At 50.3% G+C, this 137,471-nt stretch overlaps 8 protein-coding genes and 1 pseudogene across 16 annotated transcripts; 5 read left to right on the top strand and 4 right to left on the bottom strand.

Moving 5' to 3' along the window:
• Positions 1-3,051: 3,051 nt before the first annotated feature.
• On the top strand, positions 3,052-19,423 carry Dbn1 (drebrin 1). Of its 2 annotated transcripts, XM_046468081.2 has the most exons (15): positions 3,052-3,273; positions 8,071-8,126; positions 8,793-8,905; positions 9,065-9,139; positions 9,254-9,400; positions 9,526-9,603; positions 9,873-10,024; positions 10,104-10,167; positions 15,186-15,245; positions 15,335-15,458; positions 16,221-16,358; positions 16,694-16,864; positions 17,308-17,996; positions 18,279-18,381; positions 18,551-19,423. In XM_046468081.2, exons 1-15 carry the CDS (start codon positions 3,188-3,190, stop codon positions 18,619-18,621), a joined length of 2,127 nt encoding a protein of 708 aa, XP_046324037.1. In that variant the 5' UTR covers positions 3,052-3,187; the 3' UTR covers positions 18,622-19,423. The 2 variants fall into 2 exon arrangements, with proteins under 2 accessions (XP_046324037.1, XP_046324036.1); XM_046468080.2 differs by lacking the exon at positions 16,221-16,358 and having other exon boundaries at positions 3,055-3,273.
• Positions 19,424-19,724: 301 nt separating this feature from the next.
• Positions 19,725-20,905, bottom strand: Prr7 (proline rich 7, synaptic). Its single transcript, XM_046468005.2, has 2 exons — positions 20,494-20,905; positions 19,725-20,281 (listed from the first exon to the last, which is right to left on the bottom strand). Exons 1-2 carry the CDS (start codon positions 20,903-20,905, stop codon positions 19,884-19,886), a joined length of 810 nt encoding a protein of 269 aa, XP_046323961.1. The 3' UTR covers positions 19,725-19,883.
• Positions 20,906-32,399: 11,494 nt separating this feature from the next.
• Grk6 (G protein-coupled receptor kinase 6) lies at positions 32,400-48,096 on the bottom strand. 4 transcript variants are annotated; one of them, XM_046467999.2, is made up of 16 exons: positions 47,932-48,096; positions 43,965-44,060; positions 42,844-42,956; positions 42,640-42,717; positions 42,187-42,287; positions 41,834-41,926; positions 41,686-41,749; positions 41,441-41,581; positions 40,972-41,162; positions 40,142-40,179; positions 39,967-40,056; positions 38,768-38,976; positions 38,528-38,665; positions 34,448-34,585; positions 34,229-34,363; positions 32,400-33,567 (listed from the first exon to the last, which is right to left on the bottom strand). In XM_046467999.2, exons 1-16 carry the CDS (start codon positions 47,981-47,983, stop codon positions 33,514-33,516), a joined length of 1,731 nt encoding a protein of 576 aa, XP_046323955.1. In that variant the 5' UTR covers positions 47,984-48,096; the 3' UTR covers positions 32,400-33,513. The 4 variants fall into 4 exon arrangements, with proteins under 4 accessions (XP_046323955.1, XP_046323957.1, XP_046323958.1 ...); XM_046468001.1 differs by lacking the exon at positions 47,932-48,096 and adding an exon at positions 47,523-47,544 and having other exon boundaries at positions 32,400-33,569; XM_046468000.2 differs by lacking the exon at positions 32,400-33,567 and adding an exon at positions 33,576-34,037.
• Positions 48,097-59,618: 11,522 nt separating this feature from the next.
• Positions 59,619-65,953, top strand: F12 (coagulation factor XII). The gene is made up of 14 exons (XM_046467998.2): positions 59,619-59,748; positions 60,113-60,170; positions 62,161-62,260; positions 62,405-62,475; positions 62,763-62,873; positions 63,010-63,141; positions 63,247-63,351; positions 63,483-63,648; positions 63,748-63,962; positions 64,074-64,296; positions 64,521-64,657; positions 64,755-64,904; positions 65,414-65,562; positions 65,645-65,953. The coding sequence occupies exons 1-14, from the start codon at positions 59,692-59,694 to the stop codon at positions 65,810-65,812; spliced, it is 1,842 nt and encodes a 613-aa protein (XP_046323954.1). The 5' UTR covers positions 59,619-59,691; the 3' UTR covers positions 65,813-65,953.
• A 469-nt stretch (positions 65,954-66,422) lies between these two features.
• On the top strand, positions 66,423-68,225 carry Pfn3 (profilin 3). Its single transcript, XM_058586632.1, has one exon. It carries the CDS (start codon positions 66,896-66,898, stop codon positions 67,307-67,309), a length of 414 nt encoding a protein of 137 aa, XP_058442615.1. The 5' UTR covers positions 66,423-66,895; the 3' UTR covers positions 67,310-68,225.
• A 760-nt stretch (positions 68,226-68,985) lies between these two features.
• Positions 68,986-83,379, bottom strand: Slc34a1 (solute carrier family 34 member 1). Of its 4 annotated transcripts, XM_046468072.2 has the most exons (13): positions 83,241-83,379; positions 81,699-81,816; positions 81,416-81,565; positions 81,201-81,329; positions 80,984-81,127; positions 79,759-79,870; positions 79,413-79,608; positions 79,238-79,333; positions 73,569-73,638; positions 73,177-73,344; positions 71,233-71,349; positions 71,009-71,133; positions 68,986-70,124 (listed from the first exon to the last, which is right to left on the bottom strand). In XM_046468072.2, exons 2-13 carry the CDS (start codon positions 81,805-81,807, stop codon positions 69,621-69,623), a joined length of 1,920 nt encoding a protein of 639 aa, XP_046324028.1. In that variant the 5' UTR covers positions 81,808-81,816; positions 83,241-83,379; the 3' UTR covers positions 68,986-69,620. The 4 variants fall into 4 exon arrangements, with proteins under 4 accessions (XP_046324028.1, XP_046324031.1, XP_046324029.1 ...); XM_046468075.2 differs by lacking the exons at positions 68,986-70,124; positions 71,009-71,133; positions 71,233-71,349; positions 73,177-73,344; positions 73,569-73,638 and adding an exon at positions 75,027-77,239; XM_046468073.2 differs by lacking the exons at positions 68,986-70,124; positions 71,009-71,133; positions 71,233-71,349; positions 73,177-73,344; positions 73,569-73,638 and adding an exon at positions 77,160-78,247.
• A 12,333-nt stretch (positions 83,380-95,712) lies between these two features.
• Rgs14 (regulator of G protein signaling 14) lies at positions 95,713-111,174 on the bottom strand. 2 transcript variants are annotated; one of them, XM_046468044.2, is made up of 15 exons: positions 110,980-111,174; positions 103,079-103,100; positions 102,711-102,889; positions 102,254-102,346; positions 102,018-102,161; positions 101,466-101,609; positions 101,224-101,335; positions 100,699-100,811; positions 100,037-100,240; positions 97,596-97,672; positions 97,231-97,357; positions 97,062-97,143; positions 96,908-96,954; positions 96,713-96,827; positions 95,713-96,440 (listed from the first exon to the last, which is right to left on the bottom strand). In XM_046468044.2, the coding sequence occupies exons 1-15, from the start codon at positions 111,022-111,024 to the stop codon at positions 96,238-96,240; spliced, it is 1,707 nt and encodes a 568-aa protein (XP_046324000.1). In that variant the 5' UTR covers positions 111,025-111,174; the 3' UTR covers positions 95,713-96,237. The 2 variants fall into 2 exon arrangements, with proteins under 2 accessions (XP_046324000.1, XP_058442614.1); XM_058586631.1 differs by lacking the exon at positions 102,711-102,889 and having other exon boundaries at positions 110,980-111,149.
• LOC124109422 (transmembrane protein 126A-like) lies at positions 105,285-106,046 on the top strand (annotated as a pseudogene).
• Positions 111,175-116,601: 5,427 nt separating the features above from the next.
• Lman2 (lectin, mannose binding 2) lies at positions 116,602-135,611 on the top strand. The gene is made up of 8 exons (XM_046468023.2): positions 116,602-116,929; positions 117,101-117,219; positions 128,088-128,205; positions 128,911-128,990; positions 129,173-129,334; positions 129,445-129,559; positions 132,778-132,897; positions 134,931-135,611. Exons 1-8 carry the CDS (start codon positions 116,734-116,736, stop codon positions 135,089-135,091), a joined length of 1,071 nt encoding a protein of 356 aa, XP_046323979.1. The 5' UTR covers positions 116,602-116,733; the 3' UTR covers positions 135,092-135,611.
• Positions 135,612-137,471: the final 1,860 nt, after the last annotated feature.

The raw sequence follows: 137,471 nt of genomic DNA, 5'->3' as shown, positions 1-137,471 counted from the left end.
GCGGATGCCTGGGAAGTGCTGTGAGCGTTGTAACAATGAGGGGGCACTTTTGAAGGTATGCTGGGTAGAATCTTGCAGAGGCATGATGAGACCAGAGAAGGCTTAACCAGCTGATGCTGAAAAAGTCCTGCAGCCCACATGCCTCCCCTCAGCCTCAAAGCCTTCCCTGAAAGATGTGGAGGAACACAAAACTGGAAGGTGGGGGTGGAGGGCAGGGCTGCCAGGAGGAAGGGAGAGAGTTCCCATTTTATCCTCACCACAGGTTCTCAAAAGGAAACTCAGAGAGGGGAAAGATTTCACTCAAGGCACACAGCAAGGAACCACTTTCTGGATCCAAACCCTCCTGGTTCTCATCTGCTCAACTCTGGGGTCCCAGAAGCCATTGGACCAGCCTCCCTGTATGTGGGGAGCTCTTGGGTGGGAGAGACCAACATGTCAGTGACTTGAAGGGTGATCAACACTGACAGGTGGCAGATCAAAGGCTTAGTGGGAGGACCTCGAAGGAGGCACCCACCAGCATGTCACCCTCCCAGACAGTGTGTGCATTTGGGGGGCAGCTGGTAACTGAAAGGAGGCATGTTCTCAAAGGACAAAGTAACTAGTGGTCATCCACTCCCACAGTCAAGGAAACTGAGGACTACAATGGGTCCACTGAATTTGGCAATATAGGGAGACCGACAGGGGGACCTTGACTGAAGCACTGCCAGGAAACACAGGGAAGAGAAGACAAGTTACAGGTGAGAGACATTTGTATAAATCCTATACAAATTTTACGCTGAAGATGATGTGGAAGGTTGAAGGGTGAGGTGTGTCCTCCAGCATGTGCAAACAGGGGACCTCCCCCCTCACTCCTCTGAAAACAGGGAAAACTGGGTCTCGGGTTTATGGGAACTCTCTTTATGTAAACCTAAAACTTTTTTTTCTTTTTGTAGTGCTGGGGACCTAACCCCAGGCCGCCTGCATGCTAGGCAAGCACACTACCACTGAGCTACACCCCCAGTCCTAAAACTGTTCTTAAATAGAAAGTTTATTTAAAAATATACATGGCAAGAGGTGAGAGTGGGTGTGGCTGGAGAGAGTCAGTAGGAGGCTGGTGGGGAGGCAGGAATTTGGGGGAGAGCTTTGATGACGATGCACATAGGGCTTCTGTTTTTTGGATGTGAAATTGAGTGAGCAGGAGGCCAAGAAGGGACACGATGGGGGCGGGGGAAGTGGGAGGAGCTGTGAGCTAGGACCAAAGGAAGCAGGAAGGGGCTGAGGCCAGAGATGCAGATGCCCAGCCATCTGCCTCCCCATCCCAGACACCCCAGGGCCCTTGCTATAAGTTCTTCTCCCTCCCCAGAATCCTATTCTTCGTGCCTAATGATGGAAGAAGCTTGAAGCTCTGTCCTCCCCATGGATCCTTACCCTTTCCCTTCCTGGCCTGGGCCACCCACTCCCTTAGTGATTTCCAATTGCATTTCAACTGCACCTACTGGCCATTGGGGTCTAGAGCAGAGGGTCTGAGTCTGACCCTGCCTGGCTTTCACTCTGAAAAACTGCCAAGGCCAGATGTCCATGAGCACAGTGAGTACCAAGAGTTCCTGAGGCAGGGACCTGTGATAAGTTTTGAGTTTAAAAGAGTTCCCTTACTCTAAAGTGCTGGTGTAAATGCACACACTGCTGTCCTCTTAGTACAGCCTATTATTCAACTCAGGCGTAGCTGGAATCACATCCTCACCCCCCCACCAGAATGAACCAGGTGAAGTTTGTGCTGTTTCCTCGCTGGGAAGATAGGGTTGGGATGTTTCACTGTCATGGAAAAAGCTTCTGAGAGGACTGGGGTCATAGCTCAGTGATAGAGTGCTTGTCTAGCTTCTTTGAGACATTGGGTTGGATTCTCAGCACCAAATATAAATAAAGGTCCATTCTGAGAGCTGTGGAGGGTTTCAACCACCCCCACCCCCGCCTTCAGCAAGGAATAGAGCTGCTGCAGGAGGCCCTGGCAGTGGTGTCCACTTCTCACCAAGGAACTTCTCTGAGGCCTCAGCCCCTTTTGTGCATAGAGCTTTGAGAAGTAAGGAGGCCAGGAGGCTAGTCGTGGAGTGTCCCTGGAGGAGCTCTGCTCTGAGAGTCTGAGGTTAGATGCTGCTTCTGGGACTCTACTTGGGATTCCTCTGGGAGGTGTGAGGCTTAGGAGAGAAGACTGGATCTTCTAGGCTGGTCCTACCAAGGAGGGTACAGGCATGGATGGGGAAAGCTGTTGAGAATGGCAGAATGATTAGCTGTTGGGGCTGGGAATGGCCTGAGTAGGTCCTGGGCAGGAATGGAGGATTGTAGTTAGGAACTGGGATAGGGATGGGACTAGGATAGGCTGGACTGAGGGATGGGAGTGGCAAATAGGTGGAGGTGTGTAATGCTGAGCAGAGGGCTGGGAATGAGGCTGGAGTTGGGATAGGAAAGACTTGGGTTGGATATGGAATTGGACCACAGAGGGTACTGGATAGTGATGGGGATGGACACGGAATGAATCTTGAAGAGAGGAGATGGGCTGCAGGCAGGTTAGAGGTGGGCTGGCATGTGAATTGTGTGGGGACTAAGAGTTGGGAAATGGGTTTAACATGGGGTGGGACAGACCTGGGAGTGGGGTGAGGCTGGATTGGAGATAAATCAAGCAAGGGGGCGCTGAACCCGTTGAGCGGTGAGAGACGGGAGAACAGAGGGACGACGCTGGGGCTGGGTGAGTTTGAAATCTTGGTGAGGTGGGGACCTGGCTGAATTGGGGGCTGAGAAAACTGAGAGCGCCTAGGTTGGGGACAGGCACAAGGTAGGTGAGGGTATGGGGCGTATGTGGGACGGGCCCTGGAAGCAGAAAGGCAGATCGCATTCAGGGTGCCGCCCCGCAGGACTGTAGGCGATGGGCTTGGGGGCGCCCCGGGGCAGGCCGGGAAGGGGGGGGCGGACCTCCCCCTGGGCCGGGCCGGGGCGGCGCTAGGACCGAGCGAGCGGAGGGAGCGAGCCGGGCGGAGCCAGCGCCCCCCGCCCCCCGCCGGCCGGCTCCCCTCCCCCGGCCGCTGGCTCGCTCGGCTCGCAGCGCTGCAGAGGCTCCGAGGCGGCGGCAGCGGCGACTCCCTCTTTTCCTCCCTCCTGCGTCCGTCGGTCCGTCCGTCCGTGCGTCTGTCCGTTCGGCCCCGGTCCGGCCCGAAGCATGGCCGGCGTCAGCTTCAGCGGCCACCGCCTGGAGCTGCTGGCGGCGTACGAAGAGGTGATCCGGGAGGAGAGCGCGGCCGACTGGTGAGCCCCCCGCCCCCGCCCCCGCCCCCGGCCCCTTTGTCCCCGCGCCGCCGCCGCCGCCGCGCCTTTGTTTCCATCCGTCCCCGCGGTCCCGCAGCCGGGAAGGGAGGGGGAGACCCCGAAATGGTGCATCGGGGCCGGGAGGGTCAGGGAGGGGCTGCCTTTGTGCGCGCCGGGGGAGGGGCCGGGCCGGGCCAGGCGGAGCACTGCCGGGTCCCGAGCGCCCGGAGGCGGCCCCAATCGCGCGGTGGGAACAGTGACTGGACTTGGGCCGGATAGACATGGGTCCAGATGTGTGACCCCGGGCCGCATGGCCCTGCAAGAGCCCATCCCCCTTCCCTCCCTGCCCCCTCCACGGGCCCGAGGGACAGGTGTGCACCGGCCGGCCAAGGGCACCTTCGCCACCTTAGAGCGGGCGAGGACCGGGCGGGGACGGGGCGGGGACCGAGCTAGCGGAGCCAGCGCAGCCTGCCTGGCCCAGCCCGGCCCGGCCACAGCACAAAGAAAAGCTAGGACGAGGGAGGAGCAGAGCCGGTTGGGGGCCAGGGCGCCCCGCCCACCGGGGGCTTCTCGGGAGTTGGCAGCTCCTATCCCCTAACCTGGGTTGGGGTGTTGTGGAAGGAGGTTCACTGCCACATGGCGACCGCGAAATGACTCCTTTACCCCTCGAGGGTAGCGGAGGAGGAGGCAGGAATGAGCCCTCCTTTCCCCAACGTGAAGGGGATTGCAGGGACTGGGCTGCTGGGCTGGGGGAGACCAAGGGGACGAGCTGCTGGTCTAGGGGGCCCACTAGAAGGAAGCATTCAAAGAGGAGGAAGGATGAGGAGATGCACTGGGTCCCTAACCCTTTCACCCAGCAGCTAGAGGCGGTGAGCTCCTGATGGGGGAGGAGCTGGGCTGCCTCTCTCCCCCTCCCCAGCTGTTGTCTTCTCCTGAACTGGGGGAGGGGATAGGCCACCTGCTTTGGAGTTAGAGACCCCAGGGTGGCAACAAAGCCAAGAGATTCCATACTGCCCCATCCTGGACTCATCATCCCTCAGAAAACATTCTTCTCCTGGGACAGGTGCCCATTTTGTTCCTAGACCTCCTCCCCCTGGCAGGCAGGAAATAGGCTCTTCTCAAGGAAATTGAGGCACAGAGAAAGGGCAGGTCTGAAGGAAGCCAATTAGACTGGCCTTATCTTCACCCTGGGGAGGCGTCTAGGTAGGAACACTGACCTGGGGGCTGGAGGAGGGGACAAGATAGCCAGGCGTCCATGCCTTGGTACTGCAGCACTGGCCGGCAGCCAGGCCTGAAGGGATGGACTTGGGAGACAAGCTCTCATGTCCTACAGGTCAGTCACAGGAGAGGCCAACACAGGCTAAGCAGGCAGGCGGCCCACCCGTTGTCCTAGCCCTGCCCCTGGGGGGCTGAGATCATGGGAGGAGTTCTGGGCAAGTAGCCGTCTTGGCCTGGTGGAAGATCTGGACTTGGGATATAGCCCTGCCTAGGGAAAGACACAGTGTGCCCCAGAATGCCTCCTCGTTGGGGGTCTTCTACCAACATACTACTTGCCCCTAAATCCTCTAGAGTGGAGATCTGGCAGCCCAACACTGGGGCCAGCTAGCTGTTGCTGCACAACATGCTGCTCAGCAGAGGTCTGGGCTCCTACCACCCAGCAGCTTCCATGTGGCCAAAGGGAGTTATTCATCCCTGGTGCGTCAGCCCCCATCTGGGTTGTGTGTGGGACACACACAGATGCATATATGCTCCCTCGCATAGACACACATTTGCTCACTCCCAAGAGCCCAGATAGCATTCTGAAGGGTGTGAAGATCCCATTCTATGTGTAGGGACATGAGTATCCCCAGAACCAGTTCTGTGAGATCTCAAGACTCAGGGCAGACCCTGTACTTAGAGTGCAGAGAGTGGAGGTATTTTGGGTAAAACTGCTACCTGGACAAAGGGAATTTGGTGCTGCCCTTTCCTTTAAACTAGAGTGGAGTGGGGTTGAGAATAGCTCACATTAGGTGGTGGGATCTTTGAAATGGACCACTGCCTCCACACTGGGAGCCGAACACCCAGGAAGAAGTCGGGCTGTGTATGTAGTAGGAAATACCAGTCCCTGGTTGTGATATGACTCACTGTGTGACCACATGCAAGTTCCTGCTTCTCTCTGGTGTGCATTTTTTTTTGGTACCAAGGATTGAACCTAGGGACACTTAACCACTGAGCCACATCCCCAGCTCTTTTTATTTTTTATTTTGAGTCAGGATCTTGATAAGTTACTTAAGGCCTTCTTAAATTACCGAGGTTGGCTTTGAACTTGCAATCCTCCTGCCTCAGCTTCCTGAGTCACTGGGATTACAACGTGCCCCACCACACCTGGCTCTGGTGCTTTTGAAAAGAAGAGGGGATTGGGCACAATCATATCTGGAATTCCTAAGGGCTGTCTAGCTCTACTATCCTAAGAACACAATGGTCCTAACGGGTCCTGTGCCTCCCACCCCTCAGCTGGCCCCAGGATTTCCCTGGAGCTGCCACAGTCCAGCTCCCACTTCTGGCCTGGAAGATTTCTAAGCATTTGTATCAACATTGCAAATACCTATGGTGCTACTCTGTGCTGGACCTAGGACCAGAGAGCAATATGCGTAAGCTGAGCCAGATTTTCTGCCTTTGTGGGGAGTGTCTGGGTTAGTGTCTGTCTCTAGGGTTTGAAGTTGGGCAGATGTGTAGATTCAAGGTCTCCCTCCTCCCATCCTCTTTCCCTAACTCCTACTGCCCAGGCCTAGGTTGCCTCTGATATGTTAAAGAAGCGCTGATCCAGCAGGGTGGTTGGTCCAGGTGCCTCTTGTGTCCCTGCTGGGGTGTGGTAGGTGTTCTGGGGAGATACAGTTCAGGGTGAAGCTGCTGGGGTAGCTAGCACTGACTGTCCTGCAGGTCTAGCCCTGGATGTGAAGTGAACCACATATGCAAAGGCTCCAGGGTGGGAAGCATCCAGAATGATGTTTGGGATCAGGGAGCCATCCAGCGTGGCTCAGATGCCTGATATGAATGCAGATGGGCATTGGGATAGAAAGGCAGGCTGGGGGAAGCTGAGGGATGAAGGCTGGCTGAAGCGCTTGAATTTAGGGATGGTTTCTGCTGGGGGAAGTCTGTGGCCATAGCATGAAAATGTAGCTGGTGGGAGGTGGGTAGGCAGGGATGGAAGATAGAAGGGACGTCAGAGAGCCTGGGCAGGGCTGAGACAAGTAGCCTGTCTCAGAGCCATGCTGTCTAGAGCAGGGTCTGGTTCCTGGGCTTCACCTCAGTTTCTCATCTTTGTGGGGAGAGGTGTACACTCCATTTCTGAGGACCCTTTGTTCCCAGCGGTGAGTTAGGGCAGCGCCAGACAGGTGGTGGGACAGCTGTGCTGGGAAGCAGCTGTCAGGGCAGCCACTGGGACAACAGTTGCACCAGGACCTCCCAGCCCTGCAGCCCACCTGTGTCTCTTTCTGGACGGAGGGAGGGGCTGGGGTGCCATTTGGCCCTGGCAACAACTTGTGCCAATCTCTTGGGGTGGAGCCAGACTCTCTCTCCTTCTTTCCCTCCTCCCTTCTCCCCTCCCCCTTCCCCCTCCCTCCTTCCCTCCCTCCTCTTCCTTGCTTCCTGCCCTCCTTCCTTCCCTTTCTTCCTCCTGCCCTCCTTTTCTCCTGTCATCCCTCAGTTCTCTCCTTCTCCTGCAGCTCTCTCCTCCTCCTCTTCCCCTGTGTCTCGCTCTGCCTCTTCCCCTCCTTTTCTCTTCCTTCTCTCCATCATACTCCTTCACTCCTCCTGCCTAGGCATTAGGCAAATGGGATTGGGGGAAGGGTTTGAACCCTTCTGAACCTAAGGGACAAGGCCATTCTTCTTGACCAAGGCCTCTCGTCCCAGTGGGTCCCCAGCCTGTGCCTGCATTGGGACCAGAGGTCGGTCTGCATTCCCTTCCTGGAGATGGATGCTATGCCACTACCACCTAGGGAATGAAAGAGCCTGGGAAGGAAAAAACTAGGGAGGAGGAGGAAGGAGGAAGGCTGCTGGGTCAGCTTTCCTGCAGGCAGGAAAGACCGGCAGTCCCAGGAGGCCTCAGCCAGGGCGGAGGCAGCCTAAGGGCTGGAAGGCCAGGAGAGCACGGCGGAGCCCAGCAGGCCACTCAGGGGCCAGCGTCTGGGAGGCAGTGACCATAGTGACCTCATCCCCATTTCAGAGAGGCGGAGATTGAGTCTGAGGGCGGGTCCCCGGGGTCCTTTGTGTTCGAGGAGAATGCAGCTCTGGTGGGCCGGTTCCACTGCCAATTGCCGGGTTACCATGGTTACTGGGGGATGCCCAGTGCTGTGCAAGCACTGAGTTTTCTCTCCTCCTCCTTCCTCCCTGTAGGGGGAGGGACCGTGGGTACCAAGACACGCGCCAGGTAGATTCCTGGTGCTGGCCAATGGGGGATGAGGATTGTGGTAGCCAGGGAACGGTAACCAAGGAACCGTTGCCTTGGAATCTCCATCGCAAACCAGCTCCACTGAGTTGTGGGCTGCCAGGGCCAGGGCTGGACGCGCTGAGCTCAACTAGGCAGCGATTTCTACCCCCATTTTCGGCTCCCCATCTGACCTGGGCCTCCAGGGTTCTCAGATGCACCCTGCTGGGCTCCAGCCTACAGTGGGGCTGGCCTTGTTGTTATGGAGACAACAGAAGCCCTCCCCTGGCCTGGCCTGCTTGGTGTTCCTCTCCGCTCCCCAGCTCCATCCCCACCCAGAATTGGCCGCCTGGGCCCTGACAGTTCTCTGAGCCACCCCTCCCTCTCCCCAGGGCTCTGTACACTTATGAGGATGGCTCAGATGACCTCAAGCTTGCAGCGTCAGGAGGTAAGAATTCCAGCCATTCCTTTGCCTTCCTTTCCGCCCCCTCCTCTGGTTGTTTTCTACCCCACCCGCCTGGCTTCCAGCCACCTTCCCGCCTGCTATCCAGCAGACCCACACTTGTCTGGCGGTTGTCCTTCCTCTTGTCATCCTTGCAGTCCTCAGAGTGGGGAGGGAGGGAGCCTTGTTTCCTGTTTGTCTTCTGAGAAGGCTCAGAGAGGGAAAGTGGCTTGCTCAAAGTCACACAGCCATGAGGGAAGGTTCCTAACAGGGGTGGCCCAGATCAGCCCCACTTTTCCAGAGCCGGAAGATTATTTATTAAGGGAAGCTTTATTTTACCTCATTGGGTAGCACCTGGTGAGACATGAGGTGTGTGAAGAGTGAAAAATAAGGATGTGTGAAGAACAAACACCTCCTCAGTCCTATCCTGAGTCAGGCCCTGGAGGATTCAGAGGCAAAGCTATTTTCTGTTTGCCCCCTCCCCCAATACCAACACAAAACTCTGGGACCTCAGATCAGAGGTCACAAGACCCTGAGGGTTCCTGTAGAGTCCACAAACTTGGGCGGAGGCAGCCTAGGGGCTGGAAGGCCATCTTTCCTTGGGGTTCCAGGCCCTCTGGGGGGTAAGGCTTTAGGAGATAGAGAGTCCTGACACCCTCCTGATTCCCCCAGAAGGGGGCTTGCAGGAGCTTTCAGGCCACTTCGAGAACCAGAAGGTGATGTACGGCTTCTGCAGCGTCAAGGACTCCCAGGCTGCTCTGCCAAAATACGTGCTCATCAACTGGGTATGCAGCTGTGGGCTGGGGGGCTGAGAGCCTTGGGACAGTCGCACTCTACCCCCTCCACCCCCTGATGCCATGGGGGAGAATCCCACCAGCCCTGAGGAAGATGACCCAGGCCTTCAGGCACTGCTTATCTCCTGCCCTTCACTGTGTACTCTGCAGGTTGGTGAAGATGTGCCTGATGCCCGGAAGTGCGCGTGTGCCAGCCATGTGGCTAAGGTTGCCGAGTTCTTCCAGGTGTGTGGGGCCTGAGCTCCCAGCGGAAGGGCTGACCACCCAGGACCAGGTCTGTATGCTGGGGTGATGGAGGGAGTCTGGATCCACCCAAACACTGCCTTCTTCTCGCAAAAGGGCGTCGATGTGATTGTAAATGCCAGTAGTGTGGAAGACATCGATGCGGGTGCCATTGGGCAGCGGCTCTCCAACGGGCTGGCACGGCTCTCCAGCCCCGTGTTGCACCGACTGCGGCTGCGGGAGGATGAGAACGCTGAGCCTGTGGTCAGTGTGTGCCTGGGTGTTGGCCTTGCCCAGGGGTCTGCCTGAATGGCCTGGCCCCTGCGACCCATCTGCCTAGTCCTCTTAGTCTTCACGCTGTGCTCATGTCAGGGGGTTTGACTCTGCAGGGCACCACCTACCAGAAGACTGACGCAGCAGTGGAAATGAAGCGGATTAACCGAGAGCAGTTCTGGGAGCAGGCCAAGGTGCAGAACCCTGACCCTGGCCTTCAGGCGGGGCTGCTCCTCCCACACTCAGCTGGGTAGCTCTGAGTCCCTCCCACTTCAATGGTGTGTCCCATCCACACGCCCCGCCCCCCCCCCCAGCAGAAAGAGCAAGGTCTTTTGACCTCTGTGCACAGGCTCATCCCTGAATTTCTAGAATGGCCACCTCCTACCCCGTGAGGGGTGGGAAGGAGGGTCAGAGGCTGTCCCCCTGGCTCAGGGTCTACTCTTCTTCTGCACGGGGGATACAGAAGGAGGAAGAGCTGAGGAAGGAGGAGGAGCGGAAGAAGGCCCTGGATGCAAGGCTCAGGTTCGAGCAGGAGCGGATGGAGCAGGAACGACAGGAGCAGGAGGAGCGTGAGCGGCGCTACCGGGAGCGGGAACAGCAGATCGAGGAGCACAGGTGAGCCCACCCAGCCCAGCAGACTGCCCCCCAGGCCCCAGCCCACCCTGAAGGGAGTGCTTGTGGCTTATCATTGCAGGAGGAAACAGCAGACTCTGGAAGCAGAAGAGGCCAAGAGGCGGTTGAAGGAGCAGTCTATCTTTGTAAGTTCTTGACCTGGGTATTCCTGAGGATCAGTGGGTTAGAGACAGTGCTGGGTGTTCTGGGGACCTGCTTGAGTGTGGCTGTCGTGGAACGGCTCCTGACATCCCATCCTGTGGGCCTCCTGCCTCTGCCTATGGAAAGTGACTTCCTAGGGAAAGTTTCTTCTCTAGATTGGAAGAGAAAAATCACCCTGATCTGAACACTCACAGGCCAGCTTCCCCTGCCCCTTCCCCAATAGGGGAGGGGACTTGGGTAGATGTCTACTTGGCTCTTGGGGGCCTGAGGCCTGGGCCCCACAACAAGAGTGCTGTAGAGGGCTGGGGATGTGGCTCAAGCAGTAGCGTGCTCACCTGGCATGTGGGCAGCCCAGGTTCGATCCTCAGCACCACATACAAACAAAGATGTTGTGTCTGCCGAAAACTAAAAAAAATAAATAAACATTTAAAAAAAAAAAAAAAGAGTGCTGTAAGCCACCTGGGTGAATGCTGGCCAGTGCTTTGAGCACCTATACCCTAGTATGCTTCTTTGGAGCATTCCCTCCTTTCAGGGGTGCTGTCCAAATCTCCAAACATTGGGAATGGCTCCTGGGTTTGTGGATTGGTCCCTGGAGTTACATCAGAATGCTTTGAATTTTTTTTTTCCTGCTGGGGGAGGAGTTCTGGGAATTGAACCCAGGACCTTGAACAGGCTAAGCACATGCCCCACCACCAAGCTATACTCCCAGCCCCTCAATTGAATTTAGAGTTTTGGAAATAGCTAAGGTCATTCAGGACTGAGCAAGATATAGTTCAGCAAGGGTGGTGTGGTGATACTTGTTGGAGTGGGACCATCCTGTTGGGCTGTGGGGTCTTGAATGAGTTCCAGGGTCACACCCACAGGAGGCTGAATAGGAGGGGTCAAGACAGTCCTGAGGCATCAGCATTAAGTATCTAGGTCACTCTAGTTGCATCACCGTGGGTGGTAGAGATGATCTATGGTGGGTAAACTGAAACCTCAGTATTTCATCCAGCGAACTCTTGCCACCTGTCCTGTACCAGGCATTAGAGACATTATGGAGAACAAGATGGAGGATGTCTTTTTTAAAATTAATGGACTGATTTGTTTTTAATTATGGTGAAACTTATATAATGTAAAATATACCATTTTTGTTTTTTAGTATCTTGAATTGAACACTTAACCACTGAGCCACATATCCAGCTCTTTTTATTTTTTAGTTGAAGACAGTCTCAATAAGTTGCTTAGGGCTTCACTAAGTTGCTGAGGCTGGCTTTGAATTTGAGATCCCTTGCCTCCGCCTCCAGAGTTGCTGGGTTTACAGGCATGCACCACCATGCCCAGCTCATTTCAAGCATTTTTAAGTGTACAGTTCAGTAGCATTAAATATATTCACATCATGGTGAATCACTACTGTCCATTTCTTAAGACTCTCTTAGGAAATTGAAACTACCCATTAAACACTAACTCTCCATTCTCCTGGCCCCAAAGCATCAGGCAAGCACCATTCTACTTTCTGTCTCTGTGAGTTTGACTGCTTTATGTAATTGCCCTTTTGTGACTGGATTTTTTACTCAACATAATGTCCTCACATTTCATCCATGTTGTAGCACACATCAGAATTGCCTTCCTCTTAAAAGTGAGTAATATTCCATTATCTGTATACATCACATTTTGTTTGTCCACACATAGCAAGTTTTTTTTTTTAAATATTTTTTAGTTATCGATGGGCCTTTATTTACTTATTTATTATTTATATGCAGTGCTGAGAATCAAACACAGCGCCTCACATATGCTAGGCAAGTGCTTTACCACTAAGCCACAAATCTAGCCCAGCAAGGTCTTTTTTTTTTTTTTTTTTTTTTAATATTTATTTTTTAGTTTTCGGCGGACACAACATCTTTGTTTGTATGTGGTGCTGAGGATCGAACCTGGGCCGCGCGCATGCCAGGCGAGCGCGCTACCGCTTGAGCCACATCCCCGGCCCAGCAAGGTCTTTTTGATATAGTTTATTTATTTTTTAAATACTTTTTTAGTTGTAGATGGACATAATACCTTTATTTTATTTGTTTATTTATTTATTTGTTTGTTTGTTTATGTGGTGCCAGGTATCGAACCCAGTGCCTAGGCAAGCACGCTAGGCAAGAGCTCTACCACTGAGACATAACCCAGGCCTGGAAAAATTCATTTTTACAGAAAATTTCAAACACACATAAGCACATATGCACAAAAATAGACAGAATAGTGTATTGACTCAGTTAACCTTGCATCTTCCCCAGTTCCTAACACTTTGGGTAAAATCTGAAGGACCTCACATCATTATTTTATAGTTCACCCTGCCATTCAGGTTAGCTCATGTGATAGTGACAGCAGATATTCTAGCAAGTCAGTATAGTGGCATTATGACTTCAGGTCTTTTAAGGAAGGTCCCACATGAAAAAATACTTTCTTTTGGTTTAAGGAGCTGTTCCGCTTTTTCTGGTCCCTCCCACCTTTTCTTTTCTGTTTTTTTTTTTTTTTTTTTTTTTTGGTACCAGGGGTTGAACTCAGGGACACTTAACTACTGAGCCACATCCCCAGCCCTTTTTTTATATTGTATTTTGAGACAGGGTCTCTCGGGGTTGCTTTAGGGCCTTGCTAAGAGGCTGGTTGCTGAGGCTGGCTTTGAACTCACTATCCTTCTGCCTCAGCCTCCCAAGCCACTGGGATTATAGGCGTGTTCCCCGCCTGGTTCTCAGCCCTTTTTTAAATTTTTTATGTTGAGACAGGGTCTTGCCAAGTTGATTAGAGCCTCACTAAGTTGCTGAGGCTGTCATAGAACTTGAAGTCCTCCTGCCACAGTCTCTGGGATTACAGGCGTGCACCACCTTGCCTGACTGGGTTTCCTTTTTGCCTGGGCTGTCAGGGGATTCCCATGTGTCTGAAAATGCTTAGGAAATAGTTATGCTCTTGACCTTTATGGTTAACATATTGATCTCTGGCTTCTACCCACAGTTCTTACTTGTTTCAGTGGTGTTCCCACTGTTAGTTAAGCCTTTGTGGTAAGCTACCTCTGGTTTTTCTATTGAATGAGGCAGAGAAACTCTTAAGATTTTAGTAGGCAAGTTTACATTCTAGGTTATATTCTCCAAAAAAAACAAAACAAAAAAAAACCAAAACCTAGTTTCTTCACTATCTTATCTGTAGCTTTTTCTCCTCCTCACCAACCCCTCCTGATTTGCCCCCCAAGCAGCAGGGGACATTAAATAAGGTTTTGGTGTAATGAATTCAGTTGAGCAAACGTACCAACCTGTGCCAACCACTCACACAGTCCTGGATCCTCCTCCTGTGTGCTCACAGGGAATGGGAAAGATGACCTCAGAAACAGGAAATTAGTTTGTGGTGGATGCTGGGAACACCCTCTGGGGACTCAGAGAAGGAAATAACCTATGGGGCAGAACTTCTTCCCCAGAAGGCAGTTCCTAAATTGAGGCTGGAACCAGGGCTGGGCTTGGGGCAGGAACCTGGCATTTGGGAGAGGCATGTCAGTGGGAAAGGACAATGCATGGGGGTGCTGGGGACTGTGTCATGCTAAGGACTTCATGTCCACATCTTACGGAGCGTGAGGGGGAGAAGACGGGAGCTAGATCAGGCAGGGGGATGGGAGTATTCAACCTATACTGTCTGGATTGTGACATCAACACATGACAAGTGAAGTGGGCAGGTGAAGGGCAGTAGGGAGTGGTAGTGACTTCAGTGAACTAATCAGCACATAACCCCTGTTCAGGGCAGCTATGGCATCGTTCTGGCCAGTGACTGCTCTGGGGGCAGGAAGGCGAGTGTGGCCAGGACTTTTGGCATTTGAAAGAAACTGGGATTCCAATTTCAGTTCAATATGAAACTTTCTGGGGATTTTTTGCTTTTTGTTTTTTGCAGCACTGGGGAAAGAACCCAGGGGTGCTCTGCCACTGAGCTACATCCCAGCCCTTTTATTTTATTTTTAATTTTGAGAGCTTAATTTTAAGTTGCCCAGGCTGGTTTCAAATTTGTGATCCTCCTGCCTCAGCCTCCTGAGCCCTGGGATAAAAGGCATTTGCCACCATGCCTGACTGAACCTTTCTGATTTTTTTGTTGTTATTGTTATAGATGGACACAATGCCTTTTTTTTGTTTTTTGTTTTGTTTTTTTTATGTGGTGCTGAGGATTGAAACCAGTGCTTGGCAGGTGCTCTACCACTGAGCTACAACCACAACCCCGAAATGAAACGTTCTGATTTTTAAGTGGTGATAACTAAAACACTATACCAGCAAAATAAAAGCCATCTGTGGGCTACATTCAGCCAATGGCTCATGATGCCCCTGAGGGATTTTAAGCTAAGAAAAGTTGTGGTCTGGTCGGGATTTTGAAAGGTCTTTTTGGGGCCTTTGGAGAACAAATGAAGGGAAAAGAGCAATGTGGCAGGGAATCAGTAAGGAGGCTGTGGCCCTAATGTCAAGGTCCAGGTGGCCACAATGGGGGCGTGGTGACCCAGACAATGGGGTAGGACATCAGAGAAAGATAAACTTTAAAACAAGGGGGTGTTTTTAAGCCGGGCACGGTGTCGCATGTCTATAATCCCAACCGCTCAGGAGACTGAGGTGGGAACATCTCAAATTCAAAGCCAGCCTCAGCAAAAGTGAGGCATTTGGAAACCCAGTGAGACCTTGTCTCTATAAATGATATCCAAAAAAAGGCTGGGGATGAGGCTCAGGGTTCAAGTGCCCCTGAGTTCAACCCCCAGTACCCAAAACAGTTAATTAACTAACTAAATAAAACAAGGGGGTGTTTTTAGATGGCTGTGTGTGCCTGGTTAGACTTGGGGGTGCGTAAGCAGGGTGCCCAGGACCTGATCAAAGGCCTTCAGGCCTTCATGGCTGGATGGATGGTAAGGGGAACAGAGGTACCACTTCTGAGACCTTCCTGTTGGATCATGGAAGAGACATGGCCAAGAACCCCTGTGGGGGCGAGTGCCCAGGACACAGGACACTGTCCCTTTGGTTTCTAGGGTGACCAACGGGATGAGGAGGAAGAGACCCAGATGAAGAAATCAGAGTCGGAGGTGGAGGTGAGAGCTGAGCTATAGGGCAGGTGAGATGGGTGAGGGCTGCCTTAGCCTCGCCCAGCCCAGCCCTAATCTTTTCCTGGTGCTCTCAGGAGGCAGCGGCTATTATTGCCCAGCGGCCTGACAACCCACGGGAATTCTTCAAACAGCAGGAACGAGTTGCATCAGCCTCTGCGGGCAGTTGTGATGTGCCCTCGCCCTTCAACCATCGAACAGGTAGTCCTTGGCCCCATCCCTCCTAGACCTCCACTCCTCAGGTTAGGGCCCTGGGCCCCTCTGGGACTCTTTCTTGGAAGAGAAGCCTTGCCCAAGGATCCCTTGGAGAAGGCAAGACTGCTCATACAGCGTGCGTCCACCATGGCTTCCAGGTGGCAGCACCCTGGGCGGGAGCGGGCAGTGTGGATGTCAGGCCTTGGCTAAGCAAAGGGTAGTGCTGGAGCCAGTTGCACAGCTGTGGCACGGGCACAGGTCACTGGCAGCAACCCTGCTGGTGGGACTAGGTCTGGCCTGCGGGGCTGTGGGTGCATGTGGGGTGGGCTCTTCCCCTGACCCCAAGTCTGAGCAGCCTGGAGCGTGTGCCTAGGGTTCCCTGTTTGGCTTCTACCTGTGCAGCTTCCACCTCCCCCTGAAGCATACCCTTGCACTCCCTGTCTGCTGATCTGAGTATTTGCATCACTGTGTGCTGGGCCCTTTGCTGGGGTCCCAGGGGTGGGGCAGCTGTCCCCAGCTGTGCTACTGCTCAGAGAGGCTGGCTGTGTGTGGCAGGCTTCTGGTGTGGCTGTGTTGTCTGTATCTGGTGCTGGTGGGAGGCATCAGATGGCTTGAGGCTATGGCCCAGCTTGGCTAAATGTGCTCTGGCTGAAGGCAGCTTGGACATCCAGGGCCAGCCCCGAGGTCTGGTAAGGCCTTGGGGCGGGGGTAGGGGAGACTGACCCTCTCTTGTCCTCTGTCTCTTTCTCTGTCTGTCTCTCTCGGCAGGTCGTCCGTACTGCCCTTTCATAAAGGCATCGGACAGTGGGCCTTCCTCCTCCTCCTCTTCCTCCTCTTCCCCTCCACGGACTCCCTTTCCCTATATCACCTGTCACCGCACCCCAAACCTCTCTTCCTCCCTCCCATGTAGGTAGCAGCCCCAGGCCTCGGTGGGGGGGTAAGGAGGGCCCCGCTTCCCAGCAGCCCCCTCACCCTCACTCCCCCAGCCTGACTGCTGATCTCTGGTGTTGTCCCCAGAGCAGGTACTGCCTTGCCTCTTATCCCTAGCCTTGTGGGGCACTGGCCCCCAGGGGCTTGGTTTGCAGGGTCTGGAGCTGTGGTTTGGTCCCTAGGGACCTGGGGAGCTCCCAGCCCCCACCCAGACTCCAAAGATGGGGTGCTGGCCAGGCCCCAAGGTGAACAATCCTGGTCCCACCTGGCTCCCCTACCCTCACTGACCAACCTGGGGGTTTGTTCCACAGGCAGTCACCTGGACAGCCACCGGAGGATGGCACCCACCCCCATTCCTGCCCGGAGCCCATCTGACTCAAGCACAGCCTCCACCCCTGTCACTGAGCAGATTGAGCGGGCCTTGGATGAGGTCACATCCTCACAGCCTCCACCACTGCCACCGCCACCCCCACCCACCCAAGGTAAGAGGGGGCCCACCTGCACTGGATTTCCCATCAGTCCCTGGGCCAGGAACCTTAGGTTGCCAAGGTAACAACTCCCTGGCAGGATCTGGACCCCCTATCACCGAGATTGCACTGCCCTGCAAGGGGCTGCAGGGAAAGTCCTGGTGTTGTGGTCCAGCTGACTCTAAACCACAATGTCTCATGTCTTAAGTGGGAATTGAGCCTTCCTCCCTCCCTGTGCTGCTGCAGAGACACTAAGAGACACTAAGTAAAGGGATAATGGGGTGCAGTTGGTGCTGAAGTGGGCCCTATGTGGAGGTCTTTGTGAAGGTGTTCTTTCCCAGAAGTCTCAGACTCTCCCACTTGTCGGCGGATGGGCAGGGTATTATAGAGCAGCCCATCAGGGTCTCCATCCTTCCCTCCAGGGATCTGATTGTACATGTCTCCTCTATTGGTCACAGAGACCCAGGAGCCCGGCCCCAGCTTGGACAGAGAAGAGACCAGCAAGGAGACCAGAGAAGCAGCCGCTCCTCAGGCCTGGGCCAGCCCCATGGAGGAGGCCCCTCAGGCACAGGAGCCTCCCCCCGGGCAAGGCAGCCCCTTGGAGGACTTGATGTTTGTGGAGTCTCCAGAGCAGGCTGTCCTGGCTGCCCCTGTGGAACCTACCACAGCTGACCCCTCAGTAGCCGACACCCATGCAGCTGACACCATTGAAACTGCCACTGCCACCGCTGACACCACTGTTGCCAACAATGTCACCGCTGCCACTGCCAGCCTCAATGACCTATGGCCTGGCAATGGGGAAGGGGCCTCAGTACCCCCCGCTGAGCCTAGGGTCCCCACACCACCCTCAGGCTCTGAGGTCGCCCTGGCAGAGGTGCCTCTGCTGGATGAGGTGGCTCAGGAGCCACTGCCACCAGCAGGTGAAAGCTGTGCCAACCTTCTCAATTTTGATGAGCTGCCTGAGCCACCAGCTACCTTCTGTGACCCAGAGGAGGAAATAGAAGGGGAACCCCTGGCTGCTCCCCAGGCCCCAACTCTGCCCACCACTCTAGAGGAGGTGGACCAGGAGCCAGAGCCAGAGCAGGAGCTAGAGCCAGAACCCCATCTGCTGACCAATGGCGAGACCACCCAGAAGGAAGGGACCCAGGTGGGGCATGGGCAGCCCGATGGGAATGGGGAGGGCTCCAGCAGGAGGCTGATTTTGCTTGCAGCAGTACCCACCTTTCTCTGTGACCCATATTACTAGGGGAAGCTCCATTCCACTCCCCCCTCCCTGGGCCAGCTCTGCTTTTGTTCCCAAGGCAGGCATCCATGTTTCCTTGGCAACCACTGATGGGATTATTAGTTGCTGAGGAAACTGGCTCAGTCCTGATAGGTCAGCACTAGTCCTGGTAGGTGGGGCCTAGTGACGGGGCTTTTTCTCCTGCAGGCCAGTGAAGGGTACTTCAGTCAATCACAGGAGGAGGAATTTGCCCAATCAGAAGAACTGTGTGCAAAGGCACCACCTCCTGTATTCTACAACAAGCCTCCAGGTAGTACTGGGATGGATGATGGGGAGGAATTCAGGTGAGGGTGCCGGGGTTTGAGTGTGGGTCAGCATTATCCCCTGCACAAAACAGCTGGCACAGGTCCTGGAGGTTGGGGGGACACAGTCATGGATCTGCTGGTCATCTTAACTTCTGTCCTCTCCCCAAATCATAGAAATCGACATCACCTGCTGGGATGCAGACCCAGTACCAGAAGAGGAGGAGGGCTTCGAGGGTGGTGATTAGTAGTGGTGCCTGCCCTCTGGCTTCCTCGCCAAGACTGCCCTCACCAAGGCTACCCACTTGCGCCGGCCTCTGGCCAGACGGCCCACAGCGCCTGCATTTGCAGCAGCTCCGCCTGGCACCCACTCTGGATTCTGGTCCTGGCCGGGGACTTGTCTGCTTCCCTACCCACAGGGCCTTTTACAGCTTTTCTTTTCTTTTTTTTTAAATTGATAGGAGACTTGTACAGTTGACTGGTTTTCTTCCCGTTGGTAGTTGAGACGCTGTTGCAAATTCCACCCCTCCCCACCGAGTCCAGATTGTAGCTTAGACTTCCCCGCTCAGCTGGCGGGGTGGAGGCCTGGGGCCTGGTGTGGGGAGAGCTCCAGTGGGAAAACGTGCCCCCACCTGTTTTCCTAGTTTTATGTTTCTTGGAAAAATATCACTTTGTATTCTCTGTCCAGGGCTTCAGATATTTTGCACGAATTTTAAAACATGGCAATAAATGGCTCGTGGGCTCTGGCTCCCTGGGACCCCCTCCCTGCCCTTCTCTTGACCCCTTCCTGCCTGACTCAAAGGAAGTAGCAGGCCCAGCTGGGGCCCCTCGGCTTCCCCGCCCTCTCCTGCCGGGCAGGTCCCAGGCTGGAGGCCCTAGGCCCTAGGTGTGATTCAGGTCAGGGCTATGGTTGGGGCCCAGGGGTTGGGTGGCCCCTTCCCAATTCCTTCCTCTTTGCTTGGGTTCCTTTTTCAGTAACTGTTTTTTTGGAAAGCACAAACTTCTGTAACGGGTCGTGCTCATGTCTGTTAATAAAAGAAATCCAGATCCCTTCGGGCCTGCTGCTCTGGGCCTCCAGGGGCTGATCTGGCCTGGGCTGCCTGCCTGAGCTAATCCCATTCCCAATTCCTCCTACCACAGAGGGTGCAGTGGGCCCAGCACCTGCTTCCAGCGGGAGCCCTAACCCTGATCTCAAAGACAGGCTAAATGGGGTTTGAGGCCCCCCAGATGAACCAGTTTCTGGTCAGGCCAGCTTGTAGCGAAAATGCGGGATCAGGTCCCTTCCTGCGAAGGCCCCGGGCATGGCTGGTCACCAGAACCTCGGGCGCAAGCAGCGTGTGTCCCTTCCGCTTGTACCAAAGCAGATCACACACCTTTATTATCCTCAAAATGTAACAAACGGGGTAAGAAATCCCTCCCCCCCACACCCCGCAGTCCAAGGGAAGCATTTAAAAAGCCCCGCAGTCAGGCCAGGAGTCCGCCGGTGGGGCCCAGGACGCCGGGCGCCCCTCTATACGGCTGTAGTCCTCCCGAACAAGGGGATGGAGACCGGCAGGCGCCAAGCTCCGTGCTCCAGGGGCTCGCGGCTGCTGAGCTCTGAGTCGGTCCAGCTGGGGAAGACTCGGCGGCCGCGGTCGGCCTGCAGACAGAGGGCAGGGCAGGGGGCTGCGGGCCGCGGGGCACTGGGTAGGTGCAGCGCCGAGGTGTAGCCCCGGTCCAGGAAGAGCGGCTTGTAGCTAGGCGGCGGCTGCTCCTGTTTCTCCGCGCTGTCGCGGCGGCTCAGAAAGGGCGTGACGATCTTGCGGTAGAGGCCGCGCGTGTCCGTGAGCACCTCGCTGTAGGGCGGCGGCGGCTCGGCCATCAGCACCGCCTCTTCGTAACACGGTGGCTTGGACATGTCCGATTCCGCTGCGGAACGAGAAGCCGTCCGAGGTGGTGAGGCCACCGGTCCCCAGCCTCCCGCAGAAGCGTTGGCCATCCGCCCGCCCCAGCCCAACCCTCCTCCCGGGTGCGTGGGGGCTGCGGGTGGAAGCCTCGCTCCTCAGCAGGGAGTCTGCTCCTGCCGAGGTCCCGCCCACTCCTACTGCCAGCGATAGGTCCTAGCTGAAGAGTGGACTTACCTTGGCGCGGATAGCTCCAGGGCCGGGGCGGCACCGATAGGTGCGGCGGTGGCGGGTGCGGCAGCGCGTGATGGTGAGAGTGCGGGTGTGCGTGTGGCTGCGCGGGCCCGTGATGCAGCAGCGGGTGAACGTGCACGTGCGGATGCGCGTGCGCCGGCGCCTCCAGGCGGCCGCGGTGCGGTGGTGGAGGTGGCGCCAGGCCCGGGGGACTCCCAGCCATGCTGCCCTCAAGCTCCAGGGGCTCCAGCTCTAGGGCACGCAGATTCTGCTCTCGCAGTCGCTCCTCCTGGCGCCGTTTGAGGCGGCGGCGCAGGAAGCTGCAGAAGCAGCAGAGCAGGACGATGAGACCCCAGATGAGCCAGAAGCCGGCGAAGCACGTGAGGAACGTGTAGGTGCCCTGGGACATCACCATGGCGGCGGTGCGGGCGGTGGGTTCTCAACAGCTTCACTGGACACTGGGCTCCTCTGCGTGGTCCCGAGCCCGCGCCACGCTCCCAGGTGCCGCCAGCGTCACTCGGGGACCCGCGGCCGGGGGTTTCCTGCAGCGGGGCTCAAGTCGTGCGCGCGCCGGTGGGGGGCAGCTGCGGCGCCCGCTCCTTCCCATGGCGCCGGCGGAGCGGGGGCGTCCCTTACCCTGGGCCGCGAGGGACCTGCGGGGCAGGAACAGGGGGCAGTGAAGCCGCGCCAGAGCTCCCGATGACTTCCCGGCCCGCGCTCGCGTCGTCCGGGGGAAGCCTCTTCCGTGGGATCCCCCGCACTCCCCGGGGGCCCGGTGACGTCACCGTTGGCGATGACGTCACGCTTCGAGGTTTCCCCGGTAGGGTTTCCCCGGATCTGAGACCCGGCCGCCGCCGCCGAGCTCGCGTGCTGACGGACCCACGGCGGGCCAGCAGGGGGCGCGCGAAGGCCAGGCTTGGTCGCTGAGCCTACGCGAGATTCTCCGCCTAAAACCCACAGGCTAGCCCTGCTCTGAAACGCTTTCAGAGACCTATGGACTCCAGGGCGCTGAAGAGGAGTCTCGGCGCGGTCGCTTTGAGTGAACAAAGGGCGGTCCACTTCCTCCAGCCCCACAAGAAGCCCAGCCGGCGCCCAGCTTCAGCCTTGCACTCGCGGCCTCCTGATCTTCGCTCCGGCTGGTGGGTGGGTCCGACCGCCACTGTGTGCCTCTGGTCCTTCCTTTGCGCCTGACACGCGGCGCCAGGCGTGGGCCAGGCCTTCTTCCTTTCCTCTAGGCGCCTCCGCCTGCCTGCCGGATTCCAGCTCCAACTCGGCTTCCCCGCCTCCTACCCATGCGCAGCCCCACTTGGCTCTGCCACTCTATCTCCAGGCTGCCATTTCCCTTCCCCCAATTCCTTTCCTTCTCTGCAGAGGGAAGGAAAACTAGATGAGAATTGGAAGCTTGTCTTTCAGATTTACCTGGACCTGCACTTACTCCAGACTCCGCTCTAATTCCACTTCCTCTCCACAGCCAGGGCTGAGAGGGGCAACCCTGCATCCTGAGTCAGGAAGGAGCCCTGGTTTTTCGAGGGAAGAGCAGCAAGGGACTGTTGACTACTCCCATGGACCAGAAATGAGCCCTCTTGGATGCCTCATACCAGGAGCTTTAACGTACAATCTTTTGGGGTAACGAAGTATTCCACTTTACAGGTGAGGAATGAAGAAGCAATTCACTGTGTAGTGGTAGAGCCTATTTGAACACAGGCCTGGACACAAAATCCTAGCCTGAGCCGGGTGGGGGAATGCTGCTGCTTGAGTACACTGTGGGCCTCTTTCAGGACCCCAAGGACCCCCTACCCTCAGCAAGCCCAAGGCATGGGACATACACTTAGCTCTGGGGCCCACAGTCTGCCTGGGCCCCAAGCTGAGAGGATGCCAGACCACAAGCCTCCCCCCACCCCCACCCCACGGCCTGCCTTTTCCCCCAGATGGCTCCTGTCTGACTCTATGGCTGCCTTCAGCCATGTGCCACTTGGTGCCCGTGCCAGTCCTTTTCTCCTGGGCTTGCGTTCCAGAACAGACAATGGCAGGAACAATAGCTCTGCCCGCCCCCTCGACAACCCCGCCATGAGGCTGCCATGACGACGGCAGCCCAGATAAAAACACGATGCTGCCAGTCACTGGCAGTTAATTAAATCTGTTGTTCTCCTTTTCTAAGCCCTCAGGAACAGGAATGTTCTGAGGAACTGGCACTAACTAGAGGTCCCCCTGGTCCGCAGAGCAGGAACAGCTCTGGGTCAGAAAAGGCACTTTTGGGGTTGGAACTAACTGGGCTTAGCTAAATTAGGGATATCTGTCAAGAGCCAGGCCCAATTACCCAGGCCAATAGTCCCAGCTACTCAGGAGGCTGAGACAGGAGGACTGCTTGAGCCCAGGAGTTTGGGGCCAACCTAGGCAACATAGCAAGATTTTGTCTCTAAAAATAAATACATAAAAGGTATTTTTAAAAATCTTTCAAGACCATCAGGACTTGTTCCTCTCTCTTTTCATGCACAATCTTACATGATTGTCCACACCACCTCATCACTAGTGGTTATGCCCTTTTGGCAGATGAAGAGGCAGGCTTAGAGAGGGAGATGACTTATCCCAGTTCACACAGCTAAATTAAGCTAAAATTAAGCCTATGTCTAATTCAAACTGTGTCCAAATACTGTGCCTATGTGATGAGTGAGGTATAAATGAAAAGCCCAGTACTTGTGAGCGGTCAATACAGCAGGACTTGGCAGCTGCAGGGGCATTGGGCACTCTGACCAGTTAGTAGCCAAAATGTGCATTCCTGTTCCTTCCCACCAAGGCCCTGGAGCACATGTCTACCAGCCACAGCAGCCATGGAAAAGCGAAGGGAAGTGAAGGGAAGGCTACAGGATGGAGAGATGGGATGTTGGCCTCAGACTTTACAGGGAATGAAAAACAGGGACTGTACCCTGAGGGTGCTCAGCTCAGCAGGCTGTGCATTAGACTACACCAGGGCAGGCCACACTCCAAATCTGCTAGGTGCCACTGCCACCCCTTAGCCAGGAGGTAAGAATCATTGCTGCGTTTTACAGATGAGGCAGCTGTGGGTCAGGGGAAGCCTCCTGCTTGAGGTCTTACAGATGAGGGCCCTCTGACCCTAGTCTGGCTCCAGTGCCCAGTTTGAAGGATGGGGATTTGACGCCTTTTCCTCCCTGAGGGTATAGTCAGCCCAAAGGGCTGCAATCCAGCCTAAAGCCTCCCTCCTAGGAAGACTCAGCACATAATCATCTAGTCCATAATATGTATTCAGTATGTACAACTGAGAGATTCATTCAGACCTGAAAAGGCTCTACTGACCTGACCAAAGTTCTTGAAGCCTCCCCCAAAGGCTTTACCACTCCATGCCTCTGTGCAAGCTCTTGCCCTTGTCTGGGGAGCCCTTCAAATTCAGAGCCAGCCTCTTGCCCTCAGCCACTCCTTTGCCTCACCCCTTCAGACTGTTAAAAGCAAACACCTGCCTCTTGTCCAATTCTGCTGTTAGGAGCCCCGCGCTTCAGATGAACTGATTCTTAAGTCTGCCATCTTTGTTTTCTGTTTTTTTTTTTTTTTTTTCCCTCACATTCTTGCAGGTTATTTGAACATTCTTTAGGATTCCATCTTGATTTATGTGTAGTGTTTTGGGGTGTATAGTTTTGTACAGTTTTCTTAGGCCACACTTACTGGAACCAAAGTAGGGGGACAAAAGCGAGATCTCAGTGTTACCTAACACCCATGCTGACTCAGTTTCTTCATCAATGATTACAGTAAAAACTGAGCTAATCCACGCCAAGGGTGTGGAGATGAACAAAACCCTTAGTCCTGATGATGGCAGCTTCTGACCTGGGGATGCAGAGATGTGCGTCTCTAAGGTGCTGCCTGCCTGGGGGCTGCACAAAGAGCTCACAGTCCTAGGAAGTAGATTAGCATTCTCTCCATTTGACAGATGAGAACACTTGGTTCAAAGAGGTTAAATAACATCCAAGGACCACAGATCTCATATTCTAGAACCTGGCTACATGGCTGCATGAAAAACCCTGGCCCCTCAACTTTAGACTCCAAAGATCTGCTACTGGGTCCTTTATTTCAGCAATGGGCCCACCCTTCACTCCAGATACGAAAGCCTGTTGTTCCTATTCTCGGGGTAGTATCCACACCCTTTGGTCCTCTTGCCAGTACCCTGGCCAGGTCACTATTACGTTTTACCATTGCACCATCATGCCGGACCCCTGCCCAGTCAACCAGTTCTCCACATTGCCTATTTTCCCTAGGCTCTCTCCTTTCTGAACCCTCCAATGCTTTCCCACCATCTCAGGAGACAATCCTGGCCTTAACATGCTTCTAATTGGTGTCTCTCAAACTTGAACAAGCATCCTAACCACTGGAAGGCTGGGCTCCACTCACAGCATTTGATTCAGTAGGTCTGGGTGGGACCTCAGAGTTTGCATTTCTAACAGATTCCCAACAGATGCTGAGCCAGTGTTGCTAATCCCAAGGAGCATCCTGGGACCCAGATCAGAGCCTTCAGGATGAGCCCCTGCAAGGTTGCTTGGGCTCTGGTCATTCTTTTCTGGATAAGTCATCCCTGAGCCACCTCACCCCAACAGCTGGAAGATAATGAAGCCCAGTGACCAGAAAGTTCTGGAGTAGTTTGTGTCCAACACCAGAGGCTTCATTTGTTTTGATCAACTGGCACATGGTAGCTCAAAAGCCACTTCTTGAAGGAATGACTAGAGGTGTCCAGTTACCTGTTTGGTCTTTTAGCTGTAGGACAGTGACACCTCAGGAGCTGGGTCTGCATCCAATTCATTCCTGGGAAATGTCGGTCATTCACCAAAATGTCACTGAGAAAGAAGCCATCACCCAGCCTCAGCCCTCGCAGGGTGGGTTATAAGCAAACCAAGCGCTCATATATCTATGAATAAAAGGAAAAGATGACATGGAGGCACGCACCAAGGGCTCTGGAGCAGAGAGGAAGTCCCGGGCAGCAGGGGCTCTGGGTGACGAGGTGGAGTCCTCGACATGAGGCCCAGAGACAGGAGGGAGGAGGAGGGTGTGGTGTGAGGCGCTGAGGGCAGGTGGAGGAGGAAGGTGACTGTCACCGTGTCTTACATGCCTTGCACATGCCATCAGCCTCTACAGTCGTGATCTCACTAACATTCAGGAGGTGGCTGTTTTCACCTCGCTCTACAGTCAAGGATGTAAGTGCAACAAGGAGCTAGGTCCCACTCAGGCCACAGAGTCAGGTGTTCGTGAAGCTATAGCAATCGCAAAGCCCATTCTCATGGCAGGAAGGGCATTTCCGAGAGGCACTGGTAACATTTTACACCTCTCCCACACGAGGACAGATCAATTGAGGTCACAGAGGGATGGTAGAACTTGCCCAGCTCCCCAAATCAGCCAGGCATGGAGCTGGCCATTGTATCATTTCCAGCAAGGCTAAGGTACTGGCTTGGCACCCTGGCCTGCAGGTAGAATCTCTGTGAATCAACCCTGGCAGTGGGCTAGGAACCCAGGGCTTGAGAAATTGCAAACTGAAGAATAGAGACTGGGGCCCCAGTGGGCTTGTGTGTAAAAAGGCCTCATGTCCACTAGATTCAGCTCTGGCCCACTTGGGGGCTGTGAGGCAAGATACTCAAAGATCAGACTTTCCCACCAAAACCTCATTCTGGAGGCTCCCTGTGCCTCCATCCCCTCATTCAGTGAGGGAATAATTATCTTTCCTTCCAAGGGAGGCGGCCACAAGGTAGTGGGGGCAGTCTGGTGTAACACTTAGAGCAAGACGGGCAGCCCTGGGTTCAAATCCTGCTTCTGTCCTAATTGAGTCAAGTGAACCCATTCTGGCTACTCCCATCCCTAAACTTAAGTTTCTTTGCCCACAGCGTAGGGATGGTGAGACCTTCCTGACAGTGCCAAGGGATAAGCACAACTGATGAGGAAAATGAAAATACTTCAAGACCAATGTTCACAGCTGCATGTGGCCAAACACCAGTACCTCGCAGCCAGAGAGGCTCAAATGTGGAAACCAGCCCATGGTACTACACTGTATGCAGCCTGAGGGTGTTCCAGCAAAAACTGCCCTCACTTTACCACAGACAAGAGGCCTCAGACTCATGATACTCAGCTTGGACACAACTCATGGATGTTTTGTTGATTCATAGTCTATTTTAAAAATATTCTATCAACATTTAAAAACCAGATTTTGTATGAAGGTCTAGATTTTTGGCTCATCTAGAAAAGCAGACAATCTGGTCATACCAAGTCCACACCTTACATGATGACATCAAACAAACTGAGGCCCACCTCACTCATCCTGTTGCCCCCCACCCTCTGAGCCCCTGAAAGCATTTGGGTTTACAACCTCTGAGTTAGACTGGGCACCACAGGGTCCAGCACTGCCTGGAGCCATTTTTGCTAAACTCTCCCACAGTCAGGACCATAAGCTTTGGACACGGAGCATGTGAACCAAAGACTAGATGCTCAGGGTTTTCCCAGGGGCCTGAAGCAGCCCTCACTGTTTGGACTCGGCCAGAGAAAGAAAATGGAGGGAGGGAAGAAGACAGGCTGGTAGCAGCACAATCCTATAAAGCATCTGAGGGAGCAAGAATCTGGAAGGAAGAAGGAAAAGGTGTGTCACAGCTTGAGAGACACTAGCTTTACTGGAAGAATGTGAAGGAACGACAACAACAAAATGATCCTCTGGGAGGCTCTAGGATTCTTTTCTGCCTGGGTCACCCAAGCTATGTCTAGCAGATTGAGAGGGGTTTTGCTAGCAGAGAAATCTTCAATGGAAACCTAGCTCTACCACTTACTGGCTGTATGACCTTGGGCAAGTCACTTCACCTCCCTGAGTCTCAGAGTCTCCTTCTTTAAAATGAAGATAATAAACTTACCTTGCACAATAGCTGTAAGAATTAGGAGATAATGGACACAGAGTGCTCAACACAAGTCCCACACAGAACAGGGAAAGAATGAAAAGAGACTGTAATTCCCAAGGTCCCCCTGCCTACAAGAGACTCAGGCCTGACTTCCCAAGCAGCCCCCATCTAAGGACATCTTATGCCAAGGCCCCAAATGCCCCAGATACCTGTCACCTCTGGTGACCAGGATACTTCCTTAGATGGGAAAGGAAACCCAAGCGTGGTTGTGGTCGCATAGATGCTGTATCCCAAGCTTGTGGTTGGGGTTGGTATCTGCTGAGTCAGGCCCTGAAAAGCTGATAGGGGGGCCATTTCTCTCTCCAGCTTACTACCCGTTGAGGGAAGGTTGGGAGGGGAGCCAGAGGTCATTTCCTCTGACTCAGCGGCCATTCTCCTCCCAGAGGAGTTCTTCTGGAGGACCAGGCACCTCCATGTGGCACTGGTGTCTCTGCCAGCCAACCTGATTGCCATCCAGCATAGTCGAGGCATTGTGCTCAGACAAGAAAGGGGCACTTGTGGTCCAGACAATGGGCTGGGTCGCTTCCAGTTGGCCTGGGCTTCAGCTTCCCTGGGTCAGCAATGTCCTTTCCTCTGCTCCTGCCCACTCCTCTTCCACCCCTTCCCGGAGAATGGTGGCTAGGAACACTGAGCAGAGACCCACAGTCAATTCATAGGCAGTTTGGCACATGCCCTGGCCATAAGGAGGAGGAGGGATGGCAGCTTCTTTCCTCTCTCCTGATAAGGAACATCACCTCTGGGGAACACAACACCGGGGCAGGCCACCGTCGCGAGGGAACCAGAGAAGACCTAGGTGCTGGAGTAGGGGTTACTGAGACCCCTAACCCAGCCTCCATGCCTCCACCTCCCACGGCAGGCCCACGGTCTGGGCCGCCTCCACGTTTGCAGCCACCCTAGGAGCCCTGCTGCGACGACTGCAGCCACGTGGGAACCAGCTCGTGCCCACGGAGCCTTTCGCCCCCCACCCCCACCCTCGACGGGCGGTGGAGGCAGGCACACCCAGACCCGCCAGAAGGGCCACGTTCCCCTCACCGCGCACCCGCTCTCCCTCCCCAGCGCCGGGGGCTGTGGCCCCGCGTGGGGTGGGGAAGGGGGGAGGGGGCGTCGCTACCCCGCAGTCGCGTTGCCGGGGAGCGCAACCCCGTTACTGTGGCAACGGTTTCCAAGCGAACTGGTGGCGGCTCGCGCCCCGCTCAGGCTCCCTCGCTCACTGGCGCTCTCCCTCCCTTCCTCCCTCCAGTGCTGGCTGGGGGAGGGTCTGCCCACGGCCCCGGGCCCGGGTCCTGGGCGGCGACCCGGGCCAGGGCTTAGAGCCGCCCTCGGGGAGGGGCTCATCCCTGGGACAATCTTCCGCCCGCGCTCCGAGCCCGCCCGGCCCGCAGCCGCCGCGGTACTCACGGGCCCAAGCATCTTCTTCGAGCTCGTTCTTCTGCTTTGGAGCGAGCGGCCCAGAGGACAGAGCCCCCGGCCTGGGGGAGGCGGCAGCGGAGACGGCCCGGGGGAGCAGACAGTGGCAGTGAAAGCGGCTCCCAGCGCAGGGCTGGAGGCGCGGGGCGCGCGCACGGGCGCGTACACGGCGCGTGCCGAGTCTGGCGTGCGCGCGCGCGGCAGCCAGCAGAGGGCCCCCCGCCCCCCGCCGCCGAGGAGGCAGCCAGGAGAGGGTAGGGGCTGGGAAGGACGCGGTTTCCACCTGCCGCGCCTAGAATCAGAGCCCTGGGGCACTGGACTCACACCCCCGAGGGCATCCTGCACAGAGCATGCACGTGCCACCCAGTTCCTAGCAACAGGCTGCCCCGCTGGACACGGCAGCAGACCCAAAGCACATATGGGTCGCACACGGTGGATGTTCAACCAATCAGCTGAGGTCAGGAACCCCAACACGCACACAGCTCAACCTGGACAGCACACACACGTGCAAGTCCTGGCCACATGATGACAGGCGCTGCACACATGCCCCTCGGGCAGGGGTTCGAGCAGTGTGGCTCCCTCTCCACTCATTACACACCTGAGATGTCCCCAGCAGGGCACATCACCAATTGCCTGCTACGAAGAAACAGAGGGGAGGGACAAGTGCTGAGTCTATAGCCTTGGCCCCATGAGAAAGAGATGATCCTAGGGCCCCACCCTGAGGTGGCCTGATAGAGGCTACTATGAATCTGGGTGCCCTGGCCTTTTAACCTAGTTCTGTTTCTACTCCAGCTTCTCTATGACAGTTAGGGTGGTCTACCAAAAGAACTCTTCATCACCATATCAGTTGGGAGTTGAGGTTTCAAGGGACAGGACTCTAAAATATAGGCTTGAGCCCACAGGGTCTGTGTCATGTAACTGGAAATGAGAATCAAGGGCTAGATTCTCCATTTGGTCGCGATTGATTCCAGTTGTTTCAGTAACAGCATCGGGCATGTATTTGTTTCTTGCCATCTACTTTCTCCTGTTTGCATCATCCTAGGACAAGTTGTCCCCAAGTAGTCGGGAGACCTCCAAGGCTTATATCCTGCTATTCATCCCCACAGGAAAGAGAACTCCCTTTCTTTCCCAATAGTTCTAGCAAAAAACAAACAAGCAAACCAAAAACACCACAATGATTCTTTTTTGGATTCGTTTGGCCAAGTGTGCAGCAGTGAACCAATCCAGGAGTACATGCCTTGGGGGAAGGGATGTATTCCAAGTGGCTACCCAGTTTCTGTTCCTTTTTCTTTGAATATGAACACCTAGATTCCATTGGAGGAAGTCATTGCCCAATCACTTTGGGTACCAACATGGTGGACACCTCTGAACCCAAGTACTCTGCTCCCCCTTTGAACATTGAGCACGTTTCTAGCCTGGCTATTGGGACTCCTTGGGCTGAGTCTGGTTCAATGATGCCAAAGCACAAATGGCTTAGCATCTTGTTTCTGGTAGTCATGCCTTATAAGTGTTTCTTGCCATCTACTTTCCTGATGAGAAGGGAGTCTGCAACTAATACCTCTGGCCCTTCTTGTCTGAGCTCCCCTATGTCCTTTAACATCAAGTTATCTGGAAGACAGTGCCATTCCTCCCCAGGTCACACATACTAGGTATGTCTAGTGTACCTATATGCAAAGAGTGCAAGCCCAGCACCATCTAAGCCACACAGAATGAGAAGGGGCTCCTCAAGGGAAACTTGGGGTGCTTCTATAGCTACTGGGACAAACCAACACAACCAGTCAAAACCCTTCAGGGATTCCCTCACCTGCTAGATGAGGCCCCACATCCTTAACATGTCTTTCAAAGCTAGAGAGATTTGAAAGCATTGACCTCAGCTGCAGCCACTTCTTTTTTTCCACCCTGCCCCATGCTCAGCCATTCTAAACCACTAGCAGCCCTAAGACCATCAATATGGTCCTGTGTCCTGGACAGTACCAACTCTGACATCTTCGAGGCCAAAGGGCTTTCCCTGCTTGGTGTTGCCCCCCAGCCCCAGCCCTCTCTGTTGCAGTGCTGATCACACTAGGTGTCACTGTGTCTGCCTGCCTACCAGACTGAGCTCCAAGCTGGCAGGGACCTCATTTCCATCTGGGTCCCCAGTTCCCACAGTAGAGCTGGGTGGAGAGAGGTGAGCTTAGCAAAGGATTATTGGGAAATGAATTCTGGGAGTTTCCTCTTGTAAGGATTTCAGGTGAGCTTAACCTTAGTCAAGTTCTAGATTCTTTCCTCACTCAAGGGGGAGCTTGGGAAAGGGTCTGATTCCTATCTACCCCATCTCACCTCCAAGCAGATCCTGGTGCAGCAAGAGAAATACACCTCAGGCCCCAACCTCATGCCTCATGAACATGATCTGGCTTTCCTATTCTCACCTGGTTTCAATTCCCACCCTGCAATGGTCATTTTCCCATGGGAGACCTGGAGCAACCCCAGCAAATACTCCATACACCAAAAAGGGGCCCTTTCTGTTGAATTGGTGCTGGGCATCTTTTGGCTGCTCTTATGATAGTTGCTCAGCTTGGTAACCAGCACCCATTCCTCTAGCTGAAGTCCTGACAGTGATCAAGTGATCACTAGCTGCTGGTCTCTTCCTTCAGGACTCAGGATTGAACCGAAGGCCTCAGGATCTCAAGCACGCTAGGCAAGTGCTCTACCACTGAGCTACAGCCCCAGCGGACCTGCAGGGTGATAGCCATCACAACTATCTTCCTAGTTAAGGGAAGGGCCTGTGCAAAGCCAGCTTGAAAAGTTGCCAAGGCTGTAACTTGAACCCACAACTGTCAACTGCAAAGCTCAAGTGGCTTCTGCAGCCCTAGGTACTTAGGCCAGAGGTAAGAAGCAAATCTTACAGGGCATTCTTGGTGGCTGGGGACACTGGAAAGCTACCAAGCAATGATGGGGTTTGCAGTCTGGGGCAAACTTGTAATCAAACAGCTCTCGCCCCTAAGTATTTACACAGGTGGTCCACTGTAATGTTCTCCCCAATCCCTTTTGTTCTCCATGTGTCTCTCTTTCAAGCCTGGCTAACCATTACCTACAGAAACCCTGAAGGCCTTCTTTCCAGTATCATCACCCACATTTAATGTTTCAAGGGCAAAACTGAGATGGGTCTCATGCACCAACCCAGGGCCAGGTACATAACAGGGGGCCAAGTTAGGAGACCAGAGACAAGTGTTCCTAATAGCAGCTCTCACCTGGCTCCCTAAGCTGTTGCAAGTTCACATTAAGGCAGGTCACCTTGGCTTTGAAAAGCTCAAAAGCAGACCAGCCAAATCCACACCCCAGGGGGAACGGAGGCTTCCTTCCTCAGGCCCCATCCCATTTAGGAAGCTGAGAAACACCAATGGATGAGCCCAAAGGCCACACCAAGGCTACCTGCGAAGTCTACCCTAAGATTTGTCCTAGGGACTTGGAAGGGCAGCCCCTCATAGCCCTACCAGGTCCACCTCCAATCCTTTCTTACTTCTCTGGACCAGAGAAGCAGGAAGACCCCCTCGAACACCAGAAGCAAGAAAGAGGCAGGCAGGGGCAGCTGGCTAGGTTTGTGCTCAGACTGTATTCACAGAGACACGTGGCAGCTTACATTGGACAAAATGAGTAATAAAAATTGGCTTTAAATATGGAAAATCTAGGGCCCTATAATCCCATGTTACCCTAACACTGGGACCAGGATGGTCATCACAGTCTGGGAAGGACCAGGGCTGGGACCTGGGGCACAGGCACAGCCTTACCTTGCCCCCTTCACACACAGTTACACACACACACACACACACACACACGCTCCCCATGGGCACACACAGGGAGGGCGGATTATTGCTGGGGACGTGTGTCTGTTGTTATGAAGAGATTCTGGAATGATGGAGGTTTGGCCAGGGATACCCCACACCCTCCTATGGTCTGAGCTGGAGCATTTCTGAAGAGGTGTCTTCAAGACAGGGCCCAGCATAAGAGACAAAGTGCCCTGGGAGCTGGAAGGCAGAGAAAGACCCATCTGGGACAACCTGGGCAGTGGACTGATGGGTCTCATGGTCAGCCCAATCTCTGGTCACACTTTGGCACAGGCCTAGGGGACACTGAAGCCCCAGATCCAGCTCTAACAAGTGCTTGAAGGGACAGTATTGGGTCTGAAATGGTGGTGGCCTGAGCCCAGGACAGTGGGGGCAGGCACAACTGTCATTTGGAGGTTGGTGGTGGCCAGTGCAGTGCTGGGGACTCAAGGGTGTGGCCTGGCCCAGCCTCAGGCGATCTGAGCTGGGCCTGAGAAGCCTCGTTTGGCAGTAACTCCTCTGCCAGCTCCCAGCTCTCCTGACCATGGCTGGCTGCACAGAGGAGTGGAAGCCAGGGCGCCGGTCTGGGGTGGGAATTAAGAGCGCTCTGGTTGCGATAGACACTCGTACAAATACATAAATACAGAAAGCCCCGAGCTCCGGAGAAGAGCTGAAGGGACGCACCTTTGTCCCAGGGACGGCCCAGTCCTTGCCAAACTCAGCCAGGCCAGGGGCTGAGGGGCAGAGGACACTGGGGACAGCTCCGGCTGTGTTCCCCAGGCCACGACTTGAGTGGACAATGGGGAAGACCACTGTGCAAAACTGTAAACAGCGTTCAGAGTAGCTGCTACCGCCAATCGCCGGTGGGGGCCTCAGGCTGGGGACTAGAGGCGGGTGGGGAGTTCTTCCTCACTGTCGCTGCAGTTCCCACAGCAATCCTGGAGGGACAGGGAAGACACGGAGGGAGAGAGGCAGAGTGGGCGCCATTAACCACCTATGATGTCGCAAGGGGCCAGCTCTGCCTGAGCAGGCTGGGAGCTGCCTGGGGTCATGTTCTGGAGAAGAGGATCCCATGAGGGGCCTGGAGCAGCAGATCAGGCCACACATGGGTAGGTGTCAGGGCATAGGCTTCCGGCAAAATAATAAAATAAGGTGGACTAGAGAGACCCCAGGACCTGCCAGGGCAAGGCCATTGTCCAAAGGCATGGCATGGGGAGACAGGCAGCTAAGCAAGGCTAGCAGCTTGAAGGGGACACGGTGCAGGGAACTGCAGCAGCGGGGAAGGGGATAGAGGAGCGGGCACCAGACTTCTTTCTCCCACATCTCTCCTCTGCCATGGAAGGGCTGCCTGGGGCTCCCCAAGGCCGGGCAGGAAGGCCAACCCACGGGGAGCCCACACTGCTCACCTCTGGAAAGAGAAAAGAGGCCATGAGCCCAGCCAAGGGTAGGGGACAGGTGGGAATGAGGCCAGAGACCCTGGGCACCGCTGGCAGGGCTGGAGGATGCCCACATCCAGTGTAAGCGGGCACCAGCTCTGCCTCCCACCAGTGTCCCCTAGAGCCAGGCTGGGGGCCCAGTTAGTACACTGTCAGGGCTTACCTGGCGACTAAAGAGTCTCTGCAGCAGTCCTTTCTTGGGGGGTGCAGGCGGCTGGCCTTTCCAGTCCAGGTCTGGAGGAACTGAGCCATCCAGCCCAAAAACATTCAGCTCCTGGAAGCACTCAGTCTCCACCATCTACTGAGAAACAGGCAACTGAGAGAGTTGCCCCCAGGGCCAGACCCCTAGAACCCACCCCATCCCAGCAGGGCAGACCCCCACCTCGTTCTGCCAAGGGATGGGCACACTGCCAGTGGCAAACTTCTGGTAGAAATCCTGGTCGGTGGGCTCCAGCTCCACACCTTTAACTGTGGAGAATTGTTCAATATCCAGAACATCCTTGCAATAAATAGCCTGGGGCTGGGGGCACAAAGGAAGTAGTCAGATAGGAAACATACACACACAAGGAAGGCAGCTCAGCCTTGATTCTCCCTCTGGCCCTTGATCTGGTTCTGCTCCAATACCAGCAGAATCTGGGGTCTAGAGTAAGCAACCAGGTACCCCATACACTTGCTAAGCACAGCAGTCCTTTTTATCTGTAAACTGGCTTCATTATCCCTCACTGATCAATGACTGAATGTGGCTGTGTATAGACCTGATGCTGGGCCACTCCCTCACCAGCCTGGGGGTGAGGAGTGCAGGCTAGGGAGAATTACACCTGAATCTCAGTTGGCTTCCTTATGCTGGGCCTGAAATGGATGGGTTCCCACCCTGAGATGTCCAGAGGCTTGCTCCATCCCCACTCATAGCCAATCAGAGGGCCGGAATGAGTCTCCAACAATCTCCCCAGGCCCCTGCAACTTAGCATCAGAAAGCCACTTTCTTTTCCATCTTTATGCTGTCTTTCAAATCCCACCATTAAGGATGTCAATTAAAATATTATGAGCCAGACATGGTGGCCCATGCCTGTTATCCCAGTGGCTGGGGAGGCTGAGGCAAGAGGATTGCAATTTTAAAGCCAGTTTCAGCAACTCAGTGAAGCCCTAAGCAACATAATGAAACCCCGTCTCAAAATAAAAAATAAAAAGGGCTAGAAATGTGGCTCAGTGGTTCTATACATAGCACCAAAAATAATAATAATAATAATCATGAGAGTGGGGGTATAGCTCAGTGGTAGGGCTGTGCTTAATAAACACAAGGCCCTGTGGATTTAATCCTCAGGTCATTTGCACACATCTCCTCATCATCATGTAAAATGGTGCATCCATAGGGCTGGGGTTGTGGCTCAGTGGTAGAGCACTTGCCTAGCACATGTGAGGCACTGGGTTTGATCCTCAGCATCACACAAAAATCAATAAATAAGTAAAATAAAATTGCACCCATCTACAACTAAAAATATATATATATATTTTAAAAATGGTGCATCCACTTTTTGGAAAAATCTGACAGTATCCTTTAAAAGGTAAATCATGTTAACATATGACCTAGTAATTCTATACCTAGGTATATACCAAGAGGAAATATCAACATCTGTCCACACAAAAACTTGTACAGGAATGTTCATAGCAGCCAGGCACAGTCGTGAGCACCTGCAGACCTAGCTACTCAGAAGGCTGAGGCAGGAGAATCCCTTGAGTTCACAAGTTCAAGACTACCCTGGACAATACAGTGAGAACCCATCTCAGAAAAAAAGAATATCATTGTTCATAATAACCAAAAAAGTGGAAATGGCTCTAATGTCTACCAACTGATATGAATAAACAAATGAGTTAGGCCCGGGGAGATAGCTCAGTGGTAAAGCACTTGCCTAGCATGCATGAGGCCCTTGGTTCAATCCCCAGCACCACATTAAAATAAATAAATAAGGCTGGGCACGGTGGTGCACACCTATAATCCCAGTGACTTGGGAGGCTGAGGCAGGAGGATCACAAGTTCAAAGGCAGCCTCAGCAAAAAGTGAGGCGCTAAGCAACTCAGTGAGACCCTGTCTCAAAATACAAAATAGGGCTGGGGGTGTGGCTCAGTGGTCAAGTGCCCCCGAGTTCAATCCCCAGTACCAAAAAATAAATTAATTGAGAAAAATAAATAAATGAGGTATTATCCAAACAATGGAATATTATCAATATTGCTATACGCTAACATGGATGAACCTTAAAAACATGCTAAGTAATAGAAGCCAGTCACAGAAGACCATATCTTTTATGATTCCACCCACATATATGAAACATCCAGAATAGGCAAATATATACAGACAGAAAGTAGATTAGTGATTAACAAGGACTGGGGGAGAGAAGAATGGAGAATGACTGCTAGTGGGTATAGGGTTTTTTGTTTTGGCTGGGTAATGAAAATATTCTAAAATTTATTGTGGTGATGTCTGTATAACTCTAATAAAAGCTACTGAACTGCATCCTTTATATGTGTGAATTGTATGGTATGTGAATTAATCCTCAATAAAGCTCTTAAAAAAATACATCATCATTAAGCTTGCTTTTCATCTATTGCTTCTAAAACATTAAGCTCCAAGGCACTGATTTTATCTCTAACTTTGAACTAAAGACCACAAACAGAGAGATTATTTCAAGGTTACTTAAGATGATGTGCATAGGAAGCAGTCTCAGAGGCAGGCTGATGGAAGTCAGGCCCACTTGGTTCAAGTGCTAGCCCAGGACAACACCCATACTTCAGCATTCCTTGGAGACCTACTACACAAGATACAGAGGCAGCAGCTCCCTAGCTGGCCTCCCCACTTATACCCACACCCTCCATGGACCCACTCCCTACACTTTACATTCCTGCTCAAACTTCCAAAGCTCCGTCATTTGGAGCTCATGTTCCTCTTTCCCTGCATATATTTGCTCCAGGCACACTGGTCTCCTCGCTGTGTTTCATCACACTAGACTGTTCTCTTCTACAGGACCTCAATACCTAGCTGCTCTTTCTGCCTATAATGCCGGTAATGCTTATATCTTGGCCTGGCTCTCTCCCTCACACATTTCCAGTTTCTGCTTAACCATCAAAGATCCCCCTGTCTAAAACTATGATGCCCCCACCCCATCACTCTCTGCCTTCTTAGCCTGTTTTTTTTGTTGTTGTTGTTGCACGTAGCGGTACCTGAAATTCTTTCTAATTTATTGGTTATTTTGGTGTGCCTTCTCGATTGAACATAAAGACAGATTTGGGTCCTATGGACCTTATTATTTTCAAGGTCTGAGCACTCATGTATTTGTAAAATTAAATGTGGCTGGCAGCAATCAATCCAGCCTGACTATCACCTTCTAGTCTCCCCAGTGCTCCTGATGAACTGTCAATCACAGGACCCAATTTAAAAAAAATAAAAAAAATTTTTTTAGTTATACACGGGCACAATATTTTTATTTTGTTTATTTATTTATTTTTATGTGATGCTGAGGATTGAACCCAGGGTCTCACACATGCCAGGCAAACGCTCTACCACTGAGTTAAAACCCCAGCCCCACGGGACCCAATCTTTATAGAGCAAACACATGTCCTAATCCTGGCCAATCAGAACCTTTCCTATAATATTACACACAAAGTAGCCTGAATTCAGAGAGAGGGATACAGTCAACAGGTTGAAGTAGAGCCAAGGGATGGAGAGTTGGCAACACAGCATGAAACCCTGATGTTGACCCTACTCAGGAACTTTCTTGCCAAAGGAACCAATAAACTCCTTATTAGACTTAAATAAGTTTGAATTGGGCTTCTGCCACTTGGAATCTGATGACTAGAAGATATTTTTGCTTGCAGGGTGCTTGACTCACGAGATACTTAATAAATCCCCCCACTGGCATCTCCATCTGGGTTTTTCTTTGGGAGATGGATCACTCCCACTCAGTGGTCCAACTGGGTATGTGATCCAGGGATGATCAGTGAGGGTTCTCTGAGCCATCAGAGGCAATGAACACCAGCCTGAGGATTTTTCCCCTTTGGTATTTCTTTTGAAATCTCTAGGCAAGAAATTCTATCTATGGGGAAGACTGAACTGGAAGGATGTGGGCCTGAACTGCTGGAGGTCACTCTTGCCACGCCCTGGGAAGAGCCACCTGACAGTGAAGACTACATAATCAACAGTACATTGTGGAGGGAGAAAAATGAATTCCTTCAGTACTACTGGAGTCACCCCACCTTCATCCCTCCATCCAGATATACCAAAAGCCAAACCTATCCTGAGGTTTTTCCATTCTTATGAATCGAGTGAAGTGTATGTGTGTATGTATACTTAGCTAAGTCATAAGATTGGATTTTCCAACATCTGCACTGCAGATGTTTTGACCACTACTCCACGGGACCCCAGCCCCAGCCCTACTTGGCCCTGCCCTCAGCAGGAGTGGGAGGCACTCACATCAGGCTTAAAGGGCGGTTCCAGCATGCCAGCTCCCAGCCGCTTGAAGTTCAGTTTCTTGAAAAGGGGGTGCTCCTTCACCTCTCGAGCGCCACCCCCACGACACCCTAGGCGCTCCGCAGGGTCTTTGCAGAGAAGCTATGGCAGGGCAGGGATGGTCAGGGTGCCCTTGGGTGGGCAGGTTGGTGAGGTGCCCCAACTCCAGCCCTGGTCAGTCAGGCCTCCCCCTTGCTGCAGTACCTGGGAGCAGAGTGAGCGGGCCTGCGGGGAAAAGCGCTCAGAATACTCCTCAGGCACTTCCTTCACCAGCCGCTCCACCTCCTCCCGCTTGATCTTCTTTTTCCTTTGCTGGAAGGGCGACTGGCCTGCGATCATCTCATACAGGAGGCAGCCTAATGCCCACCAGTCAGGGCTGAATGTGTACCGCTCATTCTTTACCACCTCTGGAGCTGGGCAAGGGGCACAGGAGCCAGGGCTGGGTAGGTGGCAGGGAACAGACCCTTCAGGCCCCAGGAATGCCCATGAAATTGGAGGATCAACTCAAATACCCACTGGCCAAGCAGGCAACATCAACTTGATAGCGACCTTGGCGAGTATAGAACACACACCCCATCAAAGGGAGTTGATGTGGCCCTGCAGAGGCACCCAGGATCCCAAGGTCTTGTTTTGTTTTTTTCTTTGTGGTGCTAGGAATCAAACCCAGGGTCTTCCATATGCTCAGCAAGTATTCTACCACTGAGCTACAACCCCAGCCCAGAAATCATTTTTATATGAAACTGTCTGGCTTATGAAATGTTGGCAACCAATCAGAATTGTTTTAAAAACAATTTGACTTCAACACAAATATGACAAATGGGGCCCATGTAGCTACTGGCTTGCAGCTTCTGGATTTCCTAAGGGAGAAAAGAGAGAGGGTAGAAACTCCTACTTGCTGATCCCTTCAAACAGCCTGGGCAGGCACCTGGGAGTTCCCCTCCACTCACTATCTCTTTTCATCTCAAGGCTACCGGGAGGCAATACAGATAATCCTTTTGCAGTAGAAGAGAGGCAGGAGAAGTGGAGCGCCTAGCCCAAGGTCACAGGACAGGCAAGGGGTGGAGCCTGTAGAGCCAGGACTATGCCCACTGTGGGGTCACATTTTGGGCCCTACACTGGTCTGTACCACAGATAGGGATGCCTACTCCAAGCATGGGCAACTCAAGGGAGGGCAACAGATTGATTCCCTTCGCCCCTTCCCTGGTAGCCACCTGCAGATCCAGCCAAGAATAGTGCTTCATAAGTATTTAGGGAATGAATGATATTGATTCACAATGTGAGACTCTGGCTGAGTCTTGGTCTCCTCATCTACAAAAGAGGAACACCAATGTGGGCTCTCTACTCCCTAAGGCACAAGAGACCTCCATACAGAAGTGGGTGGGCTAGGGCACAGGGAGACTCACCCATGTAGCCCACGGTGCCCACCCGGCCTTTGATGGTCTGGCCTTCTGGTACATGCACAGCCAGTCCCAGGTCAGAGATGCGGATGTGGCCTGAATGGGGGTGGGGAGAAGTAGGTAGGCCTGTTAATAGGCCAGGCCTTCCCACCCCACCCGACCTCTGTGCTGCCCCACCCACCGTGGTCATCCAGTAGGATGTTCTCTGGCTTCAGGTCCCTGTGGGAAGAGAAGAGCAGGGTCAGGTGCTACTTAGGTTGTTAGAAAGCCACACAGGGCCAGTCCCTTCTAGCTCACTTGGCCCCTGGGATTAGATGTGGAGCAATGTTTAGGACCTATTTGGTATCAGGGTAAGAGGGAGCCCTGCCCCTGACCTCCTGTAGTAGCCCTGACTCAGGAGAACAGATGAAGGCTCTACCAAACTAGGACTCCAAGAAACTTTGTAGGCAAGTAAAAGGCAGCCCGAGTGGGGGACTCCACAGACACCACCAGCAGTCTCGTTCATAGCTGGTGTCAAGGAACTCCCTCCTGTTTGTGGCTGACTCTACCTTTCCTCTTCAGATGGGGCTACCTATCCATCCCCTCATGGGACGTTAGGAGGCTCAAATGAACTCATCAGCAACAACTATAATAACAGAGCTCTCTACCACTGGGTCAGCCTGTGAGTTAGGAACGGCAGTCTGCCATTTCCAAAGGAAATAGTGTAGGGAGCAAAGAGCTCACTGACTCAAGGCCACACAAAGAAGTCTGTCAAAATCAAGATTCGCAATCGAGTCAGCCAGCCCCCCAAAACCTAAGTCTGAGCCACTCAAGTCCATTCAGTGTAAGGAGAGTGCTGGGCCCAGAGCTGGCCCAGGTTGTGTGTGGTCACAGCCCTAGCACACCAACATCCTTCCACTACCTGGCCCAATCCGCAGCCTCAGCGCCCCTACCTTCAACTGTACCCAGCTGCAGCCCCTTGCTGGGAAGGGCCAAGCCCCGGCACCACTGCCTGAGGCAGCTCCTCCCCACCTGTACACAATCCGCTCCCGGTGCAGGTCCTCTAGGCCACAGCAGATCTCAGCAGCGTAGAAGACAGCTCGTGCTTCAGGAAAGCCAGCCTGGCCCATGTGGTAGATGTGGAACTTGAGGTCGCCTCCATTCATCAGTGTCAGCACGAGGCACAGTGCGTCCTTGGTCTCATAAGCATAGGCTAAGCTCACCTGTGGCCAGGGGACCCGAAACCTCAGGTAGGAGCTGTGGGGCACCCAAGGGCCAGGCTAATGCCAGTTGCCCAAAATATCCTTCTGAGTGTCACTCCTTAGGATACTCTGGCCTGTCAATACTCTTTTGGCATCACCCAGAGCGAGGAGGTGTTATCAGAGGGGGCAGGGCAGGGAGAGGGTAGTCCCTTTGTTAGAGGCAAGGAACTTTAAGCCTGTTGAGGGCAGGATGAGCCAGCATGGCGAATGGAAGGGAGAGGTCTCCTTTCTGTACTTACTACAAACCTACTGTTCACTTTCTCCAGGATCTGCTTCTCATTTAGTGCCATGGCCTCCCCTTTCCGCTTCTTGATCCGCTTTTTCTCCAGCTTCTTGCAGGCATACATCTTGCCTGTTGCGCGCACCTGGCAAGCACACACCTATGGCCAGGTAGAAGCGGGACATGAGGGCCAGTCATGCTCTTGCTGGTAGTGTAGGGCTTGAATTAGGGTACTCTGCCAAGGGCACTGGCCTGGCCACTCACCTCCCCAAAGCCACCTTTGCCCAGGACTCGATACTGCCTGAAGGTGTTTTTGGTCACTGGCTGCCTGTGGGCAACAGATAAGGGAGCAAAGGCCCATGAAGCATCTCCACAACCTGGCCTGTCCTTGCCCAACTCGGGAGGAACTCACCTTTCCAGCCACTTCCACTGCAGGAATCGGTTGAAGTAGATGCTGTCGAGGTAGTCGGCAAAAGGGGCCATGCTCAGGTACTCGTGGGTCAGCCTGTTGGAAGGACCAACCCAAAGGTCAGCCTGACACCCCAGATTCTCAGCTTGATGGCCCAGGCCTCCTGTGATGTGCATGCTCAGCCCACAAAGCCTTATCCTTGGCCAACCCTCCTGCCAACCCACTGAGGAGAGACATATTCATCCTGTGCTGAAACTAAGGATGCTACAAACTACCAAGGTCAAGGCCAGTCCTCTGGGCACAAAGAAGCCCCCTCTTTGGGGCACAATTTCAAGCTTGAGGGCAGCATGGCTTACCGGGTCAGCTCCTGGAAGAGGTCTTTGCAGGGCCCCTGCTCCAGCCGCTGGGCGCAGTTAGTAACCAGCTGCCGGGGAACCTCAGGAATGAGGTCAGGACCCTGGGGACAGGCCAGGACAGGTCAGTGCAGGGGGCTCTGTTGGATGGCTGCTCATTCCCGGGGCAGAGCCAGGCATCTCTGCCAGCACTAGGGATAGCAGCAGTCGGGTAGTGCACTAGCTGGTCTCGGGTTGCTGGATCTCTTCTGGCTACTCCCCTTGAGGCTGGGTGAGGGAGAAGTGCTGGCAGCCCGCCTGGCCTGGGTCTGGCCCTGGCCCACCCCCTGGGCTCCATGCCCACAGTGTTGTCTGGAGCAGCTCCAAGGCACTCACTGCCCAGGCTGTGGTCACTCCTCTCCCTGTTGTCACTGAGCCCTGCCAGCCGCCGTCATCTCTCCATCACTGTTCACTCACCGTGTGGCTCAGAAAATTCTGCATTAGCCTCCGCCCACATGCCTTCCGCTTCTCGTCAGGGGTCACTTCGTACTCAGCCTGCAGGGTAGAAGGTAGGGCAGCTTGGGGTTTGAGTGGAGCAATAGGTGTGGGGAAATAGGACAGTGGCTGGGACCTCCATCTGCCCTCAGAGTTGGGCTGGGCCCCAGGGCAGGCTGCACTCACCACCCCGTCCAGGAAGGCAGTGCAGCGGGTCAGCTCAGGCCTCGTGGCGCAGAACTCACGGAACAGCAGGCGCCCGATGGGCTGCCGCTCACACAGGCTGTGGTAGTCACGCTCTGCAGGCCGAGATGGGAGCTGCTGGGGTCACAGACCTGGAGCTCACTGGCAGGATGCTCCTGCCCATACTGCCAGGCCCTGGGCCCCAACAACAGCTTCCAGCCCTCCAGCGTGGCAGCCATTATCTCCTTTAGAAACCTTACCACAACCCTGAGGTGGACACTTATTGCTATTTCAACATACTTGGGACTGGGAGGCACAGAGAAATTAACTGATTAGCTCAATGTCACACAGCCAGGAGTCTGAGCTCCAGAGTCCAGGCCTCCTCTCCTTCCCCCTGTAGTCTCCTGGTTCACACAACTTGTATATGTCACAGTGCTGGGGCTGGGTGCGGTCTGTGAAGTTCCGGCCCCAGCTGGGCCAAGCCCACACCTGTTGCCTGCCTGGCGAAAGTGTGAGAGGAAGCTGTGGCTTCCTGCACACTCAGCTGGGCCTCCTTCCCAGGCAGTGGAAGCAACCATGGCCCACTCATAGCCCACATGCAGGATATCAGAGGGGCTGGGCAAATCATAGGTGCTGCTTAGACCTGGGGCCTCCAGCAAGATAAGCAGGAACTGGAGTCCTAGGCCTTTCTGTCCCCTTGCAGAAGTAACCCTGTCACACTGCATGGCATTGCTGGGCATCCCCCAGGGCTGGCTAGGTGGCGCTAATGAGCACAGGCCTGGAGCTCCTAACACAGTCAACCTGGGAACTATTCCCTCTGGACTTGTGGGCCCTGCTCCCCTGGACTGGCAATTCCTTGGTTTCTCTCAGATTGCAGCCAATCTGCCCTTGCCATCCTCTCCACACCCACTTCAACCAACCCTAGTCAGTCCCTGTTCTCCCTCTGCCCTTCACCCATCTCAAGCCCAGGAACTGAAACTGGACTGGGTGGTGCAGCCTCAACCTTCCTGGTCACTGGACCCTCTAACTTTGCCGCTATGCTGTAGGGCAAAGTCTCAGAGGAGGCTCCCCTAGCATTACTGGTCCCCTCCATTCCATCAGCCCCCAGTTCACCCGGGCCTCACCAAGGCTGAGCCGAAGCTCTTCACACTGGCTGATGTGGGGGAACTGAAGCATCTGCCGCCATTTCTTGCTCTTGCCTTTTCGATTTCCACCACCACCTGTAGAAGCAATCAGATGCTGGGTCTCATTTGAGTCAGGCTGCCAGCACGCCTCCACTCAATCACCAGAGTGGTCCCAAGGCCTTCAGGGCACAGGCTGCCTGGGAGACCTTCCTCCCCACACTCTAGCATGCCCTTGCTATGTTCCAAAACACACATGGTCCTCCTGGGCCCTCCAGTTAGGGGCTGGGAGAGCCAAGAGGGGCAGCGAGACCACACCAGCAAGGAGCTCAGCTTCAATAGTTTTTCCCAGCCAGTCTGTAGGAGTTTCCCAGGTGAAGAAAGTAGAGAAGGGTGTCAGAATGGTGGGAAGCCAAAGCCCATAAGAGAACAATTCCAGGTCATGTGGGACAAGCTTGAGAGATTCCAGGGGCAGACAGCAGCCTGTGTCACCAGAGAAGCTCCCAGGTCTTTATCAGGAGAGCATCAGAGTTTTATCCTTTGTGCTTCTCTCTGCCCATAAGCAAGGTGGCAGCATGAGGGCTGGCACTCAGGATTCCCCCTCTTCTGCCTTGCACACAGGGGCTTTCCCGGTCCTGATGCTTGCCTCGTTTTACCTAGCTGATCTCCTGTCTATAGCTGCTGACATCCCAGTAGCAGCTGAAATGCCTTCAGAACCCAAAAGGTAGGGAAAATGTGGGCCAGATGTGAGGCAATAGAGAGTGGTGGGGAGTGTGATGTTGTAGCTACTCATATTGGAAGAGGCACCAGGGAATGCCCCTTCCACCATGGGCAGCTATAACACAACTCCAGATGATTTATTGGTTGTTGCTAGACAGAATGCTGGCCCACCCTGGCCAGTTCTTCTGAATTTTCTAAAGCAGCTAGAAATCTAGACTAACACATGAAATGCTGGTTCCATTGATTAAAAATTGAGGGGGGGGGAAGCCGGGTGGGGTGGTACACGCCTATAATCCCAGCAACTTGGGAGGCTGACACAGTAGGATCACAAATTCAAGGCCAGCCTCAGCAACTTAGCAAAACACTAAGCAACTTAGCAAGACCCTGTCTCAAAATAAAAAATAAATAGGCCTGTGGATGTGGTTCAGTGGTTAAGCATCCCTGAGTCCAATCCCTGGTACCCAAAACAAAACAAAAAAACTGCTGCAGCCAAATAAATAAAACATGTCAGAGAGCCAGCCAGATGTGGCCCGTGGGCTATCAGATTGAGAATGGCGGGAGGGGCCTGAGTCTTAGCCTCTCAGACTTGGGAATGGATCTCCAATTCACACTTGGCCCATCACTTGCACTTGATGACCCTCAATTTCTCTTTATGTCTTTCAAGTCCAAAGCTACCTTCAGAGGTATTATGAGAGTGGTCAGGAGTCTGTATCCAGCACTCAGGAGGCTATAGCAAGTAGTGGGCCCAGGTCCAACAACTTAGTGGCAATCTTAGCAACCACTTGCCTTTTCTAACCTCAGTTTCCCTTCAGGTTCCCCATCCCTATCTCCATCTAGCCTGGATGGAGGTAGGTATAGGTGGAGGAGCTGCCTTGGGGGGCGGAGCAGGGCTGAGTCCCTCAATGGGTTCCCTGACTGAAGCTGCCTGGAGGAGGAAGTGTTGCAGAGGCCCCTTGAGAAACCTGATGGTGGCCCTTCTGCAGCCTGCATTTGTACCCCACAGTCATTGCTTCACTGTGAGTGAGCAATAAACCTCCACCCCTAACCCAGGGCAAGGCCTCCCCAGAAGGGGAACTCCTCCCCCACCCCCACGGGTCCCTCACCCAACCCTCCATGTCCTGCTTCCCCCACTAGTTACTTCCTCCTCCCCCTCCTCCCAGCCACATCAAGGCAGCAGAAAAGAGTCACATGCAAATATCCTGTCCTGGAACTGACAGAGGACTCCACAGGGCTCCTCTCCACCCTACCTAGAACTCTCCCAATGCTTATGGGCACCTGGAAAAGGAAGGCAATACAAGGGAAAGCTCACACCCCCAGTGTTGTTCCACTTCACCCTCACAGCAATCCTACCAAATTGGGCCCAATTTCATGAGAAAATACATTCTGAGTAAAGAAACAGTTTGACCAAGATCCCAGAGCCAGAAGGTGATGGTGGCAGGATTTGAATACAGCTCCCACAACTCAAGTTCCTTTTCCACCTCAAATATGCCTGGCATTTATTAAGTGCCAATTGTATACATATGACAAGGGTTTCCCAAACGACTTAGGTCACTCGGATCATTTGGGAAGCTGTCAAAGGTCCTGGATCCTAGACCCAAGCTGTCAGCTAGCACAGCTCTTCCATGGGTCTGGGTTCAGAACCCAGTGCCAAACAGGATATCCTTTAGTCTTTCTAATCCCACCCAACCATTCCACAAAAAAGGATAGTGAAGTTGAGGAAGAAGAGACTTGCCTAGAGCCATGAAGATGGGAGGGGCAGAACCAGCCAGGATAAGGATTCCCTAATGTAGGCATCAGACCCATCTGGCCATACAATCCTGCACCTTGCTTAGGGTCCAACAGACCTTGACAAAGATGCCCACACCGTGTAGCCAGGCAAGGCAATGCCCTCAGCAGGCTTGAGGCCTGAACTGGCTATAGCCCTAGGAAGGGACGCCTGGCAGGGCTCTCCCCACCCCTCCTCCCTGGCTGGCTGGATGACGAGGCAGAACAGAATCGGCAGATGCCCCCAGAGGCTGAGAGGAAGGCCCAGCCCCTGGGCTCGGTAAGGGACAAGAGATAAGACAAGCTCCCAAGGCACTAGCTTGATCCTATTTCCAGGCAGCATCTCACTGGGGTGACACACACTGGGTAGGTAGGCAGAGGACACCAGGTACTACACCCAGATAGGAGCTCCTCTGAGCTTCCCTATGGACAGTCCTGGGCATTCTGTGTCCTAGGCCTTGGGCAATTACAATCTGCTGTGATCTGGGATTAGTCTCTGGTCTGAGCCTTTTTTCCCAGCTGTAAAATGGGACAGAAAGGCAGACAACTCTTTCAGCCTGGAAGCCCAGCAAAAAGTGGAAAAACCGCAGGATTTCCTGGCCCTAGAGTTCTAAAAAGAAAGGACTTGTTCACTGTTTTTTGTCCAGCACCCTGGACAGGATGGGGCACAGTACTGGTGTCTGTTGATTATGTTACTGGGGAGGACTATGGCAGGTGAGGGGCAGACTGACCACAGGGCAGTGTGGGTCAGGTCTGGTCCAGTGTCTCCCAGGACCCTCACATTGCAGGTGCCTGATAACATCTGAAGAGCGAGCCATGAGGAGCTACATACACACACACTAAGTCCACCAGAATGGCTTCCCCAGCCTAACCAGCCCAGCATGGGCTCCTACTTATTTCTATCTGCGTTTGTTCCAGTAGGTCATGGGCTTCCTGAGAGCAAAACCATGACCCATTCACCGGTTTTCAGTGTCCTGGGATTCCTAACAAGTGACAGTGCTGTTGGTAGTTTATATGACCAGGAGTTTCCCCAAGTCGGGTGAGTTGTGCTACGCAACTGTTCATTCATTCTCTGACCTTTAAGGAAAGCCAATTTTGTGCAGTTCAGAGGTCTGGGCCCAGGGCACGTGGGGCATCTTCTGGCCTTTCACCTGGAAGAGGCCTGAGAGAGAGGCTCTCTTGGGGCTCAGGTCTCACCCTTCCCTCTTCCTTCCTCTCTCCTACCATCACCCCTTCACAACCCTTCCCTCCCCCATTGCTGCGAGGGCGGCGGTCTGACCCCAGCCCCTTCCTGGGCCCCAGCTCCCGGGGGCAGGTGCGGAGGAGAAGGGCGACGGGGCCGGAAGGGCTCGTGCCAGCCTGGGGTTCGGGGCGCGGGGCCCGCGGCCCTTAGGACTTAGGAGATCCGGCGGCTGGGGCTCCAGCCTGTGCTGTGAGGCCGTGTGCACACGATCCCGGGGCCCTGCCGCCCGCCCGGCTGCCTCACCTTCCCGGGCCTTGAGTAGCACCGTGTTCGCTACGATGTTCTCGAGCTCCATGGGCTGCAGCGCCGCCGGGCCCACCGGGCCGCGCCGCCGGCCGGGGTAGCTCTGTAGAGCCGGGGCCGGGTGCGATTGGCGCGGCGCGGCGCGGCGCGGCGCGGCTCGGCTCGGCTTGCAGTGACCGCGCCGCGGCCTCCCGGGCCTCCCCGGCAGCCGCCGCCGCCCGCCGCGCACTCTCCGCCCCCTCCCGGGGGCCACCCGGGCGCCGGCCCGCCCCACCCCGCCCTCTGTTTACTTTACTCGACCAATAACCGAGGGAATGCTCCCCGCGCCGTCTTCCCATTAGCCCTCCTCTTCTTCGTCACCGCCTCCAGAGCCAGGGATTGGCTCAGAGGAGCGGGGGGGGGGGGAACGGGACTGATCGCGTCACCCCTTCCTGGTTGGTCTGAGGGCGGGGTTGGGCTCCGAGGTTCGAATTTCTAGACCTGGGTAGGACGTCTAATTGTCAATTAGGGCCGAGCCCTCGGTCGGGGAGTCGGAGGTGGGGACCGTGGGTCACGCCCAGGAGGCCGGATGTGTAACTGAATGAAGGAAGCGTCGGTTATTCACAGAAGCACGTTGATTGGGCCCTCAGACGGGGGTGTGGCCTGGGAGCCTGGGGCTCGGCGGTTGGCTCTTCGAGGGGTTTATTTGGGCTGCTTCTCGGGTTGTTGGGCCTCCTGCGTGCCGGCTGCGAGCTGGTTGAGGCCGTTTGTCCCCCTGGGTCGGCCCATCCTGGAGAGGGCGTACGTCGGAAGCGATGGGAGGCCGAGGGGAGACTGCTGGCCTCCTTAGCGGTTCCCCTGCCTCGGGTTCCGCGGCCGCTGGCACCCCCATCCCGCCTCCGCAGCCGGATGTTGTGATTTCTCTCCACCCTCACTGCCTCGCCCGCCCTCGGCCTCTGTTGCCTTATAAGGCCGCGCTACCACCCCTAGACTTTGGGATGAGCTCACACCCATTTTACAGGTGGGGAGCAGAGGCGCTGGAGGTTGAGTAGCTGGCTGCAGGCCGAAGACTAAGGGGAAAACAAGGCCCAAATTTCACAGCTCAACACCCCACTTCCTGCACCCCCACTTTACACAGCAGGAAACGGAGACTTGTCCAAAGTCAGCCAGTAAGGCGGAGTCTGTTCGACTGGGCTTCTCTGATCCCTATTCATTCACCCAAAAAATACTTACAAAGCACCCGCGTTGTCCCAGTACCAAGTCAGGTGTTGAGGAGTACAGTGGTGTCAGCAAGAGAGCCAAGCTACCTGCTTACATGCTTGAAGGGGAGGTGGGAAAGTAAAGGTAATAAACCTGTAAATAAACAATTAAATGGATAGTTTCAGAGAGTGCTAAGTGCTGTTAAGACCAGGAGCTGGGGACTTAGCCTGTGGTAGAGCATGTGCTTATTAGCATGTGCTCCATGCCTTAGGTTCAATAAAGATAAGGGTCATGATGGCCTCAGGGTGTGATATTTGAGTAGACCCAGCAGAGGCAATAGCAAGTGCAAAATCTCCCTGGAGGAACGTGAGACAGAAGTAGCAATAGAACTGGCTAAATCAAGGAAGACTTCTTAGATCATAATGAGGAGTCGGTTTTCCTAAGTAAGACATAAGGCCTTTGAAAGAATGATTTACACTTTAAAAAGATTACTCTGACTAATGGTCTCTTAGCCAAGAGTGGAAGCAGAGAGCAACTGGGAGGCTACAGAATGTCTGGAGAGAGCGGATGGTGGCTTAGATTAACAGGGTGGCAGCAGAGATGGAGAAAAGTGGATGTATCTAGGACACATTTGGGAGTTTAGAGTGACCAAGGGGACAAAGGGCAGTGAAGATTTTTGTGTTCAAGTGAGACCCCTGGGTTAATGAGAACATGGAGGTTTCAAATTAACGGAGTGAGGAAGGAAAAAGCCTTCAGCATAGAGGGATGCTGCTTGTTCAAAGATCTGTAGAGAACTGTCAGAGGGCTCAGGTATTCAGCACCTGAGGACAGAGCCTGGGGCTAGAGTTTAAAGGTGCACATTGTGGTGTATATGGGGGAAAGTAAATGAGGCTAAAGCCTTAGGAGGCTTCTGGATCAGGGATATCATTGGAAGTTGGGTAAAGAGTTTAAGTTTCATTCTAATGTTAGCAAGGAGTCTTCAAGGAGATTTTAAGCAGAGGAGGATCTGCAAAGGGCTCTGGGCTGCTTTGTGGGAGCTGACTACCCCTGATTGGTGGTCACCTGTTGTTTTGGTGCCCAGCATCTTCAGATCTTCATTTTCATCATCTATTTGGAAGAAATCCTATGTGATACAGAGGCAGGTTCTGCTTTCCACTAGGGAGATCAAAGAGGGAAAATAAAATTTCTTTTCCTAGATTCCTGGCAGCTGTAGCATGTTCCCATTCAGGTCTTTGAAGCAAAGCAACAGATTAACACATCAGGGGCAACATTTAGAATGCATTGTGGGGGATAGAGGGAGGAGGTCAAGCCAGGCCCTTCTGGGGAAAGGGAATTAGCAAGCACCACTGGAGCTGTTCAATAAGTCATTGGTTGCTTAAGTTTCTCTGAACCTGGCTTTTTTTTTTTTTTTTCTTTTTTTTTTCAGGGATTGAATCCCAGGGGCACTTAACCTATGAACCACATCCCAGCCCTTTTTTATTTTATTTTTTTATTTTGAGACAGGGCTTTACTAAGTTGCTGAGGCTGTCCTCAAATTTACAATCCTCCTGTCTCATCTCAGCCTCCTCAGTGGCTGGGATTACAGGCATGGGCCACTACACTCAGCCTGGCTTGACTTTCTTGCAGGTAAGTATCTTAATTAAGATAGGAGGTAGACCTTTTAGGAGGAATCATGAGAGGAATGATAGTTCCTTATTCTGGGACAGCAGCCAGGGTGTGCATCCAAATGGACAGATTGAGAGCTGTCATGGAGCTGGGATGAACAGAACTTGGCAATTGATAAGGAGTCAAGGTGTCATAACTCTCAGGTTCTGGCTTTTCAAGCCATTCTCTACTTACAGCCAAGCTGATGTCTTTTAAAAGGGAAATCTGTCAATCATCTGAGATATGCATTTTAGGAATCTAACCTACGAATATTACTGCACTCAGACAGAAGAAGAAATGCTCAAGGTTATTCACTGTGGCACTACACAAAAGATAGATTGTATTAATTGTCCTTAATAGTAACTGGTTAAGAAAACTTTCACCCTTTCCTTTACAGGAATACTGTGTAGCTATTGAAAAGAAAAGTGTGGATGAGATGGGATGTAGCTAACTGGTAGAACTCTTGCCTAGCATGCTAGACCCTGGATTCTAGTTCCAGTAATAAATATATATTATTTATATTAAAAAAATATATATATATATATATATATATATATATTTATATTTATATATATAAATACTCCTGTACTTATATAAATACTCTCCAAGATACATTGGTAAATGAAAAAAAAATCAAGGTGCAGAACAGCATATAAGAATTATTACCACTTGTTGCCAGGCATGATGGCACACACCTGTAATTCCAGAAACTGGAGGCTGAGGCAGGATGATCTCAAGTTTGAGACCAGCCTCAACAACTTAGTAAGACCCTGTGTCAAAATAAAAATAGATAAATAAAAAGGACTAGAGATATAGCTCAGTGGGTTTGATCCTTAGTACTTAAAAAAAAAAAAAAAGTCAACCTCAGCAACTGAGCAAGGCTCTAAGCAACTTAGTGAGACCCTTTCTCAAAATATATTTTAAAAAAGGGCTGGGGTGTGGCTAAGTGGTTAATCACCCCAGGGTTTAATCCCTGATACAAAAGGGGAGTCCACATAGGCTAAGTTATGCTGCAGTAACAAATAATCCCCAAATTTCAGTGTCCTAAAACAACAAAAGTTTATTCCTCATGTATACATGTCCAACACTGGTTGTTGGGGGGGGGGACATTTCTATTCATAATAGTCACTTAAGGTCCTAGTATGACAGGAGCTTCATTTCAGTTTGTGCTTCTATAATGGCAGGCAGTAAAATAAAATGTAATAACTTATACGATAATCTTTAAAACCTGAATCCAAAGTGACACAAATCACTTCTATTTGCATTTCATTGGTCAGAGCAAACCACTTGGGCTACAACTTCAATCATGTGTCATTTTGCACTAGGAATAGCTTCTAAGAAGGGCATCAGGTGGGCAATTTAGTCATTGTGCAAACATCATTGAGTGTACTTACACAGACCTATATGATCTAGGTTGATCATTTAATGTGTCCCCTTGGTGCAATCAAAATAATTCAATGGATAAGGCTGCTGCTGGCATAATATAGCATACTGTTTTACAGTAATTTTTTAAATTTTTTTAAGTAGGAAGGTTTACACTTTAACAAGTGGGCACAGTGGTGCACACCTGTAGTCCCGGGTATTCCAGAGGCTAAATTAGGAGGATCATTTGTGCTCAGGAGTTTGAGTCATCCTGGACCACATAGTAAGACCCCTGTCTTAAAAATAAATAAATAATTAAATACTAAAATAAATAGTCTAGTAAATATATAAACCAGAAACATGTTGTTTATTTTACCACCAAGTATTACTATATTTTTGTGCATTACTATATAATTTTGCATTACTATATTTTTGTGTCTGTGTGGTGCTGGGGATCAATTCCAGGGCCTTACACATGCTACACAAATGCTCTACCACTAAATGACACCCCTAGCCCCTGTGCAATAGATTGGTTTACACTAATATCACCACAAATGTGAGTAATGTACTGTGCTATGATGTTAAGACAACTACAGTGTTACTAAGTGGTAGGGATTTTTCAGCTTCATTATAATTCTATGGGACTACCTCTATGTGGTCCCCAGTGACTGAAAGGTCATTATGCAGTATGTGACTAGCTATTAAGAGGTATAATCCTACTTTGGCAGTTTGTATTTTCCAAAGATGAGTGTAGCAGTATGTTCCCACCCCAAAAGCACTTCTGCAATATGACCTTACCACCTTCACATGAAGAGATGGAATGTAATTTCCCTTCCCATGAACTTCGTCTGCCCTTTATGATTTCCTTGTCATCAGTAGAATATGGTGGAAATGATGAAGTGTGAGGTCTGAGGCTGAATCAGAAAAGGTCAGTCACACAGTTCTTTTGAAATACTTGTTCTCCAGAAGCTTTCTCATGTCTCTGTTCTCTTAGACTCAGATCCTGCTGTGAGAGACTCAAATCCAGTGAAGAGGACACATGTGTACTCTGCTCTAGGTGACAATCTTAGCTGAGCCCAGCCTTCTAGTTGTCCCACTTCAAGTACCAGACAAAAATGAAGACAATTCTAGAATACTCAGCCCCTGGCCAATCAAGTCACCTCCAGCCATGGCAATATTCACACTTGCAGTGCTCAGCGTGTGGAGCCAACAGCAGCCCTCCCTTCTGAACTCTGCCTGAATTCCTGACCCTAGGAATCCATGAACATGATAAAATAGTTGTTAAACACTACTAAGTCGGAGAGGTTTATCCTGCAGGAATAGACACCTGGCATAACTCCTATACACCTAGAGAAGAATAGAATTATAAAATATTTGGTGAACAACACTAAGCATTTGCTTATGCACATGTGGACCCTCTCCAGAAGACCACGATGTTCTGGGAAGGGGGAGTTAAGTGTTTGGGGACAAGAATGGAAGTGAATTTTTTTTATCCTATACCCTTTTGAATCTTTAATCTTATGTGGTTGTATTGCCCATTTTAATTTTAAAATTTTTTTTTTCTTTTGAGTGGGGGGTGTCTTACTTTGTTACTCAGGCTGGCCTCAAACTCCTAGGCCCAAGCAATCCTCCTGCTTCAGTCTCTGAGTAGCTGAGACTATAGGTACAATGCCATTGTGCCTGGCTGAATTGCCTATTTTTAAAACGACCAACCTGATCCTGTCCCTCTCTTACTGAGAACCCTCCAGTGGCTTCCTGTGGTGTCCAGGGTCCCAACCACCTCTGTTTCCTGGTATTCACACTTTGATGTTATTCCCTTCTCTTGACCATGGGCTGAGATAGCAGACTCACTTCAAATGAAAAGAATGCCACTGTGCTCAGTGGCACACACTTGTAATCTCAGCAATTCAGGAGGATGAGGCAGGAGGATCACAATTTTGAAGTCAGCCTCAGCAACTTAATGAGACCCTGTCTCAACATAAAAAAATAAAAAGAACTGGGGGTGTGGCTCAGTGGTTAAGAACCCCTGGGTTTAATCCCTGGTACTAAATCAATCGATCGATCGATCGATCGATCGATGAATGGACTGGGATGTAGCTCAGAGTTAAGCACCCTGGGCTCAATCTTTAGTACAAAAAAAAAAAGAATGCAGAGAAAGTGATGGCTTATCTCCAAGATTAGGTTACTAAAAGACTGTGGCTACCCTTTTCATTTTCTGTGTTTTCTCTTGCTGGCTCATGTGAGGGAAACCAGCTTCTAATACTACATGGAGAGGCCTATAAGGCAGGAAACTGATGTCTCTGGCCAACAATCAAAAAGGACCTAAAGCCTGCCAACAGCTTTGTGAGTGAACTTGGAAGCTGAACAGTACCAGGCTCCTGACCCATAGAAACTCACACATACATATTTGTCATTTTAAGCTGCTAAATTTAGGGATAATTTGTTAGATAGCAATAGAAAGCTATGACACTACCCATTACACTTAAACATAAAACAGCAAGGTGCAGTGGCACAAACCTGTAATCCCAACTACTTGGGAAGCTGAGGCAGGAAAATCTCAAGTTTGAAGCCAGGCTGGGCAAGACCCTATCTCAAAAAATAAAATTAAACAAAACCAAATATCTCCCAGTGACTTACAAGGGCACAACTGAATCTGAGCCCAACATTAGGGTTCAGAAAGTTTGAGTTCCTTATCCATCATCACAATGGGGGGGGGGCATTGGCCAAGATAGGATTGGAAGGTTTCCTGACTCGAATCCAATTTGTCCCTACCCTGCTCCTAAGGTCACTATTTTCTTACCCTTTAAGCTACTGACTTACACAACCCATCATGATGAGGGGTTTTTGTTTTGGTTTGTTTTGTTTCAGGAACTTCCTGGTAACAATGTTTGAACTCTTGCATCAGTTAGGACTTTAGGTTGTAACTAAAATTGGCCTAGGCAAAAAGGGAAATCATCGATTCAAATAAGTGAAAAGTACAGACGTGGTTCTAACTTCAAGTGTCTCTGGATCCTGGGTATCAAATGGTGTCAATTAATTCTGTCTTTCCCATATTTTGGCTCTGCTCTTAAGGTTTTCTGGTTTGTTCATTTGTTTTGGTTTTAGGGTTGTTGCTTTTGTGTGTGTTGCTGGGGATCAAACCTAGGGCCTCACACATGTTAGGCATATATTCTACCACTGAAATACATCCCCAAATCCCCTTTTTAATTTTATTTTGAGACAGTGTCTTTCTAAGTTGCCCAGGCTGGCCTCAAATTGCAACCCTAGCCCCTTAAGTAGCCAGGACACCCAGCTTGCTTTAGAACTCTTGTGTGAAATTAATTTGAACATCCCTAGTATGTAAGCTTGTGAGTGAACTTGGAAGCTAAACAGTACCTGGCTCCTGACCCATAGAAACTCACACATACATTTTTGTCATTTTAAGCTGCCAAATTTAGGGATAATTTGTTAGACAGCAATAGAAAGCTAAGACACTACCCATTACACTTAAAAATAAAACAGCAAGGTGTAGTGGCACATACCTGAGATCCCAGCTACTTTGGAAAGCGTCCTGACTAATGCCAGGTAGCAGGGACAATATGATCAGGGCACGGGTTGCTCACTGCCAGTCCTCCAATTCTTACTGTCTTGGATCCAGAATCTAGAGTGAGAGCACCCATTGGCTGAGTTTAAGTTCCTCTGGATTTGGTATGGGGGAGAGAAGTTTTTCTGGTCCATTAGGCTTCCATAGTGGGAGATGATCACTAGAAGTTACCCTTTCACCACACAATTGGAGAAGAGTGATCACATTAGAAACTGTAAGTCTAGGGCTGTGGTTGTGGCTCAATAATAGAGTGCTTGCCTAGCATGTGTGAGGCACTAGGACTGATCCTCAGCACCACATGAAAATAAATAAATAAAGGTAGGAAGGAAGGAAGAAACTGGGAGACTAGAGGAAGAAGGAATAGTGGTGATCAAATCCCCATGATTGTCTACCTTCGGTCCCAGTGGACCTCAAGCCTCATCTCACACTCCCTACTAGGCTCCCTGAGCTCACTACATTCTTCATTTGACCTGCTATATTCAGGCTTCTTTGCAGTTGTATCACTCACTCTACCTGGAAGCATGTCCCTCCCTTTCCTATCTGCAAACTCCTTCTCATTGTGCAGACCGGTTCAAAAGTTCCCTTCCATTTCAAGGGAGAGCTGGCTTCTCCCTAGGAGGAAGGAGCCAATGTGGGTCAGGCCCAGGGGCAAGGTCTCTACTCAGGTGTTATCAAGAACTGTCAGAGGCACTTTCACTTTGATGAACTCACCTGTACATCTCATAGTTCTGCTTTCATCATGTGGACTTAACAGCTGTCACCTCAATATGTTTCCTTTGAAATCAAAGGTTTCTCCTACCCTCCTCTTTTCTGTTCCAAGAAATCTCCCATGGCCTGCCTTTCTTCTTGCAAAATTAGTAAGTGACTACATTCAATCTTCACTTCCCATAAATTACCTTGTGTTAGTGAAGACTCCTTTGAGGGTCAGAAGTCTATTGAAATTGGCTTTATTTGATCCTATAACTGAGAAGTCCTTTTTTTTTCTTCTTTTTGCAGTGTGTCAGATTGCCTTGCACATGCTAGGCAAGTACTCTACCCCTGAGCAACGGCCCCAACCCCTATAACCAAGAAGTCTTTTTTTTTTTTTTAAATAGGTTTATTTTTTCATTTTTTAGTTGTGGATGGATAATGCCTTTATATATTTATCTTTATGTGGTGCTGAGGCTCCAACCCAGTGCTTCACACATGCTAAGCAAGTACTCTACCACTGAGCCACAACCCCAGCCCAAGAAGTCTTAATGATGCTTTTAGTTGTAGGATCCAGGCTCTCAAAGTCATCAGGAATCAATCCCATCAGTATTAGTTATCAAATTTTGTATATAACAAATCACCCTGGAACTTATAGTTTAAAACTTCAACTATCAATGATTGTTTCTCAGTTTCTGATGGTCAGGCTTTCAGGAGCAGCTTAGCTGTGTGGTTTTATCTTGAGATCTGCTATGAGTATATATGATCGAGTGTCTCCCAGGGGTCCATGTGTTGGAGGCTTGGTTCCCTGGGTGGCCACAGTATTGGGATATGGTGTGGCCCTTTGGGAGGTGGGGCCTAGTTGGATGTCCTTCATTGAAGGCATTGCTCTTTGGAGGGATTAAGGTATTTCATGTGGGACCCTGGTTGGTTCCCACAAGAGGGTCATTAGTGGCAAACCTGGCCCCTCTCCCATCTCTCTGGCCTCCTGTTTCAAGATGTAATCACTTGGTCCCATACACACTCCTGACATTGCAATTCACTGTAAGGTGATGCAGCTGAGGGGCAGCCCTCACGATAAGCTGTGCCATGCGGTTTGGACTTTCAGCCTCTGATACTATGAACCCTTTACTTTATAACTTAAACTATCTTAGGTATTTAATTACGGTAACGTAAAGCTGGCTAATACCAGCTCTCTCATGAGATTGCAGGCTAGAAATCAATCAGAGCTGTACCTATTTTTGAGGTGCTTTGTTCACATGACTGTCAAATTGGTGCTAGTAGCTGGCAGAAGACTTTACTTTCTCCCTACATGCATGGGTGACTCTGCAGGGCTGCTTGAGTGTCCTCACAACATGGCAGAGCCCAGAGTGAGTGGTCCAAAGACCAAGGAAAAAACTGAAATAACTTTTATGACCTGGGCTTAGAAGTCAGTTCCACTGGACACACAATATGCCTCTGATTCAATGTGGAAAGAGACTATAAAAGGGCATAAATCCCAGGAGGTGAGGACTATCTTGCAGGCTGCCTGTTAATGGCATTCCTCTGTCCTTCCTTCTCCATTTGCTTTGCTTTTCCTATGTCTCAGACAGGCCATCCTTAAGTATGACAAAGATGGCCATCAATATCACCAGGCCCACATTCTAACCTGTTTAACAACCCCAGTGGAAAGAAAGTATCTCTTTCCCCAAGGTTCTGGTAAAAGTTTCAAAGCGGACCCTGATTGGCCTAACTTGTACATATGCTTACCTCTGAATCAATTGCTGCATTCTAAAGATATCATACTCTGGTTGGGCAGACTCAGATCACACCTCCCAGTCCTAGAACTAAGGGTAAAGTTGGCAGTACTAGAATGACATGGAAGAAGTGAGGAAGGGATTGTTCCTTAAAGAAAAATTAAAGTGACATTACTAACCACAAGAATTCTGGGCAGGAAAAACAGCACAAATATACCCCATCTCCCTCTCTGTGTTCTGATTGCACAATTTAGTGTCCCCTAGTTTAGCAGTTTTTCCATGGGATTGTGGAATTAATTCTAAGATGAGCCCAAGATCTCAAACTCCATTGTATGTGTACTTTTTTTTTTCCAGACTGGGGATTAAACCCAGGGCCTTACATGCTAGGCAGGTGCTCTACCCCATAACTTCTTACATTTTGAGAAAGGGTCTTGCTAAGTTGCCCTGGCCGGCCTTGAACTTGTGATTCTCCAGTCTCAGCATCTGCAGTATCTGGGATTACAGGCATGCACCACTGTGCACAGTTGTATGTGCCCTTTCTTCCAGTTATTCTTCCAATTAAACAATGATCTAGGTTCTTCTATAAAATAATTTTTGTGGTACTGGGGATTGAACCTAGGTAGGGTCTCACACATGCTAGGCAAGTGCTCTACCACTAAGTCACATATCCATCTCTCTGTAAAAGAATTTTGCATATGTAATTAAGATCCCAAATCAGTTGACCTTAAAATGGGAAGATTATCCTTGGTGCGCCTGGCCAAATCAGGCAAGCCCTTAGAAGGGACAAGGTTTTTCTTCCTGGCAAAGGAGATTTAAAATGTGAAAGATTCAAACTAAGAGAGTTTTGAGAACAACATGATCAGAAATGCAGGTGGCTTCTAAGAGCCCAAGTGGCCCCTAGTTGACAGCTTACAAGGAAGCAGGGCCCTCAGTCCCACAACCACAAGGAATTGAATTCTGACAACAACCTGAATGAGCTTGGAACTGAATCTTCCCCTGCAGCCTCCAGAGAATTCAGCCTTAATCTCAGCCTTGTGTTACTCTGAGCATAACACCTAATCACACAGTACCTAATTATTACCTACAGATTTGTGAAGCAATAAATGGGTCTTATGCAGGACTTCTAAGTTTGTGATCATTTGTTATGCAGCAATAGAAAACTAATATACTTCATGATGGATTCTTAACATTCCTGAAGTTGGGGACTTCTTTTTGACCACCTTAACCCCCTCATCCTCAGTAGGACCTGAAATACAAGTATATCTCTATTCCTACTTCCAGTCCCACTGTCCGAGAGAGAGAGAGAGAGAGAGAGAGAGAGAGAGAGAGAGAGAGAGACACCAGGGAGCCCTGCCCTTTACTATTCTACCTTCATCCACCAACTCCCAAACCCCTCCCTCAGGAGCCTACCAAGGAAGATGCTCTGCATGACTTTACACAAACACTAGGTTCCCCACCAGGCCCAGGAGGGCAGCTCACCCAGTCCCTACTTCCCAGGCCTCAGAGACCTTTGCCCAACCCCATTGATCCGGACTCCTGGGTAGTCAGCTGGATCAAGGGACAGACGCCATGAGGGCTCTGCTGCTCCTGGGGTCCCTGCTGGTGAGCCTGGAGCCAGTGCTTTCGGTAAGGGGTGTGGGAACCAGGATTGGGTAATGATGGCCCTGGGGGGTGGTCCCTATCACAGCCTTGGCCTCTACCCATGACCTTTTGGTCCAGGAGACAGGGAGGCCTATGTGGGAAGGTGAGTCCAGCTCAGAAGGCCCAGGCAGAGGAGATAGATAACCAGAGTGAGTAGATATGTGAGCACGGCCTCCATTTCTGTAGGGGAGAGGTCTTTGAGGAGACAATGGGAGGAGGAAGGAGGGTCCAAATCTTGTGGTGAAATCTCTGTTTTCCAGGCTGTGAGAGCAGGCAGGGGGCTGGCATAGGCTCAGGGGCAGGCTATGAATTTCTAGGCAAATTCCTAGAGTCCTTTTCTCCCCTGTAGATCCCACCTTGGAAAGCTCACAGGGTGCATAAGCAAGGAACCGATGAGCCCACAGTAGGTAAGTGGCCTGGCTGCCCCTCAGAACACACACTTGGTTGGGGTGAGCATGGTGGGGGCATGCACAATCTAGGGGCAGTGTCAGGTCCTTGGAGCAAGGGGAGGGATCTTGAGCCTTGGGTAGTTGTGGCTCACATTTGGACCTGAGTGCCTACTGTATGCTAGGTCTTGGGTCCATGGGTGCCAGGGACCCAGAATGATAGTGAGCTATGTGTTCCCTGAGAACAGGCTGTATCTGAGTGTCCCATCTTGAGCTTGGATCCCAGCAGGGGCTTCAGGTGTCTGCTGTTATGCCATTACTCCTGGGCTCCTGCCAGTCTCCCTCATTTTCCCTATCTTCCCTCTTTCTTTTCCTTCTTTCAACACATGTCTTTGGCATCTATCACACAGAGGCCAGGGACCTTAATAGGCAAAGAGGGATCCAGAGCAGGGTTCTGGATACCAATCTCTGAATCCCAGGTTTATCATTTGTGAGCTGTGCAACTCTGGGTGAGTGACTTGACCTCTCTGTGCTTCAGTTTCCCCATGTATAAAATAGGTCTATTAATAGTGAAACTCTCAGGGTTTGTTTTTGTTTTGGTACTGGGGATTGAACTCAGGGGCACTCAACCCCTAAGCCACATCCCCAGTTCTATTTTGTATTTTATTTAGAGGCAGGGTCTCACTGAGTTGCTTAGCACCTTGCTGTTGCTAAGGCTGGCTTTGAACTTGCGATCCTCCTGTCTCAGCCTCCCAAGCCTCTGGGATTACAGGCATGCGCCACCGTGCCCAGTCTCTCAGGGTTTTTGAAAATGAGAAATGAGTTGTTGACCCCCGTAAGGTACTCAACCCAGAGCCTGATGCATGGCAAATACTTAAAAAATTTTAGCTCTTAGTAATTCTCCAATAAAAGTATTTTAAAAAATATAATTATTATTTATTTATTTATTTTTAGACTTAGCTCTTTGGGAATGTAGCGCTGTGGTCGAGTGCTTGCCTAGCATAACTCTCACAGAGTTACTTAGGCTCTTGCTAAGTTGCTGAGGCTGGCTTTGAACCTGTGATCCTCCTGCTTCATCTTCTGGAGTCTTGCTAAGTTGCCCAGGCTGGGATTACAGGCATGCACCACCTCGCCTAGCAACAAAAGACATCTTATTCAAAGTATATGTTGTTGGCTCACTAGCAGTGACCTCACAGCCAACAGCACTATCACTCATGCCCAAACAAATCTTTCTCTGACACACATTTACTCCCTAACATACACTGAAGCCTTCTCGCACTTTGAAACAATAGACAGCACTTCAGCATAGGTTTGTGTGTGTGTGTGTGGGGGGTATTTCCAGTGATAAAATCACCCACAAAAAAGCACAATGTAGAAAACACTGTACTAAACACACGATGAAAAGGACACTTGTTAATAGTATAAGAGCTGAAAGAGAGCTGAATATCGCCTCATTGGACCTCAGCTGGGAATGCGCAAATTTGTCTCTGCTCTGGGCATGCCCACAATCAACCATCTTGTGTGTGTGTGTGTGTGTGTGTATGTGTTGTTGGAGATTGAACCAAGGACCCTGAGCAAATGCTTCACCACTGAGCTACACTCCCAGCCTGAATCGCAAGTATTGATTTGAGGGTTACAAATAAATTTTGGCAAGTAGGCAGATTTGCAAATATGGAATCAGTGAATAAGGAGGATCAACTATATACTATTATCTTTGCCATTTTACAGATGGGAAAACCAAAAGCTCAAAATGGTTAAGTGGCTTTGATGCTCAACAAATATTTATTAAGTGCTAATTTTGTGGCAGGCACTCTTCTAGGCTTGCTCAAGTTCCCACAGCTAGTAGGTGGTGAAGTTAGGAATCTGTTCCAGCTATCTAACTCTAGAATCCAGCTTCTTAAGCAGAATGCTGTCCTGAGCACACAATGATATTTTCCAGTTGGACCCCATGAGGTGGAGTCTGGGCAACTGGGCACAGGGGAAGTTCTCAGGAAGTGTGTTATTCCTACAGTTCTTACTGTCACTGGGGAGCCCTGCCACTTCCCCTTCCAGTACCATCGGCAGTTGTACCACAAATGTATCCACAAAGGCTGGCCAGGCCCCAGACCCTGGTAAGGTTCCCCAACGGGGGTTGGGTCTGGGATCCATGGAATTTGCCCCTTGTTCTGTCCAAGAAACCCTGCTTGGAGAGAGGAAGCTAGGGGTGGGGTGGGGCTAGCCTCCAGGGCAAAGCAGGAGAGCCTGTGTTTCTGCAGGTGTGCTACCACCCCAAACTTTGATCAGGACCAGCAATGGGCACACTGCATGGAGCCCAAGAAAGTGAAAGGTACTGCACACAAACTCTGGGTGGCCCAGGACCCTCTACATCCCTCTAATTCCTCTCCTGGCTATCATCAGATCCCACATGCCTGGGATTCAGGGCCTAGTCCCTCTTCTCCCTCAACAATACCCCTCAGAAGCTCAGAGGGAGAGTTCTGGGAAGGAATAGCCTCATTTTGCAAATGAATAAACTAAGGCTTGGAAAATTGGAGTCTCAATGACCTATGACAAATAGGTTCAGGTAGGGACTTGGCCCCCACCTGTGTGAGTTGGGCTCCCCATTCTATCTCTCAGACCACTGCAGCAAACACAGCCCCTGCCACAAAGGAGGGACATGTGTGAATATGCCGAAAGGACCACACTGCCTCTGTCCGGAACACCTCACTGGGAAGCACTGCCAGAAAGGTAAGGAGGTGCTGTCTGCCAGGGGAGGGGACACTGAGGAACAGAGGCAGCCCCAGGCCTGCTGAAGAGGTCTCCGTATCCCTGGAGACTTGTCATGATCCCAGCCTCTCTGAAGACCTAGCCCTTTTGTCCCCAGAGAAGTGCTTTGAGCCTCAGCTTCTCCGGTTCTTCCATGAGAATGAGATATGGCTTAGACCTGGGCCAGCAGGTGTGGCCAAATGCCACTGCAAAGGTCCTGATGCTCACTGCAAGTCACTGGCCAGCCATGGTAAGAGGATTGATTGGGAGCTGACTGTGGAGGAGGGCTGATCAAAAGACTGGTGGGAGGCTGGGTGGTGTGCCTAGGGGAGGCTCAGTTTGCTCCTTTCCCCAGCCTGCCACACCAACCTATGCCTCAATGGGGGCCGCTGCCTGGAGGCCGAAGGACAAAGCCTGTGCCATTGCCCAGTGGGCTATACCGGACCCTTCTGTGACTTGGGTGAGTGCAGGGCTCAAGGCAAGCAGGAAGTCAGCCCCCATGTGGGAAGGGCATGCCAGAGAAGGGCAGAGGAGAATGGAAAAGTGGACAAGATCCTTCCCCTAGCTTCAGGAAGCCCCTTCACTCCCTAGATGTTGAGGCAAACTGCTACCATGACCGTGGGCTTAGCTACCGTGGCAAGGCCAGGACCACTCTCTCCGGTGCAACTTGTCAGCGGTGGGACTCCGAGGCCACCTACAGGAACGTGACTGCAGAGCAAGCACTAAGCCGGGGACTGGGTCACCACACCTTCTGCCGGTGCACTGACTGGATGGGGCGGGGAAGGGCAACCCCTTCCAGCGTAGGGCCCTGGGGAGCTCCCCCACTCTCTAACAATGCCCTCTCTTGAGATTGCAGGAACCCGGATAATGATACCCGCCCGTGGTGCTTTGTCTGGAAAGGTGACCGGCTGAGCTGGGAGTATTGCGACTTGGCACAGTGCTGGGCCACAATCCAGGCAGCACCTCCACTCATGGACGCCCTTGGGCGTCAGGACCTGCCCATGCCCCAGCCTTCAGCACTGCAAAAGCCTCAGCCCACGACCCAGTCCCCGCCTCATTCCCTGACCCCAGGTAGTTAAGTTAGAAAGAGCAAAGAAGTCCGAGCAAAGAGGCCACAGGGCCAGCTAGATTCCGCCAACCGGCCATGGGTCTCCCAGTCCTCAGCCTGGGCTCTTCCCACAGCCCCCTCGAAGCAGCCAACTCGCCTGTCTAGGACCAGCCCTCCCAGCTGCGGACAGCGGCTCCGGAAGAGCCTGTCCCCGCTGAGTCGAGTTGTGGGCGGACTAGTGGCGCTGCCCGGGGCACATCCCTACATCGCAGCGTTGTACTGGGGCGACAGTTTCTGCGCCGGCAGCCTCATCGCCCCCTGCTGGGTGCTGACCGCGGCTCACTGCCTGCAGAACCGGCGAGTACCCGCCCCCCAGCGCCCCTCCGGGAACCCTAGCCCGCTCCTTTATCCTGACCCCAGCTTCTGCGCCACGCCTGAACCTGTACCCTATTTTCTCCGCTCCTCTGGAGCTCCCTTGAAGGGAGCTGAAATCGAGGAAAAGGTTCCAGAGCAGGATGCTCCCCCAGCACGCCTGTGGCCGGCTGTGAGCACGATGCCTCTCCCCCACTCCCCGCCCGCAGGCCGGCGCCGGAGGACTTGACGGTAGTGCTCGGCCAGGAACTCCATAACCAGACCTGTAAGCAATGCCAGACGCTGGGCGTGCGCTCCTACCGCCTCCACGAGGCCTTCTCGTCCAACACCTATCAGCACGACTTGGGTGCGTGGGGGCGCTGCTGCGGGGTTGGGGACAAAATGTGGGAAGGTCTCAGGTCCCAGGGCCTCCTCCTAACTAACGTTCTTGCCGACCGGGTTAGCTCTGCTGCGCCTTCAGGAGAGCGCGGACGGCAGCTGCGCGCGTCTCTCACCTTACGTTCAGCCAGTGTGCCTACCCAGCGGCACTGCCCAAACCTCCGAGCCCGAGGACATGCTTTGCCAAGTGGCGGGCTGGGGCCACCAGTACGAGGGTACGTACAACACCTGGGGGCGAGCGTGAAAGCTTTGGACACCGGGATAAGCCAGAGAAGCCCTCAACTGTGGCAGAAGAAGCACAGACCTGACGGGCTGTGAAAGCGTGCAGGGTCCTTGTCCCTGTAGTCCGCTCTTCCCAGAGTTTGGGATTCACTGTTGAGGTCCCCACATCTCTTGGGGAGACAGGGAGAATCGACTTTCCCCTGGTTCCTTCTGGGTGGTGCTGGGCTGCAAGGACTTACTAGGATACCGTCCCAGCTTTGGAGCAGCGAGCAAACTACTTGGATAGCCAAGATCTGAGTCACTGGATGGGAGGGACAGGTGGTGTTCCTGATTCGGCCCCGCCCATTCAATTCCCAGCTCCTCTCTGGGCCTCAGTTTCCTTGCCTGAGAAATTGAGGCATTTCCTCCCCCCTCGGGCTTGCTGTGAGGGAGGAAGGGTAACGGTGGGGGCAGAAGCCTGGTGCAGGCCAGTGCTCTAAGAAAATCTGCTCTGGGTTTTCAGGGGCGGAGGATTATTCCACCTTCCTGCAGGAGGCGCAGGTGCCTTTCATCTCTCAGGAGCACTGCTCCGCCTCTGAAGTGCACGGGGATGCTATCCTCCCTGGAATGCTCTGCGCTGGCTTCCTCGAGGGTGGCACAGACGCGTGCCAGGTGAGTCCTGAGGCCTGGCTGGTGCCTTCCCCGGCCAGTTAAGCTCAAGGCCAAGGCACTGAACTGCGTGTTCCCGACACAGGGTGATTCCGGGGGCCCTCTGGTGTGTGAGGACCAGGCTGCAGAGAACCGGCTCACCTTGAGAGGCGTCATCAGCTGGGGCTCCGGCTGTGGCGACCGCAACAAGCCCGGCGTCTACACCGACGTGGCCAGCTACGTGGATTGGATCCAGGAGCACATAGTTTCCTAACTACCCAGGGATTCGTCTTTCCCTCCTAGTGGGAGGGTGGCTGGGTAATGAACACTGACTAAAGATTGTGCCACATTCCTCCCAGTGCCACCAGCCAGGTGCCAGGGGCACAGAAACTCAATAAAATGCTTTGAAAATGCCCTTGGGGGTCCCCTTTGGAAATGTCAAGAGAATAAACCTGCACACAGCTCCTCCCCTGCCCTCACAGAACAGGATCTGTGAGATCTTAACATGAGAGATTTGAGATTCTTGTCCAAGTCATGTTTACCGCGTACCAATCCCTATGCAAGGTGACTGCTATTCCTCATAAGGTACTGAAACTTTTAAGCTTACAGAACAACTGTTCTCAGCTTTGACTACTCACATCGGGATCATCTGGGGAATTTTGAGCCTAACTACTATGCTCAAGATCCACCTGAGACCAATTAAATCTGTATCTCTAGGAATGGGATGAGTAGTGGTATGTTTTTAAAACTCAGATGATTTCACGTTCAGCTGAGATTAAGAACAATGGTTAGAAATGCTTAATATTAAAACACTGGTGTGGACCCCAGCCCTGGGAACTTGGAATACCCACCCAAACTCTCACCAGGGCAGCAGCCTCGCCAAGGAATTTATTAGACAAGGACGTTCTTAGGCTACATTCTATACTAGAAACTCCAGGGTGGGACCCAGCAATCCCGCAGCCTTCCAGGGTTTTGGGTGTTCTCTGAATCTTGAGAACGCCATCTAGGGATCGAATGTTTCCCTTACAGGCTGAGAAGTCCGGTCCAGACATGCATCTTTCTTTTTGTTCTTAAACCCATCTTTTAAGTGGGCCATTTAAGTTGGTTTTTCGAGGGTCTCTTGAGTCCTGGATTCCATCCTACAAGCTAACTTTAGAACTTCAACTCGTGTAATAAGCGAACGCCCCCACATTCTCTAGCCTAGGTAGACTCTCTGTGACGTCGCCTCATGCCACACGTGGCGTTGTCTCCTGCCACGGCTCCGCCCCCGCTTTCGTCATAGCGCCGCAGGCGTCCTAGCCCTCCGCACAGCAGGACATCCCTCCCAAGCGCGAGACGGAGGGACGCACTGAGCAGGATGGGTGACTGGAAGGGCTACATCAGTGCAGTGCTGCGAGACCAGCGCATCGACGACGTAGCCATCGTGGGCCACTCAGACAATCGCTGCGTGTGGGCATCGCGACCCGGGGGCCTGCTGGCTGCCATCTCGCCGCAGGAGGTGGGCGTGCTTGTTGGGCCCGACCGGCAGGCCTTCCTGCAGGCGGGCCTGAGTTTGGCTGGCCGCCGCTGCTGCGTCATCCGCGACTATCTGCTGGCAGAGGGAGACGGCGTGCTGGACGCGCGCACCAAGGGGCTGGACACGCGCGCCATTTGCGTGGGCCACACGCCGCGCGCGCTCCTCGTGCTGATGGGCAGACGCGGCGTGCACGGTGGCATCCTCAACAAGACTGTGCACGAGCTGATCCGCGGGCTGTGCACGCAGGGCGCTTAGCACAACAGCCAGGCTGCCCCAGGTGGTAGCGGGACCAGAATAAACTCTGAATGGTTGTCGTGGGCTCATCCTCTGGTTCTCATGGGGATTTGCAACTACAGAAACCGGTTTATGGGAAGATCCTTGCAAAACAATTCCTAGTGGGGTTGGGGTTATAAATCTAGAGGCTGCCCAGTCTGCTACCCACCCATTCATGGATGCCTTGCAGAGGCCTCTACCTGACTGCTGCTTTTAGGCGCCTTCCAAGATCCTGGGGAGGACCCCACAGTTGAGAAGGAGTCCAAGGAGAGGGCTTCTCTGCCTCAGGCCTTACATTCATTTTTTCCTACAGAAACCAAATCATCTAGGCAGGACAAACAGTAAAAGGAGTCCCCATTATTATGTGGAGACCTCTCCCCAGGCACACATCAGCTAGGGCCTGTGGTTTTAAAATTTCAGCCTTGAGGTTAGTGTACAGTAGTCCCTCAGTATCCTTGGGGATTGGTTCCTGAACCTCCGTAGGTAATAACATCTTCAGATGCTCAAGTCCCTTACATAAATGACATAGTATTTTGTGTACTTCAAGTCATTCTAGATGACTTGTACTGTATGATACAATTTAAATGCTATGGAAATAGTTGCTATACTGGCTTTTTTTCTTTTTTTTGTACTGGGAATTGAATCCAGGGGCACCTTACCCCGAGATACATTCCTAGTCCTTTTAAAAATTTTTATTAACTTTTGGTACTGGGGATTGAACCCAGGGGCACTTAACCAATAAGCCTCATCCCCAGCTCTTTTTTGTATTTTATTTAGAGACAGGGTTACACTGAGTTGCCTAGGGCCTCACTAAATTGCTGAGGGTGGCTTTCAACTTGCAATCCTCCTACCTCAGCCTCCAGAATTGCTGGGATTACAAGCATGTGCTACCATGTCTGGCTAATCCTTTTTCTTTTTCTTTTTCTTTTTCTTTTTTTTTTTTTTGACAGTCTTGCTAAGTTGCTGAGGTTCTCTCTATGTTGCTGAGCCTGGCCTCAAACTTGCAATCCTCCTGCTCAGCCTCTGGAGTTGCTGGGATTATAGTCATGAACCACCATGCCTGGCTACTATACTATGTTTTTAAGGGATAAGGGTAAAGAAATTATATATATATATATATATATATATATATATATATATATATATATATATATATATATAATCAGTACAGATGTAATTAAAGAATATTTTCCAATCCACAGTGGGCTGAATCAGCAGATGCAAAACCTGTGGATACAGAGGTCCAGGCTGTACTTCCACCCCTTCCACTTGGTGGAACACCAGCAAATGTTGTGAATGGGTGACAGGATGGGTGTGGTTGCTTGAGAGCAGTTCTGGAGCTACTAGGCACCTGAATCTCCCTACTATGCCTCAAAAGAGGGTCCACCGCTGGGTGTGGTGTTACACACTTGTGATCCTAAGCAACTCGGGAAGCTCAGGCAGGAGATGGCGAGTTCAAAGCCAGCCTCAGGAACAGCAAGGTGCTAAGCAACTCAGTGAGACCCTGTCTCAAAATACAAAACAGGGCTGGGGACGTGGCTCAATGGTAGAGTGCTTGCCTAGTATGTATAAGGCACTGGTGAGGCACTGGGTTTGATCCTCAACACCACATAAAAATAAAGGTATTGTGTCCATTAAAAAAAAAAAAGACTTCCAAATGCATAATGAAATTTTAATTCCTTTCTCTTTTTCATGTGGCAGGGGTGGGAAAGGATTATAGTGGTGGTGCTGAAGCCCTGGATGGGGATGAGGAGAATGGTGTCATGGGGGAAAGAAGGTGGCACAGAGGGGCTGAAATTCAATCAGTGACTCAGGCACCCACAAATGAGCACAAGCAAACAGCCACACAGTCACCCATTCAGAGCCACCCTTACTCCTGTCCGTGGTAACCAGTCTTGTGTACACAGGGACACAAGTGCAGGCCTCCATGCACACATGCCAAGGACTCAAAATCATACCCAGATCCCCTGGAACCTGCACATAGCTTCCCACTGGTATGTCTTTGCACATGCATGGGATCATACACGTGTACACAAATACAGGCTTCTCCACCTATACACATAGACACAGACCCCAAACACACGTGCACATGAACACTGCCTCTCAGTCACAAGCCCAGACCTCGATGGACCAGCATAAGGACAGGCACACACACAAGGTGGCATGTACCACATGCATGCGTGCACACACACACACACACACGCGCGCGCATACTCACACACACCTTTGCCCTTCCACGCTGAGTTCTTTCACAGGCCTTTCCCTATTCCAGGAATTAGTCTGGTCCTGCAGCCTAGAGGCGGGTGGCACTGTGGTGAGCAGGTAGTGCAAGGCGGGGGGAGGGTGTGGCAGGGGGCAGTTCCTCCAGGAAGACCCTGGCAGGCAGCTGGGGTGAGCGGGGCTCAGGCCTGGCATAGCACAAGGTGGCACGGGTGATGACGCGGTCCAGGGGCTGCAGGGAGTGCATCCAGCGGGGCAAGAAGTCCCACGTCTGCAGCCACTTGGGCAGGCGTCCAGGACTTCGACTCTGCAGTATATTGATGAATGCTACAAAGGCCAGCAGGGCCCCAAAAGGTGCACCCACACCTACCATGGCCTGCCAACCTGCCATGGAGATGCCAAACACCAGCGAGGGCAGCAGCAGGAAGCACACGAGGAGATAAAGGACAGCGAACCATCGGTACTTGGCGGTGCGTTTGCCCAGAGCCTTGGCCATGCGGATGGGCAGGCGCGTGCAGGGCAGCGGGTACCACAGCAGGATGCCCGAGATGTTGAAGAAGAAGTGGCAGAGAGCAATCTGCAGGGAAGGAGGGGAGGGGCTGAGGGGGGCAGGGCCTGCCATGTCAGGTCAACAGGGACAGTTATTAAGGAGCCCAACCTCATCTGGGCAGCAGGAAAGCCACTATTGAGAGCTGACATGCCTACAAGTGGCGCCAGAGTGGCTGCACTGGTTATTAAAATATTAAGATACTTCTGGACTAGTTGGTAAATAACCACTGCCCTCAACTTTTGTCCCTACTGACCCCTCTCTCAGGAATTCCCCAACAAATACTGCCAAAATCCAGTGGCCAAAAGATAAATACTAGTTTCTGGCTCACCATTCTGGGCTCTTAATTGGTCAGTGTCTTTTTTGGGTGGCTTCTAGAACAATTTCCCCTTTGCCATCTGCCTCTTCCCCCCAACTATACTCATCCATGATCCCCCAGACTGGGCCAGGTCTCCTCTTACAGTACTGTTTTTGGTACTGAGGATTAAGCCCAGGGGCACTTAGCCACTCAGCCCCAGCCCCAGCCCTTTTTAATATTTTATTTAGAGACAGGGTCTTGCTGAGTTGCTTAGGACCTCTCTAAGTTGCTGAGACTGGCTTTGAACTTGGGACCACCTGCCTCAGTCTCCTGAGCCACCAGAATAACAGGCGTGGGCCACCACACCCTGCCTTCTCATAGCACTTCTTATAGCGCAAGTCCAGCTTGCTATTACTTTTGGTGTGATTATTGAGCAATGTTTCCAATGCCCAGGTCTCGAGGTGGGAATCAAGCCTACTTTCCCATAATGGCTTTCCAGGGATCATTTTGGGTAGCCTCAGTATGCAGTCCAAAATATTTGTTATATGTGGTCACACCCATGGTCAGGCACTGCACCCCAGCCCCAGCCACAGGCAGGGCTGTTCTCCCAACGCACCTGGAAGGAGCTGGACAGCTTCTCCTTGGGGCTGGCCAGTGCAGCCAGGATGGCCGTGGTCGTGGTGCCAATGTTGGAGCCCAGCGTGAGCGGGTAGGCCCTCTCGATGCTGATCACACCCAGTCCTGGCAGGCAGGGGGAGAGGATACAGGGCCTCCCCAGCCTCCTCCTTCAGCCCTTCCCCTCCCAGCCCCCCTCCCCTGCTATTCAGCGCAGGCACTTACCGATGAGTGGGGTTATGGCCGACGTGAACACAGAACTGCTCTGGACAACAAAGGTCATGCCGGCGCCTACCACCATGGCAAAGTAGCCTGTGACCCAGGTGAAGGGGGCAGGCAAGTCTGCAAGGAAATCCCATCCCAGCAGGCAGGGTCAGTGGGAGAGCACTGGGAGAATAGGCTCCCTCTTTGGGGGGAGGTATTTGGATGCCAGTCCCCTGCTCAACTTCAGTGACTTCCACTTCCCCATCTTTGATCTTGCGTTAGAGACCTCTCTTGCTTGGTGCCGTCATGGTACCATGCCCCAGTTGTTCCCTCTGCCCAGAATATCCTAGTCAGCATCTAAATATGGTCATCCTTTAACATCCATGAAGGTTGGGTCAAGGATGCCTGTGGATACCAAAAGCCATGGATGCTCTAGTCCCTTCAATAAAGTGGTATAGAATTTCCAGGCGTGGTGGTGCATGTCTGTAATCCCAGCAGCTTGGGAGGCTGAGGTGGGATTGTCACAAGTTCGAGGCCAGCATCAGCAGCTTAGCTTAGGCCCTAACAATTTAGTGAGACCCTATCTCAAAATAAAATATTAAAAAAGGGTGTGGCCCCTGGCTTCAATCCCTGGTACCTACATAAAAATAAATTAAAAAAAAATTTTAAAATGACATAGTATTTACATATAACCTATATACAACCTCCTATATACTTTAACTTATCTCTAGATTCCTTATACTATTTAATAGAATGGAAAGACTATGAAAATATCTGTTGTATTGTATTGTTTATGGAATAATGAAAATAAAAAGGTTTGCATATGTTCAGGGCACATGCCATTATTTTTCTGAATATTGGTGATCCATGGTTGATTGAATCTGTGGACTTAGATCCCAGAGATACAGAGGGTCAACTATATTTAGCTTCAGGCTCAGCTCAGATAGCACCCGCCTGCTAGGAAGCCCTCCCTGACTCCCCCCATAGCCCACCCTTTTTGCTTTTTCCTTCTCTGAGCTCCCTGTTCCCACATGTCATTCAGCCTCTCCTAGTACCAAGCAGCATCCCCAAAGCTCAAAATGAAGTGAACAATGAAAATCAGCTGATGTCACTCCCCTGCCCCAAAGCCTGCGTGCTTTCCCATTACCTACAGCAAAGTCCAGGCTGGGAGCAGAGCCTAGAGGCCCTGAGATTTGGCTTCCTCCTCATCCTGACCTCATTCTGCCTAGAGACAGAGCCCTTCTGCTCCCATCACCCTCTGTTTGTACCACAAACCAGACAAGCTGGGTCCTGCTTCTGAGCCTTTGCACGTGCTGTTCTCTTCATCTGGAATGTTCTTCTCCACATTTGTTTTTTTCTTTTTCTTCCTGAAGACTGAACCCAGGGCCTCACCCATGCTAGACAAGTGCTCTAGTATGAGCTACATTTAAGCCTCAGCTCAAGGTCTCCTTCAGAGACCTCTGACCGTCCCTTGAAAAGCACCTTTTCCATACTCTATTGCATTGCCAATTTTGTTCTCCCCTTTGCAGTTACCTTGCCCTTACTCCAAATTTATCCCCCTCATTCATTTATTTTGCACTGCCCATCTTCCCCTTCTGGGCTGAGAGCCCCTTGAGATCAGGATCCATCTCTACTTGCCTCACCCCTGTTATCCTGTGGCATGCAGAAGGAGACTAACGTCTATTTGTCGACTGAATTAAATGATGGCCTCTGGGAATCTCCACCAGCTAGAATGGAATTACAGCCAGAGGCAGCCCCAGTTCCTCAGCTGTCAGAACCTCAGGAATTTCCAGAGTTACCCAGTTCAAACCCTTCTTTGTTCACACCGGGAAAGAGGCTCACAGATGGTAGGGGTGTGCCCAGATCTAGGCAGTGGCAGGACTTGGCAGGATCTGGAAGGAGCCATTTTGGAGCCCTGCCCAAAGCCCTGTCCTGCAGTCTTCCCACCCACTGCTCATGGCTCACCAGTGTTGATGACCTTCTGGATGACCTTGGCCACCTGGCCCTTGAGCAGGGAGTTGAGCATCTTGACGAGGAGGATGAGGCAGGTACATAGGAGCACCAGGGAGCCAGACAGCAGGATGAGTCCCACAGCCAGGTCAGGCAGCCCCGTGTCCACAAAGATGTGGTTGCCTGCAGGAGGTGGTGTCAACCGCTGAGAGCTGACCCCCAATCCCACATTTGCTACCCCTTGGGCTGTGAGCCTAAGGCCCCACCTCTTGGGTCACCAGCCCTGACCCAAGCCCAGGAGCTGGACTGATGGACAGCTGTCTTTCCTGGGGCTGGACGACACATGGTTGGGCAGCTCTGTAGCTGCCCCTGCCATGTAGGATACCTCCCATGTTGCAGGTACTTACATTTCTCCATGGTGGCATTTCCAGAGGTCTGGCTGGCATTGGCCTCTGCCCTGGACATGGAAGTGGAAACCTATATTAAGAAGAAAGTGAAATAGAGCATCTAGGAAAACAGCCTGAGGTTGGGGGCTAAGATGGGAAAGTTGGAGATAAGTTTGCAGGCTCTGTGACCATGGACAGGTCTCTTGCCCTCTCTGAGCCCAAATCCTCCACTGAAAAGATGTGAATGCAAAACTTGCCACACAAGCATCTGGCTGCAGTAGGTCCCCTGCTTACTCTGTCCATTAAGCCACTGACCTGGCTATCCCTGGGGCCTCCTGATTGCCAAATCCAGGGGCATCTTGTCTGTTTTCCTTTCCCTCTCAGTGGCATTGGATGCCATGGACCATGATTCCCCTTTCCTGAAAACTCTCCTTTCTCCCTTTTTATCATCAGTCTCTTTCTTGGTGTACCTCCCTCTTCCCCAGGACACCCTTTCCCCAAAGGCACAGTTTGCCCTCTCCATTCTCTCTGTGCTCAATTTCTTATCCTGAAGGGATCACATAGAAGGGGACAAGTGGTGGGGTCCAGCCCCCACATCTCTTCCTTCTCCACCTACTATCAGTGAAATGAGGGTGTCTCCCAGGGAGACCCAGATTCAGAGGGCCACAGGGCTAGGCAAGTAACCTGAGATCAAGGCCCAGACAGCGCGTGGAGTGGCTGGAGAGTGTGTACGGGGCCTGGAGGGACAGTAACTACTCAGATCTGGGCCACTGTCTCCATCCAGGGACATAGTCCATCATGGACCAATTCTACAAAAAAGACAACAATTTTGAACTTTTAGATAAAGTCTCCCAATCTCTATAAATGCTGTACCCACCCTGAGATTTACGTTATGAATCTAGGAAGCACAATTCTAGGGTCAGCAGAAGCAGTAGCCTGTCTGGCCTCTGGACCACCTATTTGTAGTCTCCTTGGATAGCCCCATTGCATTATCCAAAATGCAGCCTGAGTTTCCTTACCTTTCTCCAAAGAGCCCAGAGACAACAGAGTAGTTGGGTGGGCTTGAAGGGGAGAAGCCCATCTCACAAAAGAAGAATTGGGCTTCAGTAAAGAGTGGTAACTCCCAGGGCCACACACCAGCAAGGGCCACCAGGATTCTAAGCAAAATTCAAGAGCTACAACTTCTCCCTGTTTTCTCATTCTGCCTCTGTTGAGAGCTGATATGAGCCCTCAGGGGCTCTATGTCAGGGACCTTCTGACCCCCTCTGTTGCTGAAGTTCTGGGATTAGCTGGCGTACTGGCACCTTGACGCTTACGGTTGCTTTAGGTTTTGTTCCAAACTGTGTGCCATTTAAAAAATGTATGACGGGCTGGGAACGTAGCTCAGTGATGCAGCATTTACCTAGTAGGCAAAGGCCCTAGGTTAGATCCCAGCACCACAGGGGGCGGAAGATGGAGATAAGAACTGTTTATGGCATCTGGTTTTAACATCAGGGTTTATTTTAGTGGGATGAGTTCCCTCAAATGAGACAATGTGCTCATCTGCCTTCTCAGTTTGCTGTGTCTGACCCTTGGGGCACGGTCAAGCCTGGAGGCCTGAATTACAGGCCAGGAAATAGAAAAATCATCTCTGATGGCTAGAATGGAAAACCAGGCTGGGGAGTGATGGTAGCTACTGTGTCAGCAAGGGAGAGAGCTGGGTGCCAGGGAGAGAGAGAGCCAGGTGTTTGCTGTTGGTCAGATTTGAGTTCAAATTCTTTTTTTTTTTTTTTCTCTTTTAGTACTCGGGGTTGAATCCAGGGGCATTTCACCACTGAGCTACATCCCTAGACCTTCTAACTTTTTATCTTGAGACAGAGTCTCACCAAATTACCCAGGCTGGCTGAATTTGTGATCCTCCTGCCTCAGCTTTCCAAATTGCTGGGATTACAGTCATGTGCCAACACAGCAGGCCAAATCCTACTTCTCATACCAACTACTCGGATCAGTCAAGCCACCTCTCTGAGTCGGTTTTTTTTAAAGCAGGATAGTAGCTGGGGTTGTGGCTCAGTGGTAGAGCACTTGCCTAGCACATGTGAGGCACTGGGTTCAATCCTCAGCACCAAAAAAGAAAGAAAGAAAATAAAGCAGGATAATCTTGGTTCATGACAAGTTTTCAGTAAATTGTGTCTCCAAATAAGCAATAGATGATTTCCCTCCCCAGACCCATTCAGGGTCATGTGGAATGTGGTTGAATTCCTAGGTCAGGACCAATGGCCCTGGGAGTTACCAAGGATCCCGACCCTGTGGGGAGGAGCTTGGTGACCTTCCTGGGGGTGCCCAGCCTGGAGGCCTAGAAAGCAGATGACTCCCTGAGACAATTGAGTGCCTGCCCATCCCGTCCCCACTAACACTAACCTGGTCTCGGCCCAGGGATCTCCTGGGAGAGGGGCTTATGGGATCCTGGAGAGGCTAGAGGATGATGAGGAGCTTTGCTGGGGTCCCACCTTAGGGAAAATCAGGGACAGGGCAAGGCGGAGGGCTAAGACCTTTGGTTTTGGTGTTTGTTCTATTTTGCTTTGGGTGATGGAGACTGAACCCGGGGCCTCACACACGCTACACTTAAGCCCTACCACTGAGCTATTTCCCAAATCCCACTCTGGAGTTTTAAAATGTTGATTTTTCTATTTGGGGGTGAACCCACAAGAGAAGTTAGAGATCTTAAAGGGCAAAAGGGGAATGTAGAGGTAGCAGCAGGGCAGAAAGGTGGGTAGCCTGCAAAATCAGCTCCCATGAACCAAGGGAAGGGAGCATACCCTGGGACAAGACAAAGGGAGCTGATGGAAACTCCAGCCTAAATAATAGAGCTGGAAGGCCCAGGATCAGGAGCATATTCCTAGGATGGGACCATCCTGTCTGGGCCTGCGGTGGAGGTGGAGGCTGGAGGAGAAGAAAACAGGTTGGGGAATGAGTGTTGAGGGTGGAACAGAGTGAATGGGCCTTCCATACTCCTGGGCTCCCCCCATAGCTGAGCCATTTTCAGCTGTGGGACACTGAACCACACACTTAAGCCTCTGGCCTCCGTCGCCTCCTATAGGACCTGAGGTCTACAATGCTGTGCGACTTTCCCCAGGAGCTTGATTGGAAGGATCTTAGAAGAGGGAGTTGGGATTTTAATGCCTGCAGGGACACGCCCAATTAAGGAGACGCTTCTGGGAACGGAAGGAGGTTATTAAGCTCACAGAGGACTGTTGGACTCCAAGAATCCTTTCCCAGGGGAGACACACACAGGGTGTGTGCCAGTGAAATAGTTTTCCCTCTGGAGGAAGGGGAGCTCCAGGTCTTTGTTCCTCCGAAGGCCGGACAACTCCGGACCAGCAGCGCCATCTGGTGGCTATGAGGAGAACTCTTGAGAACGACACCCATTTCCCACCTTGGAATGTCTCTCAGAGTGGCCTGTGACATTCTCAAGTTACTCTGTGGCATTCAAGCCTAGGGGTGGAATGGGAAATGAACACATATAGTGGAACCCCAGGCTGGAATCTGGGAAAGGTAGCGAGATGAAGAGTCAGGATTCTACCAGGACTTGCGCCCCATCTCAATTACATGAATTAAAGCAAACCACTGTGCCTCTCCAAGGCTATGATGCTTGCGTCCCATGTTGCAAGTCCTCAAAAGATGCTTGTTTAAATCAGGCAGGTATGGTTGGCAATCTGCAATGTAATCACACAAGAAGGTAATTCCTAGGGTAGTGCCAAGGTTCTTGGAACCTCCAGAGATGTTTGAAAAATCAGCCTCTGTTTTTTTTTTTTTTTTCTCCAGACTCCTATTCTTTCCTTGGTGACATTGGTTTCCTGGAGAACGGTTTGGGTCAGGTCTCACATGGTGAAAGCTGGAGGCAATGAGAAGTGGCTGGAAGTATAGGGGAACTTTGTGGTCAAAGGAAAAACTTGGGTGCAGTCTTTGGTACAGGAGGAGTCACCAACGCTTATCACAAGAGCACACACAATGCTGCATGAATCCCATTCCCATAGGGACAGTCCCAGAGGGAGGGTGAGAACAGGGATCTCAGATCCCCCGCCCTCAGCTACTTTCCAAGCCAAGAAAATCCAACCTGCTCTTCAGGGATAGGTTTTCTGATGGAGTGGGAACATGAAACCAGTGCTTTGGCAATTGACAGCTGGGGCGGAAGAGAAGAACCTGAGGACAGCCCCAGCCAGGTGAACTTGGATAGTCATTCACATCACTGAGCTTTAGTTCCCTTTAGTGTAAAATGGGGTCCTGCCATCCTCTTTGTCAGCACTGCAGGAGGATTATCCTGGGTGAGGAGGCACACCCTGCTAACGGGACCTCAGTCCTGCTCAATGCTGCAGCAGGTGGACAGTGGGCCTCTCAGAGGAATCGAGGCTTGAGGAATGAAGTTCTTTTCCATGGCTTGTTTTTTTGTGGGTGTGTGTGAAGATCAAAAGGTGTGATTCTCTCTCTTTCAGCTTTTGCACTGGAAGTAGAGAGGCGGTGGTATTCCAGAGAGCTCACTGAGTGCCCAGAGAGCTCTTCGCTGACATGTTAAAGAGGTCACAAACCAAGCTTAAAAGCTGTCTGCAAGGGCTTTTTGATGTCAAGCTGCCTTGAACTCTCAGACGGCCTGAGCTGGAGCTGTGTGCCACTTCAGATGCAAAGGAACTCTGTAGGGCCACTCGATTGAGTGCTTTCTGTTCATGCTGGGATAAAGGTCCAGTAACATCAAGTAGTAAGTGGAGAGAATGAGGGCAAAGGGCTTGTATTGTGTGCTTCAGATTTCCTTGTAGCTTGTTCTAAATGGCGTCACTCCTTATATGCAGCAATTCAGAGGCAAATTTGGGAGATCACGGTTTGGATGAAGCATTTTCCTTTTTATGGCTGAGTAAGAAAGTGTGCTAATTGCTTGTGTCCTGTTAGCCTGGTATAATGGCTGGTTCATGAGTGTCCAACCAATCTGAACAGTTTTTTATTCCAGGCATCAGAAACTGTGCAAAGGCATAAGGGGCTCATACCTGTGACTGTCTCCAGAAGGAGCCCCTATGCCAGCAAAAGTGGCTACTGTGTCTCCAAGGTAGTCTCCATGCAACAGCTCGCCTGGCCTGCTCCCGAGCCAAATTCCTGTTCATCTTACTCTTCCCACTCCCTCCCCTCATTGCCTGGGCCCCAAAACATGGTAGAGCTGAGTCACTAACCCCACTGGTACACTCTGGGCTCTGACCGAGTAGGACAAGTTCTGGCAAATTTCATAGCCTCTCTGAGCCTGTGTCTCTACCTGTGAAACCAGAGGGTTGAACTAGATCAGTGGTTCTCAAACTTGAGCATGGAGCAGACCCAGAGGGTTTGTTGAAGCATAGACTGTTGGGCCCCACCCTGAGTTTTCTGATTCAGTAGGTCCAAGGTAGGGTGTATATCAGATGCACCTGATTTGCATCTACTTTGCATCTCCAATATGTTCCCCAGTGGTATTGATGCTGCTGGCCCAGAGAAAACACTTTGAGAATCACTGGGCTAGATCAATTATATGCCAACTCTAATTGACTGGTGATGTCTGCCTGAAGAAGTGTGTGAGGATTGGGGGGATTCACAATGTCTGCCATAGGCAGAGTGTCACAGAAAAAGTGCCACATGTATACTCTGGCTAAATGATCCCCAAGGTCTATTGAAACCAATAGTCCAAGTCTGAGACTCACCTCCAAAGGTTCTGGGTTGCACCAGATTCGGATGAGACTGTGGTTCCTCAGGGACTCATCCCCTGTGGCAATGCTGGTGATCACAGATTTGTCCAGCTGTGGGCAAGATGAGGGCAGAGGGAGTAAGGGTGAGGGCCCTTATTATCCTCCACCCATGTCAGGCTCTGGCCCCCACCTGGATAATGAGCTTTGTGAAGGGCTCCGTGATGATCTTGAGAAGGTCAGGGGCATCACGGCCACCACGGATGTTGAAGGAGGCAACCACAAGTCCAGTGACATGGTGCAGGTAGCCCGTGGCAGCCTCAAGGGGCAGCAGGACCAGAACGGACAGCCAGTTAAAGCAGTCGTGCACTGTGGCCCCCGCGAAGGCCCTGGACAGGGAGGCTACGTTGCAGGGCAGCCTGGAGCCTGGGTGTGCTCGTGCTGGGGCTCTGGGCATGCAGGGCTGTCTGCCCCCCACCGCCACCACAAGCATAAGTCTCCACCCTAGTCCCCCCCACCCCACCCCACCCCCGCCTCACCGCCGGAAGTCAGTTCTGTCTCCTGCCTGCATCAAAGCCACGATGGTGTTGGTGACAGAGGTACCAATGTTGGAGCCCATGATGATAGGGATAGCAGAGCTCACCTCCAGCACTGGGAGAATCAGGAACCTCTTAGCCAACTGGGTGGGTGCCACCTAGCTTCACACCCACAGGCGCTCCTGCCAGACCCATGACCCACGTCCCAGCCCCAAACAGCCTTTCCTGCCATACTGTTGATTGCCAAGACGGAAGGCCACAGGTCCATATGGGCACGTGTTGTGTATTCCCAAGTGTGTGTCTTGCACTCGTGTGACTAGAGGCGAATGGGTGCATGTGTGAGAGTGTATTATGAGGACTCATGTGCCATATGCAAATATATATTTGTGCTTGTGTATGCACAGACACATGGAGTGATGGCTGGCTTTATGTCAATTTGGCTAGTCTATAGTACCCATTTATTCAGTCTAGCACTAATCTGGGTGTAGAGCTATTTCATAGCTGTGATTCTCATCTATAATCAGCTGACTTTAAGTAAAGAAAATCATCCTTTTATTTTTAAAAATATTTATTTTTTAATTGTAGTTGGATGCCATACCTATATTTTATTTATTTTTATGTGGTGCTGAGGATCGAACCCAGGGCCTCGCACATGCTAGGTGAATGTTCTACCGCTGAGCCACAACCGCAGCCTCAGACAATCATTCTTGATAATCTAGGTGAGTCTCATCCAATGGGATGAAAGGCCTGAAGACACAAACTGAGGCTTCCCCAAGGAAGAACTCCTACCTGTGGACTACAGCGTTGGCTTCTGCCTAAGAATTCTAGTTTGACCTTCCAGATAGCCTGCCTGTGGTTTTCAGACCTGACCAGCTAGCCTCACAATTATGTAAGCCAATTCTCTGCAATAAATATATATATATATATATATATATATATATCTCCTATAGGTCTGGTTTCTCTCACTGATGCAATGCATGACTGTGTGGCCATATGAAGATGAGCTCTCCATTTGCTCCCCTCCCCAGCTTCCCGGGGTACCCCCTCTGGCTCAGATTCTTGGCCAGACTTTAGAGGACAGAGTAGGAGATGCTGGAACCCTGCCCTTTGTCCTCAGTTCCCTGTCCCTGCTCCTGCCCCTATCCCTCAGCCCTGACATGCTTCCCTAGCCCCTGCCCAGGCCACCCGGACCCCAGGCTCTTTTCCTAGCCCTGCTGGGCCAACTCACAGCCAGAGGAGACCATGCTGACAATGATGGATGTGGACGTGCTGGAGCTCTGCACCAGCACGGTCACCAGAATCCCTACCACCAGTCCCGCCACGGGGTTAGACAGGATGGCATTGTCCTTGAAGATGTCACCAGCCACCTTCCCTAGGAAGCACAAGCCAGCATTGTCTGAGGTCCTTCCAATACCCTTCCCCATCCCTGTCCACCCAGGCCCTACCTCCAGCCAGCTGGAAAGCTGAGCTGAGCACGTCCAGGGAGCAGACAAAGAGGTAGAGGAAGGCCAGCATCAGCGGCACCTTGAGGAGCATCACACCAGCCTGGCGCAGCTTCTGGGCCAGCCCAGGCTCTGGAGGTGGGCCAGGCATGAGCAAAGTGGACCAGGGACCAAGGCAGTGACTGCCCATGCCCTTGCCATCCCCCCACCTGGCCCACCTGGCTTCTGCTCCTCCTCCAGGGCCAGCTTGGCAGGTAGTGGGTCAGGGCACTCCAGGACCTCCCCATAGGGGCAGCTGTGCTCTGTGAGGGCCACTGGGCTCAGGCTGGGGAAGGCATAGGCAGATGTCCCTGGGATCCTGTGCAGGACTGAGGTTGGTCAGAAGTTACCAGAGGCCCCAGCAGCCCAGGGATGGAAAGAGCAGGTAGAAGGTTAGGGACCTCACCCAGGATGTGGGCAACTGTGGGCAAGCGGGGTCCGGGGTGTGGGAACAGCACTCACCCTGTGGGCTGGGCACATAGGCGAAGGCTGCCCCGTGTACCATGTGCCCTGCGCGGACTGGAAGTGGGGAGACGGCAGGGGCCCCCAGCCTCTCTCCATAGGACATCATCCTGGATACCTGCATGTCAGGGAGCAGTGATGTGAGGGACAATTGCTGTGTCCTGGATACTCACACCCACACACATGTAGATGCACATGCACGAACACCCATGGTGTGTGGTGCTACCCAACCTCTTCCTGGACAAAGCCAGAAATGCACCTCAGGAGCTCAGCACAAATATGGGCATCTATTGATTCATTCAGCAAGTTTTATATTGTGTATGTGGTATTGGGGGTTGAACCCAGGGCCTCACACACGCTAGGCATGTGCTCTTACCACTGAGGTGCATCCTTAGCTCCAGGAAGAATTATTATTGATGATGATGATGATGATGATGATGACAATAGTACTGGGGATGAACTCGAGGGTGTTTTATGATTAAGTGGTGTCCCTAACCCTTTTTATTTTGAAACAGGGTCTTGCTCAATTGCCCAGGTTAGCTTCAAACTTTTAATCCTCTTGCCTCGGCCTCCCAAGGTCCAGCAGCTATTTTTGAGCATCTACTCTATCCAGGCTGTGAACTAAATGCTGGGGTACAGTGGTGATTCAAGACAGAAACAGCCTCTGCCCTCAGAAAGCTTAAGGTCTAATGGGGAAGCAGACATAAATGAATTAATCTCTCAGTGGATGGAAAATGGCAAGGGGTGTTTTGATAGATAAGATTAGAGTACCCCAGCAGTTGTGGGCTCATGGGGGAACAAAGAAACAATCAAGCTGAGATAACTGGACGCAGAGGAAGAAGTGCAGGTGTGCATGGGGAAGGAGCCCAGGAACTGGGATGGTGGCCATACACAAGCTAGAGAGAGCCAGGGAACAAGCAGTGTCAGCAGAGGCTGCCTGTGTGGGCCAGGGCGGGGCCATGCAGGATATTTTTCCATCCTAAGAGCAAGGACAAACCATGGATACCTACAGGCTCATGGGATCAGAAGTGCACACTCTTGAGTCTGTGGTTCCCTGTCCTGGATCCCAAAGTCCTGGATTCCCCTTACCATGCACTTCTGTCCCCCAAGTGGCAATGAACAACTACTGAGAGTCTTTTTCCACAAATGAGGCTCAGACCAGGAGCTCTCTAAGGTACCCCCTGCACTGTCCCAGGAGCTCCTGGCTACCGGGGTGGGGTACCTCAGCTTGCCTCAGCATCTCGCCCCATTGTTCCCCAGGCCCTTGACTATCCAAGCAGGGGAGGGTGCAGAGCTGAATTTCAAACCCCAGAAGAGAGCTGGGACTATAGCTCCCTGAACAAAAGAAAACAAATCAAACCCAGGAAAAGCATGAGTTTTTTTTTTACTTTGGGGGAGTGAGGCCGGCTGGGCTGGGACTGGGATGTTACTGGAAGCAGGAAATGGGATCACAGAGAGAACAGAGACAGGGCTGAGTGATGGTTACTTCCTAAGAGTTGGGGAGGGGGTAGTAGGAGTAGGATGTGGGGCTCCTAGACTCACCTTGAGGTTCTTTGTTCCAGCTCCAGTTCCAGCTCAAAGAAGCCTGCAGGGGCCTAAGGAGGAGCTGGGACCCTCTTCTTTATACCTTTGGGTCAAGGGCAAAGTCCCTAGAATCCTAGCTACCCTCCCTCTGTTTCCCGATTAACCTCACCCCTTAGATTCCTCACAGTTAATTGCTAATCGTCAACTCTGCAGGGGGAGTCTGTGGTCAGGCTGTCCCTCCTCCACACAGACACTCACCCAGACAGGGTGCAGACACATCCCCTGCTCCCACTCACAGACACTGACGCCCCTATACACCTTGTTCTCAAGGTCCTGAGAGAGATTAGGTAGCTCCCGCTCCTTCCCTTCCTTCCTGTCCTCACTGGACTCCCCAGAGAGTGGCGCCCCAGAAAGTGAACATCCTGTGGCCTTTTCATGCATCTGGGGAGTTTGTGGGACTATCTCTGGGACGTCTGTGATGTCTGAGAGAAGGAATATGGGAGGGAGGAAGCACCAGGAGATAAATCCAGAGAGGCTGGGGTGTTGACTTGTGGAGGTCTCCGGTGCCTGACCATGGATCCAAGATGTGAGACTGTTATACAGAGTCCTTGGGAGAAGACCCCAGCCCCAGTGGTCCCAGGCTCTGCCACACATCCCAATATGCCAATCAAAGAGAGGATCTGCGGTGAAGGGCAGGAAAAGAGCTTTAATAAGTGTGGCCATGCCAGGAAGAACAGAGACAAGAACACAGGAACCAAAGATCTGTCTTCAAGGAATTGACAGAAACTTTCAGCTTTGTAAAAACAAACAAACAAACAAACAACAAAAACAAAGGGAACAAAGGGAAGGGTTGGGGACTTGCATGGTGGGGTGGGGGGGATGGTGGTTTCATATCTGGCAGGGTAGGTCATGTTGGTCAGGACTGGTTGATCATTATCTCAGGACTGGTTCTGTGAAGCTTTGAGAAGGACATCAATGCTTGAGCAGGCAATCAGGCTCCCACTTAGGGGGGCAGTTCTGGTTTTGTCATGGGGTCACTGCTGCCGCTTAGAGGGACAATCTCATCATAGAATGATCTGTTCTGAGAGACTCACTGTTGCTTGGGGGTAGTTTGGGTCCCAAGTCATAAAGATGCTTATCAACAATGCCTGTTGTTCCTGGAATGCAAGATAACTGCAGAAGAAAGTGACTCAGAGGCAGGGGGTGTTAAAAATGCAAAAGGGGTCAGAGAAGGACAAAATGGAGTTGGTTAGGTCAGTAATAGGCCCCTCTTTCAAGACTGTGAGAATGTGAAGCCACTGGCCAGACTGAGAAGTACTTTATCTGCATTTTAGATTGATTTCTCTGGGATGGGGTTGTGATGTATCAAAAAGGAGGGGATCTAAGCTGGATGCAGTGGTGTACGCCTGTAATTGCAGCAGTTTGGGAGGCTGAAGCAGGAGCATCGTGAGTTCAAAGCCAGCCTCAGCAACTTAGAGAGGCCCTAAGCAACTCAGCGAGACCCCGTCTTTAAATAAAATATATTTTTTTTTAAATTTAAAGTACTTTATTTTTTTTTTAAATATTTATTTTATTTTTTTAGTTTTCGGCGGACACGACGTCTTTGTTTGTATGTGGTGCTGAGGATCGAACCCGGGCCGCATGCACGCCAGGTGAGCGCGCTACCACTTGAGCCACATCCCCAGCCCTAAATAAAATATTAAAAAGGGCTGGGGATGTGGCTCAGTGGTAAAGCACCCCTTTAATCCTCAGTATCCCCCAAAATAATATAAATAGAGGAGATCTAGAAACAGAGAGACCAGTTAAAAGGTCCAGGGAAGAAATGTGAGGCTGCACTAAGGTGGGAACAGAAAATATAGAGAGGAGAGGATGCATCCTAGAGATACTTGGGCAGTAGAACCAAGTAATGGGGGGCAGGAAGAAGAGAAAAAAATATGATAGGATTGGGAGTCTGATGATGGTACATGGACTACGTGGAATTCTGGAGATACAGAGGAGTCTTAGGGAACATTTGAGAAGCTTATTTCCCTTTTATGGGACTGTGGAGTCTGAATTGGGGCCTAGATTCACAAATAAGAAAGTAGCTTTTGGATGAGATTACAGATACGAAAAGACAAGCAATTGTGAATTCTACTCAAGAGCTAGCTTAGGAACTGAGTAACCTGCCTAACATCATCAATCCAACCTCCTTGTGGCTCATCCATTCACCACCAATCCATCCCCCTCACTCCCCAGCCGGCCCGTGAGGGGTGTGTCTGTCCGTCCACTCCTCAGCACATCAGTTGAGTTCTTACTCCATGATGGGCCAAGACTGGCAAAGCCAGCTTCTCGTCTGGTCTAAGCAATATCTGACTCAGCTTAGGATTCAAAGGCAGGTCACTTCACCTCTCTACTTTTTTCACCTATAAAATGGCAATTAATTAGCAATGTTTCTTCTGCAAGTTGAGACCCACAACCCATCTCAGTGTCTAGGACAGCCCCTAGGACAGCCCCTTCAGTTGTCTTCTTCATCCTTTCATGTCCTTTCACTGAGCCTGCAGGATACCGAGATGCCCCAGCCACAGGGATGGCCCTGCCCTATGTCACGCCAGCAACTCTTCATGACTTACCAGCTGTCCTTTGATTTCTCAGGGTCCCTTGAGCGGCAGTCCCACTTAACATCTTCAGGGTAAGGCAGACCCAGGCTTTTTCCATCAAGGAGGATGAACATTTCTGCACATTTGATAATTAGGTTAACTAGTCAATATTTAATTGATAGTCTGAGCACAGCAGTCATCCACTAACTTTCTGTGAAGTGACCAGGAGCAGAGAACAAGCCAGCCCAGATTTGGATCTGTTCTCGACCACAAAATGACAGTTTAGGACACAGAATGCACAGGGGCAGAGGGTAGAGGAGGTGGAGGTGCTGCTGGGATTGGATTTTTTTTTTTTTTCAGTGCTGACAGACAATTGAACCCAGGCCTTGCACAATGCTAGCAAATGCCTTGCCACTGAGCCACACCCCAGTCCACTCTGCTGGAATTGGTTTGGGGCACAATGACTGCAAGCCTGATTTACTTGCCTATGTTCTGGTTTATTGCTGCTGACCCAGGGGCCTATTTCACTTTGGAAAGTGTCCTGGTTTGGACAGCAAACCATCTAGTCAGCCTGTTTGTGGGGGATTCTGGGGAATGGAAGTGCTAACCATGAAGTCTTCAGGTTAGCCAGGAACAGTAGTGGACACCTCTTATTACAGCTACTGGGGAGGCTGAGGCAGGAGGATAAAATGTTTGAGGCCAGCCTGGGCAACTTAGTGAGATCCTGCCTCAACACTTAAGAAAAAATAAATAAAAGAAAGAAAGAAAGAAAATAGAAAAGAATTGGATTGTAGTTCAGTGGTAGAATGCCCTTGGGTTCAATCTCCAGTACTGGAAAAATTTTGTTTTCAATTCTCAAAATAGCAAAAAGGAAAATAATCCTACTTCTCAGAAACAGCACCTTAACATTTTGGAATATTACTTTCATCCTTTTTTTTTCCAGTCTTTTTTTTGGGGGGGGTACCTGGAAGTGCTTAACCACTGAACCACATCTCAGCCCTTTTTATTTTTTTTTTAATATTTATTTTTTAGTTGTAGCTGGGCCTTTATTTTTATTTATTTTTATGTGGTTCTGAAGATCGAACCCAGGGCCTCGCACGTGCTAGGCAAGTGCCCCACCGCTGAGCCACAACTCCAGCCCCTTTATTTTTTATTTTGAGACAGGGTTTTGCTAAATTGCTCAGGGCCTCACAAAATTGCTGAGGCTGGCCTTGAATTCACATGATCCTTCTGCCTCAGCCTCTGGGAGCTATTGGGATCACAGGCGTGTTTTCTATAAGACTATATCTTACTCTTTTCTCATTTACTATTAGATCAGCCCTTTCCTGTGTAATTTCTTTCTTTTTTTATCTTTCTTTTCTTTTCTTTTCTTTTTTTTTTTTTTTTTTTTGTAGAAAGGATCTGGATATGTTGCCCAGATTGGCCCTGAACTCCTGGGCTCCAGTGATCCTCCCAACTGAGTGGCTGGAACTATAGGCACACACCAGCATGCCTGGCCAGATGTTATTTTTAATGATTATCACATTCCATCATGACCTCTGATTTACTTAGTAAAATTTTGTGTGTCATAGCACCTTTTCAGGCTGGAGGGAGTGATTCGGGTAAGGTTGGGGTTCGTGTGCAAGTGGAAGGGGTGTCAAGTCAGACGTAACCATTCCTGAATCATGTTGAGATACATTTGTTACTGAGCTCTTGCAGTATTACCTCTCCAACTGTGAGTTTTCTGTGGCTGGGACAAATACCTGACCTAAACAACTGAAAAGGAGGAAAGATTTATTTTAATTCATGGTTTCAGAGATTTTAGTTTGTGGTCACTTGGCCCTGTTGCTTTGGGCCTAGGTGGTACTGGTCATCATGGTGGGAGTACATGATAGAGGAGGTCTGTTCAAACTCACAGCAGCTAGGAAGAAAAGAAACCAATGGGAAGGGGCTGTGATCCCAATATCCCTCTCAGCGGCATACCCCACCCCCAGTAAACTAATTCCTTCCTTTAGGCCCTTCCTACTGAGGTTGCTACCACCCCAACAGCTCCACAGGCTAGTGACGGGAGGATATTTAAGATCCAAACACCATCCTTGGGCTCAAAGTCTATATAAGCATGGTTCTGGAGGCTCTCTGGGCCTGAGAAGCCCTGCATGGCACAACCAGTGACCCTTGTTCACATGACCTGTTCTCCCTTGTCCTGCTTGGGTCAAACCCTGAGCAGGAGCAGTCACATCCAAAATGCTCCTGATGAACTAGGGTTCTTCCCCCTCTTTTTAAAATAAGGTTATGAGGGGCTGGGGATGTGGCTCAAGCGGTAGTGCACTCGCCTGGCATGCGTAGCGGCCCGGGTTCGATCCTCAGCACCACATACAAACAAAGATGTTGTGTCTGTCAAAAACTAAAAAATAAATACTAACAATTCTCTCTCTCAAAAAAAAAAAAAATAAGGTTGTGATTTTTTACACTTTGAAGTCTACATTCCCAGTCATCATGGAGCTTGGGGCTTAGTGGGGCAGACAATTATTGATTAAATGTATCCTAAGAGATATAATTCCCAAATGCTGTGAACACATCCAGCCACCACTTCCAAAGGCATTTTCCTAGGGCTGCTTCAGCCCTAGAGAAAGCAATGGAACTTTGGAACTGACCAGAGTGGCTTTCAGAACTCCTGAAATCAGCAGAGAAAGTGGCTCCAATCCAGCCCTGAAGCATCTCATCTCAGTCCCTCTGTCCCGGCTGCCTGACTCCCCTATGGTTGGTGACAGAGTCTGTGTATTCCTTTGATGGTAGCTCCCACTCTGTCTGTGCACCAGGACTCTGACCACAGCCTCCCAAGAGCCTCTTTGGACTCAGATCCTGGCTGACTTGGGATGTCTCACATTGGGAAGAGGTACCTAGGGGGAGCCATTTTGAGGAGAAGATGCCAAGATGCATCTGTACAGGCTGTGTTGGAAGGGCCTCTGGCAGGAGCAGTTGGCTCTGCGGGTCTGAGAACACTGAGAACCTCGCCCCATCCTGGGCCTCCTTTGCGTTCCCGATCTTCATGTGCAGCACTCGGCCCATCCATGGAAGCCAGACACCAGGAAGGCATCCTCGATGCTTGCTTCTCCTCCTCCTCTTGGCCTCCAATCCTTCCTCTTATTCTCCCAATTTTACTTCTCTAGGAGCTCCCCGATCCTCTCACTGTTGGACATCTCTGTGGTGACCTCCCTAGACTGAGCCACTGTCATCTTCCCTGAGGGATTGCAATGCCCTCCCAAATGTTCTGCCTGCATCTGCCCTGGCTGCCCCTCAATTCTTTCTCCAAAGAAAGCCTCCAGTGACCTTTCAAGAATCCAAAGTTAATCATGCCACATGCTTTCCTTTTAAAAACCTGCCCCTGGGGGCTCTGGCTTAGTGGTAGAGTGCTCGCCTAGCGCACCTAGTGCACGTGAGGCACTGGGTTCGATCTTCAGCACTACATTAAAATAAAATGAAGATGTCTACTTATAACTAAAAAATAAATATTTAAAAAAACCCATAACTTAAAAAAAAAAACCTGCCCCTGACAAATGCTTAGCATAAAAACTAGCATGTTACCCAGGCATAGTGCACATGCCTGCAATCCCAGCAGCTCAGCAAGCTGAAGCAGGAGGATTAGAAGTTCAAAGCCATACTCAGCAATTCAGCAAGACCCTGAGCAACTTAGTGAGACCCTGTATCAAAATAAAAAATAGAAAGGGCTGGGATGTGGCTCAGTGATTGAACACCCTTGGGTTCAATCCCTGGTACCAAAAAATAAAAAATAAAAAATAGGGGCTGGGGTTGTGGCTCAGTGGTAGAGCGCTCGCCTAGCACGTGCGAGGCCCTGGGTTCGATCCTCAGCACCACATAAAGATCAATAAATAAAATAAAGGTATAAAAAATTATAAATAAATAAATAAATAATAAAAAACTACCCAGCATCTTGTCAAAGCCCAGGAGGAGCAGTGTGACTTGGCTTCCTGACCACCTTGTCGGCCTCAGGCTGTGCCTAGGAACTCACACCCAGGGAGAATGTGTATAGAGAGGACAGCAGGGGCCCAGGCCTGAGGCTAGAGGTGCACTCATATTTAAGGGAGGTAGAGAAACCAGTAAAGGAGACTAAGAGGACAACTAGCAATTAGGAGAAGAGCAGAAGAGCAGATCCCCAAATGCCAGTGTTGACGTGTTTTGAGAGAAAGCGCTGCTCAGCTGGGTCAAATGCTGCTGAGACTTCAGGTAATCTGAGAACAGAGTGGATTTAGCAACCAGGGGCCCGCTGACCTAGGAGAGCCATCCTAGGGGAGGAGCTAGCTGCCATGGTTTGGGTAGGAACAGGTGTGAGCGAATGACAACAGCATGGCCAGCGCGAATGTGAGAGGCTGACACACATATTGAATTTCATCCCGCCAATGAAAACGATTTTCCCAGGAATGGCATGAACAGAGGCAGAGAACAGTCCCAAGAACAAGTGTGCGCATCCAGGAACAGAGCAGGCTGTGGAAGTTGGCACGACCAGCGACTCTGCAATCTCTGTTAAGATCAATTTGCTCTTTAAATACTCACAGTTTGTGGCATATGAGTTTCCTGCAGGATCTAAAGTTTGAGGACAATCTAGGGAAGAAAAATCAACATTCGAGAACATTCTGTCTTGCTAGTCTCACAACAGGGTTCTCCATCGACATAGTTTGAGAATTCCTGCCTCTTCTCACGAGCATTAGTTCATCCAAGCCCTGGGGCTGGGGCTGGGGCTCAGCTGGAGCGCACTTGCCTGGCATGTGTGAGGTACTGGGTTCCATCCTCAGCACCACATATAAATAAAATAAAGATCTATCAACAACTAAAAAAAAAAAATCTGAGTCCTACTCTGGGTAACACAGTGCTGTACATGGGAAGAGGGCAGTGGTCACTTCATCCCAGGATTAAGACCACCACGATTGCACATGAATACTGTTGTGAGTGTGCATTGCTTATGCCATGGACACATTCCTTCCATATCTGTGGTCGAGGCGACAGTTCTCACCAGCAGGCTGGCTGATAAAAGAGAGGGACCATCTGCCTCCTCTCTCTGGGGAACACAGCAGTCCCTCCTCTGGCATTCTTGACTTTGTCCTCTCTAGGAGAACCTAGATTTCAATTTGAGCTTCCCAATGCCAACCCAGAGCAGGCAGGGCCCTGAGACATTTTCTGTTTTCCAGTTGGGGAGACCAAGGCTCCTCCTGGGCCCTGGGCTGGGATTGCTGACCTTAGGGTGCCCCATTCCTGTTTAGGGGATAAGCACCCTGTATAATTATTAATCCTGTTGGCCAAGGCCTTGGTCACTTATTTATGGACAAGGTCAAAGTCTGTGGCCAAAAAAGCTGAGGCTGCTTTGAACTTTTCTCAGAACTCACCTTTTCCCTGTGGCTCCCTTCCTCATGTGGCTCCAACATTATGTCCTTCATGCTGACCTCAGGGTCCAGGTCAGAGAGTGAGGTTCTGGACAGGATGGTCAGCACAGACAGCATGAGATCAGATGATAGTCCCATACTCTGGTAGTTAGGTTCCAGATCTAAAGCTCTGAGGTCTGGCTTTGGACTTCAGGTTCTGGGTTCTATGTGTTTGGCCTGGAGCTTAGCTCCACATTCTGAAATCTACTCTAATTCTACTTCTAGAGTGGAGCTCTAGGCTCTGAGTTCTGAATTCTTAGGTCCAAGCTTTGGGTTCTGGGCTTTGGGATCTGAGTTCCAGTCTGCTAGTTCTAGTGTCAAGCTTTGGATGTCAAGTTGGGGTTCTGGTTCTAGGCCCTGGGCTCCAGGTTCTGGGCTCCAGTCTCCAATTCCAGATCGCTGACTCCAGGTTCTAGACTTCAGGCCCTCAGCTCCTGGTTCTGGGTTCTGGGCTCCATGCCCCAGTTTCAGGCTTTAGGCTCCAAGTTCTAAGCTCCAATTCTATATTCTGGGATCCAGGTTTTGGTATGGGTCTGGGATCCTTCAGTCCTCAGCAATCTGGTAGGAACTTGGCAAATCCCACTGGGGTTATTCCCATCCACTCATCTTCACAGCCACAACTTCAACCTGCCAGACAGCACCCTAGGCTGGCTTGGAGGTAGGATACCGGTTCTACAGTGTTCCTTTTGCTTTTTGTCTCTGCTCTACCCTCAAGCCAGTTCTCAGGATACAGATACTAAGATGCTCACAGGTATCCCTGGGACACATCTGTACATTCATGTTCCCAGAATTTCCTGTCCCCACCAGGAATATCAGGAATGTGAACAGCACCCCCTGGAGTTCCGTGGCTCTTGGCCCTGTGTCTGTCCAGGGCTCCATCTGATTCAATGTAACCCACCAGAAGCCAGCCTCCCCACCTGGGCCTCTGTTTCCCTGTGGAAATGAACTCCAGCTCCCACAACCCTCAGAATCCAGAGTCACCTGACTACCAGGCCAGATCCCTTCAAGTGCAATGTGTGCTCACCCTTGTAGGTAAGGATGGCTGCCCCGTGGAGCACCAGCCCACTGCTGCATCACTGGGCTAGCAGTGACAAAGAAGGTTCCTTAGGGAGTTCTTCACAGTATTAAATTTATTTGTTAAATGCATCCTTTAAAAAAATTAAATCTAAAGTGAAAGTCTCCTTTGACCAATCCTAGTCTCCTCTCTGTCTCCTTGTTAGTTTGGTGTATATACATCTAGAACATTCACTCTCCTTTCTGTGCACTTGTAGGTTGGTTCTTGTCTGTGGTTTATGTAAAGGCATTACTATGGTTTAAATGTGTCCCCTAGAAGCTCATGTGTTGGGAGCTTGGACTCCAGTGCAGCAGTGCTGAGAAGTGGGACCCTTGGAAGATGATTGGGTCATAAAGGACCTGCCTTCATTAGTGGATTAATCCACTCATGGATTAATGGATTACTGTGTTATTTGGGGAATGGTTTTGTTATGAAAGCCAGCTCTTAGGCTAGCTTGCCCTGTCTCACCATGTGATGTACTTCACCATGTTATGATTCAGCAAGAAGACCCTCATCAGATGCCAGCACCATGCTTCTAGAATTCCTGGCTTCTAGAACAGTGAGCTAAATATACCTCTATTTTAATTTGTTTTAATCAATTAATTTTCTGGTGTGGAGAACTGAAATCAGCATATGCACATGTTCTACCACTGAGTCATACTCCCAACCCAATATACCTCTATTCTTTATAAATTACCCAGTCTGTGGCATTAACTTATAGGAATAGAAAATAGATTAAGACAGGTATCTTGCCATATGCGTTGTTCTGCTTTATTTCATGGAACAATAAAATGTCTTAGAGAGTTTTCCACATTAGGACGTACTGTACCTAATTCTTTACCTGCTGTGTGGTATTGTAGAGCATGAATATGCCACAGTGTGTTTTATTATCCCTACAACTCACCAACATTTGGTTGTTTGCCAAATTTTGGGTCACAGGTAACCCTGCAGGATCTGGCCTGCTCATGCCCAGAGTGATTCACTAGTGACATTGCTAGGGGTCACATGCTGTTTTAAATTCTTAGCAGAAACTCCCAAATCACTGCCCAGAGTAGCTGTACCAATGTACCTCCCCACAAAGGGCCCTGGCTCCTCACCAAGGGTTTCTACATGGCCCAAGCCCTCCCTGGCAAGTGTCCCTGCATCAGGCAGCCTGAATGCTAGTGAAGCACCAGTGACAATTCTTTGCAGCATCCTGGGCTAGTCACTTCCCCTCCTGCATTGTTTGTTGTGAAGACAAAAATGATGGAATATATCTAACTTGGGGACCTCAGTAACTGTGCGCTCCTCTCCTGCAGGGGCTAACTTTTGGGGGGTGGTGCCAGGGATTGAACCCAGGGGTGCTTAACCACTGAACCATCTCCTCAGCCCTTTTTGTGTTTTATTTTAAGACAGGATCTCACTGGGGTTGTGGCTCAGCAGTAGAGCACTTGCCTAGCACATGCGAGGCCCTGGGTTCGATCTTCAGCACCACATAAAAATAAATAAAATAAAGATGATATTGTATCCAACTAAAAAAAAAAAAGACAGGGTCTCAGTAAGTTGCTCAAGGCCTCCCTTAGTTGCTGAGGCTGGCTTTGAACTTGGGATCCTTCTGCCTTAGCCTCCCAAGTTGCTAAGATTATAGGTGTGCACTATCACACCCCCAGAGAAGTTAACTTCTATGGGGGAATCTTCTACCTGACCCATGACCGCTTTCCCATGGGGCAATCCCATTGGTCCCTAAAGAGTAACAGGCACCATGGTTGCATCTGCAGAGGTTTAGGATTGGGTGAAGGGTGGGCTTGACCTGCAAGGTCTGCCAACTTTGGAGAGAGAGCCTATCAATTACCTGGTACCCCCATCTAGCTATACTTGGGCACAAAGAAGGGTGTCTCCTTCCACGCAGGAAAAGATCCACATCCCAGGAAGTTTGGCAGAAGGTCTGTGGCTGGTTGGGGAATGGATAGGACTTTGTCTCCTTACTCCCATCCCTGTCCTCACATAGTGACCCTAGTGCTATACAATCCCCTGCCAGAATCCCACATGCCCTGTTGTCCCTGCACACTTTGCTGAGAATGAGATTGCCAGGATTGTCAATGAAGTAGCGTTTTTGTGGTTGCAGGTCTTAGAAACCTAATTCACAGCTGTTGCAATGGCGTACACCTGTAGACCCAGTGGCTCAGGAGGCTGAGGTGGGAGGATCGAGAGTTCAAAGCCAGCCTCAGCAACTGAGCAAGGGCCTAAGCAACTTAGTAAGACCCTGTCTCAAAATAAAATATAAAAAAGAGCTGGGGATATAGCTCAGTGGTTAAGCACCCCTGGGTTCAATCTTCAGTACACACACACACACACACACACTTGGTTTCTAAGGAGAAAGTCTAGGGGTGGTTGATTGATTTCAGGCATAGTAAACGTTGTTGTGAACTTTGTCAGGACTCTCCTTCCATCTTTTCTCCTGCTCTCCAGTGTTGGCTTCATTTGCATGCAGAATCTCTTCCTGTAGGTCCTTCCTACAAATCCCCAGGGGATGGTAGAAAATGACCCAGGTTGGAATTCTGACTGGAACACCGTGGTTAAGGAACCACCCCTCAACAAACTCTGATTGGCCAGGGAAATGGAGTGTCTGACTGGCTAGGCCTGATCATCAGCCCCTCCCAGCAGTCTGGGGACCTAGTTAAACCAGCTAGATAAAATGGGCTGAGAGGGCAGAGGACTGAAGTCCCCAGAGGAAATCAGGGTGGTCCAGCAAAGCCCATGATCTGTCCCATAATTTTTAAGGATGAAGAGGAACCAGTTAGATGAGAAGGGAGAATATAGAGGAAGTTCCTGGCAGAGACAGTAAATGCAGCCTGACCTGTCTGAGTCAGGAAGGATTCCCCTCACCCCTCAGGAGAGGCTCCCTCAAGTCTCCTTGCTTCCCCTGTGGAAGCACTTACCTCTCTCATCTGGGACCAAGTCTCAATTCTCTCCCTGAAAGCTGGGGGCCCCCTCTCCGGGAGGTACTCCCTATTTCCAGGAGGGAAACAGAGAAGACCACCCAGCCAAAGCAGGCAAAGGTGAGATTCTGCCTCCCCATAGCCAATGACCCCAAGATAGGCCTTTGGTGCACTTAAGGGAGCCCCAGGTGTGTGCGTAGCGATACACTGTGTCCCAAATTGAAGCAGAGAACAGCAACCAGAATGACATATTCAGATCCACAGAGACCATGGAACAGCTGGATGATGGTCGAATCACAGCTGTGGAGGAAGGGATCTCTCTTTTATTTCTCTCTCTCTCACACACACATGCATATTATTTGCAGTCAGGAAGAGAGATTCTGAAAACAGGAAGTCGGGAGGTACATCCTGAGTCCCCAAGAACTTCCTGGCACTGACCTTGGTAACAGAGGCATTGTGGTTTGTTGGGGGTGGTGGTGGGGTGTGTGTGCATAAAGCAGACTGGCACACAAGGAACACACCTTATGATAGAATAATAATAATTATTATTATAATAACAATATCATACATCCAGGACAAACCCAGCTGCCCCAAGCCAACTGCAAAATCCATATGTACAGTAGAGTCTATGCAGGTGGAGGAAGGGGCTGCACACCTGCACCCGCAGGCCTCACTTATACTAACTCCTTAAGAAGGGGCCAGCCCCTCCTTTTTCCCACTGCTGAAACTTGGCACAGGCTGGGGAGGCTGACACTGCCAACACCGTCCCTCTGTGTTGGGCACAACCACACCAAGGGGCCATACCCACCTTCCCCCCAGTGACCTGGCTGCAAAAGATGGTTGAATGAGCCTGTGAGAGACCAGGTAAAGGCAGCTGTGGGTATGGCTCCTCTGAGTCTCCTTTCTACCCACTCCTGGCTCTTCTTGCTTGGGCCTGCCCATAGCAGGAAGAGGCCAGGGACACCCATGGCACAGACAGGGCATGCAAAGCGGACTCATAACATGCTTGGCCAGCCAGGCGCCATGCAGCCAGCCTGGACTCTTACACAGGTGTCAGAGGGCTGGGTGGACAGTAGAGTCTGAGGGCCCCTCCTTGGGCTGGACAGATGATTCAATTTGTGGTGGGGCCTTCTGGGAGCTGGGCCCCTGAACAGGCAGCTGCAGAAATTCTGGAAGCACTAGGTCCTCTTTTCGAAGAAGGCCCCTCTGGTCATGGGCCCCGCTGCTCTGCACCCGGTTCAGCAGCTCCACCAGGCCTGGGAGCAGCCACAGTCAGCAGGCCCTCTTTCACAGAGCTGCTTATGTGAACCCACCTCAGTCCTGCTGTCTCACTGTGGCCACAGTCTCCCTAACCAGCATCAATGGCCCTGCTGGTCCCAACTCCCAGGCCCCCAGCCCTCCTGCTTCAACCTCAGTGGTACTCAGTCCCCTGTCTTAGCTCAGTCTTCTCTGATGCCACCCTCAATAGTCCCTAGCCCTACTTCTCTAGTCCCTCTGGTCTCCAGTTTCCACCATCCCCCCAAAGTACCTTCAATATCACAAGTTTGCCGTTTCCCAGTGGAACTACTAGGTGCCTCTGCCAGTGAACTGGGGGACGTTGGAGAGGGATGAGAAGCCTTTTCCTGGGCTCTAGGAGGACATCCCTACAAAAATGTGAGGTCAGAGCCACAACTTAGAGACAAAAAGTAGCAGATGGAAGATGGCACCCTGGGTGTTTGCTCACCTGGCTGTGGCAGGGGGATGTGTTTCGGGTTTCACGGATCTTTCCACCTGTGACAATGAGAGCCACTGTTGGAGTTTGCATCTCTACTAGACCCTCTTCCTTCTAGGCGGGAGTCATACCAGTTGATCAAGCTCCAGAGCCTTGGTCCCCTTACCTGGAGGAGCATCCAAAACCAGTCTCTGGGCCGCCACTGAGCTCACTAGCTTCCCCAGATCCAGCGGCTGCTTCTCTCCTGCCTGTGGGGAGAGGTCAGCAGCTCCAGGGACAGGAAACTCGCTCCCCACAGTACTGCCCCCGCCCGGGTCACAGGCCCCACTGCTCACCTGGTGCAGTTCCACCTGTTCTAGGCTTAGGCCGTGCTTAGCCAGGATGGGGTGCAGCGCCTCCTCCAGCCGCTTGGTGGGCTTGGCCGAGATTCGCACCACACGCTCTAGTGATGCCAGCTCAAGCCTGCACAGGACCCTTGGCTGCAGAGGGCCGGGCAGCCAACCCCTCTCTCCCACAGCCCTCCCACAACTGGCCTCTTTGAATGGTCAGGGCAAAACTGGCTTGGGGTGGGGCTTTAGACAGGGGCGTGGCTTCTATCACAAGGGGCGGAGCCCAAGAGAAGACAAGGAGACCAATAGACCAGAACCAGGCTTGAAAGGATGTTAGGACCAGAGACCTGGCCTGGGGGCTGGACACTCACTCGAAAGTGATCCTGTTCTCCAGCCGCACTTCCTGGTCCGCCAGCACAGTGCAATCCTGATCCAGGACGAGGGCCTTCTGCAGATGCCAGGCAGGTTCTAAGGGTCCCTCCCCCAACCCTGAGCCATCCCCGGGGGTCTTGGGGAACCATCTTTATTTCCTCCTCTGACCTCACTGTGGCTCCCGAACGATAAGAGAGAAGGGCCCATAGATAACAGAACTATACGGAGGCAGATGGAGTAACTTGGACAGGCTGGAGCTGGAGCCTGATAAGGTCAAGGCCAAGGAGAAGAGTGGCAAGTATTCTGGAGGATGCTCAGAAAGGTTATGGGAAACAGGGATGCTGTGGACATTAAATAATAACCGAGATGGTTTGGTAAGAGGCAGACAGGTCCTGGATCACTAGTCTGCCCTTGCTAGGGCAGGACAGGATCTGCCCCTTGGACAGCTGCCCCCTTGTCATGAAAAAGTCAACCAGAACAGCAGGATACCTTTCATCCCTCACCACACACCTTTGGTCAGCTTTGTCCCCTTTTAAACACTTGTTTGCTTGTCTCCATTCCCTCCTTACTAAGGGTACTTCTTGGGCTGGGGATAAAGCTCAGTAGTAGAGTGGTAGCCTAGCATGTGTGGGGCCCTGGGTTTAATCCCTAGTATCACAAAACAAAAATACTAAGGATGGTTCTTGCCTCCTCACAAACAAACAAACAAAAACCCCCTATCTCCCAAAACTGCTATGAGACCAAAGATGTAAAGCATCTGGCACAGTGCCCAGCACACAGTAGGTACATAAATAGTAACTCTAGTGATTACCACACCCAGAGGCCTCACTGCCTATGCCAGCCCAGGGGTGGGGAGGGTGGGAAGGGTGGGAGGGAGGGGGACAGCCTCTCCCAGACAGTAGGCCTGTGCTGTGTGGCAGGGACAGGTGGAGTGTGGGTGGCAGAGTTATATTTAGCCAGCATGAAAACCCATCTGGGCTACTGGCAGCTGCTCTGGTGGCCTGAGAGAGTGGGCAGAATGCCTCCTACTGTTGCCCTCAGAGCCCTGCACTCCAGGTCCCTGAACTTGTCCTGCAAGTACCGACCTCCAGACCTTTACTTAAGCTCTTTCATCTGCCTGGAAGGTCGTCCCTCACAGCTGTCAGGCAAACTCTTCCCTATCCTCATCAATTGCTGCCTCTTCCATGAAGCCTCCCAGACCCTGGCCAGAAATACCTACTTGCCCCCAAGAGACTCCCTCTGGAGGTTTGATTCCTCCTAGTCATCTCTGACCTGGCTCACCTCCCACCTGTGAGCCTGGAGGGCAGAACCTGGGTTTGGGTCCCTCAGCTCCTCTACCTTACCAGGGCTTTGGGACTTGGCTACTAGGTAAATGAAATCTTGATTGTCCCCTGGAATGCAGCATTGTTCCTTCTCCTCCCTCACTGGATGGAAAGCCCTCCCTGCATGAGTTTTACAATTGTTAGAACCAAAAGAGATTTCTCCAAACTTCGTGGCCAATGTCTGAATTGAGACCCTACATAGCCTCCTGTTTCATTATTGAAATATGCCACAGTAAACTTTTTTTGTTTTGTTTTTGGTTCCAGGCAGGGGTTGGACCCCCTGGCATTTGACCACTGAACCACATCCGAAGCGCTTTATTGTAATTTATTTAGAGACAGGGTCTCATTGAGTTGCTTAGGGCCTTGCTTTTGCTGAGGCTGGCTTTGAACTTGAGATCCTCCTGCCTTAGCTTCCGGAACTGCTGAGATTACAGGAATGTACTACCAAGCCAAACCTGGGTGGTTTTGTTTAAAGCAAATTTTTCCCAAGGCTCCTCTTTAAAGCTTAATGCTAGTTTGCACTTAAAGGAAAGTTGTTCAGGGCTGGGGTTGTGGCTCAGCGGTAGAGTGCGTGCCTAGCATGTGTGAGGCCCTGGGTTTGATCCTCAGCACCACATAAAAATGAATAAGTAAAATAAAGGTATTGTGTCCAACCATAACTAAAAAATCAATATTCAAAAAAGAAGGAAAGTTGTTCAGAGGTTAGGTGCAATTGGATGCCCCGAGTGGCAGAGGAGGTGAGGCTTCTCCCCAACTGGCAATTTCAGAGGTGGGCCTGTGTGAATGACAGTCTGAATGGTGGGAGTCAAGCCAGGGGATCTCAGATCTAGCAGTGATTTCTCCGGGCTTTACCTCCCTGACCCATCACAGTAGGTTGATGGATAGAGCTGGAACCAGGATGGCATGGTGGGAGATAGGCTTTTTGTGGAACATGGGTGGATGTTCAAGTTTAAGTGAAATATTGGTACTGGGGTCAATTTGGAGTTGGCATGGGATAGGTAGGGTTATGGTACAGGATGGAGTTAGAAAGGGGGTGGTGATAGGGAATGGGGTTAGAATTAGGGTTTGGTTTAGTGAATTGGGAATTGAGTTGGGGTCAGGCCAGATCAGGTTCGCACCTGCTCGTTGCCCACCAGGTAGACCTTGATGTCAGGTAGAGAGAGGCCTCGTTTCTCACAGATGCCTGCCAGCATGTCGCGGATAGTGAGGCCAGGTCGGGCCAAGGCCAAGGATGCTGTGCCATCAGGCAGGTACACACAGCAGTACTTCCCTGGCCGGCTTTCACTGTCTCCCTCGGTGCTCCCAAGGCTCTTCCGGTGGCTCTGATTGTGGGCAGGAGTTGGGGAAAGTTGTTTGTACACATGCAAGTTATGCAGACACAGAGACAGGTAAGCTCACCGGGGCATACACACAAGCCAGGACACACCTGGAGGCAGCTAAGAGGCATCCTCCTAAAGGAACAGAGGTATGCACACCCAAGCTTGTGGGCACTCAAAGACAGGTACACCCATTAACACAATATATGCTGTGTTCACCTGGGCACCCACACATGCACACACATCTGCCAGCTGAGGATATGCACCCATGACAAGAATGGGGACCATGAAGACCTCTCCCGTGAGGACAGGGAGAAATGAAGGAGTAGGAGGGGTTAGCTATGCAGGGCAAGTCAGGAATGGAAGTGGGAACATTAACTGGGAACGACAGGAATCACATAAAGGACCTCTGCATAATGGTTCTAATCTGTACCGCACCCCACTTCCCCCGGCAGTCAATTTACCTCAGATTTGCTGCTGACGAAGGCAAGGAAGCCGAGGTCCAGACTGGCAGAGGAATTGAGGGAGCCCTGAGACTCTCGGCGTAAGGCTGAGTTTGCGACCCCTCCAGATAGCTCTAGGGGAATTGGAGCAATAAGCTGGAATAGCCCCTTCCCTTCATCCATTCCTCTGCTGAAGCCGCTTCCCCACTTGAGGACCTTGTTTGGAGCTATCTTGCAGGGGCCCAATGTAGTGTGGGTCGCTGGAAGTATTGCTACTATGAAGGTCTCCCTAACTTCTGGGGATTAGTATGGGAACAAACCATCCGGGGAATGAGGTGGTCTCAGGGACCTGTATCTCTCTTCTTTTTTCTTTTCTTTCTTTTCTTTTCTTTCTTTCTTTCTTTTTCTTTTCTTTTTTCAAATTGTTGTTTTGTTTCTTTGTTTCTGACTTACTGATTGTTAGTGGGCCAAGAAGGAGGAAGAGGGCATTCCCAAAACTTGCCCAAACTCCCCCACCCCGTCTCTAGGGCCCGCTCCTGCTCTCACCTTTACGGAAAGACTTGCGGAGCGGGCGGCCACCAGGACCCTCAGCTAGTGGCAGGTGCCCCAGCTCCTCCACGCCCAAAGGCAGCGACTTCCCAGGTTTCAATTTCGGCTTCTGCGGGTACAGGGAAGGCCCCAGCGCGCATCCAATTCACGGGCGCACACGCGCAGACCTGCACTCAGCGGTGTTCGCTCTTGAAGAGAGTCCGCTGGGAACCCAGCCTCCCACCGCCCCTCATCCTCACCTTCCTCGTGGTGTCAGGGCTGCCGGGGTGCGAGGAGCCAGGTTCCCGCAGGGGGCGCCCCTCCGCCTCGGCCAGGAGGCACTCGCGGTACAGCGGAGATTTGACAAAGCGGGCGTAGCTGTCGAACTTCATCAAGTTGAAGATCTACCAGACAAACGTGCCGAAAGTAAGCAGGGGGCTGGGTAGGTGGGTCTCCACGCCCCTCCTGGTCCCAGGTCCCGCTCTCAGGCAGGCTCCGCCCCCAACCGAGGAACACCCAAGCTTCTGGGCACTCAGACAGGTACACCCATTAACTCTTCCCAGCTTCTCAGTTCCAGAGGTCCACCTCCAGGGTCTGCCCCCCCACCCCCCAACTCAGGTAGGCTCCGCCCTCAGCCGGTCCTTCGGTACCTCTCGCAGACCCCTGCTTTTGGCTCTGGCTCCGCATCCGAGTTTGACCCCTCCACACCGCGGCTTAGGCTCCTCCCCTGCATCTGACCTCGCCCCTCCCCATTTGTCTCCTTCCAAGGCCACGCCCTCTCAGCGCAGGCCGCGCCCCTTGACACCGCTCACCTGAAGCTGCTGTGCCCGAAACATATCCGGCCGGGGTTGGGCCAGCACCTCCTCGCCGAGCCAGGCCTGCCGGTCGATATTCACGGGACTCAATGCCTGGCTGGATAGAAACTCCTGGTAGATGTTGCGGGCTTCCTGGGCTAGCTGGGGGAGGAGGACAAGGGAAGAAGTTCAGGGGACATGGCCCAGATCCGGGCCCCACCCCTCTGACCCAGCTCCCTTTTCCCCCAGCCCACCTGCTGGGTGTCGCTGGCTGGGATCTGCTGGAAGCGCTCGCAGGCCTTCCAGAAAGTCACGTTCTCCGCGCTGAACTCCTTCTTCAGGAACTCCTGGGAGGAGGAGAAAGGGGGAGGCAGTCAGGCACAGACTGGGAGATGTGTTCAAAGTGAGTAGGACAGACACAGGGCCAAGAGACCAGCCAGACAGAGAGGGCCAGACAGACAGATGGCTGCAGATCCGGAGGCACACAGAGAAAATAAGAAGCAGAGATGAAAACAGATAGAAGGAAGAAGAATTCCCAGCTGGGAGAGAGGGAGGGTGCCAAAGAAAGGCTAGATGGTGGAGAGGAGAGAGAGGAGCCGCACTCTAATCAACCTGAAGTTCCATCCATGCCCTCTCTCACGATTCCTGCCCCTCCTCCTGCAGAAGCATCTGCCATCTGCCCTTCCCATCTCACCCCATCCCAGAACTTACTGTGAAGTAAGCCAGGCCCAGTGGGTCTTGCAGCAGCCGCTCGAAGGACAGGGCCCAGCTGGCCACAGGCTGTTCCTCAGTGGGGAAGGGGCTGCTGGGGCCACTGGGGAGGCTGTGGATGCTGAGGGAGCTGCCTCTGCCCTCACCCTGTCCCTGGGACCCCGCTGTGCTGCTCAGCTCTGCAGGGGTATGGACAAGTTGGGGTAAGGCAGGCTTCCTTCCCTGGTCCCAGGCCCCACCCCACCTCCAGGTAGGCATCTACTCAAGAGATACCTTCTTGGAAAAATCTCAAGTGGCAGAGTATCCCCACTCACTTCCACCTCCCTCCCCTCTGCCCCCTAGCCAGGTCTCCACAGTCTGTCACTTACCTCCATCTGAGACAGCCAGAACCTAGAAGAGACCCAAGGTAGAAAATCAGAGCAGAGCCCAATGAGGAATTCCAAGGGACAGTTCCGACCTCCTGGGAGCTAGAACTGCGTTTTCCACTACCTGGAGAGCTATGCTGGGTGTCTCCAGCCAGTCACTGCTTGGTCAGGGTTTTGCTCAGTCTGCCCAGGTTTATTTTCCATCATGCGCCAAACACTGTATGCTGGGACTTATGCCAGTTAACTTTTGGTGGCCCCTGGTTCTCTCTTCTCCCAGCCCTTGATGGATGAGCCCAAGTGGGCATAGCAACTTTAATCCTGTCTCTGCCACTTACTAGCTGTGTGACTTTGGGTGAATCAATTCACTTGTTGGCCTCTATCTGTAAATAAGGGATGATGCTAAGAATAGTAACTTCCTTCCTGGGGCTGTTGTGAGCATCTGAATCAGTTTAATATATTTATGGCATATAGAACCACTAGTGGCAAGCACATGGTAAAGGCTTTATCAATACTTGCTGTTGTCTTGGAGGAAGGAGAGGTCTCTCTAGTCAATGATCTGTTATTACAACTGTTTCCTCTTGAGGTGCAGGGTCTACCACAGGTCCCATCCCACCTTGGGCAAGGCATGGGGTGCTATTTTTATAGATTAGAACATTGGATCTTAAATTTTAGCATAGAATGTCCAGGAGGGACTCGCTGTCAGAAGTTCAGTAGATCCAGGGTGGGGGCCTGAGGCTCTCCATTTCTAATTAGCTCCCAGATAATACTAATGCCACTAGGTCACACTATGGCTAGCACTGCTGCACAGGCCGACTCCACCATCCCCCACAACACACATGAACTGACATCTCTGGGAATCCTAATCATTAGTGAAACAGAAAAATCTTCCTCTCAAAACTGTTAAGTTTCTTTTTTAAAAAATATTTATTTATTTATTTTTAGGTGTAGATGGACACAACACAATGCCTTTTATTTTTATGCGGTGCTGAGGATCGAACCCGGGTCCCGCCCGTGCTAGGCGAGCGCTCTACTGCTTAGCCACAATCGCAGCCCCACTGTTGAGTTTCTTTAGGTTCCTTTCCTACCTTCCTATCAGCTCCCTGGATTCCTCATGATCTCCTATCCATATAGGGTGGCCTCTACCCTTCTCTAGCTCTGTCCTGGCTCTTTGGCCACCCCACCCTTCTCCCAGATCTCCAGCTCCAACCATATGTAGCTAACTTCCTGCTAACATTTCTACCAAGTGAGCCATTCAAACTCAGCCAATCCCAAATGGAAGCCCCCCTGCTTCCACCAAAACAAAGTACTGAATTAGCTTTCCTACATTCCCTGTCTTTCTTCCCATCACCTGAGTCATCCCTAATTCCTCCCTCCCTCTCACCTCCTACATTTTTATTAGGACCTGTCACAAGAGCTTCCATCACCTATTTCTTCTTTCCATTCCCATTGGAAACAGGCCTGGGGACATTTCCCCCAGGAAGTCTCCCCTGCCCTGTTTCCTTTATTCCTGGCTTCCACCACAGTAACACCCAGGTCACCGAGTAGCCATCTGTAAGCCAAATCTTATTATTATACTGTTCCCAGAACTTTCTTTCTAAGTTTAAAGGATTTTCTCACACTTAAAAATTGAGAGATTTTATGTACAAACCCAACTTTCTGTCTTCTCTTAAGACTGTGATGTGCCAGGTGTTCCGAGTTTCTTCCCAGCACAGCAACTCTGACTGGCACTGAGCTGCCACCATCTTCCCTAGAAGGAACTCATAGCACTCAGAGGCTTTTGGGCCAGTGTGATACATCTACATTACTTTGAAAGCAATGGAAGGTAGGCATTGCCCCAGTCAGCCTGAATTCAAATGTATGCTCTGTAATCTTGTTAAAAAATAATAAATTGGGCTGGGGATGTGGCTGAAGCGGTGGTGCGCTCGCCTGGCATGCGCGGGGCGCTGGGTTCGATCCTCAGCTCCACATAAAATAAAATAAAGATGTTGTGTCCACCAAAAACTGAAAAATAAATATTAAAATAATAATAATAATAAACCTCTCTGTGCCTTATTTTCTTCCTCTCTAAAAATGGGGTGACTTTAAAGGGTTGTTTCCATTTAATAAGTTAAATAGACATAAAGAGCTCAACAGATTATCTGGAAGGTAATAAATGTTCAAAGAACATTACAATTATTGTTGATGCCTGATGCTGCCCTTTTCTAGTTTTACGACTTTGAACTCCTCCCTGAGCCCCCTCTCCCATCTGGCGCTTGGAGTAAGAAGTTGCTGGTGTCAACCAAAGATGGCTGCACTGGGAGGAATAGAGTAAAGGTTGTAGCTTAAGCCCCAGCGAGTTAGAGGAAGAACTGGAAAAGCACCTGCTGTTGGAGGACAGCAACTGGGTTAAGATGGAAAACCATAAACCACATGATACTCCCAAGGGAAATTCAAGTTTTGATATCATAGCCAGCAAAATTGAACAACTACCAGAAGCAGAAAGGAATCTACCTGAACATGGATCTCCATATGTTGGACTTAATGCTGCTGCCTGTGGCTAATAGCAAGACAGACTTTTTTGACGCGACTTACATGGAACACAGGCCGGAATAGCGGCTGGTTTACCAATGGCAGTGCTCCCAGTTTTGGCAGGGAATGCATCTTTCAAAGGTTTTGTGATTTGAATTGTGAAACCTCTACCGTGACTCGGGGTGGGCTTGTTGGTTTGTTTTTTAGGAGGTCTGTACCCTGTTTTCTTGGCTATACCTGTAAATGGTGGCCCAGCAGCCAGGTATCAATCAGCCTTGCTACCAGAGAAAGGAAACACCTTAATTTACTGGATTAAAACTTCTAAGCTTGTCTTCAGAAAGATGTTATTTCCCATTTTACTTCAGACTATGTTTGCAGCATACCTTGATTCTAGATAAAGGCCCTTCAGTTCCTGAACTTCACCTAGAAATCCACTGATTTTAAGCAAATGTGCATACAAAAATGAAATTGTAAAGATAAAAAGAAAGAAAGAAAGAAAGAAAGAAAGAAAGAAAGAAAGAAAGAAAGAAAGAAAGAAAGAAAGAAAGAAAGAAAGAAAGAAAGAAAGAAAAGAAGAAGTTGCTGAGCAGGAGACAAAGTTTGCACAGAGCGTGGGTCGCGCTCCTGGGCACACCACGCCCTGCAACCCTCCCCAGCCCCGCCCTCGCGTACCCTGCCTCTCCACTCCCCCAGGTGACCCGCATCATCAGAGTCATCTCCCCCAAAGAATGTCAGTGCTACCTACAGTTAGAGGAGAAAGCTCTAACTCCTGGGGACGGAAGGCAGGTGACAGCAGGGACACGTGGAAGCGCTTGCCCACCCCACTGCGAGGTCCCTTTCCAGCCTGCTTTTTGCCTTTCTGGCCGCTTCAACATCCCGCACCTGCCTTCCCTCTTCCTTCCCGGGGAGGCCGCCCTCCCCCAGTCCTCCTGGAGTCATCGCCCTCCCACTCCACCGGGGCTGCCTGGTCTTGCGCTTCTCGACACCCCCAGCCTCTATCCTGCTCCCCAGCTTCTCAGCCTCTCCTTTGCGAGGGCCAGGAATCGCAGACTCGGCAAAAGGTGCTAGTCCAGAGCAGCCCACGCTCCCTTGGGTTCGGCTCTCAGAGGTTTCATTTCTACATTGAATTCAATAGACTGTGCCCTTAAGTGGAGCTCTCCAGTCCCCGCCCCTCCCCATGGTCCCATTCTGGGACCCGGCCCACCCTGACCCTCCTAAGTTTTGCAACAGGTGCCAAGGTACAGTTAAAACCCTACCTGGGCCTGACTAAGAACCCTCCAGCCTCCCTGTTTCCCTCCCCCTCACCTCCACCCTACACTTGATCAAACTTTTCTATTTTCTCCACACCCCTACCCACTCCTGCTTCCTACTTTGCTGTTTTCTCTGTCTGAGTAGCTGCTTCTCCACACGCCCCCAAATGTTCCCAGATCGGTGCCCATTGACCTCAGTCATCATTAAATACCAGTTCCTCAGAACTGACCTTCTGGCCTGGCCTTGGGCCCCTGTCCCCAGGTGGGGGTCTCTCTTCCCTGTGCATCTGGTAGCTCCTGGGGGGTGGGCCTGGTTAAGGAGAGGGAACCCATCTGAACCCTCCTCTCCAAAGGCACCCTCTTTGACAGAGTCCCAAGCAGCCCTTAGGGCTGTGGCCCAGGCATTTCCTTCATCCCACTTCATGCCAGTCACTGGAAGCCCCAGCATCCGCCTCTGCCCCCTGAAGTTCTTCATCTGGAGCCCCTTTTGCCTCACTAGTTGTTGACAGCACAGTTGGGACTGAGCAGGTATAGGGACAGAAATCTAGAGCTGCGATGGAGTAGGGACAGAGTTCAATTCCAGCTTTGCCATGGCGGGGCAAGTAACTTCTCTTGCCTAACCCTCAGTTTCCTCCTGGGTAGCAGGGGGCTTGTCATTCCCAACTTCCCCAGGCTGCTGTGAAGGTGAAATGAGGCCCTGGATGTGAAATCAACAGGTGTGTTTTGGTGAAGCTGCATCCCGTGGCAAAGTGGGGTGCAGATTCCTCCAGGCCAGTGCTTTGACCTGCACAGGCTAGCAGGCCTGGGGAAGTCTTGTTGAGCAGGGCTGGACTCCCTCACCGCTCACTGGCCTTTGCCTGCTGGAGGAGAAGTGGTGAGTGAATGGAAGAAAAGGGGAAGACAGGGTGAGGAAGGGTGTGGTGCCCAGTGACACCCTTGACCACAGTTGGGCTGCAGTTTGCCATGCGTTGATCTTAGGAAGCAGGCCTCAGGGACCGGATGGCACCTGAGGGATACTAAAGTGAGGATGAGGTTCCAAATTTCCTGAGCTCCAACTGTGTGACAGGCACCCTTTGGCAGTTCACACCTGTGTTCTCACTCCATTCATGTAAGAATGTGTAAATTCATCTCTGCAGCAGGTATTGTTGCCCCCATTTTAAAGATGAGGAAACTGAGGACCAAAGAAATCAGAGGTGGGAAGAAGCAGAGCTGATATAAAAGATCCCAAGTTGTCTACCTCTGGAACCTGAGTTCTTTCCTACACTGCTTCCCTCTGTGAACAGGGGTGCTGGGAGGCTCAGGAGGGGTAAAGGGCCCAGTGGTTCCTCTTGAACTGTGTGTGACCTGTGAAGGGGTCAGATCTAAAAGGGAGGGTGATTTACTGACATCTTCTGTCCTAGACACCTCTACCATGGTCTCATTTCAACCTTGAGAAAATGGATGCTCTGAGAGTCTTTCCAGGGATGTCTACACACAACCCTGGTTGTCTGGTCCCTTCGTCCTAAGCCAGCCCTGTGTAGCTGACCCCCAGCATTGGCCCCTCTGTACGGCCATCCTGCACTGGAGCACTTGTCCTTAGGCTGGACACCAGGAACACAGAAATAGATGCATGGGATTTATGAGGTAAATCTCCTTGGCAGGAGGGGAACACTAACCAGGTCCCCCTGATGTGACAGAATGTGATTACTGCCCCTCGCCAGGCTTCACCTGAAGCCTCCCCTTGGTCCATGTCCATCTATGCCTACTCTGTTTGCCCGCATGCAGGCTTCTCTCTATGCCATTTCTCCATCTGGCTTTGGGGACCGTCTTCTCTATGGCATGAAGTTAGTGGAGAAGTTCAGTTCTTCCTGCCAGGTCCCCCTCAGCCTTTCCCTACCCCTGATCTGCAGCTCGAACTCAAAGCTGAATTTTATTTCAGTATTGATTTACCCATGTCTTGGTTCCTTGCCAGACTGAGAGATGTTTGGGGCAGAACAAGGGCCCTTGGCTCCAGTCTTAAGTGCCTCGCAGAAGGGGCAGCGCACAGCAGACCCCGAGGAAGGTTGAGTGAGCAAGAGTTCCCAACTGAAGTGGCAGCTGGGGTGCATGGAGATATTCCTGGGAGGGGGCTGAGAGCCATCTCTAAGTGACAGTTTCATTGCAACTCCCTGACAAGCTGAGTGACAGAAAGACGAGGCTGAGAGCTGAAGCTGCATCAGCAGGGGATGACGAAGGATGGGGGTGGCGGCAGGCAGAGGGGAGGATCAGAGCCAGGCAATGCTGAGGGGACGGGTCCAGATCTGACCCTTCTACTCGACAGTTGACCTGGGCACATTATTCATTCCTCTGAGCTTCCCTTGGGAGGTAACTTCTGGAGGAAACCAGACGCCTGGCCAACAAGTGCCTCTCCATCCCCATCCCTGCCCAGTTGCCCAGGCCTGTCCACCCCTCCCTCCCCCAGGCAAGCACAGCCTCAAAAAGCTGCCCAGTGGCCAGCCAGCAGCCAATCTGTGACCCTGGGGATTCCAAGAGCTGACAGAGGGAGTTCAGGAAGGGTGAAGGTACCCTGTGGGCAACAGCCTCTGCAAAGAGCCAGGACATTGACTGGACTGGGGACAGAGCTTGGGGACACCTCCCTATTCTGAATGACTTTTGGGTAGAGCAGCCATGCATGGCACTGGAGGGACAGAGGCTGGGTCTATCCTTGGGCCCCACGTGCTGCCCAGCAGTTCTGGGTACTGTTCCAAAACATCAATCTAGCTGCCCTTTTGAGCTGGGCCTGGGACTGCTGCTCTGTGGTTTTGTAGCCTGGACATTGGGGGAAGGTTGAGCAAAGCATCATGCCCCTGGGCTGGAAGTGCAAGGCCCCATGGTCCTTGAACTCTCACAAAGTTTGGGTGGTGGTAAAGATAGTGAAGTGCAGTTGAGCTAGCTTTGGAGGATTTTTCTGTCTCCCACCCAGCTAGCCTGGAGATAAACAAAAAAGGGATGCCGGAAGGAGAGATGGAGACAGATCTTAGAAACTGGAGGCAGGGGTGGAGTTTGGGAGGTGGTTCAGCTTCTTGATGAGGCAGGAGAGCCTTGAAGAGGGGCAAAAAATATAGGGAGCATTGGACTGACATTTGCCCTGCTCTTGCAATGGATCAAGGACCTCATGTTCATCATTCTACTTAGTCATATCAACAAGACTGTGATACATTTCAGGCTCCTCATTTTACAGATAAGGAAACTGAGGGTCAGAGAGGACCTCTGCCAGTAAGGGGCAACAGAGCTAAAACTGAAACCCAGGTCATTCCAGATCTACTGAATTTGTCCTGTGGTACTAAACTAGGGTCCAGTTTGGGGATGCTGCACACTATCTGGCCTTCCTGGAGTTGTTGGGGGTAGGACTCTTTTAAGTGAGCCAGAATCAGGGGAGAAAAGGAGGTTCAAAGCAGCCTGCCCCCTCTGCTGAATGAATGAAAAGAGCCAGAACCTTTGAAGGCAATTCTGATGGGGTGAGCAGCTTGATAGAGGGTATAACGGATGGGGCAGCTGCAGCCAGAGGCATCCTAATCCTCAGCTACCTCCACCCTTCCTGAAAGCCCCAGAACAGGACAGGCAGAAGCTTTCCATCCTGGCCTGACCTTGCAGACCCATCCGAAGCTGCCCAAAGAAAATTAGTTTGGGAAGAAAGCTTTCAGAGCAGGGGAAGTTAGACAGCAGTGATCCAGTAGGGGCTGCCTCTAACCTGACCTTGGGTACCTGGGCATGGAGTGAGGAGGGGAGGGCAGGGACTGAGTGAGAAGTGGGGGGCCACGGTAGAGATGGGCAGTGGCCAGGGGCATATCAGGTCTCCCTGCTAGCCTGGGGTGCAAGCTGCTCCAGGTGGGGCCAGCACCAGTAGCAGGTAAGGGAGCAGCATGCTGACCTGCGTGCTGGACCAGAAGCCTTTGCCCACCCTGCCCTGGTCTCACCCTCAGGGTTACACCAGGCTCCTAGCAGGGCCATCTAGAAGGGTCCCGGAGCAAGGGCACCAGGTCCACTGCCTGCAACTGTTTGTCTCAGCTTCGCCCACCTGCGGGTAGCCCATGGGCTCTTACTTGGCCCTGTTGGGTGTGCCTCCTGGGCTCCACCCTGGGTGTGCCCACCCCCTCCTTGTGCCCCTGGCCCATAGCCGGCACTCACCATGCGCCCGTTGGGGACGCCCAGGTGCTTGGGCTTCCCTGGCATGCCGCTGCTGATCACAGGTCCCTGCTGCGGGGGCCGCCCACCATGGGGACTGTGGGCAGCACCGGCCAGAGCTTGCACAGTGGCAGGCAGGCGTCAGAGAGAGCCCGGCTCTGTTCCTCCGGGCCCTCACATCCTGAAACACCAGCTCACTACCTCTTTTTTCTGCCACAGGAAGTGTCTCTATAGAAACCAAACCACAGAGAGAAGCAAGGTCTAAGAGAGCGAACGCCTCTTCCTACACACACACACACACACACACACACACACACACACGTTCATGCACACACACACGTCGCCAACACACCCTTGGCAGCACCCTTCGCAGGCACCAATACACAGCAGAGGCCTCCCAGTCCGGAACCCAAGGAGGAGCCCCGCCTGGTCTGGCTCAGCCCTGGGAGCTCCAAGATTCTGTGTGAGCACACAGAGTGCATGGTCACACATTTGGCACCTGTGTACCTGGGAGGGGTTCCTGTGGACATGCTTACATGTGCCCTGGGTCCTGCATATCCACGTGTGTACTTTGCTCAGCACACCCGTGTATCATACCTACTGTGTGCCAGCAGTGTGCATGCACAGTATCTCTGCCCCACTATGTGCACATGCAAATTTACCACCCCTCATCCCAGACACCTACAGGCTGTCATCTCATGCATGGGCCCAGTTGTGCAGACAGTAGATATCTTGTGTTCATGGTCATGCACACACAGACCACACAGGTGTACATATTATAAACACTTGGGCTTTCCCTCATAAATGGCACCTGGGTGTTCAGTCATAGGCACTCACTGTTCCTTGGACAGGCACATGGGACAGGCATACCTGTATATAGGCCCATATGTAGCCAGTGACATATGTAACCAGGTATGTGCATCTCACCTACCTGGGTAAGAGAACAGATCAGGTACATCTATGTTGAAGGCCATGTGCATACATTTTTCACTTGCATAGAAATGAAATGGAGGGGCTGAGGATGTGGCTCAAGCGGTAGCGCGCTCGTCTGGCATGCGTGCGGCCCAGGTTCGATCCTCAGCACCACATACAAACAAAGATGTTGTGTCCGCCGAAAAGCTAAAAAATAAATATTAAAAAAATTCTCTCTCTCTCTCTCTCTCTCCACTCTCTCTTTAAAAAAAAAAAAAGAAATGAAATGGAGCAGGGAATATTGCCTTGTCTCTATAAAAGAAATATCCCAAACCAGAGTGGTCTTGGTTGTAGGACTGTCTCAGCTCAGGTTTCTGTAAGAAAAATACCATGGGCTGTGTGACTTAAACAACAAACACTCATTTCTCACAATGATGGAGGTTAGGATAGTCAAGATGCTGGCAGATCTGGTGTCTGATGAAGTCCCCTTTCCTGGTTTGCAGATGGCCGTCTTTTTGTTATGTCCTCAAGTGAAAGAACAGAGAAGAGGACGCACGTTCTCTGCTGTCTCTTTTTACAGGGGTGCTAATGCCATCATAAGGGATTCCTACTCACAGCGTAGTTACCTCCCAAGCCCTCATCTCCAACATCTCCAAATACCACTGCCCTGGAGGTTATTGTTTCAACATATGAATGTTTGGGGAGACACAAACATTCAGTTCACAGCAAGTACTGGTGGCTGAAGGTGACCCCTACCCTCAGCCCTGAACCAGCCCCAGATGGATTCAGGTGCTTTAACCAGAGTCCTCAGTTTGCCTCCTACTTACACATGCATATCCCCATTACTTGGACTTATATTTTACTCTAAGTGTGAGCTAACTTAGAGACCTCAAGTCACTCACCACTCTGGTTTGGGATATTTCTTTTATAGAGACAAGGCAATATTCCCTGCTCCATAATCTATCTCTGCCCCCCTGTCCCCTTCTAGGGCTGTCACCTGAACTCTGCAGTGGCAGAAACTTGAGTCACTTCTCACTACACATTCATGTCCTGTTCCTCCCTGGCTAATCTCAACTTCTCAGGACCCCTTATAGGTACTTCTGACCATGTGACCAATTCTCATCAATTAAGGGAATGGAATGACATGTGCCATTTCTGGGCCAGGCTTTGAAGAAGTAGGTGTGTGCCCTCCATATTCTTTCTTTTTTAACTGGCTGTATATAGACAATGAGGCTCTAGGGGATTGGGGATTCATAGAAGGAAGAAATGATGTCTGTGCAAGGATGCCATCCATCGACCTGGAATATCAGTTCTGGACAGCCATGACAGCTCTCCAGAAACAAACTTCCTTGAGCCATTGTACACATTAGGGTATGTTTGTTATAGCAACTAGCGTGACCCTAGTTAATACATTTGATTCTCTCCAAACATCTTGCTTCAGTTCATCCAGACAGAGGGATTCAGTCAGACTTGGTTTGTGTAGGGGGTGGGGATGGGGTTGCTTTCAGACATAGGTCATTGTCAATGGCGTTTTTTTTTTTAAAGATGAGTTTATTTACTCATTCATTCATTTACTCATTCATGTAGTACTGGGGACAGAAACAGGGCCTCATGCATGCTAGGCAAGTGCTCTATAACTGAGCCACAACCTCAGCTCAATGGTGGTCTTCTCAAAGGTGGTACCTATGAGGGAGTTTAGGATGTATGCCATAAATGAAGCCTGCCTATTTGCTGTGCTATAGATCCAAGCCTAAGCTCATAGGGTGTTTTATAGTTTATAGTGTCTTTTGACAGAACTTCAATTGATCCTCACAACCATTTTGTGAGTAGTATTCATTATTCCTATTTTATAGATCAGGAAACTGAGGCTCAGAGAGAAGTGAGTTGTCCAAGACTGTATATATCATGTTAGAGACTTGCTAAATGGCAAATGCACCCTGGGTGCTGGGACCTGGGCTTGAACCTCCACCAGCCCATGAGCAAACAGTTCATCTTCCTCCTGTCAAAGGCCCAGTCACAAGGACTTCCAATTAAGTTTGTCCATTCCTGCTGCTGCTGAAATGCCTCTCCCCAACCCTCCAACAGGGATGCCAGTTCTAACTCTTCCCACAGGGGCCCCAGCTAACCCTGGGATTTCTTATCTCTTAGCCCTCATCTAGTCTTCTCCACTCCATGGAATACTTTCACCCCACAGAACACCGACCTCAACTTCCCTCTCTCTGGTTTCCCACAGCAGAACAGTTACTAGAACCTAGTTTCTGATGGGACTTCTGATCCTTCTTCATCCTTGGCTTAGGTCTTACCTTTATTTGGTCATAATGAATTCAGTTTTCCTAACAGACTACCCTCCAGTCTCTTCTCACTCCCGCTAGAGAAATGCACACATCAGTCACTGCTGTACTTAAAACCATCTCATTGAATTCTGAAAAATGGCTCCTTGGTGGGGAAATGAAGACCCTTTGAATTTTGGTCTCAGCCACTCCCCATCTTCAGTCAAATTCTTCCTATCTATTCCAAATTGTTGTATTCCTAATGCTTCCAGGCACCATCCTCCTTGACTTTGTATCTCAGGCTGTCTCTACTGAGAATTCCATTTCCCTCCCTGGTAAATTCCTACTCATTCTTCATGACCCAACTCCAGGTTCTAGAAAAAATAATCATTCTTTCACCAACTAACCACCTCTTATGTGCATTAAACTAGATGCTGGGATTCAGTAGTGACTGTAGTTGACAAAAATCCCAGCCCTGATGGGAGTCCAGTGGAACGTATATGTCCTTGTTTGCACAGGTAAAGGTTAATCTCCAGAAGTATAGACCCATTGGGAGGGGAGGCAGAAGACTTTTGTTGTCCCTCCCTCTCTCTATTTATATGTATATATACAGATACATATATACAGCTGCCTCTGTATCTGCAGGATCCACATTCACCAATTCAATCAACTGTGGTTGGGAAATATTAGGGAAAATTTTTGAATCTGTACTGAATATATACAGACTTTTCTTGTCATTATTCTCTAAATAATGCAATGTAACAACTATTTTCATTTCATTTACATTGTATTAGATATAAGTAACCTAAAGATGATTTAAAGAATATAAGAGAGGATGTGCATAGGTTATGTATAAATTCTATGCCATTTTCCTTTTCTTTCTTTCTTTCTTTCTTTCTTTCTTTCTTTCTTTCTTTCTTTCTTTCTTTCTTTCTTTCTTTTTGTATTGGGGATTTGGCCCAGAGGTGCTTTACCAGTGAGCTACATCCCCGGCCCTTTTATTTTTGGAGCCAGAGTCTCACTAAGTTGCTTAGGACCCTGCTAAATTGCTCAAGCTGGCCTCAAACTTGTGATCTACCTGCCTCAGCCTCTCAAGTCACTGGAATTATAGGCCTCTGCTACCACACTCAGCCTCTATGCCATTTTATATAAGAGACCCAAGCATCCTCAGATTTTGGTACTGAGAGGGTTCCCTGGAGCCAGCCCCCCTTAGGACACCCTGTGGTGTATACCAAGCACACCATAATAATGTATTGCTTTAATACAAAATAGTAATTTAAAATATATGACTCAGAGCTGGGCATGGGGTGCATGACTATAATCCCAGCTACTTGGGAGTTGAAGCAGAATTGAAAGTTCAAAGTTAGCCTTAATTTTTTTTTTTTTTTTTTTTTTTTTTTTTAAGGAATAGGATGTAGCTCAGTGGTAGAGTGCTCCTTGGTCTAATTCCCATTACCAGAAAAATAAAACAAATGACCTAGAAAAGAGGTCTCAGTACTAAATGCTGAATACGTTCATTCATTTAAGAGGACAGGTTCTTAAAATAAAGGAGCGACCAACAAACATCTCATCCTGTTTCTATAACAGGAATCATTAATGAGACAATTGATGTACATCAGTGGCCAACGGGAGGCTAGGTTGGAAGAGGGCTGCCTTTGTAGAGAGGCAGTCCCCATCAGCCCCAGTTTACAGTCCTCTTGCAGGAATGTGGGTCTAGATTTTCCAATTTTTCTTGAAAAAGTGGCAATCGGGATTTCCGATGTGAATTTAAGTACTCTGACTTAAAAGTATTGGTAATTAAATCATTTATTGAACTAGTTTCAATCTCTTATCCACAGCCATCTTTGCCAAACTTTTCATGGATGCTTCTTCCAAGACAGGGCACCGTCATGGTTTGGATTCAGACAGGTTCCGACCATCACTAGGGTCCCAGGCCAAGACCTGGGTCTGCTCCTCCTGCTTCAACCCGACTGGACCTGCGGAGTTGGGGGCAGTAGAGGCCCTCAAATAGCGGGGAATTTTACGTCCCCCAACGCCTGGAACTAGCTGGGGCGGAGGCTACTGAGTCAAAGTCATCAAGCCTGCTACTTCAATTTAGAGCTCACCGCCCCCACCTCAAATTGGCAAAGATCTTTTTAGAGACCAGACCAGAGGCCAGAGGAGAAGGGCGTTGTAGTCCTGCGCATCCAGTCCGCGCAAGCAGCCGATAAAAACTACAAGCTCCGTGGTGCTCTGCTCGGAGGACAGCGCTCGCATTCCCCGCGGCTCAAACCATTGCTCTGCTCATTGGCTTACAAACCTAACGTGCTGCTCTGTGATTGGCTGAAACTCTGTGGCGCCTAAGAATACATTGCTGAGCCCGGCTGGCAGGTGCCTGGAACCTACAAGGTGATGGAACGACCCTCAACCAGGACAGGGGGCTGCCCATCTAGTAAAGCTGCCACCCCCTCGGCTGAGGCTTTGTTTTTTAACTCCCCGGTGACACTAGAGTTGGAGGGTTTCCGGCCGGAGGCCATTAGATAGGACCTCCGGAAGGCGGAAGTCCTAGGGCGGAAGTGGCCGAGAGGAAAGGAGAATGGCGGAGGAGGGCTGGTTTTGGCGCTGGGGCTGGGGCCGGCGGTGCCCAGGGAGACCTGGGCTTCCTGGCCCCGGCCCTGGCCCCGTTACCCTTCTACATCTTCTTCTGTTGCTGGCGTCAGTGGCTGCGGATATAACTGACGGCAATAGTGAACACCTCAAGCGGGAGCATTCGCTTATCAAGCCCTACCAAGGTGAGGCCCAGGAAGGAATTGAGTGAAGGATGAGGGCAAGGCTGAGCTGGGTTGGGGGAGGGCGTGCCCTTTCTCTCGAGGAGAGCTGCTCTGTGGGTTTCCTGCCCTTCTCAATACCAGTCCTGGCATGGCCTCTCACGCACCTGTTTATGTCCGTCTCTCTGCCTACAGGGGTTGGTTCCAGCTCCATGCCTCTCTGGGACTTCCAAGGCAGCACAATGCTTACGAGCCAGTACGTGCGTCTGACCCCCGATGAGCGCAGCAAAGAGGGCTCTATTTGGAACCATCAGGTGAGTGGTTCCCAAGAGGCGAGACATACCGTTCAAGCCACTGCTCCTTGCCTCTCCAAGAAGCCAAGACCTGAGCTTCGTTTATAGGCGTGCCCTGCTCCTCCCTCGCTCATTCCTTCTCTATCTTGGTTACACTCACTAATAATAAATAATGGATATTGAGTATTATGTGTCAGGAGCTGTGCTTGACACTTCACACTTTTCTTATTTAATTTCTTCAAAAGCCATGCACAGTAAGAGATGTAATCTCCATTTTACTGACTAAAAAAATAAGTCTTAAGAGTTGAAAGTGCTCATAGTCAGAAAATGGTGGAACTGTCAGATTGTCTGAATTTATCCCCTTCTATCGTGGGAAGAATGAAATAAACTGGATCATTATTGGGTATTTAGCTGTGTGTTAGGCACTGACCTTGTCATACCTGATTGCATTTAATTCTCAAGCAGACTGTTTGAAATAGATGGTTTGCATGTCTTTATGCATAGATAATGCAGCCAATAAATGGCGGAAACCGCATTTAAATTGATATGTTTGTTCTCTGAACCCAGGAGTACACTTCGTACACATGACCCCCTTTCTTCTGGACAGTGGGTGAATCTCTCTGACATTCTTAAAGGCCTAGACCCCTTCCTCAGTACTTGGCTAAGGATCTTGTTATCATTAAAGGGCTCTATTTGGAACCACCAGGTGAGTGGTTCTGAAGAGGCGAGACATACCGGTCAAGCCACTTGTTGAGGAGGAGGGAGGATCTGGATTTGTGGGCAGTTTTAATTTCTGTGATCTTTATCCTGGAGGTCAGGGAGGCTGAGGTGTCACTGGCATGTCATATATGAGCAGTGGCTAAGATCATCATAGACTCTACATTGAGTAAGTTTAAGTTGGGGAAAAGGGAGTAATTTTGAGCTGGGTATCAGCTTGGGAAGCAACCTGCTCCTGCCTTAGCCTGCTTGATCCAACCCTTCCTACAACCCACACTGTTGGCCAGAGTCCTAGTTTTCTTTGTCACCCTGCTCTTTTGTCCTGATTGACTTTCTCATTGCGTTCTGGGAGCCCACACTGTCCTTGTGTTGCTTCATCTGCCTGTCCTCTCATTGCCTCCTCTCTTCCTGTTCCATGCCACTAAATTGCTATTGGAGGCATCTGGGGTTACTTTCTTCAGTTTTTTGCTCTGATCCTCAGAGCCTGGAGTCTCCTTTGAAGGATAACTGTGCATTATGTCTGTACAGTCTGGCTCCTGGTGCCTGGCATCTCCAGTCATTCTCTATTGATTTTGTTCCAGCCTCTGGCTGCCTTCATGCCTCAGGACCTTTGCACTTATTGTTCCCCCTGTGTGGGACACTGCCTCCTGGTTCTTCGTGCCTGCTTGATTTCTTTTCATCTGTTAAGTCTCAGTTCAAGTGCCACCCACTCAGAATACTTCATTAACCACCTTATCTCCCCCCAAATAACATTTTGTCTTATTATTCTGTCTTAGGGCTTGCAGATTTTCAGATTTTTTTTTTTTTTTTTTTTTAAATGATGCTGAGGATCAGACCCAGGGTCTTACTCATGCCAGACAAGCACTCTGCCACTGTTACACCTCTAGCCTGGTTAATATTTAAAAATGATAATGTAGCCTTATATTTTTTATAGAAATGAATTCTACATAGCATTAAGTTTTTTTGTTTTTTTTCTAAGTGAGGTACAAATAGCACTAGAACTAATAGAAATTAGGTTTAGCCATATCCAAAATAGTGGCTTAAATTACGTGTGTAGGTAGCTGATGGTTGGCATTATCAGTGGATTGGAGATATTGCAGGACTGAGCATTCTGCACTTACCTCTTTTTTTTCCCAGTTGTAGATGGACACATTTCTATTAATTAATTAATTAATTATGTGGTGCTGAGGATCGAACCCAGTGCCTCACATGTGCTAGGCAGGTGCTGTACCACTGAGCTACAACCCCAGCCCTGCACTTTAATTAAATTTTCAGTCTAAATATTACCTTGCCTTTCTTCCCTCACTTTCCTGTTCAGGTCCAGGGAAATTTCCTGTTGGGCCCTTCTGATATTCCATGAATGTTTGGGATGATTCCCAAATTTCCTGAAAGAAATTGCTTAGAATTTTGTGTTCAGTATTTTCTCTTTGTCACCTTCACACTCCATCTGGGAAAGGTACTAAATTAGCATACACTCCCTGAGCTGCCTTCTGAACTATGGTGTGGCTCAGAGATGACTAGAACTCCAAGTACATGTTATCTGGAACACAGGATATGGGGAAGCTAAAGAGGTTGCCCAGGCGCCATCCTGAGGAATTCTTGTGTGGAGGCTACAGCAGTGGCCTTTAAACTTTTATTTTTCCCCTCTGACATCCCCATCTGAAATTATACGTCCCCTTTAAAATTTGTTATTAAAAAATTGTCTTATGTTGAAATATTTTCAGTGTAGCTGCAGTGGTGTCGCTCAGTGCTTGCCTAGAAGCCCTGGATTTGGAACCCACCACCGCCCACTCTTCCCCCCAAAAGCAAAGGATGTAGTTTCCAGTAAAACTATTCAGTACTCTTAAATATTTAATGGTATCTAAATATTGCTTCTTATATTGTACTTCAGTCTGTTTAAATTGAACTTGTATTTTCATGTCATTCCCCACACAGGACTTTATCTTCATACAGTATATTTACTACTTGAAAATCCCTTATCCTTAACCTATCATAGTTCTTTGCAGCTTCATAATAAGTGTTGTGATTTAAACTTTTTAACTTTGTCAGGATTTAATATTTAGGTTTTAATATTTTCTTTGGGATTATTAGTTCATAATTGATCAAAATAGTGCAGTACAGAATTTTTAATTTTTATTTTATTATGGAGTCTCACTGTGTTGCCCAGGCTGACCTCAAATTCCTGGGCTGAAGGATTCTACTGGCCTAGCCTCCAGAGTATCTGGGCCTGCAAGTGTGCACCACCATGCCTGGATACATTACACAAATTTTGAATATCTATTATACAAAAGTGGTAATTTATTGAAATGCATGTCAATGAGATGTTGTCTCCCTAGCCTCACCATATGGACAAGATACTAGAGGCAAAATGATATGGGCTTCAGTGTCACATCTGCTTTTTATTTTTTAATGTGAATTCTGAGAAATTGTTCACTTAAATTGTAGATGGAGTTGGAGTATTGGTATAGCAGGACCACTCAATATTTTGAACTTCCTTTAGTTTTTAAACCCCAAATCATGTTGTGAGTGATCTTCTATCAGAATTATTAATGATGTATCATCTGACTATTAGATTATATCTGCCTTTCACCTTGTTCCAAGCAAAGATGAGGAAACTGCCTGACTGTAAAATGATCTGTTCCTGCCAGGTGATTCTGGTTTCATTAAAATTTGTTATTAAAAATTTGTCTTATGTTGAAATATTTTCATTAAAATTTCTGAGCTTTCAGCTGGGTGAAAGAAATGGGCTACATTGTGGCACATGCCTACAATCCTAGAAACTTGAAAGGCTAGGGCAGGAGAATTGCAAAATCAAAGCCTGCCTCAGCAACTTAGTGAGACCCTGCCTCTAAATAAAAAATGAAAAGGCTGGGGGTGTGGCTCAAGTGGTTAAGTACCCTTGGGTTCAATTCCTGGTACCCCCCCCCCAAAAAAAAAAAAATTCTGATCTCTTCAGGTGGCTGCTCTGTAGTCATGGTTGAGAACTATGCCCCCAAAGCAGCTTCTAAATCTGTACCTTACCTCCTTCAAATTCTTCAGAGGCTTATGTTGTTTATATCACATTCATATATTATATATATAATATATATTTTTCATATGTTGAACTTCTTATACATCTATATGTATATCATATATATATAAATTTTCCTCCTTCTCTGTAGTCTTTTTTCAAATATTTATTTTTTAGTTATAGGTGGACACATGTCTATTTTGCTTTATGTGGTGCTGAGGATCGAACTCAGTGCCCCACGCATGCTAGGCAAGCACTCTACCACTGAGCTACAACCCCAGCCCCTGTAGTTTTTAATCTGGGGTTTATGGAGACTTTCTAAGGCTTGCATAGTCTTGTCAGAATCAGTTTCCAGGTTCTCCGCTTCCATATGTGAGTTTACCTGAAGCTGACCTTCTTACCAGCATACCTGGAACAGGAATATAGATTTTCCTTTCCCTCTTCCCTTTCTCAGTTTGCTCTTTTATTCCAGTGCACACCTCACACCAAGCTGGGCTCTTTCTTTAGTGCTAGGCCCAGATCATTGAAATGTGGTATCTAGATTGACTTTTGTATATGTGTGATATGGTTTAATTTTTTTCCAAATAAATGAGGGTTATTTTGGTAATTTTTAAAATTTTTAAATTATTGATATCTAGTGTAATTGCATTACAGTCAAGAATTTCAGTCCCTTGAAAGTCTGTTAAGACTTGGGCATGGTCCCTCAAGAGTTTTGGGAAATGTTTTGTGCATGCTTGCAAAGAGTGTGGATTCTCTACTTACAGAATGTAGCATGTGGTTTAGGTCCTGTAAATCACATTTGCTGATTGAGTTCAAATCTTTTATATCCTTCTTGACATTTTATCAGTTCATTTTTACCAGTTACTAAGGGAGGTTTTAAAAAAGTTACGGAGTACTGTGATAGATTAACAAATAAGAGATTTTCAAGCAATGAATATATTATATTAAAATTCTGTGTAGGGAATGACATGAAAATATAAATTCCCCGTATTAATATTCTATTAGCAAGGATTCTGTCAGTTTCTGTTGTATATATTTTGAAACCAAATTAGGCATATATAGAAACAAATTTTTTCTATCTTTGATTAAATAATATCTTTATCATTAAGAGTCCCCTTTTAGGGCTGGGGTTGTGGCTCAGTGGTAGAGTGCTTGCCTCTCATGCTTGAGGCACTGGGTTCAAAACTCAGCACCACATAAAAATAAATAAATAAAACCAAAGGTATTGTGTCCATCTACAACTAAAAATAACAAATTAAAAAAAAAAAAAAAAGAGTCCCCTTCTAGGGTTGTGGCTCAGTGGTAGAGCACTCTCACCTAGCATGTGCAAGGCACTGGGTTCGATCCTCAGCACCACATAAAAATAAGTGAAAAAAAGTATTTTGTCCAACTGTGACTAATACACAGATATATATATATAGAGAGGGGGGGGTGTCTCCTTTTAAAGTTTGTTGTCCAGTTTTTAATCCTTCTATATCTGGTTTATTTAACTTACCATAATTTTTTCAAGTTTCCTTTGTATTTTAGTATGCATTTTTACTTGTGGCTGAGTAATATTTCTATGTATGTGAACCACATTTTGTTAATCCATTCATCTGTTGATGGACACTGGATTGTTCCCTCTTTTTGACTCTTGTGAATACTGCTGTGAATATTGATGAACTGACATCTGAGTCCCTCTTCTGGGTTCTTTTGGGTATAAACATAAGAAATAGAATTAGGAGCTAGGTATATAGCTCAGTTGGTAGAGTGCTTGCCTCACATGCATAATGCCCTGGGTTCAATCCCCAGCACCACAAAAAAAAAAAAAAAAAGAAGAAGAAGAAGAAAAAGTAGAAATAGCAGGTTGTATGGTTATTCTGTTTTTATCTTTTTAAAAAATCCTGGGTATTGAACCTGGGGATAATTTACCACTAAGCTACATCCCCAGCCCTGTTTAAAATTTTTAAATTTTGAAACAGGGTCTCACTGAGTTGCTGAGGGTCTTGATGAATTGCTCAGGATGATCTCAAACTTGTCTGTGGTCCTCCTGCCTCACCTTACCCAAGTTGTTGGGATTACAGGCATGCACTACTATATCTGGCTAACTCTTAAATTTAGATATTTGATCATATTTGATCATTTAGTTACTTTAAATTTTTTTTATTTTTAGTTTTAGATGACACAATACCTTTATTTAATTTTTAAGTTTAACCTTTAATTTTGAATTAGTTGTAGATTCATGCACCATTGTAAGAAATAGTATAGAAAGGTCCTAGGGGCCCTTATGTTTTGTTTTTTAATCTAACATTTAGTTCATTTACATATAATTACCTGCACACTTGAGTTTGATCTCCTGTCTATTTACCTTTCTTTTTTACCCCATTTTAAATATATATATATATATATATTTAGTCATAGGTGGACATAATACCTTTATTTTGTTTGTTTATTTTTATGTGGTACTGAGAATCCAACCCAGTGCCTCACACTCTAACTCTTGAGTCTGAGCCACAAACCCAGCCCCTCCCCATTTTTTTTAAACTGTAGTTATACATAATGATGGGATTTTTTGTTACATATTTATTCATGCACACAAAATAACAATATAATTTGGCTGTTACAGTTTACCTTCTATTTGTTTTACTTGAACACTGTTCATTATTCTCCCTGGTCTTGATTTCCTTGGGATTAATTTTTATTGTTCTGTTCTATTTTTTTTTTTTGTTAGCTTGAAAGTTGTATGTTCTTTTTGCAATTTTATAGTGGTTATTATAGAGTTTAAAATATGTGTCCATGTTTACCAAAGACTTAAGGATAAAGTATACTTTAACCACCTTCTTGAATAATGCAAGGTTCTTAAGATACTTTAAACTCTCTTTACCCTATTGCTGTCATTTATTTTAATGCTTTCTGTTTTAAATTGTTTTACTCAAATATTTATGTAGATTTTTTTACCTTCATATTTTTTCTTTGTTGTTCTTCATTCCTGAACTCTTATATTGTGATCATTTTCCATCTTCACAAAGAATGAAAGGTGGTAATTGTGTCCACTAATAATGAATTCTTTTAATTTGTTTTTGTTTTGTCTGAAAATGTCTTAATTTTCCTTTCATTCTTTTAGTTGTAGATGAACACAATACCTTTATTTATTTATTTATTTTTATGTGGTGCTGAGGATTGAACCCAAGGCCTTGTACATGCTAGGCGAGCAATCTACCGCTGAGCCACAACCCCAGCCCCCTCCCTCCGTGTTAAATTTTTTTTTTTCTCTTCTCTCTCACTCTTTCTCTGTGTGTGTGTGTTTGTGTAGGTATGGTGTGTTAATCTGTTGTCTGTTACTATAATGAAATACCTAGGGCTGGATAATTTTCATAAAGAAAAATAGGTTTATTTAGTTTGATGTTCAAGAGCCTGCAAGTCCAGATAGCATGATGTTGATGCTGGCTACATCAACTCATGACAAATAGCATCATTGATGGAGTATCTATGAAAGGACGAGATGACGTGCAGAGACATGGAGAAGCCAGTAATAACCTACCAAGGACCAACTTAAAGATCCTACCACCTCTTAATGATCACCATACTGAAGACCAAGCTGCTAATACATGGGTCTTTGGGAGATACAGTCAAATGTTATCCAAAACATAGCATATCGTTTTCTTTCATCTCCTTTGGTTTATAGATTTGTGTGTGTGTGTGTGTGTGTGTGTGTGTGTGTGTGCGCGCGCGCGCGCTTGGCTCACATGTGTGAGGCATTGGGTTTGATTCTTAGCACCATATAAAAATAAATAAAGGTTCATCCATGGGGCTGGGATGTGGCTCAAGCCGTAGCGCGCTCGCCTGGAGTGCATGCGGCCCGGGTTTGATCCTCAGCACCACATACAAACAAAGATGTTGTGTCCGCCGAAAACTAATAAATAAGTATTACAAAAATTAAAAAAAAAAAGGTTCATCCACAACTAAAACATACACACACACACACACACACACATATATATAAAATATATGTATTACATAATGTATATATATTAATCTTTTTTATGGTTGTAGATGGACGGCATGCCTTTATTTAATTAATTAATTTTTTTATGTGGTGCTGAGGACCGAACCCAGTGCCTCACACATGCTAGGCAAGTGCGCTGCCACTGAGTTATAGCCCCAGCCCTCATTCTGGATATTTTTATTAAATGACCTTGAGTTCACAAATTCTCCCTTTAACTATTTATTTGGGTACCAGGGATTAGCCACATTTTGTATTTTACTTAGACTACAGGGTCTCACTGAGTTGCTTAGGCCCTTGCTTTTGCTAAGGCTGGCTTTGAACTCTCAATCTTTCTGCTTCAGCCTCCAAAGCAACTGGGATTATAGGCATGTGCCACTGCACCTGGCCTCCCCTTAACTATTTTAAAACTGTTATTAAACTCACCCATTATGTTATTGTATTGTTTTTTTAGTTGTAGATGGACACAATACCTTTATTTTATTTATTTTTATGTGGTGCTGGGAATGAAACCCAGTGCCTCACATGCTAGGCAAGCGCTCCACCACTGAGCCACAACCCAGTCCCATATCTGGACTTCTTATTGGCTTATTTTCTTTTTCATTCTCTATCTGGTTTTTATTTGATCTCATCTCTTTGTATACCAGTTACTTATGATCCTATAACAGATATTGCACTTGTGCAATTGTTGAAAAATTTGAGGCCAGAGTCACCTTAGTCTAAATTTTGGAATGGAGAGGATTCAAAGCTGAGCTGAATCCCCAAGGGCCTTTCTATTGTACTCTTACTTTTGGGTTTCAGTCTTTGTGCGAACCCAACTCAAAGCAAGGCCTCCATAGTCTTCAGCAAGCGGTGGACTCAGATTCCTTGTCCCCTATCCTTGAGAGCTAGTTCTCATCACCTCTCAGTATCCCCTTCACATTCTGCTAATGTTTCCAAACTAGTGAACTGTCCCAAACAAGAGAGGATCTGAAGTTTTAAACTCATTGTGAGTTGCCATGTGGGTCCTGATTAGTTTCATGCTTTCAGAGACCAGACTGGATCTTATCATTTGGGTTCCTGGTAACCCAAGATAGAACATTGAATCTGGCAAATTGAAGAATGCACAAACTAGATTGCCTACACTGAGACAAACTTTTTTACTTTATTTTATTTATTCTTAGTTGTTGATGGACATTTATTTATTTATACGCAGTGCTGAGAATTGAACCCAGTGCCTCACCCATGCTAGGCAAGCACTCTACCACTGAGCTACAAACCCAGCCCTGTTATCTATCTATCTATCTATCTATCTATCCATCTATCTATATTTATTTATGGGTGCCAGGGATTGAACTCAGGGGCGCTCAACCACTGAGCCACATCCCCAGCCCTATTTTGTATTTTATTTAGAGACAGGGTCTCACTGAGTTGCTTAGCACCTTGCTGTTGCTGAGGCTGGCTTTGAACCTACTATCCTCCTGCCTCAGCCTCGCGAGATGCTGGGATTACAGGTGTACATCACTGTGCCCGGCCTGTTTTTTATTTTTGATTTGAGTTTTTTTCTGGTTACAGAAGCAATATTCATTTGTATGGTATTCAAAGATAGAAAGTAAACATTCCCTAGGGCTAGGATTGTGGCTCAGCGGTAGAGCGCTTGCTTAGCACTGGTGGGACCTGGGTTCAATCCTCAGCACCATATAAAAATAAAGGCATTGTGTTGTGTCCATCTATACCTAAAAATAAAAAAAAAAAAAAAAAAAATATATATATATATATATATATATATATATATAAAGTAAACATTCCCCACAGTTCTCAGAATTACCTGTCATTAATATCAGTTAATGCTTTACATTTTTTCTTAACTCCCCACCCCCAAATGGGAGCAGATCATTGATATTGTTTGCAGGAACTTTGGGCCTCATGCATGCTTGGCAGGCACTCTACCACTGAGCTACATTCCCAGCCTCTTTTTTAGTATCATTGATATCATTAGGTAATAAGTACTACTGGGGTCTCCCTTGTTCTGTTAAAAAGCTGTAGCCAAATTGCCGCTAAGAAGACAGGACCATTTACATTTACAGTCACACCTGTTGCTTGAGAGTGTGTGTTTCTCTGCATCCTCATCTGCATTATATAATAATGTTTTTAATAGCTGCCGATCTGATAGGTTAACCATATCTTTTTTTGGGTTTGCCTTTCTGACTGTTTTGTTTGTTTGTTTGTTTTTTAAATCATGTGCTTATATACACATCTCTGACTTCTGCAAAGTTTTTCCTTCTCATAGTAGTTGTTGACACCTTAGTTTTCATGAGCAGCTTCTTGGCAAGCTGTTCCCCTGGCTGTAGGCAGTGCTCAGCTCTGTTCTTGATGTCCATGACTGTCAGAGAGCATTTGCTTCTCATATGGTGGCTAAAAGGACCCAGAGCACCTCCCTAATCAGGCTTCAGCACTGATACTGGTACCTCATTTAAGCTGGGCCTGGTTGGCAGGTATCCTGGCCAGGAGTTGGGCTTTGTAGTCAGTCAGACTTAGGTTCGAGTCCTTTGGGCACTCACTGAGCCTGATTTTCTTCACTTTGGAAGGTTGGTTAGAACAGAAGAGTCAGGTGGGGGTGAGGGGTTGGCAGAAAGTAGCTGGTGTCATTTATGTTAAAGGCCTGAAGGCTGTAGGAAGTATAGAAGACAGCAGAAGTTTTGGGGTCAAATAGAGCTGGGTATGTATCAAGACTGTCCTCACATCTGTTGAGTATGAGTTGTTTTGCCCCAAAACACGTTTTTGTTTATGTAAAATACATACCTCAGATAGGGGTAATTTTTCAAGATCCCAGGGCAGGAACAGTGGGAATGGAGGTAGAACAGACTCTAGGGGATTTGGCTGGTGTTGAGGCCAGGATGAGAACAGGCCTGGCAAGGCAGAGGAGGGCCTCTGGCAGCCTTGGGACACTGCATGGCCTACCTCTTCTCATGTAGGGGCCCAGCAATCCCTTCCCTTCCTGCTGAAAATGCTTGGGAGTCCAGGGTCAGTGACACTTGTAATTCTGCCACCTAGCTCTGTGCTTATCAGTAAGTACCAAGTCTTGGTAGAGGCAAGAAGATAGTTCTGTGGGGCAGTGTTTGTGCCAGGGTTGCCTCTAACTTGTTCAAACATCCTGGGAATCTCTTGAGCAGTGCTGTCTGTCTCCCACCCCCCATCCAGCCTTGCTTCCTCAAAGACTGGGAGATGCACGTCCACTTCAAAGTCCATGGCACAGGGAAGAAGAATCTCCATGGAGATGGCATCGCCTTGTGGTACACCCGGGACCGCCTTGTACCAGGTAGGGCAGTGCTTGCTCAGGTGGCCCCACTGGGTCCTGGAGGGTGGGTGCCCCATGGCTGCTGGCCCACTAGGGAGGTCAGGGTGGGCAAGGCAGGAAGTTGCCTGGGTTTCTGGGGCCAAGGATCTTCTACCCTGCACTGCCCTGATAGGAGTCTGCTCCCACTTGAAGATAAAGCCCTACTCTCCTGGAAGGAGGGCCCTTTAGGGAAGAGGAGGAACAGCTAGTCCTGTAGCTTAGTGTTATACCCCTTGTAACCTGTTTTAACCATTCTCCCATTTTAAAGGATTATTATTATTATTTTTCTAAGTGCTAGAATATGAAGGCCATTCAGCAGAGACTGTATATAGACCTCAAGGCTGTAAAGGTTTCCTGTGTGACCCTTTATAGAAAATGTGCTACCCTGGTTTGAGAGGGTCCTTTGTGGCTTCTCCCATCTTTCCTAGACTGGGTAACCCCTTGACACCTCACAGCACATGGCGAGGTGGCTGTCCCCTTATAGTTCAGGCTCTAAACTTGAGTCCTCTCTGTTACACTTGAGTCCCTCCTTGCCCCCTATCTCAGCTTCATCCTTAGGAATTCCCTTGTCTCCTGCATGAATGACCAGAGTTGGGCTGTCCCGCCCCTTACACATATTGCCTTTGAGCTACCCATGGGGACATCTCCAGTTTTTCCCATTGTGTGAGTATCTCCTTATGATTCCAGGACCTGTGTTTGGAAGCAAAGACAACTTTCACGGCTTAGCCATCTTTCTGGACACATACCCCAATGATGAGACCACTGAGGTAGGGCCCTGTTCTCTCCTGTGGAGCAGGAAAGCAAGGACTAGACAGCTGGCTAGAGGGTGGGGTCTGGGATTTCTCCCTGGTCCTGGCACAAAAGCAGCCTCCAGGGGTTGGGATGGTGGGTGTGCCTGCTTCCTCCTGAAGAAGGGATAGTAGTGAACTAACTGGTGTCTTGGTTCCAGCGTGTGTTCCCGTACATCTCAGTGATGGTGAACAATGGCTCCCTCTCCTATGACCATAGCAAAGATGGACGCTGGACTGAGCTGGCAGGTTGCACGGCCGATTTTCGCAACCGGGACCATGATACCTTCCTGGCTGTGCGCTATTCCCGGGGCCGTCTGACGGTGAGCAGGTGTGAGGGAGGAGGCTGGCTGGGCCTTTGCTGGTTCTCTAGAGGCTGGGGAAATGGCAAGCTTGGGCCTGCAGGTGTATCTGACATGTTGGCTGGCCACAGGTGATGACTGACTTGGAGGACAAGAATGAGTGGAAAAATTGCATTGATATCACGGGAGTACGCTTACCCACCGGCTACTATTTTGGAGCCTCGGCTGGCACTGGAGACCTGTCTGGTGAGTGGTTTGAGTGAGAAGTCCACCATTCTTAGCCCGAGCCTTCCCTGGTCTGTTGGAACCTTTTCACATAGTTGATCACCTTCTTTTGATTTCCACACTCACCATGTTCCTTCTCTTCCCATTGTCTATAAATGCTGGTGTGCCCATGACTTAGTCTTTGAGCAATCCATTAGCAGTCTTCCTTTATCTTTAGGAGATTGACTTTGAATCTAGACGCTGTATACTTGCAGATACTACTACATAAGCAGTAGCCAGTGTCCACTCAGCTGCCCATCTGAGCCCTAATATGCCCACTACTCAAGACCATACTTTGCCCAGCAAGATGTAAATGGCTCCTCTGACTTTTTAGTTGCTCAGGCTGAAAAACCCTGATGTCATCCTGTACTTTTCTTTTTCCTCTGCATGCCATCTCCAGTGCACTGGTGAATTCACAGCAAGGCACCATCCCAACATAGTCTACCTACCCCTCCCCACCCCTGCAACGTCTGATTCAGGGCTTGCTTCTTACTCAGCTTAAGGTGTTCCTTGGAAACACCAGTGTCATCCTGCTTCTGGCCTTTTGACTTGCTGTCTGACCTTCATCTTCTTAGAGTCTAGCTTTAATGTCACCTACTTGGTGGGGCCTTCCCCAATTCCCTTACTAGAATTTGCACCTGCTCCTCCAGTGCCCAACACTCCTAGCTAACCTTTTTTCCTAGCATTTACTATCTTTGAGTCAGCCATATCATCTACTTTATTGTGCTCCCCACCCCAGACACACACCCCACCTCCCCATGAAGTCAGGGATATGTCTCGTTTGGCCTGCATTGGGTACTCAGTAAGCACAGGGACTCCTCTGGCCTGTATGGACTTTGCCAGGTCACCAGGTCCTGGTAATACTTAGTGGTGGCCCTTGGCTGTGACTCTCAGTCTTCTCCTGAGAGTGCTCAGAAGGCATAAAACCCAGGGCTAACTCCTGCTGACCAGAACTGGGATGTGATATGGATGACCTGACAAAGAGTTTATTTATCTTCAGGATAAACATTTTCAGGGCTGTAACCTGTTCACTGGCCGGAGACCCCCCATCCCCACCCCAGAGAACTACATGGGTCCACTTAATTCCAATATGTCCTTTGTTTTGTTTTAAAGTTATGTTTTTTTTTGTTTGTTTGTTTGTTTATTTTTTTCTGGTACTGGAGATCAGACCCAGGGCCTTGTGTATGCTAGGCAAGCTCTCTACCACTAAACTACACTCCAAGCCCTTGGTCTTGCTAAGTTGCCTTTTTGCTGGCCTCAAATTTGCAGTCCTCTTGCCTCAGCCTCCCAGTTGGCTGGGATTATAGTCTTGTACCACCGTGCCTGCTGCTTTAGACTTTAATAATAGGGCAGTGTCAGTATAGACCCCCAAGATGAGAGATTGATCTAATAAGCACCCTGTTCCTGTCTTCCATCTTTGGTAATTACTAACTTAGGACCAGTCTTGTTTTATTGATGACTCCACCATAACCATTACCCCATCTTCTCCCCTGGGTTACCTGAAATTTTGTCTTATAGTGTTTCTGCATGGGTCTGCAGAGGTTTTGGTTTGTTTTTTTTTTGTTTTTTTGTGGATCTGGGGATCAAACCCAGGGTCTTGCACATGCTAGACAAGTGCTCGGCCACTAAACTACATCCCCATCCATTTATTTGAAATAGGATTCACTAAGTTGCCTGGGCTGACCTTGAACTTGTGATTCTCCTGCCTCAGCCTCCCAAGTAGCTGGAATTGTAGGTCTGCGCTCACTTTGCAGGTGGTTCTTGATGAGAACAGAACCAGATCTGTGGCAGATGGATGCTCTCCAGGGCTGTTTGGAGGAGCTCAGTAAAGAGTGGTGGAGATGACCCCAAAAGTGGTAGTGTCTGGCCATTAGTTGGAGGGTTGTTGATATTTGGCATCCTGTGGACAATCCTGGGATACAGTCTTTAGTAGGAAATCGTCTTTTCACTTTTTATACAACCAACACCCTGGGAATTTCAGAGTTGAGGGATTTCCCAAAAATTGGAAATGGGAAGGGGCAGAGCTCAGGTGGGAACTAGAGTATGACTCTTTCCTTGGCCACTTGCTGCCTCCAGGGACCGTGTATGCTTGACTATCAGATGCCACTCAGCCCTGCCTGACCTGTCTGCCAGGGCCTTGCTCTATATAGGTTCTCCCTTCTCATGGCTCCAGAGATTCTCCCTCTAAAAAAGGCCTTTTTTAGCTGGGTGCAGTGGTATATACCAGGAATCTCATCAAGTTGGGAGGCTGAGGCCGGAGGATCACAAGTTCAAGGTCAGTCACAGCAACTTAGCATGACCTTGTCTCAAGAAAAAAAAAAGGGGGGGAGGGTGTATGTGTGTGTGTTGGGATGTTATTCAGTGGTAGAGAGCCCCTGGACTCAATACCCAGTTCTGTACCCACCCCCCTAAGTAAAAGGCCTTTCCTCAGATTGTAGCCTGTTGAGCTTACAATTAGTTAGGCAGGCTGGATGTCATATTGTGGCTCTGAGACTCAAGCCCCCACCCCCCGAAAATGGGAGAGCTGTTAGTGTCGAGTGGTGGTCCTTTCCTGCCCATGCTGGTTGGACCATGTCTTTCCTGAGTTTCCTCAGGTGCAGTTGCTAACTGTGTGTTGGGCTTGGGCCCCTAGCTGGATGCTGACTTTCTCATTTGCATCCTTCACAGATCTCTGATAGGAGCATCTATTGGCTGCCTGCCCTTGGGAGGATCAGGCTTCTCCGCCAGCCCTGATCTGGTCCCTATTTTAAATATACACCCTCTACCTCACATTGTCTTCCGTGTGATCTATGTGTGCTCATTTACTTGCCATGGTGCACACCCATGATGGAGATTATCATTCCTGTTTTACAGAAGAGGAAACTGAGCCTCAGAGAGGGCCTCAGGCCTGCAGTTTAGACCCATGTGATTTTGAATATAAAGCCCATGCTCTTTTCTCTCCATCCCTCCTTTTTCCTTGGTTTCTCTTCATTTTTTTGGTGCTGGGGATTGAAACGAGGGCCTTGTACTTGCTGAACACACCCAGCCCCTGGAATACTGCCTGCCTCGAGGATTGAAGGTAGCTAGGAAGAAAACAGGCCCAGCCATGGGCAGCAGCAGCACTCTCCATATCAGGAACATCAGCTTCTCTTTGAGGGGTCCGTGGGCCATGGCCTTGAGGCTGGCTCCATGCCATCACAGGCTCATTTTTGATCCTGCAGACAATCATGACATCATCTCTATCAAGCTGTTCCAGCTAATGGTAGAGCACACACCTGATGAGGAAAACATCGACTGGACCAAGATAGAGCCTGGTGTCAACTTCCTCAAGTCACCTAAAGGTATGTGCACCCAGACTGTCCCTGCTAGGCCTCAGGTGAGTTTGGAGCTCTCAGCCCTTCCTGGTCCAGTTCTGGCTGTGTTCTGGGCTCTTGTATCAGCCCTGTCCCTGATGAGTTGTGCTCCTGGTCCTGCCTGGAGTTCCTAAGAGGCCAGAAGCTTGGGTCCAGTCAGCTCTGGTGAGTCTTTAAGGAAATGATTGAGGCAGGAAAGCCAGTCCATCTGTGAGGATATCCTCTACGCCATGTGGTTTCTATTGAGGCAGCAGCAGCCAATCAGGACACCCAGAGCACTGTATCTGCTCCCTTCTGTGTTGGGGGCTAGGGACAATGGTCATTCAGTCAAGGGGGTGTGCTGGGAGCAGTGGCACACATCTGTAATCCCAGTGGCTTTGGAGGCTGAGGCAGGAAGATTTCGAGTTCAGAGCCAGCCTTAGCAACAGTGAGGCACTAAGCAACTCAGTGAGACCCTGTCTCTAAATAAAATACAAAATGGAACTGAGGATGTGGCTCAGTGTTCGAGAGCCCCTGAGTTCAATCCCCAGTCACCCCCCCCCCCCAAAAAAAAAAAAAAGTCAAGCGGCAATTTGTTGCCTGAAGGAAGTGTGTCAGCACTCTTGGCATGCCTGTTAGTCTGTGAGCACTTTGGAGATTGAGTCTATGGCTGGCTGAAGGGGCTGAAACCCTCATGTTTCCTCAGCCAGAAAGAGGTAAGGCAAGATTTGAACTTGGGTTTTTGCAAAACTCCAAACCCTGGGTTCTTCTCATGGCACGAATTCTGCTTCATAGAGTGAATGTCATGGTTGGAGGAATAAGGTATATTTTTTGGAACAGGATCTCACTGAATTGCCTAGGCTGGCCTCAAACTTGTATCTTCCTGCCTCAGCCTCCCTAGTCATTGGGATTATAGGTGTCTACCACTACACCGCATCAACATCTCATTTTTCAAAGATTCACATAGTTTTAAATATTTTGGAGATGGAACAAATCCAGCTGTGGACCATCATCTGGTTAGAGGAAAATCCATACTGGCTACTGAGTACTTTCCTCCCCAAGTGACCAGCAAAGCAAGGATTAACTTGTTTTCAGAAGTTGATGCACTTGTTCCTTTGGCAGCTGTTTCAAAGCTTCCTTCTTTGCCCAGCTGTATTAAGCAGGCCCTGACCCTGGGGCTCAGTTAGCACCTGAGGCAGAGAAGGCACCAGGGAGGACTGGGAGCCCCGGGGTTGAGGAGCTTGGCAGGAAAGCAACATCTCTCAGGCTCCCCTGGTTCAGTTCATTGTTGTCACTGTGCAGGGAGAAAGAGGCTGGGGTCGGCAGGCCAGCCTGGGTTCAGGCTGTGCAGGAAGGAGGCTGTAGGTTGACTCGCAGCTGGCATTCTGTCAAATGAGCAGCATAAACACAGCACAGCAGAAAGGCCCGACTTGAGCCCGGGCCTGGTTGGGAAAGGCCTGTGCAGACCCCAATGTCAAGTGGAGGGCCACAGTGTGGAGGCCAAACGGCAGACATAAGGCTCATCCTCATCCCAGTCCCTCCACTCATGGCCTGTAGTCACAGCCAAGTCCTCATCTTCTCTCAGTTTTGAAAAGGTACCACCTTCCAGGGTGGTCAGAATCTGAGATCCCACGTGTGACAGGGTGTGGCACCCAGTAGGGTCCATTGACAGTTGGCAGGCAGAAGAGTGGTGTGGCTAGAGAGGGTTGCAGCGTGTGGGTGGTAGCTCAGGACCTGTGAGCCAGCCGGGGAGGTCGCTGAGAGCTGCAGGTAGGGGCAGCCTTTGGTCAGAGCCGTTTCTCCTGGTGAGGAGGGGGATTCTCACACTGCGACTTGGGGGAGTTGGGGCTTGTCACATAGATTCCTGGGCCTCTCCTCGTACCTCCTTTTCAGAAGGAGCCCAGGAGTCTCTGGTTTTCACTGAGGTCCCGGGTAGGGTGGGTGTGGTGGCCCTATGCTGGGCCTGCTATGTGGTCTCTTTCCTGGAGCCCAGCCAGCAGCCCTGCCCCTTTGCCTTTTCACCCCCCTCTCTTCTTCCTTAGATAACGTGGACGACCCCACGGGGAACTTCCGCAGCGGGCCCCTGACAGGGTGGAGGGTGTTCCTGCTGCTGCTGTGCGCGCTCCTGGGCATCATCGTCTGTGCCGTGGTGGGTGCTGTGGTGTTCCAGAAGCGCCAGGAGCGGAACAAGCGTTTCTACTGAGCGCCTGGCGTGGCGGGAAGAAGCTGATGTTGGCCCCGGCGCTAATGTGAACTGTGTTTTTTACTCGGATTGTAAAAGAAAATAAGACGACCTTATTTCTTAACTGTTTCAAAGAAATGATTAAAAGTATTTTCGTACATTTTGCTTCTTGCCCAGCAGGGACAGGTGGCAGGCCCAGGATTGGGGTGTAGCAACTCCACAGCTGGAGACGAGCCTCTTGCCCTGGCGTGGCATCTCAGGAGTAGGGGCTTCTGTACCTGGGGCGGAGCTGAGGCCCTACAGGAGGCCGTTGAACACTGGAGGGCCCCCCAGACCACATTGGGGTGGCTCCTGAGGACCCAGAGCAGTGGTGTTGTCCTAAGGTGTGTGTTGTGTGTGGTGGCAGACAAGGCCCAGGTGGGGAACATGAGCCTTCCTGTTCCCTGCGCTTCTCAAGGCAGACTCAGGTGATGCTGGAGGAGCTGCTCGGTGGGGCCCAGAGTGTGACTATTTGCTAAATAAAGTGGAATAGCCAACCTCAGCCGTGTGACGCCCTCAGGGGCTTGCTTTTCTTTTTCTTCTGATAACTTCCAACTGGCCACTGCATTGCAGCTTTCAGCCTTTGCCATCTCCCTGTGCTCCAGGGCCCCCATGAAAGAATGGGTTAGGGAAGACTTGGGGTCCTATGCAGAGGGTGTGACCTCAGTCCAGGCTCAAGGCTAGGCCAAGACAGTGGTAGGAGGGTACAGTGACAATCTAGGGGGTTTGGGTTGACCTGGAGGGTCAGGAGGACAGGTCTGGGACAGCAGTCATATTCCTTTGGTTTCCTTAAGGGAACAAAGATGATAACAGTGGAAGGAAGCCAACTGCTGAAGGGAGAGCATCACCATGTGTCAGCTTTCAGGTCACCACCACCCAGGTCACGGCCTGCTGCAGTGCGTCCCTGCCCAGCCCAAATCTGACCCCAGAGAGACCTTGCCAGTTCTCTCTCTTCCCACACAGTTCTGTAACATTTGGGTCTTCAATCTCACAAAACAAAAACCCTGTCTTCCCGTCACAGTCTGGCTTTTCGTAGTTAACATTGTCAAGTAGGTTCTTATTGCAAAAAATACAGATAGTAAAGAAGCCAATGAACCCATTCTCCAGAGCAGAGAATTAACTAGAGCCATGTCCTTGCCATTTCCTAAGTGGTAAACTCCTATTTCCACAGGGTAGGTGTTCAGAGATGGCTCACAGTGACTGGGAGATTCCACTTCGTTTCCTTCACAGGTTTAGGAGCCTCATCACAAAGCCTTAATTAAGAATAGTAGTCATGATCCCCTGTATTAAAATATTTTATTGAGCACTTTTCTCCAAACAAGTTTCTTTACTTGAAAAAGTAGCAAACATTGAGTGCTTACTAGATATCATTCTTCTAAGTGGGTGATGTCTATTAATCATTTCACTCCATGACACTATGTGGACACTGGAAATGCATCAGATCAGGCAGGGGGTGTGTCCACTCTATGCATCCGGGTGGACATGTCCATGATATAGACCTGAGGTCTGGAACTTCCTAGCTGCTACAACTACATCATTAGCACCATCCTCACTGTGCTTGACTTTAAATTTTTGGTTCTGCTATTCCTGAAATTTTAGGCAAATTGGTACTATATGGTACTAGGCTTTTAGAGCCACCTGGAGCCTGGCTCATTCTCCGGTTCTGGCTCAGAAAGTCGTGGAGTGAGACAGAGACAAGGTTAAAAACGCATTTGGGTGGTTCTAGAGTGTCTAGTCTCAGCCACCAGCAGGTGCTTGGTGATTTGAGAGCAGATATGAAAGTAGTGCTGGTCTGCTGGGTGGGCACACTTTTCCACTGGAGCATAGCTTTGTTTGTATCTGTGAAGTTAATTGTTGCAAAATTCATATCTAAAGTTTGTTCTTAGAAAGTTTGACAGGTGTTCTCACATCTGCATTTTCACACAGAGTAGTGTGATGCCGTGTGCTTTAAAAAATCAAATTATTTCATTATACACAAGGTAAACATCGATGTATTTGTTGTACAACATGAGAATAGAGGGCCAGCACACTTGGACCCCTCTTTGTTTCCTCCTCCCAGAACTGATTGCTACTATGTTTCTAAAAATGTTACCATGAAGATAATGTATCTTTAAATACATTGTATTGTTTTGCATTTTTAAAAAACTCTTTAAGTGGCAAATGGATATATGCCTCAACTTTTAAAACTCAGTGGTGCTGGTGAACCTTTGGATCACACATAGCTCAAAATTCAGCTGCATCACTGTCCTATGTGGTATGGATGGATCCAGTTTCTCCCTTCTGCAATCAATAAACATAAGTGGTTTCCAGGTTTTTGCTTTTAAACACAATGTTGCTTCAAATGTTCTTGAATGTTTCCTCC

The sequence above is a fragment of the Marmota monax genome, unplaced genomic scaffold (genome assembly GCF_021218885.2).
Source record: "Marmota monax isolate L192 unplaced genomic scaffold, Marmota_monax_Labrador192_F-V1.1 WCK01_AAM20220418_F8-fsc00196, whole genome shotgun sequence".
NCBI lineage: Eukaryota > Metazoa > Chordata > Mammalia > Rodentia > Sciuridae > Marmota > Marmota monax.
Note: the sequence above shows the minus strand (reverse complement) of the source record. Positions and strands in the feature narration are given on the sequence as shown.

Coding starts and splice junctions, on each gene's coding strand:
- F12 (XM_046467998.2), top strand. CDS start 59,692: ATGAGGGCTCTGCTGCTCCTGGGGTCCCTGCTGGTGAGCCTGGAGCCA. Junction 63,963..64,073: donor GCCTCATTCCCTGACCCCAG/GTAGTTAAGTTA, acceptor CTCTTCCCACAG/CCCCCTCGAAGCAGCCAACT. Junction 64,905..65,413: donor CTGGGGCCACCAGTACGAGG/GTACGTACAACA, acceptor CTGGGTTTTCAG/GGGCGGAGGATTATTCCACC.
- Lman2 (XM_046468023.2), top strand. CDS start 116,734: ATGGCGGAGGAGGGCTGGTTTTGGCGCTGGGGCTGGGGCCGGCGGTGC. Junction 129,560..132,777: donor TGGCACTGGAGACCTGTCTG/GTGAGTGGTTTG, acceptor TTGATCCTGCAG/ACAATCATGACATCATCTCT. Junction 132,898..134,930: donor CTTCCTCAAGTCACCTAAAG/GTATGTGCACCC, acceptor CTTCTTCCTTAG/ATAACGTGGACGACCCCACG.
- Rgs14 (XM_046468044.2), bottom strand. CDS start 111,024: ATGCCAGGGAAGCCCAAGCACCTGGGCGTCCCCAACGGGCGCATG. Junction 102,162..102,253: donor CAGCCAGCGACACCCAGCAG/GTGGGCTGGGGG, acceptor CTCCTCCCCCAG/CTAGCCCAGGAAGCCCGCAA. Junction 97,358..97,595: donor GAGAACAGGATCACTTTCGA/GTGAGTGTCCAG, acceptor GGTCCTGTGCAG/GCTTGAGCTGGCATCACTAG.
- Dbn1 (XM_046468081.2), top strand. CDS start 3,188: ATGGCCGGCGTCAGCTTCAGCGGCCACCGCCTGGAGCTGCTGGCGGCG. Junction 15,246..15,334: donor AATCAGAGTCGGAGGTGGAG/GTGAGAGCTGAG, acceptor TGGTGCTCTCAG/GAGGCAGCGGCTATTATTGC. Junction 15,459..16,220: donor GCCCTTCAACCATCGAACAG/GTAGTCCTTGGC, acceptor CTCTCTCGGCAG/GTCGTCCGTACTGCCCTTTC.
- Prr7 (XM_046468005.2), bottom strand. CDS start 20,905: ATGGTGATGTCCCAGGGCACCTACACGTTCCTCACGTGCTTCGCCGGC. Junction 20,282..20,493: donor CTGGAGCTATCCGCGCCAAG/GTAAGTCCACTC, acceptor CTCGTTCCGCAG/CGGAATCGGACATGTCCAAG.
- Pfn3 (XM_058586632.1), top strand. CDS start 66,896: ATGGGTGACTGGAAGGGCTACATCAGTGCAGTGCTGCGAGACCAGCGC.
- Grk6 (XM_046467999.2), bottom strand. CDS start 47,983: ATGGAGCTCGAGAACATCGTAGCGAACACGGTGCTACTCAAGGCCCGG. Junction 38,666..38,767: donor CCCGCTCACTCTGCTCCCAG/GTACTGCAGCAA, acceptor GCCCTGCCATAG/CTTCTCTGCAAAGACCCTGC. Junction 33,568..34,228: donor AGAGACTCTTTAGTCGCCAG/GTAAGCCCTGAC, acceptor CTGTCCCTCCAG/GATTGCTGTGGGAACTGCAG.
- Slc34a1 (XM_046468072.2), bottom strand. CDS start 81,807: ATGATGTCCTATGGAGAGAGGCTGGGGGCCCCTGCCGTCTCCCCACTT. Junction 79,871..80,983: donor CAGCATGGTCTCCTCTGGCT/GTGAGTTGGCCC, acceptor TGATTCTCCCAG/TGCTGGAGGTGAGCTCTGCT. Junction 71,134..71,232: donor GGCCATAACCCCACTCATCG/GTAAGTGCCTGC, acceptor CCTGCCTGCCAG/GACTGGGTGTGATCAGCATC.